This window comes from Gorilla gorilla, chromosome 22, assembly GCF_029281585.2.
Source record: "Gorilla gorilla gorilla isolate KB3781 chromosome 22, NHGRI_mGorGor1-v2.1_pri, whole genome shotgun sequence".
Taxonomy (NCBI): Eukaryota; Metazoa; Chordata; class Mammalia; order Primates; family Hominidae; genus Gorilla; species Gorilla gorilla.
The window spans coordinates 5,608,102-5,738,651 of NC_073246.2; the positions used below are offsets into that span (position 1 = coordinate 5,608,102).

General features: G+C 39.1%; 2 protein-coding genes and 1 pseudogene across 2 annotated transcripts; all 3 read right to left on the reverse strand.

Annotated features, from left to right (window-relative positions):
* Positions 1-11,319: 11,319 nt before the first annotated feature.
* On the reverse strand, positions 11,320-41,929 carry LOC129530571 (putative tyrosine-protein phosphatase TPTE). Its single transcript, XM_063702796.1, has 12 exons — positions 41,848-41,929; positions 38,610-38,700; positions 38,005-38,064; positions 31,138-31,188; positions 29,484-29,645; positions 22,279-22,398; positions 20,531-20,630; positions 20,321-20,384; positions 19,525-19,589; positions 12,572-12,632; positions 11,674-11,755; positions 11,320-11,575 (listed from the first exon to the last, which is right to left on the reverse strand). Exons 1-12 carry the CDS (start codon positions 41,927-41,929, stop codon positions 11,431-11,433), a joined length of 1,083 nt encoding a protein of 360 aa, XP_063558866.1. The 3' UTR covers positions 11,320-11,430.
* On the reverse strand, positions 21,850-21,961 carry LOC129530572 (uncharacterized; annotated as a pseudogene).
* A 9,907-nt stretch (positions 41,930-51,836) lies between the features above and the next one.
* LOC129530564 (histone-lysine N-methyltransferase 2C-like) lies at positions 51,837-112,443 on the reverse strand. The gene is given in 16 exon segments (XM_063702797.1): positions 51,837-51,890; positions 63,154-63,210; positions 65,859-65,967; positions 75,555-75,674; positions 77,746-77,874; positions 91,081-91,293; positions 92,568-92,612; positions 92,615-92,632; positions 93,139-93,248; positions 94,569-94,733; positions 94,989-95,170; positions 100,435-100,539; positions 100,732-100,833; positions 106,532-106,648; positions 109,413-109,532; positions 112,405-112,443. Coding segments are annotated over 14 exon segments (1,512 nt in total). The 3' UTR covers positions 51,837-51,890; positions 63,154-63,210; positions 65,859-65,920.
* Between the last annotated feature and the right edge of the window lie 18,107 nt (positions 112,444-130,550).

Sequence of the window (130,550 nt, forward strand, 5' to 3'; positions counted from 1 at the left end):
ACACACTGGGGCCTTTCGGGAGGCAGAGCGTTAAGAAAAACAGCTACTGCATGCTGGGCTCAATACCTAGGTGATGGGTTGACAGGTGCAGCAAACCACCATGGCACACGTTTACCTTAGTAACAAATCTGCACACCCTGCCTATATCCCAGAACTTAGAAACAAAACGAAAGCAAAGAAAACGAGAAAGCAATAGCAAAACGCTAACGGCAAAACAAAGTTTCAAACTCAGAAAGTGACAGACCAATTTTTGGTTCAAATCATGGTTCTCGACCCAGGTGCCATAAGGTCAGGATAAAGAATTTGATTACGTATTGTAAAGAAGACATGCAGCGGATGACCAGAAAAATTGTTCTCAACATACGTGTGGCTTCGAGTTCAACGGTGACGCTATCTACCGGGACATAGCATTAGATTCCAAAGGGCCGAGTCCCACAAGACTGGCCTCCCACACTAATAACAATGGGAAGCCCTACGTTGTTTTACCTGTGCTTCTCAGCAACTGGCTAGAAATCAGGTTGCCACCACTCCCAGTTTTACTTGCATTCATTTGCTGGAAGAGCTCACAGCACGCAGGGAAACACTTACATTTGCCATTTTCTGTATTTTAGCGGATATTGCAAAAACTTCAGAAAAAACTTTTGGGCCCGGCATGTGGGGAGGGGCGCACTGCCTTCCAGGAAGTGTTATCCAGAAGCTCTCTAAACCCAGTCCTTTTGGGTTTTTATGGAGACCTCATTCTATAGGCATGATGGGTTAAACCATAGGCTATTGGTCATCAACTCAACCTGAGGCTCTCAACCCTCCCTGGAAATTGGGGTTGAGGCTTTGTCATTCTCAGTCTGAGTAAAAGAATTTACACAAACGGAATTTTAAAACAGATTAGCATAACTGGAAACTTAACTAGATGATGGAATTATCTGGAGCCACACCTTGATATTCCTAGCCCGAGCACCCTCATCCAACGAATGCTCCACCCAACTGGCTCCCAAGCCTCTACGGGGTTCCAGAGCAAAAGGATGTTTCTGCAACACCTATCTCCACCTCTTTTTCAAAGTCTTTTCGCTTACACGGGTAATTCTTCAACTGCCATGCATCAGGGTCAGGGGGAGGGCTTGTTACCACACAGATCTGTGGATCTCCGGGGTTTGAGGGTGACAAGGATGCTGCTGGTGTCAAAACCACAACGTGGGAACCACAGAACCCCTAGTTGGTTTTCAGTGTTTCCGTGCATTTAATTCATCATACCTTTGGCCAAGAAAACTTGTAAGTTCTCAGATTGTCCCAAAGGTGGCGCATGAAATCAAATCAGGAGAACAGTTTCCTACGAGGTGTAGCCTGGGAAAGTTGGGGGTGACTGATGAAAAGGAGGAGTGAAGCTCCGCCCTTTCCGCTGCGAGGTTGCGCCCGAGGCTATTTAAACCCACCCTGGCTGGCCTGTACTCAGATCTTCGCAGATCGGAGCAGCGGCCGGAGCCTTTGGCGGAATCTGCGTGGACTTGGAGCTCACAGCGTCTTGCGACTTGGAAGCGGATTCAGAGGACAGGACAGAACACTTGGGCAAGTGAATCTCTGTCTGTCTGTCTCATTGGTTGGTTTATTTCCATTTTCTTAAGGACCACATACCTCACACCCCACACACACAAACACACACGCACACACGCACACACACACACTCCTTCATTCTGCGGGTTAGGAAATTAGTAGGGGTCTCTGGGAGCTGCAGGTTTCCTAATCATGTCTGCACCTAAGAACACTAGGGTCTTGTCTGGCTCTTCTTATGAACGGTCCCCCAGCCCGGACTCCTCAAGATCCATGCTAGCCTCACCCAGCTTCTCACTCTCCCCTCTCAGAAACTCAGACTTAAGAGGAAGCTCCTCACCAGGGATCCGGAGCTACCATTCACCATCCCCTAGGGCTTCACCACACTCACCTCTGTCATCACCAGTATCCCACAATCTCCCATGTCCCTGTAGCTCACATCTGTAATCCCAGCACTTTGGGAGGCCAAGGCAGGCAGATCACTTGAGGTCAGGAGTTCAAGACCAGCCTGGCCAACACAGTGAAACTCCGTCTTCACTAAAAATACAAAAATTAGCCGGGCATGGTGGTGCACACCTGTAATCCCAGTGACTCAGAAGGCTGAGGCAGACGAATCGCTTGAACCCAGGAGGCGGAGGTTGCAGTGACCGAGATTGCACCACTGCATTCCAGCCTGGGTGACAGAGCAAGACTCCATCTCAAAAACAAGCAAACAAAAAATAGGCTGGGAGCGGTGGCTCATGCCTATAATCCCAGCACTTTGGGAGGCTGAGTTGGGTGGATCACCTGAGGTCAGGAGTTTGAGAGCAGCCTGGCCAACTTGGTGAAACCCTATCTCTACTAAAAATACAAAAATTAGCTGGGTGTGGTGGCAGGCGCTTGTAATCCCAGCTACTTGGGAGGCTGAGCCAGGAGAATAGCTTGAACCTGGGAGGTGGAGGTTGCAGTGAGCCGAGACTGCACCATTGCACTCCAGCATGGGCAACAGGAGCGAAACTCCCTCTCAAAAAAAAAAAAAAAAAAAGAAATCATTTCCTTTGCAGCATCATGGACGCAGCTGGAAGTCATTATCCTGAGCAAATTAATGCAGGAACAAAAAACCAAATACCATATGTTCTCACTCATAAGTGAAAGCTAAACAATGGGTGCTCATGGACATCAAGGTGGCAATAATGGACCCTGGGGAGTTCTAGAAGGGGCACAGCAGAAAAGGGCACAGGTTGAAAAACTAACTATTGGGTCCTGTGCTCAGTACCTGGGTGATGCGATCAGTCATACCCCAAACCTCGGCATCACACAATATTACCAATAAACCTGTATATGCCCTTCCAAATCTAAAAGTTAATTTATACCAAAAATCTAAGCTCAAAAAGAAAAACAAAGTCTTTTGCCCATTAAAAAACAAATAATAACAAATACAATAATCTTCCTACATCAGAAATCTATATTAATGCAATTTATCATATTCATTGATTAAAGAAGACACACCTTACAATTATCTCAATTAATGCAGGAAAAAGCATTCACTAAAATTCAGCCTGCACCTGTGACTTTAAAAATTAACAACTAGGAAACTTCCTTAACTCAGCAAGGAGAATCTACCAAAATACCTACCAGGAACATCATATTAATGACATAATATTGACAGCATTTTCTTTAAAGCCTGGAATTAAACAAAAATGCCCTCTCTTCACTGCTTCCATTTAACAGTATACTACAGAGCCTAACCAGTGTAGAAAGTCAGTGTAGTAAGTAAATCTTTAGAATAACTCCTTAATCTAATGAGAGAATTCAGGAAGATTTCTAGATGCAGGCTCAACATAAACAAAATTAATAGCTAAATCAAGGATGCAGGTTGAAATCTTTACAGTAATTACTAAAAACATAGAAAAAGAGTATATGACTTCCAAGGTAATGACAGACGGTGAGAAGGAAAGAATTATATTATTAAAATTCAATCGAATGAAAACAGAATGTCAGTAGGAAAACAGAAGGGTTAAATAAAATAGATGTACATAGAACACTGTTCTCAACAATGCATAATACATGTTCTTTTCAAATGTACAGAAAACATTTGACAATATCGACCAAATTCTGGGCCATTAAGCAAGTCTAAACAAATTTCAAAGAACTAAAAAAAAAAATACATAGTATGTTCTGTGTCCACCACACAATATAATCCGAAATCAAAAATTTAAAGATAAATACAAAATTCTCATATGTTTGGAAATAAGGAAGTATACTTCTACATAACTCATGGGTCAAAAAAAAAAAACAAGCACAAAGTTGGAACATAGTTTGAACTAAGTAAAATAAAACCACTAAAAATAAAAATTTATGGGACGAAACTAAAGCAATTCTTAGAGGAAAACTTGTAGCCTTAAATGGTAAATAGAAAAGATAGTGGTTGACACTCTAAGAATTATCCATGTCAAGAAGTCAGGAAAAGAACAAATTAACCCAAGGAGTACAGAAGAAAGTACTAAATATAATAGTAATTGATGAAATAAAAAATAAGTAAAAAATAGAGACCACAAATAGGCCCAAAACTTGGTTCTTTTAAAAGACTAGTAAAATTGATAAATCCCTGGTGAGACTACTCAGAAGAAAAAAGGGGAGAAGGCACCAAGAAAGCAAAGTCAGGAATAAAAAAGGGAACATCTCTGCAGACACTAAAATGGTAAAATGATATTGTGAACAATTTGATGTCAAGACAATTTGCAAAGTTAGATTAAATGGACAAATGCTGGGAAAACTATAATCTACCAAAATGGGCAAAAGAAATAAAATTATAAAAACATTCTATATAGGGAATTGAGCCATAATTTAAAGACTTCTCTCCAGAGAAAACTCTAGGCCAATGTGCGTTCACTGGTGAATTTCACTTTACACTTAAGAAGGAAAAAAATCAGCATGCATAAATTTGCCCAGAGAATAAAAACAGAGAAAATGAAATTTAACTCACTTTACAAAGCCAAGATTTGAAAAAACTATGAGAAAGGAAAATTATAACCAATCACCCAGACGACATGAATTTGAAAATCCTAAACAAAATATTAACGGACAGAATCCAGCAATTTAATAATAAAATAATTTAATAAGTATTTAACAAAATAATACAGCACAACTAAATTACATTTATTCCAGAAACATGTTGGTTTACCACTTAATCAATGTAATTAACCACATTTATTTATAGGATAAAGTAGAAAGATTATCATCTCAAAGATTCAGAAAAATCTTTAAGAATTCAACATCCATTCATGATTAAAAAAAAAAACTCTTAGCAAGCTAAACGAATTTCTTTTTTCCTTCTTTTTTTTTTGTTTCATTTTTTGAGACAGAGTCTTACTCTGTCATCCAGGCTGGAGAGCAGTGGTGCGATCTCGGCTCACTGGAACCTCTGCCTCCTGGTTTCAAGTGATTCTCGTGCCTCAGCCGGAGTAGCTGGCATTACAGGCATGTGCCACCACACCTGGCAAATTTTTGTATTTTTTAGTAGAGACAGGGTTTCACCATGTTGCCTAGGCTGGTCTTAAACTCCTGGCCTCAAGTGATCTGCCCCCACTGGGCCTCCCAAAGTGCTGGGATTACAGGTGTAAGCCAAGGCGCCCAGCCAAGGAATTTCTTAATCGATAAATGGTCACTAATACACACACACACACACACACACACACACTCGCAAAGCATTTGGAGAGATGTTGAAAGCTTTTTCTTTGATAATGGAACTGTATGTTGATGGCTGCTATTGCCACTTCTAATTCTACACTGTACTGAATGTTCTAGCCAGTGATAGGGGAGATGAACGACTGAAATGGAAAAAAGTATAATTTATTATTTTCATATGATGTAATCATGTACCATAAAATCCAAAAGAATCTATAGATAAATTAGTAGAACTAATAAGTGAGTTTAGGCTGGGCACGGTGGCTCAGGCCTGCAGTCCTAGCACTTTGGGAGGTGGAGGCTGAGGCTGGCAGATCACTTGAGCACAGAAGTTTGAGACCAACCTGGGCAACATAGCGAAACCCCATCTCTACAAAAAAATGAAAAAATTAGCTGGGCATGGTGGCACCTGCCTGCAGTGCTAGCTACCCAAGAGGCTGATATAGGAGGATCACCTGAGCCCAGGGAGGTTGAGGCTGTAGTGAGCCATGATCATGCCACTGCATTCCAGCCTGGGTGACAGAATGAGACTGCCTCAAAAAAAAAAAAAGTGAGTTTAGGAAAGTTGCTAACTGCCAGATTAATAAATAAAATGAAGTGCATTTAAAACAACAAAAAACATTTAGAAAATAAACATTTTAAAGGGATATCATTTAAATAACCACAAAAAAAATCTAAGAATAAATCTCACCAAAAATATATAAGCTTTCTATACAGAAAATGAGAAAGCATTGTAAAGAGAAATTGAAGAGGACCTAATTAAATGAGAGAATACCTCTGTTCATGGGTTGGATGAGTCAATATTGTAAAGATTCAATTCTCCCCAGTCTATAAATTCAATGCAAGTCCAAACAAATTTCTACCCAGTGTGTGTAATTTGACTAGTTGATTCCCAAATTTATATGGAAATATAGATGACCTAAAATACCCAAACAATTGTGAACAATAAGAAGAAGATGATGAGGACATATTAGAAAGCTACAGTAAGATAGTTGTGCTATTGGCACACAGATGAAAAATCAATGAACAGAAGAGAAAGGTCAGAAAGAGATTCATGTTCCTCAGGGTAGTAAAGAAATGAAAATCTTCTGAACCAGTGTGCTGGAATAACTGGATAGCCATACATGAAAAAAGATGAAACCTGACGCCTTCCTCACACCACACACATAGATCAATTTTAAAACGAATGAACCTTCCCAAAGAAAATACAGTAGTAAAATGTCCTTTAAACTCAAGGAAAATTTTCTTAAACAGGACACAAAAACACAAACTTTATAAAGGGAAAGCATGATACATATGATGGTAATACAACTAAGAACTTCTGTTAACCAAAAGCTACTCCTGAGAGACAGAAAAGGCAAATCACAGAGCAGAAAAGCTTTCTTGAAATACATTTATGACCAATAACAGAATTGAAATCAGAATACACAAAGAACTACAATCAGGAGAAAAAAGATGAATAATCCAAGAGAAAAGTGGTTAAGAAAATTAAAAAGTTACTTTACAAAAAAGGATATCCAGATACTTAATAATCTTAAAAAAACTTCCTCAATCTTATTAATTACAGAAATGCAAATGATCACCACCACAAGATGCCATCACACAAACACCCAAAGGCTAACGATAAAAATACTCAGAATTGCAAGTATTGGGGAAGATATGGAATGCTTGAAGTCTACAATACCAGTGGAGTAAAAATTGGTACAACTGTTTTAGGAAACAGGTGACATTATCAAATAAAGTTCAAGATTCATTACCCTAAGACAGAACAATTTTAGTCTGAGGTATACATTCAACAAAAATGTGGCCACATGTGCAACAAGAAACGTGTATTTTTAAAAGCAGTATTATTGGGCTAGGCACGGTGGCTCATGCCTGTAATCCCAGCAATTTTGGAGGCAGAGGCAGGCACATCACTTGAGGTCAGGAATTTGAGACCAGCCTGGACAACATGGCAAAACCCCATCTCTACTAAAAATACAAAATTAGCTGGGTGTGGTGGTGGAAGCCTGTAATCCCAGCTACTCTGGAGGCTCAGGCATGAGAATTGCTTGAACCCAGGAGGTGGAGGTTGCAATGAACTGAGATCATGTCACTGCACTCCAGCCTGGGTGACAGAGTGAGACTTAATCTCAAAACAACAAAAAAAAACATAATTTATCACAATAAAAATTGGAAACAACCCAAATGTAATAGAAAAAAAGAGATTCCATTTTCAGTCACAATTTGTGCAAGAATGAATATTTGAAAAGATGTGCAAAGACATGATAAAAAAAGTATAAAATGTTATTAAAGAATGAGCAAGATGACTCACATGTACAACTCAATATCGCAAAGTTGTCACTTCTCTCAAGTTAATCTATAAATTCAATGTAGTTCCAATAAAAATCCTAAAAGTGTTTTATTATGGCGCTTCACAAAATGATTTTAAAATTGAATGTAACAATAAAGTTCCAAGAAGAGCAAGACAATTATGCCTTTATCAAACCACATTATAAAGCTACAATAATTACAAAAGTGTGGTAGAGAGAACTTAGGAGCAGTTTTGAATATTTATAGAAACGTGGTATATTACTGAGAGGGATTACAAATTAATGGAGAACAAAACAGCACGCAATTGATGGTGTTAGGACAATTGGCTATCTATATGAAAAAAACACTTCCCCCAACTTCCAATTAGATTAAAGACCCAAATATTGAAAATGGAACTTGAATATTTTTGAAGAAATGTGGAATATCTTTACTACATCAGTATAGGGGTGTGAATTTCATAAACATGACAGAAAAGCGTGAAATATATACACACACATAGAAAAACAAATTTTACTATATTCAAAATTACAAACTTCTCTCCAGGCATGATGGCTCATGCCTGTAATCCCGGCATTTTGGGAAGCTGAGGTGGATGGATCACTTGAGTCTAGGAGTTCGAGACCAGTTTGGACAACACAGTGAGACCCTGTCTCTACAAAAAATACAAAAATTAGCCAGGCATGGTGACGCTCACCTGTAGTCCCACTTACTCAGAGCGGCTGAGATGGGAGGATCGCTTGAACCCCGGGAGGTTCAGGCTGCAATGAGCCGAGATCGTGCCACTGCACTCCAGCCTGAGTGACACAGTGAGATCATGTCTCAAAACAAAACAAAAATTTACAAACTTTTGTACAACAAAATAAATCACAATCAAATTTAAAAGGCAACATGTGGGGAGAATATAATTACAATACTAAGAAAAATTGGCATTCAGATTCTTTAAAGAACTCCTATAAATCAATATGAAATATTTTTACTATCATGATACTACTGGTAACCTGCAGGCAGCAACCAACCAGAAGACAGCAAGACTAATATGAATGAACACATAAAAAAGAGGCTGCTCTCGTACATACCAGCTGAATATTAGCCCTCTAAACAACCTTTAACAAAACAACAAAATATTATGTGAACACAGAATAATGTAAACCCCCTCTCAGCAAAAAAGAAAAAAAGTCAAATTTGAAATGATTGTTTTCCTTCAAGCAAGGAATTAGCATTAGTTAATAGAAAACTGATGCTAACTTCTTTAATAATAACATTTTAGGTTGGACAATGTGAAATGGCCATTTTTAAAGCAAAAGATGGTTAAAAACTGGCAATTTCAAATGATTCAACCTCTATATTCTTAACTATGGTACTGTAAATTGCCAGTTTATATACAATATTCCAACCTGTAGAGCTAAACACAGAACCTGTATATTAACTAATATACAGCTAAACACAGAACCTGTGTTTTAACTAATGGGCTTGAAACTAGTCAATAAGACTAAAACTTGATTTTACTGAATTATATAAGTCAGTTGATGGTGCTATGTTTTCCTGGAATTTGATATAAAAATTGATTTAGAGCCCACTAAAAATGTAATTATTTATGTCTGTCAAAATTTGTGAAATATGCTTAGATGATTATTTAAAGCCTAAACCTGAATGAGAGAAAATCTAACTAAACTTAAATTGGTTGGATTTACAAATGGCTTTTTTTCCCCATTTTCACCCCACCAATGTCAACTTCTTCGTATCATTACACTATAAAAATTCCAGTATAATTTTTGATATAGCATCTCTGTTGGCTCCCTTAATCTAAAATGTTCTCACAAAGTTTAAGAACAACCTTAAATATTACTGGAACAAAAACAGACTTATAGACCAATGGAACAGAATACAAAGCCCAGAAAAAATCCATGCATTTATACTCAGCTGATATTCAACAAAGGTGCCAAGAATCCAAGATGGGGAAAGGACAGTCTCTTCAATGAACGATACTGGGGAAACTGAATATCCACTTGCAGAAAAATGAAATTGCAACCTATCTCACCCAATATACAAAAATCATCTCAAAGTAAATGCTTAACTGTGAAACATGAAATTGGAAAACTACTAGAAGAAAAGATAGGTGAAAATCTTCTTGACGTTGGTCTGGGCCAAGATGTTTTTGGATATGACTGAAAAGCATAGGCAATGAAAGAAAAAGTAGACAAATGATACTGTATCAAACTAAAACGCTTTTGCACAGCAAAGGAAATATTTATAGAGTAAAGAGACAACCTACAGAATGGGAGAAATATCTACAAAGCATACATTCGATAATAGGTTAACAGATTTTTTAAAAAAGGAATTCAGACAACACAATAGCAAGAGAATAAGTTACTTCTCTAGAAAATGGGCAAAGAACCTGAAAAGATATTTCTCAACAGAAGACACACAAATGGCCAAGAGGTATAATGAGAAAATGCTAAACATCATTAATCATCAGGGAAAAGCAAATTAAAACCACAAAGAGATATCCTCACACCTGTTAGGATGGTCATTAACAAAAAGACAAAAGAAGAGTTGGTGAGGATGAAGAGAAAAGGGAACCCCCTTGTACGCTGTTGGTGTGAATGTAAATTAGTAGTTATTGTGGAAAACAGCACTGAGATTCCTCAAAAAACCAAAAATAGAACTACCATATGATTTGGAGATTCCACTTCTGGGTATATATCCAAAGGAAATGAAATCTGCACTCCCATGTTCACTGCAGCATTATTCATAATACCCAAGCTATGGAGTCGATCTAAATGTCATCAGTGGATAAATGGATAAATAATATATGGTATATATAATTAAAGGCATACTATTCAGCCTTAGAGGAGATCCTGTCACTCGAGATAATATGGACGAACCTGGAGAACATTATGCTAAGTGAAATAAGCCAGGCGTAGAAAGACAAATACTGCATGTCTCACTTATTTGTGGAATCTAAAAAAGTCAAATTCATAGAAGCAGAGAGTAGAATGGTGGTTACCAGGGGCTGGGGAGACAAAACTTGGGGGACTGTGAAGATGTTGGTTTTTACTTTATGATTATTGTTATTTTTTTAGATGGAGTTTTGTTCTTGTTGCTCGGGCTGGAGTGCAATGGTGCGATCTCAGCTCACTGCAACCTCTGCCTCCCAGGTTCAAGCGATTCTTCTGCCTCAGCCTCCCGAGTAGCTGGGATTACAGGTGCATGCCACCACACCTGGCTAATGTTTTGTAATTTTTAGTAGAGATGGGGCTTCACCATGTGATCCACCTGCCTCAACCTCCCAAAGTGCTGGGATTACAGGTGTGAGCCACTGTGCCCAGCCTGAGATGTTGATTAAAGGATGCAAAATTTCAGTTAGACAGGAAGAATAAGTTCAGGAAATTTATTGTACAACATAGTGACCACAGTTAATAATCATGTATACTTGAAAATTGCTGAGACAGTAGATTTTAAATGTTCTCACACAAAAATATGTGGAGTAATGCATATGTTAATTAGCTTGATTTAGCCATTTCACAATGTTTACGTATATCAAAACATCATGTTGTACACCATAAATATATTGGTTTTTTATTTGTTAATTTAAAAATAAAAAAGATCAGCCTTAAATAAAAGTACTCTGATATTCTAAAATTAAAGACTGTTTGTATTTTGAGAGATATAAACTGGCAAACCAAAAATAAAGAAATCCAAATACTAGTAAAACAAGGGAAAATATGCTCAACCTTCCTTAGTTCTTTTTTCCTACTTTCTTCCCTTCCTTATCCTCTCCCTATCTCCTACCCTTCCTCCTCTCCTCTTTCCTTTCTCCTTCCCTTCTTTCAGTCTTGGAGCTAATATTTAAAAATGCTAACAATTATTAATACACATTAATAGCAATACGTATCTTGTTCTTGTACTTTATGTATATTTACATATCTTTAGAAATGGAGAAATAAAAAGGAAAATGTTATTACCTGTGCCTCCTTTACAGTGAATCGCTACGATGTTTTCAAGATCTTGAGCCATCCACTCATTTATTTCCTTGGTGAAAACCACCATCTGACTGATTTCAAGTTTAAGATTTTTAGTTAAAATATTTTCAAAAAATCAAGCCCAATATATTTAGCCCTCTTCTGATAGTCAATTTAGCATAAAACTTACTGTAGAGTGGGGACATTATGATCATCAATCATGATTCTAACGACCCTATTATGGAAGTGCTTAGGATCATAAGCTCTTTCACCTAAAATAAATAACATGTATGTCATATCTCTATAGGGAATAACATGATAAATGAGGAAGTTATGAATAAGTTAACATATCTTATTAGAATTCCTTATCTATCTTCAAAAAGAGCTTTCCAAGTTGCTCCTGCCACTCTAAAATAAACGCAAGCGTTTCAAAAATGTAAGGATGGTAGTGGTTTATCCATCTCATATAACCTAAACTCAACTTATTTTTGTTTAATAGGTATAATTTTAAACTTTCTAGCAGACTATTCATTATATTATTTCAGGGTAGTTAGAAACCACACGAGGCAAATGTAGCTGACCAGAATGTTTGCCCCCTGAAAATGTCTATTGAGTATACAGGTAGAGGAAAAAATCAAGAGAGACAGGGTATTAAACTGGGTTACAACCTATTTTCTACAGTTTTTTGCTTTTTTCCCATCTAGACCCTTGCTCTCATCACATGCCACTGCTGATGGGTCAGAAGACTCATTTGTTAAATTGTCTATGTCCTCATAATGCAATCTGGCAAGAAAAACAGAAAGATTTTCCTAAACCTAATATCGCTAGAACAGATCTTCCCTAAAATGGTTTGCTTCCACTGCAGCCTCATTGGTCCTGCCAAAGCCACATCCTTCATATGGTACTTTGTGCTGCTGGGCTAACTCCTTCTACTAAATGGGGCCAGTCCAAGATGGGGATTTTTAAATTCATTCCTTGCCACTACCAAATACTTATGATTAAATGCAATCTAAAAAACAAAATCATCTTCTTACGTGCAGTAATCTGTTTTCTATCTACAGTAGCAAAATATAGAGTAATGTACATACTGCATAGATTGTAGACTCGATAGTGGTTTCGGTGTTTCTTATCTAGAAACCGCACAACTTCCTAAAAAAGACAAACACATATCTTATATATTTACATGGCACCAACATAAGCTATTTCCTAGGGGGAACCTAAAATGGTTATTACTTTTATTAATTTGTCTCTCACTAGCATCTTCTAGGGGAGATTCAGGGAATAAGAGGGTATGCAAATTTCAAGTTCTAATCCACTGTGATTTTTCAAATAGTCCACAAGTATGTTTGCCTAGTCAGATGAGTCTCTATTGTAAATACACACTGTTTAAAGCTATCAGATAAGTAAATTAGCTGGTTAACTAACTTTAAGTAATTTGTTCTAAATCATTAATTCACAGTTAATATGGTTCTTGTTTAAATCTAATTCATATTCGTTCTTATTTAAATTTAATTCTGAATAGATACATCTTTAGAGAGTGATCTGCATATTACAGTCTATCTAAGCACCATGTAAACAAATAAATGCAAAAAGTATATAGTATGATTGTGTGTATGTGTGATAGAAAAAGATAAACATATCAAATTTTAAATAACTGGTAACAATATGGAGACTTTTTTGGCTCATTTGTTCTCTTTATTTTTTTAAATGAAGATATATGTGTACCTATAAGTGTGTGTGTATATATATATATGTATATATGTATAACCTTTAAAATGAAAAACAAATAGTAGTTATAATTTAAAATACAATCAATACCACTACATGAATCCAACTTTCAGTAAATACATCTTTCTGAAACATACACACACATACGTATATATCTCTGTGCAACAACAAAAATGACACAAAATTTTAAAACTGATTAGTATGGTACCCTCAGAGCAATGTTTACTGGCTTAATATTGAGAAAAATAAAATGAAGATATCAAAGTCATCCATTTATTAAACTGGCTATCTCTGTTAAGAGGAGATAATAAGTCAAAAAGATGAACACTCTGAATCTGCATAGTGGGGGAGGCAAGGATAAATAGTTTTATATACTTCAGGTGTATCCTCCCCCCAGGTGATGGCTTTGTTCTTATCAATCTCTATGTTAAGATAATCCAATGGCCTGACCTGTCTTCCACCTGAAGAGACCATGGAGATTAGGCTCAGTCTTGTGCTTGCTTCCCTTTTCCACGGTGTGGCACTGGGCACACTTCTGAACAAAAATTTTCTTGCCTTTCTCAGCATCACCCATATTTAATTCTCTCTTTCATCACTGGCACTACAAAGGTTCCCGCTCAGAAGCCAGATGTCCCGCTCTATGTACCATATTTTCTTTATCTAATCTATCATCGACTGGCATTTAGGTTGATTCCATGTCTTTGCTCTTGTGAATACTGCTGCAATGAACATATGTGTGCATGCATGTATTTTTATAAGACAATGATTTATATTCCTTTGGGTATATACCCCATAATGGGATTGCTGGGTCTGATGGTATTTCTGCCTCTAGGTCTTTGAGGAATTGCTACACTGTCTTCCACATGGGTTGAACTAATTTACACACCCACCAACAGCATTTCTTTTTCTCTGCAACCTTCCCAGCATCTGTTATTTTTTGGCTTTTTAATAGTAGCCATTCTGACTGGCATGAGATGGTATCTCATTGTGGTTTTGTTTGCATTTCTTTAATAATCAGTGATGTTGAGTTTTTTTTTCATATTTTTGTTGACTGCATGCATGTCTCTTTTGGGAAGTGTCTGTTCAGATCCTCTGCCCACTTTTTAATGGGGTTGTGTTTTTCTTGTAAATGTAGGTTCCTCATAGACTCTGAAGGCGATATTACCAGTGAAGCCTGAGAAACAGCAAAGATGGCAGCCAGCTCCTTCTTTTGGAAGCTCCATCCCAGGGGGATACTGACCTGTAGCCAGCCCGCACATACCTGCAAGAGGTGGCTGGAGACCCCTGTTGGGCATTCTCACCCAGTCAGGAGGCATGGGATCAGGGACCCATCCAAAAAAACAGTCTGGCTGCTTTGGGGTAGAGCAGGTGTGCTGCACTGTGAGGGATCCTTCCTCCTCCGGACCACCTGTATTCTCCAAAGCCAGCAGGCTGGAGTGGCTGAGTTGACCAAACTGCAGAGGTGGCAGCAGCCCCTCCCACCAGGAGCTCCATTTCAGGGAGAGATCAAAGCTCTGTCCATAGAACCGTTGCTGGAGTGGTTAAAGCCCCTACAGGGATTCCTGCCCAGTGAAGAGGAATGGATTGGGGTCCTGCTTAAAGAGGCAGTCTGGTCATGATCTGGCAAGCCAGCTGTGCTGTGTCGTGGGGAACTCTTCCTTTTCCCGACTGTCTGTATTCTCCATAGCTGGCAGTCTGGAGTGGCTGAGTCTATGAACCACAGTGATGCTGGCTGCCTCTCCCCACCTCCCCGGGAACTCATACCCATCTGAGGTGGATTCCAACCTGCTGCTGTTGGCAGGCTAGGATTCCAAGCCAGTGGGTCTTAACTTGTGAGGTGTCAAGGAAATGGGGCCTGCAGAATGATGCTGCCTGGCTCCCTGGATTCAGCCCCCTTCCCAGAGATACGTATGGACAGATTTCCCACTGTGCTGAAGATCCCCGGGGCTAGAGTGTGTAAAACTCCTGGGTTTCTGTGTGTGCCTGAGCAGCTGATGTGCCCAGACTCCATACAGGTCTGTGTATCAGACCCACAGCCCTGGTGGCATGGGCTCACAAGGGGATCTCTTGATCCACGGCTTGCAAACATCCATGAGAGAAACACGGTTTCCCGGGCAGGACTGCACACTCACTCACTGCTTCCCTTGGCTGGGAGTGGGGGTTCCTTTGGCTCCATGCCGCCCCCGGCTGGACCGTCGCACCCCCTGCCTGCTTGTCTTCATTCTCCATTGGTCAACCTGTTCATCCAGTCAGTCCCAATGTGAGAACCTGGTTATCTCAGTTGAAGGTGCTGAATTCCCTCGCCCCTTTTCATTCTTCGTGAGCACTGCAGACTGCAGCTGCTTCTAATTGGCCATCTTGCATCACTCTAAACATTTCTTTTTTAGCCGTAGTTCTTAATTCCTATAGCCCTTGGTTTATCACTAGTTTCTTGATAAAACAATCCGTCCACGTTCTCTAGTCATGGGATGATGACTCAGGCCAGGTATCCAGGACATTTTCTGGGAAGTAGCTGAACTTGCAGCCCTGTCCTGTTCAGAACTGAGCTAACACACTGCAGAGAGGTACTCCTTCCACCTCTCGGCAACTGATAGCAGCCCTAGATAGTTAGACTTTTATTGAGGCATAATAAGTATTGTAAATTACATAAAATTAAACAATGATCCTTTCAAGCTGGCATTTCACAGTAAACAGCATTATATGTTTGAAATTAATTTAGTCATCCACAGAGCCTAAAGCAATATGCCCCGACTATAATTTAGGATCTCAACCTAAGAAAACACATTTTGGGTTATGGCATCCCCATCTTTCTTCCCTATGGTAGACTATCAAAAACGGCCACAATTCTTTATAATTCCTTCCATCAAGAGTTGGAGTTTATTTTCTACTCCTTGAATCCAGACTGGTAGTGTAATTTGCATTGTCCAATAAAATGGGGTAGAATTAATATATAATTTTGAGCCTGGGCCTGAAGAGGATTTGCATTGTTTTGTTGCCGCTCCTCAGACTCTTGCCTCTGCCATCATGTGAACAGGCCTGAAGTAGCCTACTGGAGAACGAGAGACCACATGGGGCCATTCAGCCAAGTCAGGTAATATTCTTTCCTTTCATTTAAAAAATCTGTTTCCTTCATTCTTTAAAAATATTTTTAATTGACACATAATACTTGTTCATATTTATAAGGTAGAGAGGGATATCTCAATACTTGTATACAATGTGTAATGATCAAATCAGGATAATCAGCATATCTATCACCTCAAATATTTATCATTCTTTGTGTTGGGAACACTTAACATCCTCTCTATTTAAAAATATACAATAAATTATTGTTAACTGTAGTCACCCTACAGCACTACAGAACACCAGAACTTATTCCTATCTGTAAGCTTAAATCTGATATTTCTTTGTTGATTTTCTGTCTAGATGATCTGTCCAGTGGTTAAGAGTGGGGTGCTAAAGGCCCCAACTGTTACTGCATTGGAGTCTATCTTTCCCTTTAGACCTAAAAATATTTGCCTTGTTTATCTGAGTGCTCTAGTGTAGGGTACATACATATTTACAATTATTCTATCTTATTGCTAAGTTGATGTCTTTATTATTATAAAATGACCTTCTTTGTCTCTTCATACAGTTTGACTTAAAGTCTGTTTTTATCTGATAAGTATGGCTACCTCTGCTCGCTTTTGTTTTCTGTTTGCCTGGAATATATTCTTCTATCCCTTCACTTCCAGTCTGTATGATCCTTTACAGGTGAAGTTAGTTTCTTGTAGGCAGCATACAGTTTGGTCTTTTTTTTTTTTTTTTTTTTTTTTTTAAATCTTGGCAGCCAACTCTGTATCTTTTAATTCGGAATTTGATCTGTTTACATTACATTCAAGGTTACTATTAATAGATTAGGTTTTATCCTGTCATTTTGTTCATTTTTTTCTGGTTGTTTTGTATATCCTTTGTTCTTTTCTTCACCTTTTTTTTTTTTAATCTTTGTGGTTTGGTCACTTTCTGTAGTGACAAAGTTTGATTCCTTTCTCTTTTTCATGTGTATATCTGCACTACAGGTGAGTTTTACACGTTTGTGTGTTTTGACAATGGTAATCATCCTCTTGCTTCCAGATGTAGAACCACCTTAAGCAGTCCTTGTAAGGTCAGTCTAGTGGGAATGAATTCCTTCAGTTTTTGCTTGTATAGGAAATACTTTATTTCTCCCTCATTTCTAGGGTATAGCTCTACTAGGTATAGTATTCTTGGTTGACAGTTGTTTTTTCTTTTTTTCCTTCAGTACTTTGAATATATCATCCCATCTTATTGTCTACTGACCTGTAAAGTTTCCACTGGGAAATCCACTGCTAATCAAATGGAGTTTCCCTTATATGTGACTTGATGCTTTTTTCTTGCTGTTTTTAACATTTCCTTTTTTTTTTTTGGATACAGTCTTGCTCTGTCACCCAGGCAGTAGTGCAGTGGTGTGATCTTGGCCCACTGCAACCTCCACCTCTTGGGTTTAAGCAATTCTCGTGATTCAGCCTCCCAAGTAACTGGAACTACAGGTTCACACCACCACACCCAGGTAATTTTTTTGTATTATTAGTAGAAATGCGGTTTCTTCATGTTGGCCATGCTCGCCTTGAACTCCTGGCCTCAAGTGATCCACCGGCCTCAGCCTCCCAAAGTGCTGGGATTACAGGTGTGAGACACCGCACCTGATGAATATTCCCTCTTTTTGACTTTTGACTACTATGCACCTCAGAGAAGACCTTTTTGGGTTGAATCTATTTGAGAACCTTTGAGCTTCCTAGATTTTGGCCATATCTCTCCCACGTCTGTTTTTAAAGCTCTTTATTGTTTTTTTTTTTTTTTTTTTTTGAGACAGGGTATCACTCTGCCACCCAGGCTGGAGTGCAGTCGCACAATCTTGGCTCACTGCAACCTCCACCTCCTGGATTCAAGCAATTCTTGTGTCTCAGCCTCCCAAGTAGCTTGGATGGCAGGCATGCACCACCAAACCCAACTAATTTTTGTATTTTTTAGAGACAGGATTTCGCCATGTTAATCAGGCTTGTCTTGAACTGCTGGCCTCAAGTGATCCACTGCCTTGGCCTCCCAAAGTGCTGGGATAACAGGTGTGAACCACTTCACCTGGACTCTTGATTGTATTTTTATTTTATTCCTTAAATTCTTCAGCTCCACAATCTCTGTCTGGTTTTTAATGATATGTATATCCTTGTTGAATTTCTCATAAGATCATAAATTGTTTTTCTAATTTCATTGATTTGTCTATCTGTATTCTCTGTATCTCATAGTTTCCTTAAGATCATTATTTTGAATTCCTTCTTAGCCATTTGATATACTCTTTAAATTTAGGGTCTGTTAATGGGGAATTATGGTGTTTCTTTGGAGGTGTAATGTTTCCTTGCTTTTCACGTTTCTTGTGGCCCTAAACTGATTTTTGCACATCTGGGGGAACAGTTGCCTCTTCCAATATCAGGGAGTTTTCACAGAGAAATACTTTTTCCAATAGTTGTCTCCTATAGTGTTCATTGAGTAGGGTGCTTTGACTTTGGATCTGGGTGGGTGCAGTAATATAGTCTTCAGGTGACTTTTTTGGCTGTAATCAGCATTCAGTGGTGTCTGTGAGTGCCTCAGTGGCCTGATGGTGAGTGTTTGTGGAGACAGTGGTATGGCTTTTCTTGGTGTGAGAGCCATCATTCAGATTAGTTCTCAGGCCTTAGGCATATGCATGCTAGCTGCAGTGGCTTTGCTAGTTGTGGGGTACTGCCAACAGCAGGGCAGGCACCAGTCAGGCCAGTCCTCAGTGCCTTAGAAGTGCATGCGGCAAATGGGGGCTCTGCTGGTGAAGGGGGTGGGGCTGTTGGCAGCAGTGGGTGCCAGATGGGATGGGCCTTGGGCCTTGGGAGGTGCATTTAGCATGCAGTGGCTCTGTCAGTCGAGGGTAGCCAAGTCATTTTAGACTAGCCAGTCCTCAGATGACCCAGTAGCTGCCCACAGATACATGAATGAGCTTAGTTGAGACAGGAAATCCTTTCTGCAAGCACCTAAATTGGACAGTTAAGCCCATACCAAATTCACAAACCACAGTATCATGAGCCAAATAAATAGTTGCTGTTATAAGCCAGTAAGTTTTGGGGTGGTTTGTGACCACTGACACAGTTGTAACTGGTATCAATCCATTATGATTTTTTTCCTTGAAAGAGTACATTTTTAAAAGAATACTGCCATATCTGGGTCAGTATTAAACTTATGACTACACAGTCTACATTCACCAAGAAATGAGTATTTGTCAGATAAAGACCCTTACCTCGATTGGATTTCTATAGAAAGACTGCCTTCCAGAAGATGGAAATGACATAGCAATAATACACTCTAAAAGTCAAAATCATCACTATTACAAACATTATTATAGATTTCATATAACATACAAAAAAATTAACTTATACATGATCAGACTCCATTTTCACAGAAAAAAACCTTTTAAGATTGAGGTTGACAGAAAAGAGCTAATACTCAGGATAATCATATAACAAATTATACAACACAATGACCATTAAACTGCCATGGAGTTCTTAAGTCTCCACTAGTTCTAACTGTATGCCATGTATTTATGATGGCCTCAGTCTGAAGTTCCCCCTGTTCTTCGAATTTATTTCTTATCTTAAATACCACAGAAAATCCAAGATTTCTGGGCACCAGTGATGGTGGGAACTTCCAAGGTGCTTTGCAGCCCTCTGACTCAGAAAACCTGAGATCTACAAAGCACTGACCTCATTCTCTGGGATTCTAGGGTAAGAAGAGGTCTCTGTGGGATCCTTGGGACTCAGAAATAACTACTAGAGGTTAATAAATTGAAACTCAAACGGAGTCAGCTGAAAATCCGTTCAAGTTCCTATGCTGCAACTGAGTAGTCCTGAATTGAGAAGACATGCAGATCTTCCATTGCCAGGGCTAAACCACAAATATGTCACACTATCACAGTAGCATATATCCTCATGAATAAAGAATATTTTGAATGAATGTGTCTTAGATGAGGCAAAAAAAATACAATTACAAGAAAAAGTGAAGTAATACAAGTAAATCAACGGTTAAGTGTCACAAACCTGTAACGTAAGTGAGGTCTAGGTCAAATCCATCCCTTGTGTATCGCCTTTTGTTTTCTGAAACCTGACAGTTTAAAATCATCATTAGTTTGTGAAACACTCATCAACATAAAAATAAAAAACATTATATAGTATAGATATCAACCCTTGTCAATGGGTCCCAAAACACAAAATATTTTTGCGAATCATAAGCATGTTTTGCCCACTTACCCGCCTTCTTAACAGCTTTTCAAGTTGTCTTTTTTGATGAAACAGATGAAAAATTCTTAACAGAATAATAAGTCGTAGAAGTCGAAGTAAATGTGTCCATCTAAGAATAAATTTAAAAGATCCATTTTTGCTTCAGAAACAGAATTTTATCAATATAAACTATGTCTAGAGCAGCAGTTGTTAACCAGAGGCAATTTTCCCTCCTCTCCCCAATTACCTACCTGGGGGATATTTGGCAATGTCTGGAGGCATTTAGGTTTTCACCACTGGCGTGCGTGCGTGTGTGTGTCTGTGTGTTACTTACATCTAGTGAATAGAGGCCAGGAATTTTGCTAAACACCCTACAATTAATATAACTGCTCACCACCGTCTTATGACAATGATCTGGCCCAAAATGTCAGTAATGCTGAGGCTGAGAAATTCTGGTCTAGAGAAATAGTGATACAATAGACTCTTAGCATCTGTAAATTTAATTTTGGGATTTAAGACTAGCATTTTCAATTTTTCCACATCAAAACAAATCGATTATTCTTGTTCATCTTTGTTATTCCCATGAGTAACAGATGTTCACTACAGCTGCTACTACACATCAGGGAGGCAACAGATTGAGATACTTCTGAAGTGTGCTAGCTGGAATCTCCCCTACCATCAGAACCACCAAAGCAGAGAACTGATGGTCTGGACTGGTGCTTCTCTGATTTGGGCACACATCAATAAGAGCCACCTGGAAAAGCTTGTTAAGCTGCAGATTGCTGGGTCCCAGAGATACTGATTCAGTAGGTCCAGGGTGGGGTCTAAGGTATTTTTCTTCTTATATTTCTAGCAAGCTGTCAAGTGATGCTGACGTTTCTAGTCAGAGGACCACATTGGCTGAGGTTATTTTCAAATAACTCCAAAAGCCTATCACTTAACATGCTTTTAGTTAGGGCCTGAGCTGTAGTCCAGGGAAGCTAGGGTACAAAAACAAACCAGCTATTTGACCCATGAACAAGCTTAGGAAGCCACCATCTACATCCCAGTATACATTTGCTCTTTCATTTTCCTCATTGTCACAGTAAAAAAAGAGTCACCAGGGCTTCATATACTCTTTAGTTTCCCAATCCCTAACACTTCTAACTTTGCCTAAGCTTTCTTTGTTTCTACCACAACTATACTGCAAAACTCTACTATTGTGTTGCCACGTGTCATCTCCTAGTTTCTGTTCTGTTTGCTATTTTTTAGAAACTCATGATTGAAGTCACTCTAATTTTGCGTATGCTCAAATAAATTCCCTCTTGGCTGTAGGAAAAATCCAGACAGAACATTATGTGTAAGGGATTTGTAGTTGAAGCGCAGAGGGGAATTGTTTTCAATATAAATTTTTTTGATATAGCAGATATTAAACTGATAATAATATTATACTTGATCTTAGCCAAAAGGCCAAAAAATGATACAAATGGGAATTTGACGAGAACTTCAAAATGTAGAGAAGTTAAAGTTAGTACAAGAGTAAAAATCCTTCTTTGGGGTACTGCATCTTCTTTATTCCATTAATGGTACTTAGCCTGTATACTCTTCACTGGTCCCTAAATATCACAATCTTTTAGTTTCAAAGTATGTGGGAATTTACCTAAACATTTCATTTTAAAGCAATGTATTTGGTATAGAATGAGAACATTTGAAGTTGAAAAGATTATATAGAATAAAAGGCACAGAAAATGCTAAAATTAATGAAAAACTTTAAGAGAGGTAAGTCTTATGTTTCATACCTGGGAATATTCCTAAGCAACTTAATGTCAAAAAAAATGTAAACGACATCAACCAGCAGAAGAATCACAATAATGGCAGTATCTAAAATGTTAAATAAGTCAGAAAAACACTGCTGTCTCCTGTAATATAAAACAAAAAAATAAGTTCATTCCCCCCTGCAAGAAGAGATAGGAATATTTAAAGACCACAAACTATTGACTCATCCCCATTAAGAATTCTACTATCAAGAATTATTTAAAATGTATTTTCTTTTTTTTTTTTTATTATACTTTGTTTTAGGGTACATGTGCACATTGTGCAGGTTAGTTACATATGTATACATGTGCCATGCTGGTGCGCTGCACCCACTAACTCGTCATCTAGCATTAGGTATATCTCCCAGTGCTATCCCTCCCCCCTCCCCCCACCCCACAACAGTCCCCAGAGTGTGATATTCCCCTTCCTGTGTCCATGTGATCTCATTGTTCAATTCCCACCTATGAGTGAGAATATGCGGTGTTTGGTTTTTTGTTCTTGCGATAGTTTACTGAGAATGATGGTTTCCAATTTCATCCATGTCCCTACAAAGGATATGAACTCATCATTTTTTATGGCTGCATAGTATTCCATGGTGTATATGTGCCACATTTTCTTAATCCAGTCTATCAATGTTGGACATTTGGGTTGGTTCCAAGTCTTTGCTATTGTGAATAATGCCGCAATAAACATACGTGTGCATGTGTCTTTATAGCAGCATGATTTATAGTCCTTTGGGTATATACCCTGTAATGGGATGGCTGGGTCAAATGGTATTTCTAGTTCTAGATCCCTGAGGAATCGCCACACTGACTTCCACAATGGTTGAACTAAAATGTATTTTCTAGAGTAGACTAAGGGAAAAATATAACATTCATGGGAAGTTTTCAAACAATAAAATTATATTCATCATTTGACACTTATATGTGACTAAAACACCAACATGGCAATTCAAACATAATAAGAGATATAACTAAATGCGTAATAATCACCCTCATTGTGGACAATGGGGTATCTATCCCCTCAAGCATTTATCATTCATGTTACAAACAATCCAATTACACTCTTTCAGTCATTTAAAAATATACAATCAAGTTATTGTTGACTATGGTCAATCTGTTGTGCTATCAAATAGTAGGCGTTACTCATTCTATTTTTTTGTACCCATTAGCCATCCTCACCTCCCCACCCCCAAGCCCCTACTACCATTCCCAGCCTCTGATGACCATCCGTCTACTCTCTAGGTCTATGAGTTCAATTTTTTTTTTTTTTTTTTTTTTAGAGCCCCATAATAAGTGAGAACATGTGATGTTTATCCTTCTGTGCCTGGCTTATTTCACTTAACAAACATAGTGATCTCCAGTTCCATCCATGTTGTTCCAAATAACAGGATCTCTTTTTTTTTTTTTTTTTTTTTTTGAGATGGAGTTTCACTCTTGTTGCCCAGGCTGGAGTGCAATGGCGTGATTTCGGCTCACTGCAACCTCCACCTCCTGGGTTCAAGCGATTCTCCTGCCTCAGCCTCACGAGTAGCTGGGATTACAGGCGCCCGGCACCACACCCAGCTAATTTTTGTATTTTTAGTAGAGATGGGGTTTCTCCATGTTAGTCAGGTTGGTCTCGAACTCCCGACTTCAGGTGATCTGCCCACCTCAGCCTCCCAAAGTGCTGGGATTAGAGGCATGAGGCAGTGCACTTGGCCAGGATCTTATTGTTTTTTATGGCTAAATAATACTCTCTTGTGTATATGTACTATATTTTCTTTACCCCTTCATCTGTTGATGGGCACTTAGGTTGCTTCCAAATCTTAGCCATTATGAACAGTGCTGCAACAAACAGGGAATGCAGATATCTCTTCTATATACTGATTTCCTTTTTTGTGGGTATCTACCCAGCAGTGGGATTGCTGGATCATATGGTAGTTCTATTTTTAGTTTTTTGAGTAACCTCCAAACTGTTCTCCAATTGGTTCCACTAATTTACATTTCCATGAACAGTGTATGAGGGTTCTCTTATCTTCACATCTTTGTCAGGATTTGTTATTGCCTGACTTTTGGATGTAAACCACTTTAGCTGGGGTGAGATGATATCTCATGGTAGTTTTCTACACTGAGAATTTCTCTAATGATCAATCATGTCAAGCATCTCTTGGTATGCCTGTTTACCATCTGTATGTTTTGAGAAATGCCTATTCAAATCTTATCCTCATTTAAAAAATTAGATTATTAGATTTTTTCCTAGAGAGTTGTTTGAGCTCCTTACATATTCTGGTTATTAATCCCTTTTCAGGTGGGTAGTTTGCAAGTATTTTCTCCCATTCTGTGGGCTGTCTCTTCACTTTGCTAATTGTTTCCTCTGCTATGAAGCAGTTTTTTAACTTGATGTGATCCCATTTGCCCATTTTTGCTTTGGTTGCCTGTGCTTGTCAGGTATAGCCCAAGTAATTTTTGCTCAGACCAACGTCCTGGAGATTCTTCCCAATGTTCTCTTGTAGTATAGTAGTTTCATTGAGGTCTTAGATTTACGTCTTTAATTCATGTTGATTTGATTTTTGTATATGGTGAGAGGTAGGGGTCTAGGTGCATTCTTCTGTATGTGTATATCCAGTTTTCCCAGAACCATTTGTTGAAGAGATGTCTTTTGTTCAATGTATGTTCTTGGCACATTTATGAAAAATGAGTTCACTGTAAGTGTGTGTGGATTTGTTTCTGGGTTCTCTATTCTATTCCAGTGGTCTGTGTGTCTGTTTTTATGCCAGTGCCATGGTGTTTTCATTATATAGTTCTGTAGTATAATTTGAAGTCAGGTAATGTGATTCCTCCAGCTTTGTTCTTTTGCTTAGAATAGCTTTGGCTATTCTGGGTCTTTTGTGGCTCCATATAAATTTTAAGATTGTTTCTTCTATTTCTGTGAAGAATGTCATTCATATTTTGACAGGGAGTGCATTGAATCTGTAAACTGCTTTGGATAGTATGGACATTTTAACAATATTGATTCTTCCAATCCATGAATATGGAATCTCTTTCCATTTTTTGGTGTCCTCTTCAATTTCTTTCATCAGTGTTTTATCATTTTCATTATAAAGATCTTACACTTCTTTGGTTAGGTTAATTTCTAGGTATTTAATTTTATTTGTGGCTATTGTATATAGGACCACTTTTTAAATGTCCTTTCCAAATGGTTCACTGTTGACATATAGAAATGCTACTGATTTTTGTATATTGATTTTGTATCCTGCAACTTTACTGAATTTATCAATTCTAATAGTTTTTTTGGTGGAGTCTTTAATATTTTCCAAATAAAATGTATCATCTGCAAACATAAGGATAATTTTACTTCTTCCATCCCAATTTGGATTTCTTTTTTTATTCCCTTTCTTTCTCTTCTATAATGGCTCTAGCTAGGACTTCCGGTACTATGTTGAACAACGGTGGTAAAAGTGGGCATCCTCACTGTGTTCTAGATCGCAGAGAAAAGCTTTTCATTTTTTCCCCATTCAGTACAGTAATGACTGTGGGTCTGTCATATACGGTTTTTATTAAGTTGAGGTATGTTACTTCTATACCCAGTTTTTTTAGGGTGTTTACCATGAAGGGATGTTGAATTTTATCAAATGTTTTTTCAGCATCAACTGAAATGATCTTATGGTTTTTATCCTTTACTGTGTGGATATAATGTATCGCATTGATTGATTTACAAATGTTGAACCATCCTTGCATCCCAGAGACACATCCCACTTGTCATGATGAATGATCTTTCCCATATATTGTTGAATTCAGTTTTCTAGTATCTTGTTGAGGATTTTCGCATCAATATTTATCAGATATATTAGCATGTTTTTGGTTTTGGTTTTGGTTTTTGGGTTTTTTGTTTTTATTTTTATTCTTTTTGAGACTGAATCTCACTCGGTCACCCAGGCTAGAGTGCAGTGGTGTGATCTCAGCTCACTGCAACCTCTGCCTCCCAGGTTCAAGTGATTCTCTGGCCTCGGCCTCATGAGTAGCTGAAATTACAGGTGCCCGGCACCACACCCAGCTAATTTTTGTATTTTTAGTAGAGACGGGGTTTCACCATATTAGCCAGGCTTGTCTTGAACTCCTGACCTCCAGTAAACCACCCGCCTCTGCCTCCCAAAGTGCTGGGATTATGGGAGTGAGCCACCACTTCCAGCCTACATGTGTCTTTATGGGAGAAGAGTGTTTCCTGTAGGCAACAGAGCAATGGGTTTTTTTATTTTATTTATTTTTGAGCTGGAGTCTTGCTCTGTCACCAGACTGGAGTGCAGTGGCACCATCTCGGCTCACTGCAACCTCTGCCTCCCGGGTTCAAGTGATTCTCCTGCCTCAGCCTCCTGAGTAGCTGGGACTACAGGTGCGCACCACCACACCCTGCTAATTTTTGTATTTTTAGTAGAGACAGGGTTTCACCATGTTTGCCAGGATGGTCTGTAGCTCTTGACCTCATGATCTGCCTGCCTTGGCCTCCCAAACTGCTGGGATTACAGGCGTGAGCCACCACACCTGGATGGGTCTTGTTCTTTCATCCATTCATCCACTCTATCTTTTGATTGAAAAGTTTAGTCCACTGACATTCAATGTTATTATTGATAAGTAAGGACTTACTCCTGCCATTTTGTTATTTGTTTTCTGGTTGTTTTGGGGTCTTCTCTTCCTTCTTTCCTTCCTGTCTTTCATTAGTGAAGGTAATTTTCTCTGGTGATATGATTTGGTTTCTTGTTTTTTATTTTTCCTGTATCCATTGTTATATTTTTTGGTTTGAGGTTACCATGAGGCTTGTAAATACTATCTTATAATCCATTATTTTAATCTTATAAGTTTTCATAAACAAGTAAAAAGAAAACTAATAAAAACTCTACAACTTAGTCTCCCTATTTTTTAACTTTTTGTTATTTCTATTTATATCTTATACCATCTATGTCTTGAAAAGTTGTAGTTAATATTTTTGATTGGCTCATAGTTTAGTCTCTCTACTTAGAGTAAGAGTAGTTTATACATCATAGTTACAGTGTTATAACATTCTGCATTTTTCTGTATACCTACTATTACCAGTGAGTTTTATACCTTCAGGTTGTTACTTATTGCTCACTAATGTCCTTATCTTTCTGATTGAAATACTCCCTTTAGCATTTCTTCTAGGACAGGTCTGGTGTTGACAAAATCCCTCAGCTTTTGTGTGGAAAAGTCTTTATTTCCCCTTCACTTTGAAGGATATTTTCACTGGATACACTGTTCTAGGGTAAATGTTTTTTTCCTTCAGCACTTTCAATATGTCATGCCACTCTCTCCTGGCCTGAAACGTTTCTACTAAAGAGTCTGCTGCCAGATATATTGTAGCGCCATTGTATATTATTGGTTTCTTTTCTCTTGCTGCTTTTAAGATCCTCTTTTTATCCTTGATCTTTGGGACTGTGATTATTAAATGCCTTGAGGTAGTCTTCTTTGAGTTACATCTGCTTGGTGTTTTATAACTTTCTTGTACTTGGATATTGATATCTTTCTGTAGGTTTGGGACGTTCTGTTACCATCCCTTTGAATAAAATTTCTACACTCCCCACCTCCTCTTTAAGGCCAATACCACTTATATTTGTCCTTTTGAGGCTATTTTCTAGATCCTGTAGGCAGGCGTCATTGTTTTTTATTCTTTCCTTTGTCTCCTCTATGTATTTTGAAATAGCCTGTCTTCAAGCTCATTAATTCTTTCTTCTGGTTTATCAATTCTGCTATTAAAAGACTAATGCATTCTTCGGCATGCCAATTACAGTTTTTGGCTCCAGAATTTCTGCTTGATTCTTTTAAATTATTTCAATCTCTTTGTTAAACTTATCTAATAGAATTATGAATTCCTTCTCTGTGTTATCTTGAATTTCTTTGAGTTTCCTTCCTCAACACAGCTATTTTGATTTCTTTGTCTGAAAGGTCACATATCTCTGTTTCTACAGGATTGGCCCCTGGTGTCTTATTTAGTTCATTTGGTGAGGTCATGTTTTCCTGGATAGTGTTGATGCTAGCAGATATTCTTTGGTGTCTGGGCATTGAAGAGTTAGGTATTGATTGTAGTTTTCACTGTATTGATTGTAGTTTTCACTGTCAGGGCTTGTTTGTACCCATCTTTCTTGGGAAGGCTTTCCAGATATTTGAAAGAACTTGGATACTGTGATCTAATCTCTATCTGCTTTAGGGGGCACCCCAAGCCTCCTAAACTCTGGTTCTTGCAGACTCATAGTGGTACTGCCTTAATGGTCTTGGACAAGATCCAGGATAATTCTCTGCATTACCAAAAAGAGACTCTTGTTTTCTTCCCTTACTTTCTCCCAAACAAACAGAGTCTCTCTCTCTGTTCTGAGGCACCTAAAGCTTGGGGTTGAGTGACATAAGCACATCTGTGGCCACCACTACTGTGACTGCATTGGGTCAGACCTGAGGCCAGCACAGCACGGGGTCTTGCCCAAGACCTGCTGTAACCACTCCTTAGCTATTGCAGGAGTTTACTGAAGGCCCTGGGGCTCTACAGTCATCACATGGTAAAAACAGCCAGGCGTGTGTCCTTGCCTTCAGGATGGCAAGTTCTCCTAGCCTCCAGGTGGATCCACAGGTGCTGTCTGGGAATCAGGGCCTAGATCAAAAACTGTAAAAGTCTACCTAGTGTTTTATTGTGCTATGGCTGAGCACAATATGCACAAGATGCAGTCCCTCCCACTCTTTCCACCCCTGTCCAAAGGCAGAGGAACATCAATCCATGGCCACCTCAAACACAGGACATGGGGGGGTACTGCCAGACTACCACCAATGTTCTCATAAGGCCCAAAGGCTCTTAAGTCAGTTTGTAGTGAATGCTCCTGTTAATTATTTTAAAATGTTTTTTTTTTTTTTTGAGATGTAGTCACCCTGTCACCCAGGCTAGAGTGCAATGGCATGATCTCAGCTCAGTGCAACTTCTGCCTCCCAGGTTCAAACGATTCTCCTGCCTCAGCCTCCCAAGCAGCTGGGATTACAGGCAACCACCACCACATCCAGCTAATTTTTGTACTTTTAGTAGAGACGGGGTTTCACCATGTTGGCCAGGATTGTCTCGAACTCCTGACCTTGGGATCCTCCCACCTCAGCCTCCGAAAGTGCTTTTTATAAAACTACAAAGTAGCTTAATGCATTATAAAAATAATCAAACTTACCCTTCTACAAATACTCGAAAAAGAACATCCATGAGAGAAAATAAGGCAATAGCTAGAGAAATAGAACGATACTCCAAAGGAATATAAAGTTTGCTGTCAGTGAAAATTAGGTCAGCAAGGATGAGAGTGACATCCAGTAAGACCAGGAAAACTCCAAATAGTCTAAAATAAACAAATAAATAAATAAATAAATGCAAAGATAAAGGGGCATTTGTCCCTGTAGCTATACTATATTTAAGCCACTGATCAGGTACCAAAATGTTATTATTTAGTATTAAGCTGCCCAGTGGCAGGAAAAACTGTAATGCCTTAGAATCTCAGAAAAATCACTGTTTTCACCCAATAGAAGCAGTTCTTAATAAACAAAATTCTCACCAAACCACTTCACAAGATATTACTGTGACCTTTTACAGTAAACACACCAGGCCAACACCTCAAGAGAGAAAAGTAAAACTGAATTAAAATCACCTGTCTGTTTACAAACTCTTCTTAAAATTTGCGAATTTCATAAGAAGTTTATACCAATTTCTCATAAAAAATAAACCCTCATTAATCTGGATAATTCTAAAGAATTTATTAATAAAAACCAAATGAAAGCATGAGTAACATAAGCTCTTAAAAGACCAAGATTTTTCATCAGTGACATTTTCAACAAGCACATGATTTCATATTTATGGGTGCTTCTAGCAGAGTGATGGGCACATGAGTTTTGAACTCTAAAGTACCTCCTGCCACTTGCTGTTACATATTCTAAATACATTCTCCATAAATTGATTAGACTATTTGCCTAGTCTATGAAGGTGAATTCGTCTTTGAAGTACTTTTTAAAAACTTGCAGCTCAAATTCAAATATTATTAATTCAAAAGGAAACAATTATATTGCATAAATCTATATCATAGTATGAAATCTTACTCTTATGTAGAGAAGAGTCTAAGTAAATTGTTTCCAGACTTAAAGAGTAATTCCTGATGTATAAGGTACTAACAAAACACTTTACTAATAATTATAGAATTTTAACATTTGATTTTCATTAATGTTACTTTTGCAGATGGAAGAAAAACAATATTAATATATTACTATTAATCTTAGGCAAAAGCCATTTATTTGCAATTCTTAATGTCCAGCTTAAACCAAAATTCCATGATAAATTAGATTACATTAGATGGGGCACACGGCTACTTAGCAACTGATGGACAGTGGAAATGCTTTTTTGTTATTTTATTTCAGTGTTTCTCATTGAAGTATTAAGTCTCATATATATATATGTATGTATAGATATATATGAGACATATATTTTCTTTCTTTTCTTTTTTTTTTTTTTTTTTACATGGAGTCTTGCTGTGTCGCCAAGGCTGCGGTGCAATGGTGCAATTTCAGCTCATTGCAACCTATGCCTCCTCGGTTCAAGCGATTCTTCTGCCTCAGCCTCCTGAGTAGCTGGGATTATAGGCACCCACCATTATGCTTGGCTAACTTTTGTATTTTTAGTAGAGATGGGGTTTCACCATGTTAGCCAGGCTGGTCTTGAACTCCTGACTTCATGGGATCCGCCTGCCTCGGCCTCCCAGAGTGCTGGGATTACAGGCGTGAGCCACCGTGCCCAGCCAAGTCTCAGATATATTTAATACATGGTGTTTTCTATGTCTCACATACCCAAATGCAAAGGATGATACAATTGAATGCACAATTTTCTTAATCTTGCTGCTGCAAAAAGAAGTAAAAATAAAATTAATCAGATTTCTTCTAACATATATTGTAAATTTAACCAAAAAACAAAGGGCCTTATAAATATAATTTCAAAAGAAAATTATTCAGAAGTTGTATAACAAAATGCTTTTTACTAATAGCTAAAATTTTATTCTTCCTGCTCCATGATCATTTTACTTGTTTACTATGCTATCCAGAATATATGCAAATAAGACAGTAAACTTTGGATGTTTAGTAACATTTCCATTGCATGCAAAGCTCCAACCCCAACTTTATGGCAATACTAAACTTAAACTTGTGGTCATCATCTCAAGGAGTATAGCATGAAGACAGAAAAGGGTGGTAGAAGAGAACTGTATTTTAATGCCAGCCTGGGCAAATCATCAAACTTTGGCCAGATCTCAGTTTCCACTGCAATAAAATAAGGTGTTTCAGGAATGAGCATAGGGAGTAAATGGTGCTCTTGTCATCTCCTCAAACTAGACACCTAGTGAACAGATACACATTAGCAAGAGTCGCATATGAGGTTGCAAACGAACTTCAGAGGTAAGACATTTTAGTAAGATATACTTCAAAGGAGAAACACCCGAAAGACTGGGCTCCTTCCATTAATCAAAGGAAGGAGAACCTGTTTGATGGAGCCTCCAATAATGCCTCATTTTACCTTATGGCTGGAGACAAGGTAGCTCATGAGGAACAATTTTTTTTGTCCTACTGAAGCCTCCTGTGTTGGAGGCTCTTCAGGAGGAGAAGCCTCCAACACAGGAAGCTTCAGTAGGAGAAGACTTCAGGAAGTCTCTGTCATACTGAAGCCTCCAACACAGGACTCAAATTCCACTCCAAGAGCCATGAATCCTAAGACAATGCTCACAGCCTGTGCCTAAGACGGGAGAACAAAGAGGGCAGATACTGAGCAGAACTGGGGCACTGACAATTGGCCTTTGACATGAACAGACATTTCTCAAAAGAAGACATGCATGTGGCCAACAAACATATGAAGAAAAGCTCAATATCACAGATTAGAGAAATGCAAATCAAAACCACAATGAGATACCATTTCACACCAGTCAGAATGGCTATTACTAAAAAGTCAAAAAATAACAGATGCGGGCAAGGTTGCAGAGAAAAAGGAACACATATACATTGTTGGTGGGAGTGTAAATTAGTTCAATCACTGTAAAAAGCACTATGGCAATACCTTGAAGAGCTAAAAGCAGAACTATTTGACTGAGCAATCCCAATACTGAGTAGATACCCAGAGGAATATAAATCATTCTACTATAAAGATACATGCATATGAATGTTCACTGCAGCACTATTTACAATAGCAAAGACATGGAATCAACCTAGGTACCCATCAATGACAGATTGGATAAAGAAAATGTGGTACATATATACCATGGAACACTATGCAGCCATAAAAAAGAATGAGATCATGTATTTTGTGGGAACATCGATGGAGCTGGAGGCTCTTATCCTTAGCAAACTAGTGCAGAAACAGAAAACCAAATACTGAATGTTCTCACCTATCAGTGGTAGCTAAATCATAAGGACTTATGAACACAAAGAAGGAAATAGACACTGTGGTCTACTTAAGTGGGGAGGGCAGGAGGAGAGAGAGGAGCAGAAAAGATAACTATTTGGGTACTGAGCTTAATACCTGGATGATGAAATAATATGTAAAAAATAAAAAAAAAACCTCCCTGACACAAGTTTACCTATGTAGCAAACCTCACGTGTACCTCCAAACCTAAAATAAAAGTTAAAAAAAAAAAAACATTGGCCTTTGATGAATGATGTTAGGTTAACCTGAGATAAAGGAAATCCCCAATCCTTCTAATCTTCCCCTCTCCACCTGGACCCACCACCTCCACCCAGGCTTGGAGAGTTAAGGCTGATGTAGATGGAGGATCAATTGGCCAAAAGAGGTGAATTCTCTCCTCAAGTTGCCATTCCCTTACTACAAGAACCTCTGATCCCACACAGTCTACTAGATCTCTGGGGATCAAGGAAATGTCATAAATCTGAACTCACTTGACAATGTCACCATACAGAACCAAGTCTGACAGATTACGAAGGCACGAAGAAGTGGCTTGGGTGGCTTTAGCCCCTTAATCTGTTTCAGTGTACCCTGAAACTATACCAAGTAAATACACAATTGAGACTTTTTTGCTTAAAAAAAGAGTACTATGTAAATGAAGCTTCAAGCAGTTATGTGCAGAGTTTGCAGGGAAATAACTATGACTCAGTAAATCCATATCCAGGAAAAGTACTGTTCACACTCGGGAGCAACAGACAGACACTCCAACATGAAGCAACACGAAGCATAGCCTCCATGTACCTTTCCTAAAAACAATTACTCAAAGTGCTTGAGTCAGCTGAGCAATGAATCAAAATGAAGAACAAAAATGTAGCAGGTGACCAAAAGCAATGGCAACAAAAGCCAAAATTGACAAACAGGATCTAATTAAACTAAAGAGCTTCTGCACAGCAAAAGAAACTACCATCAGAGTGAACAGGCAACCTACGGAATGGGAGAAAATTTTTGGAATCTACTCATCTGACAAAGGGCTAATATCCAGAATCTACAAAGAACTCAAACAAATTTACAAGAAAAAAATCAAACAACCCCATCAAAAAGTGGGCAAAGGATATGAACAGACACTTCTCAAAAGAAGACATTTATGCAGCCAGCCAACAGACGCATGAAAAAATGCTCATCATCACTGGCCATCAGAGAAATGCAAATCAAAACCACAATGACATACCATCTCACACCAGTTAGAATGGTGATTATTAAAAAGTCAAGAAACAACAGGTGCTGGAGAGGATGTGGAGAAACTGAACACCTTTACACTGTTGGTGGGACTGTAAACTAGTTCAACCATTGTGGAAGACAGTGTGGCGATTCCTCAAGAATCTAAAACTAGAAATACCATTTGACCCAGCCATCCCATTACTGGGTATATACCCAAAGGATTATAAATCATGCTGCTATAAAGACACATGCACACGTATGTTTATTGCGACACTATTCACAATAGCAAAGACTTGGAACCAACCAAAATGTCCAACAATGATAGACTGGATTAAGAAAATGTGGCACATATACACCATGGAATACTAAGCAGCCATAAAAAGGGATGAGTTCATGTCCTTTGTAGGGACATGGATGAAGCTGGAAACCATCATTCTCAGCAAACTATCGCAAGGTCAGAAAACCAAACACTGCATGTTCTCACTCATAGGTGGGAATTGAACAATGAGAACCCTTGGACACAGGAAGGGGAACATCACACACCAGGGCCTGTCATGGGGTGGGGGGATGGGGGAGGGATAGCATTAGGAGATACACCTAATATAAATGATGAATTAATGGGTACAGCACACCAACATGGCACATGCATGAATATGTAACAAACCTGCACATCGTGCACATGTACCCTAGAACTTACAGTATAATAATAAAAAAAAGTAGCCGGTGAAAATGTAAATAAATGATTCTAAAAGTAAAGATAAATGATATAAAATCATGAATAATAGTATTGATTTGAATTTTTAGGCATTCTTACACTAGGATTCAAGGTGTGGAAGAAGATAGAAGTAAAGGCAGGTTGCATTTCTTATCTTTCACAAGTACAAGTCCAGTTTTATTCTCGATATTGATGGAAAGAATGGTATAATTATGTTTTCTAAACATTTAAATATAAACATTGATAGACTAGAAATGGGCTTCTGACTTGCATATCAACAAAAAATGCAAGGGATAAAAACAAATCAATTAATAGCAAAACATAGACAAATTTACAAAGAAAATATCAAAGTATTTTTAATAAAGAAAAAGATGATAAATAAAACCAAACGTACCAGAAATCATAAATACAAACATATTACTCTCATATTGCATATTGAGAAATACTCTCAGGTAACTTTGAAATTAAAGGCATTACATGCTATACACAAGAGACAAAAACTAAATTTAAATGACAATTCAAAAATAAAGAGATAGAGGCCAGGCGCGGTGGCTCACGCCTGTAATCCCAGCACTTTGGGTGGCCAAGGTGGGTGGATCATGAGGTCAAGAGATCGAGACCATCCTGGCCAACATGGTGAAACTCCATCTCTACTAAAAATACAAAAAATTAGCTGGGCGTGGTGGTGCATGCCTGTAGTCCCAGCTACTCGGGAGGCTGAGGCAGGAGAATCGCTTGAACCTGGGAAGCGGAGGTTGCAGTGAGCTGAGTGGAGCCACTGCACTCCAGCCTGGTGACAGAGCAAGACTCCGGCTCAAAAAAAAAAAAAAAGAGAGAAAAAAAGATATGAGATACTAAACCTTAATACACTGAAAGTTCCAATAATATCAAAGTTGAATTAAAAGCACAAATATTAACTATGAACATGACTCATTTTTTATCAATAGAAGGTGGAAGCTACATGACACTAACAAGACCGTGTTTAATGAAATGGGATTTGTATTGAAGGCAGGTGCTATCTCCCCCACTGGACACATTTTTCTCTTGTGCAGACTCTGGGGGTAGGGAGGTGGCCATGATGCAAAGCACGAAAAACACTGTAGTGACTCTGGTCTTCCTGCTCACTCTAGATCACTAAAACAGGGTAAGGACAATACAGAGGGATGACATGTTCATGCTGAAAAAACTATGAGTCACTTATGAGAAAAGTAAATTTCTACACTTTATACCTTAAGACGAAGTAAATTCAGGGCAGATATTTTATTTAAATGAAGAAAATAAATTCAAAACAGAAAGTTTGGTGGATATATTTAAAATCTTGGGGTGAGAAGGACTTTCTGAGAATAACATTAAAGGCAAAATCTCAAAGAAAAGTACAGATACATTTGATTACATGAGGATTAAATGCTTTTATGTAGTGAAAAGCAAGACAACCTGGGAGAAATTGCTTATATTACATAAAATAGAAAAAGGATCAATAGATTTAACTTTTCAGTCCAAAGACAGAAAAGGATAAATGAAGGTGTGTCAAAGAACGTGCATTAGAACAAATATATTTACTAATATCAGAGAAATCAATGATGGCTAGTGTTAAGTGTGGGAGGGGAGAAATGTACACTTTGCATCTTGATGTTAAAGCACATATCAATATCAATAGCGTCACAATCATTCCCTTTGACACAGAATTTCCACTTCTGAGAATTTATAACAAGCAAATAACCAACAATATATGGAGATTTAGCCTCAAATATATTCATTTTTGTAAGTTAAAAACTGGTAAAAAACTGAATTGTTCAGCAATATCTGACTATTAAATGAATTATAGCACATCTACACCATGAAATATCACACAACTGTTACAAATAATGTTGTAAGTGCACATGAATATATATTAACAAAAAAATATAGCCATGATGTCATTAATAAGGTTATTTACAAAAGAATAAGTATGGTCTCATATTTGTAAACAAAAAAAGTGTATGCTTAAAGAACTTAGAAGTGCATGCATCAAAGTTTAAGAATGACTAAATGTGGGTAGATTTGTTGATTGTATTTTCAGATTTTCCTTAATGAACTCTTACGTTATTTTTAGCTTTTAGAATAAAACCTATTTACAGAACTACAGAGTTTTCAAAGTATTTTTGCATGTTATTTTCATTTTATTACTAATTTTTTAAATACCTTATCCAGTACATGGATTGCATAATAGCCAGTTTACATTTGAATAATCTGAAAGTTAAAGAGGGTTAGTGACTTGCTGAGTATCAGGTGAATGAATATATGATGCCAAAGCCAAGCACTGATTCCAGCTTTTACTATAAATCCAATATCATTCCCCTGTTATGAAACACCAGCATTTCTCACAGGGACTACTGCAAATTCCTCCTATATCTATGTAATGAGACTTTGTAATTTAAAAATAAAATAAAATGAAAACCTGCTTTATTTTGTTTGGAGTGGGGAAAGAAGGAAATGCTTGCCTTGCTTAATCGGTCTAATTTTGTTTCAGCCCTGGGCAGCTCCATTACAGAAAACGTATAGCTAATCTGCAGACACACAGTTTAATTCAGTGGCAAATTCAGGGTAATTTGAAGAACTATTTTTATTTGCCCTCTTTGTTTCCAATCTTTGTTTAGTCACCAACAGCTTACAACCATGGTGAGTTAACTTCCTCTATGGCAGTACTTCCTCTCCAGCATTGACACAAGCTGGTGAATGGTTATACAACTGGGCAAGAAAGAAGCAGAAGAAAAATCTCCTGAATATGTCTGCAGTTCAGACACAAGCCAGTTTAAGAATGTATTGTTTCATTACAGTGAGTACATGATAAAATGCCTTCAGGTCAGTGCAACAGGAAGTACTCTAGTGAGATTAGAAACAAATAAGAATAAAATCCCAATGAGCATAAAGAGGTCTTTAGTCAGCAAAATATGTTTGCTTTTGCTATCAATACTATTTACTCATAGGCAAAATGTACAAAATTGGGAATCACACCATATCCAGTAAAAATGAGAAACGTTCACTATTGATGAGTTAAGTAACATTCTGCATTCCTGTTTTTTTTTAAAAAAAACTTTTAATGGAATTAATTTCCTCTAAGAATACTTTTTACATTTTCAAGCTAGAAGAACATTTATTTCTGAATGGATGGAATTTTTTTTTCAAAATAATACTTGTCTAAGAATTCAACTGGAGTAAATACGGTGTACCCTCCCACCCATACATTTTGATATCTTTCCATAGTTTCCCTTTTTCCTTCTTGCCTCAGCGGAAGCCCTGTTTAACTAAAGGTAAGAGATCCATCAATGGCTCCCTCCCTTCAAACTTCAAACTGACTTACTCATATGAAGCAACATTTTCAGCATCTTCAACTTCAAACCTGGAAAGTCGTGCTAACACACTTTAGCCACCAAAAAATAAAAGCAAAAATATATCATTAGATATTTGCTACACAAAATAGTGATGAAAAATATATTTGAATAACAAGAATCCCATGAATCTAAAGGATATAGTAAACATGACTTAGCTCACTGGAAGACCTAATATTTAAGAAAGAAAATTACAATCATTAACCAGAAACTCTTTCCTCATGGATCCTCCCAACACTGAATTTTGCATATTTTTATCTTCTTTTCTCTCTCTGTCTCTTTCTATATATATGTATATAAAGATATATAAAAGAATATGTATATGGATATATAATATATAAATAATATGTGTATAGACATATCTCAAAGAGATTGTGGGTTTCATTCCAGACCACTGCAATAAAGCAAAAACTGCATTAAGCAACTCACACAAATGTTTTGGGTTCCCTGTGCATGTAAAAGTTATGTTTACCCTACACTGTAGCCTGTTAAGTTTGCAATGGCATTATGTTCAAAAAACTTATGTGTATACCTTAATTAAAAACTACTTTATTGGTTAAAAAATGCTAATGATCACCTTTTGCTGGTGGAGGGCATTGCCTCCATGTTCATGGCTGCTGACTGATCAGAGTGGTGGTTGCCAATGGTCGGAGTGGCTGAGACAATTTCTTAAAATAGGACAACAATGAAGTTTGCTGTAGCAAATGGCTCTTCCTTTCACAAGTGAGGATTAAGTGGTGAAGCCATCAGGTCCTGGACTTTGTTGAAAGCCTTTTTATTACTGATTTAATCTCATTACTTGTTTTTGGTCTGTTCAGGTTTTCTATTTCTTCTTGGTTTAGTCTTGGTAGGTCGTATGGGTCAAGGATTTTGTCCACCTCCTCTAGGTTTTCAAATTTATTGTAGAGTTGCTCATAATAGTCTCTAATAATTATTTTTATTTCTGTCATTATCTGTTATGCGGTCTCTTTTTTTGTTTCTGATTTTACTTATTTGGGTCTTCTCTTTTTCTTAATTAGTCTAGCTAATGGTTTGTTGATATTTTTTAAACCTTTTTGTTGTTAACCTTTTGTAATTTTTGCCTCAAATTTGTTTATTTCTGTTTGGTCTTCATTATTTATTTCCTTTTAATAATTTGGGGTTTGCTTTTTTCTTACTATTCTAGTTTCTTGAGGTAGAATTGTTCAGTGGTTTATTTGAAAGTTTTCTAGTTTTTTTGATCCAGGCATTTATTGCTAAAAATATACTTTTTTTTATACTTTAAGTTCTAGGGTACATGTGCACAATGTGCAGGTTTGTTACATATGTATACATGTGTCATGTTGCTGTGCTGCGCCCATTAACTCGTCATTTACATTAGGTATATCTCCTAATGCTATCCCTCCCCCCTCCGCCTACCCAACAACAGGCCCCAGTGTGTGATGTTCCCCTTCCTGTGTCAGAGTGTTCTCATTGTTCAATTCCCACCTATGAGTGAGAACATGTGATGTTTGGTGTTTTGTCCTTGCGACAGTTTGCTGAAAAAATGATGAGTTCATGTCCTTTGTAGGGACACGGATGAAGCTAAAAACATATTTCTTAATAACTGCTTTTGCTGCATCCCCTGTTTTGGTATACTGCGTTTCTAGTTACATTTGTTTCAAGGAATTCTTAAATTTCATTCTTAATTTCTTTCTTCACTCACTGTAACTCAAGGGCATGTTGTTTAATTTCCATATGTCTGTATAGTTTTGAATGTTCCTCTTGTTATGAATGTCTAGTTTTATTCCATTGTGGTAAGATACGATACCTGATAGAATTTCAATTTTTAAAAATTTGTTGAGACTTGTTTTGTAGCCTAACATACGGTCTATCTTGGATAATGTTTCATGTGCTGATGAAAACAATGTGTATTCTGGAGCTGTTAGGTGAGATGTTCTGTATATGTTTGTTATTTATGTCCATTTGGTCTATGGTGGAGTTTAAGTCTGATGTTTCTTTGTTGATTTTCTGTCTAGATGATTTGTCCAATGCTGAGAGTGGGATACGGAAGTGTCCAACTCTTATTGTAATGGGGTCTATCTCCCTCTTTAGATCTAGTAATATTCGCTTTATATATCTAGGTGCTCTGGTGTTTGAGTGCATACATATTTACAATTATACACATATTACAATTATATTTCTTGCTGAATTGAACCCTTTATTATTACATAATACTCTTGTTTGTCAATTTTTATGGTTTTTAACTTGAACTCTGTTTTGTCTGATACAAGTATAGCTATCCCTGCTCACTTTGGGCTTCCATTTGCATAGAATATCTTTTTCCATCTCTTTATTATCAGTCTATGTGTTTCTATACCGGTAAAGTGAGTTTCTTTTAGATAAAATATAGTTGGGTCTTATTTTTTAATCCACTCAGTAAGTCTATATCCTTCATGGGGTATTTAATCTATTAACATTCAAAGTTATTATTGGTAGGTGAGGAGTTACTTCCAACGTTTTATTGTTTTCTGGTTGTTTTGTATATGTTTTATTCCTTTCTTCCTGTTTACTTTTGAAGTTGGATAGTTTTCTGTAGTGATAAGGTTTCATTCCTTTCTCTTTCTCCTTTATGTATTGACTCTAACAGTGACTTTTAAAGTTTTGCATGTTTTCATGATGGTGGTTATCATCTTTTTACTTCCAGATGTAAGACTCCCTTGGGCATTTCTTGTAATGTTGGTCTAGTGGTGATGAATTATCTTGGTTTTTGTTTATCTATGACAGATTTTATGTCTTCTTCATTTGTAAAGGATAGCTGTGCTGGCTATAATATTCTTGGCTGAAAGATTTTTTTCTTTCAGAACTTTGAATGTATCATCCCATTCTCTTCTAGCCTAAGGTTTCCACTGGGAAATCAGCTGTTAGTCTAATGGGGATTCCATTATAAGTGTGTTACTTTTCTTTTGCTATTTTAAAAAATCTTTGTCTTTTGATTTTTCACAATTTGACTATAATGTCTGGGTTGAATGTATTTGGGGTTCTTTGATCTTCCTGGAACTAGATGTCTAGCTCTCTCTCAAGAGTTAGGAAGTTTTATGCTATTTTATTAAATATGTTTTCCTCATATTTTCTCTACACTTTTCCTTCTGGAATGCCCATAATATGAATATTTGATCAAATTAATGGTGTCCCATAAATCCTGTAGGCCTTTTTCATTCTTTTTTATCCTTTTTTGCCTGTCTGTGTTATTTCAAAAGACTTGTCTTCAAGTTCAGAAATTATTTCTTCTGCTTGTTCTTGTCTGTAAAGCCATTGATTGTATTTTTTCATTTCATCCATTGAACTGTTTAGCTTTTAGGGCTTCTGTTTGGTTATTTTTATGATATCTGTATCTTTACTGAATTTCTCTTTCACCTGATTTCATTGACTTGTCTATCTGTATTACCTTACATCTCACTGAGTTTCCTTAAGATTATTCTTTTTTCTGTCACATCATATGTTTATGATTGGGTTCTATTACTGGATAATTATTATTTCCCTTTGTAGGTGACATGTTTTCTTGCATTTTCATGGTTGCTGTGTTTCTAAATTGATTTCTATGCATCTGGTGAAAAAGTCACCTTTTCCAATTTTATGGAGTAGGTTTACTTGTATGAATTAATTTGTATGAATGGGTCTTGGATGTCAGCTCATTGGGGTATACCGGCCTTGGTTCTACATGGATGCAGTAAGTGTAGTCTCCATGTAGTTTATTCAGCTGTGATCCACACTAGTAACATTTGCAAGTTACTCAGTGGCCTAGGTTAAGGAAGTTTGTAGTGATGGTGGTGCAGCCTTGCCAGGGGTGGGCTCACTGGGCTGTTTCTCAGGGTAAGGGTGTGTGCAGGCATACAGTGGGTCAGAAAACTTGGAGTATGGCTTTATGCCGCTGGCCATGGTGCCATCACTCTAGCCAGGAGCATGGGGATGCAGTTGCTCAACCAGGGCATGACTTCCAGATGTGCTTTGCAGGACAGTTTCTCAGGCCCAGGATGCAGGCACACAGCTGTTTGCCTGGCCTGGAAGCATGCACTCCAGGAGTGGCCTGAAGGGCTGTTTCCCATAACTGGTATGTGGGTACACAGCTGCTCATCTGGCCTGGGGGCAGTCTGCTGGGGGAAACTCATGGGCCAAATATATAGGTGCATAGCTGCTAAGCTGGACTGAAGGTATCTTTGCCAGGGCTGGCCAAGAGGGGTGTTTCTCAGGCCTGGGATACAGTCAAATGACTTCTCAGCTGTCCTAGATGTGTGTCTGCTGGGGGTAGTCCATAGAGCTATTCTAGCTCAGGATGTGGGCACACTGCTGCTCAGCTGGCCTGGGTGGTGCCTGCCAGGGGAAGCCCTGGGGACTGCTTCTATGAGCCAGGATGTGGACACGAGGCTGCTCAGCTGGCGTAAGGGCATGTCTTCTGGGAGTAGCCCATGGAGCTCTTTCTTAGGTCCAGGACATGGGCATTCATGGCTGATTGGCTGGTCTGGAGGTGCATCTGCTGGGAATGGATACAGGAGTATTTCTCAGGCTCATCCAAGGTTGCACAGCTGCTTAGTTGGCCTGGGAGTGTTTCTGTGGGGGGTGGCCTAAAGGGCTCTTCCTCAAGCTGGGACATAGGTGTGTGGCTGCTTAGTTGGCCTGAGTAAGCTCCCAGGGTTGCTTCTCGGCCCTGAGACTTGGGCATACACAGTTGCTTGTCTCTCAGGTCTGAGACACAGGTGCAAGGCCCACTTGGTGGTGTGCCTGCTGGGGGCAGCCTGTGGGACTGTTTCTCAGGCCCTTATTAAAAGCAGAGGGCTACTGGGCACGCCAGGAGCATGTCTGTGGTTGATAGGGCCCACAAGGCTGTTTCTCAGGTCCTGAGCATGGGCTCATAGTCACTCTGTTGACCTGCGGGTGTATCAGCTGCTCAGAGGCTTAGGGGCCTCTCCCACTTGGGAGAGGGCATGTAGTGGTTTGGCTGTCTTAAGAGTGAATTTACCCTGGATGGGACTGCAGATTATTCCTCTGTCTGGAAGTGTGGTGGTGGGGGTTGATTTCCCTACTCTGCATTACTTGAGTTACAGCCAGTCCTGGGACCAACCTCCACACAGCTGGGATTGTGGCTTTAACCCACCCATGTGGGCTTGGTGTACTGAAGATAAAGCTCCAGTGCTGGAGAGGCGCAGTGGCTACTGGCCCCCAGAGGAGGGCACACTCAAGAGATGACTCTGTTCTCAAGATGGTGCTGTGTTGCTGCAGCTTAAGTCTCTGGGGGTGGGAAGTCTTCACCTTGTACTCCTAGTCCAGGACATGCAGCTGTGTCAATTCTTGGCAATACTCCAAACTGGCCTGAGGGCTTGCAAAGACTGTGAGATTCTCTTCTTGTAAAGACTTTGTGTTTGTGATGGCAGTGGGGCTGGTGGGGATCTTCTGCCTACCTTCACCCTGCAATGAGAAGTCCCTCCTGTCTCTGGGCCAATTCAATCCAGATGGGGCAGAAGCGGCTGCACAGGCTGAGTGCTTCCGTACTATGGCAACTTTCAGTCACCACAGATGTGTCTCCACTCCTTTGCTGCACTCCAGGACTATCCCTTTGATACTCTAATCAAATCTTAGATGTGTATTTCTTGCCTCGGTTCTTTCTTGTAGGGGAGATGAGCACCAGACATCTCTAGTCACCCATCTTGCTTGATTTAGCATAATTCGTAAGGGCCCCAGGACTTTCAGAATAGTCAATGATTGTTGGCTTCAACTTAAAGTCACCAGCTTCATTAGCCCCTAACAAGAGAATTGGCCTGTGCTTTGAAGATTTGAAACCATGCATTGACTTCTCCTCTCTAAATATAAAAGTCCTAGATGGCATCTTCTTCCAATAAAAGGCTATCTTGTCTACATTGAAAATGTGTTGTTTAGTTTGGCCACATTCATCAGTTATCTCACCTAGATCTTCTGGATAACTTGCTGCTGCTTCTGCATCGGCACTGGCTGTTTACCTTGCACTTCTATGTGATGGAGATGGCTTCTTTCCTTAAACCTCATGAACAAACCTTTTAGTGTCAAGCTTTTCTTCTGCGGCTTCCTTACCTCTCCCAGGCTTCACTGAATCAAAGAGAGTGAGGGCCTTGTCCTGGATTACGCTTTGGCTTAAGGGAATGCTGTGGCTGGTTTGATCCTTTATCCAGACCACTACAACATTCTCCATATTAGCAATCAGACTGTTTTGCTTTCTCAACATTTGTATGTTCACTGGAGTAGCAGTCTTAATTTTCTTCAAGAAGTTTTTTGGCTTTTCTGTTTTGTTTTGTTTTTGTTTTTGTTTTACATTCACAACTTGGCTGAAGTGGTGCAAGAAGTCTAGCCTTCCTCACAATCATTTCTAGCTTTTGGTTTAAAGTGAGAGACATGTGACTCTTCCCTTCACTAGGACACTCAGAGACCATCATAGGCTTATTAAATGGCCTACTTTCAGTATTGTTGTGTCTCAGGGAATAGGGAGGCCCAAGGAGAAGGAGAGAGATGGGGGAATGGCTAGTCAGTGGAGCAGTCACAACACACATGTCATTGATTAGGCTTGTCATCTTAATATGGACATGGTTCGTGTTGCCCCAAAACAATTACAATAGTAACATCAAAGATCACTGATCACAGATCACCATAACAGATATGATAATAAAAAGTTTGGAATATTGCAAGAATTATTAAAATGTGACAAGAGACACAAAGTGAGAACACGCTGTTGGAAAAATAAAACCAGGAGACTTGCTCAATGTAGGGTTGCTACAAACCTTCAGTTTACAAAAAAGTAATATCTGAGGGGCAATAAAATAAAGCACAATAAAACAAGATATACCTGCATATACACACACATATATGTATATATAAACTATATATGTGTATATATACATATATATGCTAAAGGATATATACATATATGTTTACATATATATACACACACATGCTCATATATATATTAAAGGATATATATATGACTACTGATGTTATTAATTTGGGTCAGTGCTAAAGAATATATCTATATATAGATATGTATATATAGATATATATACACACATTTAAATATGCACATATGTAGACATGTATATAGATATGTGTATCTATATACATATGTAGACATATGTATATAGATATATGTATATCTATATACACACAAATACATATTTATATATCTATATATATTACATATATAGCTAAAAGATATATCTGTATATATACACACACACACATACATGTGTGTTGTGTGTGTGTGTAGATAGATCCTTTAGCACTGACCCAAATTAATAATGTCAGTAGTTTTCAATGACACCACCATTGAAAGGTGAGTTATATCAAATATATATCAAATTAGTGAAAGACTACTGATGTCATTTTATCCGGGCCAGTGCTAACGATTAAAAATGTACACTTCAGGTCAAGTGACTTCAGAGACATACTTTTCTGGTTGAAATTATGTACAATTGCTCTACATTTATAAACTGGCTGAACTCTGAAAATGTATATGTCAATGATTTGGAATCTACTATTAATATATCATTTTTTCCTAGAAGAAAACCTTATATTATGTAAAGGTGCTCTTGGGCCTTAAAAAACAAACTAATGAATCACAATTTAAGTGCAGTTCTTTATTACTTCATTTGTGAGTGAATTTTACCAATCTTAATATATGCCTCTCTTCTTTCTCTCCGTATTTTGAAATCTCACCCATCATTGATGACTCTACCACACATTACTCTTTTTAATTCAATGAGGTAATAGCTAAAGGATTAAAAATGAACATAGCAAGACTCCACATGTTATCCTAGACTTAATTTTCTGATACAAATTAGTAATAATTATTCTCCAATTTATAATCTAGTTCCCCTGAAAAATGGACATTAATCAGTTATTTATTTGAAACATGGTATTTAATTTTTCTCTGGAAATGAGGTTTTAGATGTTTGTAATGAAATTTTTTGGCCTGTGAAAAAAACTTAATGAATCAAGTTTACATACATTTCTTTACTCCTAAACCTAATCCCCAAGTTACTGTTTCTGGCAAAATTTACGTAAAATCAACTTTAGTTTGTAAACACCCACCTTGCTCGCCCTTGTAATTTTCTGCCTTCTCACGTTCAAATACCACCAGTAACTCTTCACCAATCATGGATGTCTTTCCTGCCCCTCAGATAGGGTTAAGTAACTACAGACCCAAGGCAGGGCCTCCATACAATCTGATGGCTCATGACTGTAAACCCAGCAGTTTGGGAGGCTGAGGCGGGTGGATCACGAGGGCAGGAGTTCAAGACCAGCCTGGCCAATATAGTGAAAACCTGCCCCTACCAATAATACAAAAAATTTGTCTGGCATGGTAGCACATGACTGCAGTTCCAGCTACTCAGGAGGCTGAGGCAGGAAAATCGCTTGAACCCAGGAGATGGAGGTTACAGTGAGCCGAGATCACGCCACTGCATGCCAGCTTGGGCAACAGCGAGACTTCATCTCAAAAAATAATAATAATAATAGAAATACGTTTTAATTTGCCCATGCCTCCAACGTCCTATAAAATAAATTCTTTTAAAAATTTATTTATTGGCTTAAAAATCAATACTACATACAAAACTCACATGCTATTGCTTAATGAGCAGCTAAGAATTCTCACCTAGATGTTTCCTTAATCAGCCACTGATTAAACACAATCCTTTTATTCCTTCTGTAAAATCTCATTCATTTTGCAAGGTTTCTTGAGCATTACACTATAATTAACTTGAATCATGTTTTCCATATTACTTACACCTTTATGATTTATTTCCAGGAGAGGTTTTCACATGATTGGGAAAACCCTCCACCACCTCCTTCCTTTCACTGATCATGCTAGTCTCTCCTGCCCATGAGACACAGTGAAGTACCCGCACACCTGAGGAAAGTGGCATCCAATGAGGTGGTGGGTTTGGGTTGGGTCTAGGCACCAACCTCACATGTGGACAGAGCTCTCGAGTGTGTGGGACAAGTCCACGTTCCATTAGCTCCGTTCTTTTTTTCCCAGAGCTTCACTACTCCTTATTGGCTGCTATCTCCTCCATGTTGCAAATAGGATTCTCTCCTTTCTTGGAACACTGTGGTAGGGTCTCAAACTCAGGAAACCTGAATCCCTTAAAAAATTGCCTACCAGAAATTGAGGGTGACAAATACACTAACAGGAAGAAGCAGCTCTCCTACGAACTGACCTCCTTATACAACTCCATCAAAAAAAGGCGCAAAGTTATCTACAACTGCTACAATGAGAAGAATTGGAAACCCTGTTAAAAAACACTCTGTATGGCCATGCAGGCTCCTGAGAGTAAATTCCACAAATGTCCATCTGTCTCCGTGTTTTGTGTTTCCATTTTGTGCATGGGTTTGTTTGTGTAAATGTCTTGACAAAAGTGTGTATGGATGAAGATGGATGGATATATTTGTGTATGTGCTTGGTGTGTGTATAGCTCTATGCACTCTTATGCATACGTGTGTCTTCATGTATTTATAACTCACCTTTCACTGATAGGTGACACAAGGGCTGCTCCTTTAAATTCACTTGTGTGTGGGCTAGAGGATGATAAAAGAATACAGTCAGATAGGAGACGCAATTCTAAATTTACTTTTTTGGAAATTAGCTTTTATTACTCTAGACAGAAACCAATGAATTCCTGTCAGAAATCTGAGTCCCATAAAAAAACTGCTTAGTAGGAACTAAGGGTGGCAAATACACTACAGGAAGAAGCAAATCTCCTATGACCTGCTCCTTTTTATAGAACTCCACCAAAGAAGGATGCAAAGTTACTAACAAATGCTACAATGAGACGAATTGGAAACTCTGTTAAAAAAAAAAAAAATCTCTATGGCCATGCAGGCTCCTGAGAGTAAATTCCACAAATGTCCACCAGTCTCCTTTCTCTTCGGTCTATGTTTCCATCATGTGCATGGATTAGTTTGTGTAAGTGTGTTGAAGAGACGTGTGGATGGATGGATGAATGGATGGATGGATGGATGGATGGATGGGGTATACTTGCTCATGTGCCTGTGTGTGTATAGTTCTATGCACACTTATGCTGACGGGTGACTTTAACTATTTATTACTCACCTTTCTTTCGCAGGTGCCTCCTCGGTTGCTCCTTTAAATTCACTTGTCTGTGGACTGGTGGATGATAAGAGAAAACAGTCAGAGAGGAGACATAATTCTGAATTTATATTTTGGAAAAATTACCTTTCATTACTCTAGACAGAAACCAATTAATTTCTGACTATTCATGTGTATAGCACTACTGGAACCTGGAATGTCTTTTCGTCTTTATTAGAAATGAGGATTTATATGGCGACAACCAAAATCTTAGGCGGGGGAAAATAGTAATGCTTCCCGATTTAAGTAAACCTCTTTATTATGACCTCAGTCCCAATGTGTGACAGCTTTGTGGTGGCAGTTATTTCAAACTCAACTCCAATTTGTAGGTAGTCAGCCCTCTTATTCCATTCAATGTCCTGCTTAAAAGGCCCTCCATTAGCTCCTTATGTTCACCCAGCATGGTGGTTTCTCATGTCCCACAAAAAGGGTCAGGTAACTAGAGGTCTGACACAGGGGCACAATCCAATAGGATGGTGATTTGAGGTTTGGAGCACCAGCCTCTGTGGTGGCAGGGTTCTGGAGGGTGGAGAACACCTCTAAGGCTCATACCTCTGTTGCTTTCTGCTGAAGGCTTCACAGTTCCCCAAGTACTCCTACCTCCTCCTCACTCCAAACAGGATTCTCTCTTCCCTGGGCCTACTCTGGTATGTCTGGTACACAAAAAATCTGCCTTTCCAAAGCATTTGCCTGCTACTTACTAAGGGTGACAAGACAGTAACAGATGGAAGCCTCTCTCTATAGTCAGTTTCTTTTTTTCTAAACAATGTAAAAATGCGGAAGTTATCTATACATGATACAGTGAGATGATAAAGAACCTGTGTGAAAGAAACACTGTATTATCATGAACACATCTGAGAGTTAATCCCACTAATCTCGGTCTCTTTCTCTGTCACTGTTTTGTGTGTGTGTGTACATCTTTTTTTTTTCTTTTTTTCTTTTTTGCAACAGTTTCGCTCCTGCTGCCCAGGGTGGAATGCAGCGGCATGTTCTCAGCTCACTGCAAACTGCACTTCCCCAGGTTCAATCGATTCTCCTGCCTCAGCCTCCTGAGTAGCTGGGATTAGAGGCACCTGCCACCACACCTGGCTAGTTCTTGTAGTTTTAGTAGAGACAGGGTTTCACGATGTTTGCCAGCCTGGTCTCAAACACCCGACCTCAGGGTATCTGCCTGCTTCAGCCTCCCAAAGTGCTCAGATTACAGGTGTGAACCATTGCACCTGGTCATGCGTACATCTTTTATAACTCACCTCTCATTGGGGCCGAGCCAATGATGACTCCCGCCAGGTCAGTCGGATCGGGACTAAAGGACAAATATGGTCAGAGTCAGACACAATGCGTAATTCCAATGTTTTGCAACAAATAGCTACAGTTAGTCTATGTGTCATTCCCCAGTTACACTTTTATTATTCACATGTATGTATATCACTAAATTGACCTGGGATGGCATTTGTCTTTTTATTAGAAATGAGGTTTCATATGCCAACAGTGAGCATTTTAGGCTGTGACCATAGCGATGCATGCAGATTAAGTAAGGGTATCTACACCTCAAGGTGTAACAGCATTTTTGGAGAGCATTTAATTCTAGTTCAAATTTAGTTCCTGAGTCTCCCTTCTTATAATCCCATTTGAGTTCCTCATTCTCTATCACCTCCAATCACCTCCTCACTTTTCACCCATCCTAGTTTCCTTTGCTGCCCAAGAGTTGCGGCCAAGTAGCTGGAGGCCTCAAGCAAGGGCTCCATCCCATGTGAGAGTGGGTATGGGCAAAGGCAGTCAGCCTCACATAACGGTAGAGCTCTGGAGGGGGTGAAATAATTCCAGGGTTATTAGCTCTGTTCTTTGTTTTGGCTGGGATTTCTCTGATCTTTGTCCACTCCTATCTCCTTCTCCCTGCAAGCAGGATTCGCTTCTCCCTTGGTTCATGCTACTAGGAAAGTCTCATTCTCACAGAAAGGTAATGTGACAAACACTAACATAAAAAGTCTCCCTCTATGAGTTCCTCCCCATTTTCCTACCTCCATCCAAAAAACAAAACAATATTGCATACAAAGCTCATTCTGAGAGGACTCTAGAAATAGTTTCAAGGGAACTCCTTGTTCCCATGGATGCTTGTCACACTCAATAGCCCTACTCAGTCTCTCTTGTGTGTATGAATGCATGTATGTATGTGTTTGTATATGCATAGATACATGTATAACTGTATTCCTTGATATCACATGGTGCATTGGCCAGCCTACTAGAAGGTACTCTCAATTCACACACAGGGCCATGCCAAAGAAGTTAACATGTACATACTAAGACAACATGTAACTTCCTAGACTTAAGGTTTTCAGTTCAAAATAATTCCAACTGCTTTTGTTTTGTTTTTTTGTTTTTGTTTGTTGTTGTTGTTTTTGGTTTTTTTGAGACAGAGTCTCACTCAGTCACCCAAGCTGGAGTGCAGTGGCATGATCTCGGCTCACTGCAACATCTGCCTCCCGGGTTCAAGCAATTCTCCTGCCTCAGCCTCCCGAGTAGCAGGGACTACAGGTGCCCACCACCACACCCGGCTAATTTTGTATTTTTAGTAGAGATGGGGTTTCACCATGTTGGCCAGGCTGGCCTTGAACTACTGACCTCGTTATCCACCCGCCCTGGCCTCCCAAAGTGCTAGGACTACAGGCCTGAGCCACCGCACCCGACCTTCCAACTACTTTTCAACCTGTAAATTGCCTTACCCTTACAGAAGTCATGTGTGTATTTGGTTCTTTGGAATCTACCATGCCATTTACCCTACACATCATACTTTATATGATTGCAGCACATCTATCTAAGACTCACTGACTCAAGAGTTCACCAAAACTCTGTACCACTGGAGCTGGCCAATGCACGACAGACAGCCTTTTGTGGGTGAATTTCTTTTAAATTCAACTCCACTGTGTAGGCATTCCTCCTCCTAATCCCATCTATGGCCCACTTCCTGGATCTCTCCATCACGTCTTTCCTTTCACCCATCATGCTAGTCTTTCCTGTCCATGGGACACAGGCAAGTAGCTGTGGGCCTAAGGAAGGGCTGCATCCAATGAGGTGGTGTGCCTGTGTTTATGTTTTAGCACCAACCTCATATGTTGACAGAGCTCTGGAGTGTGAGGGACAAGTCCATGTTCCATTAGCTCTGTTCTTTTCTGCCCAGGGCTTCACTGCTCCTTGTCAGCTGCTATCTCCTCCATGTTGCAAACAGGATTTTCTCCTCCTTTCTGTCAATCTCGTGGGCTCTCAAACTCAGGAAATCTGAGTCCTTTAAGAAGCTGCTTACTAGGAACTAACAGTGACAAATACACTAACATAGGAAGCAGCAGCTCTCCTATGACCTGCTCCTTTTTATATCACTCCGTTAGAAAAGGAAGCAATGTTACCTACAAAGGCTACGAGGAGAAGAATTGGAAATCCTGTTAAAAACCACTCTCTATGGCCACGCAGGCTTCCCAGAATAAACTCCACAAATGTCCAGCCGTCTGTCTCCTTGTTGTATGTTTCCACTGTATGCATGGATTTGTTAGTGGATGTGTTTGAGAGAAGTGTGTACGGATGGATGCATGGATGGATGGATGGATATATTTGTTTATGTGCCTGTGTGTGTGAATACTTCTATGCTCAGTTATAATTCGATAAATAAAGACACACATATGCATAACTCACCTTTCCTTCATACGTGCCTCTGGGTTCACTCCTGATAATTCATTTGTGGGTGGACTAGAGGATGACAAAGGAATACAGTCAGACAGGAGACACAATTCAAAATTTACTTTTCTGGTAAAACTAGCTTTCATTACTCTGCACATAAACCAGTTAAGTTCTGACTATTCATGTGTATAGCACTATTTGGTTCTAAAATGTCATTTTTTTTATTAAAAAGGAGGATTTATATGATGGCAACCAGCATCTTAGGCTGGGGAAAATAGTAATGCTTTCAGATTTAAATAAACCTCTTTATTATGACCTCAGTCCCAATGCGTGACAGCCTTTGTGGTGGCAGTTATTTCAAACTAAACTTTTGCGTGGAGATAGTCAGCCCTCTTATTACACTAAATGTGCTGCCTCGAAAGCCCTCCATTACTTCTTCACTTGATTGTCTCTCTTGGTCCACAAGTACGATAAAGTAACTGCAGGTCTGAGTCAAGGACACAATCCAATATGATGGTATTTGGGGTTTTGAGTACCACCCTGCATTGTGGCAGAGTTCTGCAGGGTCGAAAACATTTCTAGGGTTGTTAGCTTTTTTCTCTTCTCCTGAGGTCTTCACTACTCTCCGTCCCTGCTGTGCTTTCCTGTTTCCAAAGAGGATTCTCTGCTGTCCTCAGCCATTATAGTAAGGTCTCACATACAGGCAGTCTGAAAATTATTTTTTATTTTTACTCAAGAGTATCAAACAGACTAGTAAGAAAAATCATTCTTCTTTTTATGTGGCCATCTTTTATCTAAATTCATTCAAGACATAAAGTCACCTTCATATCCTATAGTGAGATCACGCAGATACATGTGTCAAAAGTTTTTTGTTTTTCCATTAATGCCCTTGAATGGGAACTTCCCTAATCTCAACCTTTATATTTCTCTGCAGTACCTGTGGGTGCATGCCTTGATTTAATATGAATGCATATAGGTATATATAAATGGTATATAATCGTTTCCTCCCTTGTTCATACATCCTTATATCTATATTGATTTATTTCTTTTTCTTTTTCTTTTTTTTCTTTTTTTGAGGGGGAGTCTCCCTCTGTTGCCCAGGCTGGAGTGCAGTGGCACGATCTCGGCTCACTGCAAACTCCGCCTCCCGGGTTCATGCCATTCTCCTGCCTCAGCCTCCTGAGTAGCTGGGACTACAGGCACCCGCCACCACACCCAGCTAATTTTTTGTATTTTTAGTAGAGATTGGGTTTCACTGTGTTAGCCAGGATGGTCTCGATCTCCTGACCTCATGATCCACCCACCTCGGCCTCCCAAAGTGCTGGGATTACAGGCGTGAGCCACCGCACCCAGCTTCTATATTATTTCTGTCTCACAGTTCACTGACAGCTCCACTCCAGGGTACTGATTTGAATTTAGACTTGGCAGTGCTACAGAATTTAAATATATATATGTATCGTCCAACACCAATATGACATCCTGGACTTCACTTTCTGGTTTGAATTACTCACAAGCGATGTTTAGTTCTTTACAATTGAATACAGCACAAACTAAGAATTTGGTGGTTTACTTTATTTCAAATTCAGCTGCAGTTTCTGTATACAAATCCCCTTGACCCCATCTCATTTCCTGACACTAAAATCCCTTCATGAGTGCCTTGTTTTTGCCATTATAGGTGTCTTCTCTGCTCTCACACAGGGTCAAGAAACTGCCCCATACAATGTGATGATGGGTGTGGGCTTGCAGTGTTAGCCTCACATGGTGGTAGAGCTCTGGGTGTGAGGAACCCTGCCAGGGCCATTAGCTCTGTTTCTTTTCCCTAAGGGCTCCACTGCTCCCTGTCCACTGTTACTCGCTTGTTGCTCTGCATAGGATTTTCTTCCCTTGGTCCACTCTAGTATGTCTCATACACAGAAAATCTGACTTTCCTAAGTATGTGCCTGCTACTAAGGGTGACAAGACAATAACAAGAAGTTTCCCTTTTTTGCCCTGTTCCTTTTTTATCCAATTTAATCAAAAAGTTGGATAAGGGGCCTGCAGGGCCTATAGTGAGGAGGTTTATAAACAGTGTAAAAGACATTCTGTATGGCCATAGATGATCCTGAGTGTAAGCACATAATCTTCATCTTTCTCTCTGTCAATTCTCTCTCTCTTTTCTCTTTCTCTCCCTTTCTCTCTCTCCCTGTGTGTCTAGATAGACAGAAGTATGTATATCTACATATATATTTCTTTAAATATTTGTGTATATATATTTTATAATTCACATTTCATTGGTGGTTCTATCATAGGTCATTGATGTCAATTCTGTATGCAGGCTAAAGGAATATAAAAGTAGATAGTTGGACACACATGTAATTCTAAACTTACTTTTTGAATCAAACAGCTACAGTTACTCTACGATGTACTATCTGGTTGACATTTAAATATTCATGTGTATATCACTAATTCGAACTAGGTGTATCCTTTTTTTTAGGTGGAGTCTCACTCTCACTGAGGCTGGAGTGCAGTGGTGCCATCTTGGCTCACTGCAACCTCCGCCTCCCAGGTTCAAGCAATTCTCCTTCCTCAGCCTCCTGAGTAGATGGGATTACAGGCATGCACCACAACACCTGGCTAATTTTTGTATTTTTAGTAGAGACAGGGTTTTGCCATGTTGGTCAGGCTTGTCTCAAATTCCTGGCCTCCAGTGATCTAGCTGTCTTGGCCTCCCAAAGTGCTGGGATTACAGATATGAACCACCATGCCTGGCCAGTGGCATTTATTTCTAATGTAACTGCAGTCTGTAAGGAAACATGCCTCTTACCCCATCTAAATTCTTGATTCCTAAGTCCTTCTGTCACTTCTTTACTTTCACCCATCATGGCTGTCTTTCCTGCCCAGAAGATATGACCATGTAGCTGTAGGCCTGAGTCAGGAACTCCCTACAAAATGATTGTGGGTTTGGGTTTGGAGCACCAGCCTCACATGGTGGTAGAACTCTAGAAGGTGAGGAACCCATTACGGTTTCATGAACTCTGTTCTTTTTGCTGAGTGCTTCACTCCTCCCTGTCACCTGTTACCTCCCCATTGCTCCATATAGGATTCTCTCTCCCTTTGGCCCACTCTAGTAGTAGGAGAGTCTCATAAATGGAAAACCTCAGAGGTTCCTAAGGGATTGGATACTACTAACTGAGAGTGACAAATATACTAAGAGGAAGAAGCATCCCTTTCATGACTTCATCCTCTTTTATCCAATTTGGTCTGAAAAAAAAATAGAAGGTTATCTATAGATCCTACAGTGAGAAGATTTAGACATAGTGTCAAAGATACTCTGTATTTCCAAGGATACGCCTGACAGTGAATTTTACAAATATCAACTTCTCTTTCTCTTTCATTGTTTTATGTTTCTGTGTGTGTATGTGTATGCATGCGTGTATGTTATGTGTATATATGTATATATACACTTACTTGTATATAAATCTTTGTTTCTCATTCACATTTCATGGGTGGCTCTATCATAGGTTACTACCATCAACTCAATTGGCTGTGGGCTGGGGAATTATAAAAGCATATTACTCAGATACAAACACAATTTGGACTTACACTTTTGGTCAAATAGCTGCAGTTACTCTAGAGAAGAGTCTACCTGCCAAGGAATGCCAAAGATTGCCAGCAACCAGAAAAAGCTAGCAAAGAGGTATCAAACAGATTCTTCCTTATAGCCTTCATAAAAAGCCAACCCTACTGACAACCTCAATTTCAGATTTCTAGTCCCTAGGACTATGAGATCATTAATTTTTGTTTAAGCCACTTGGTTTGTGATACTTTGTTAAAGCAGCCCTAGAAACTAATATAGCCTAACCTGGTAGAATCTCATACACAGGCAATCCAACAGTTTTCTAAAAGTTTTAGCTACTAGTCAATTCAGCTAGGAAGAAGAAGTAGACTTCTTGTGATCTACTTATCTTGTATCCAACTAGACCCAAAAAGAAAAGGATGTTACATACAGAAGCTGAAACTACCAGTGCTTTAGAAACAGTGTCCAAGAAACTCTATAGTTAACATTTGTGTGTATCTTTATGAACATACACACACATAACACCTTTCACTGATGGCTCCATTATAGGCTAGTGATATCGTTTCACTTTCACTGAGGACTCCATCATGGGTTAGTGATATCACTTCATTTGGGTCAGAGCTAAAGAATTAAACTAAATTGTACATAATCAAATACCATGTGAATTTGTAGGATTAATTTTTATTCAAATTAGCTACAATAACCCTACAACTAATAAACTAGCTGTTCTGAAAAAACAAAACAAAACAAAACACATGCAATTTAGCCATTTGGAAACAATAGTGACCATCCCTGCCTGTCTCCATAGACAACAACAGCAACTACCCAGGAGTAGTTACAGTAAAATTAGGAGAGCATTAGGCTGGCTGATGAAAACAGGGAAGGGCTGAAGAGCCATCCTTGGGCCTTCACTCCTCCACCTGCCTCCATCTCCAAAGCCCAGGTTACAAACCAGAGAGATTGTCTCCTCCAATGCTGCTTTGTTCAGGAGCTTCAAGGTGATATAGTTGTTTAATTAAACAAAATTTTCCCTGTGGTTGCCTCTGTACTTGAGTCCTTATGCAACAAACTGCAAGCTAACCTAGTGTGTAAACTAACAGCATAATTATGAATAGAATATACACTTGTAACAGATAGCTGTGTCTCAGTCAATTGCAGCAGCTGAGCTTCAGTCAATTGCGGGTGGCTGACTGATTCAAATAAGACAAAACATCCAGCTGTAACCAGTTGTAAACAACAAAGCTGTTTCTGGACCTCGCTTCCATTTTCTGTCCATAATGCTGTCTGGCCACGTTGCCAGCTTGCAGTTCTCAGAACTTGTTCTCGTTCTAAAAGCTTCCCAACTCACGAATCATTCTTGCACTATTAAACTCTTAAATTTACCTTGTCTAAAGTTTTTCCTTTTCACAACCCAGAGGAGTTGCCTGGTCAGTGTTTCATGGTTTCTGAGACTCTCTACCCTGGGGCACATCACTTCTCTTCATTTTAAACTTACTGACAATGACACAGCTTACGTCCTAGATTTCAGTGAGACTGACTATATAATTCCTGCCCAAACCAGGACACTTTTGAAAGGAAAAAGTGGGTGCTATTAATAATTATGTTGCAAGAACAGCAGCAGACTGAGATTGTCCTTCAGTCCTTCCCCAATACAAATGACCAGAGTAGCCAACAGCCACAAAAAATCTGAGTTCACAAACCAACATGATTAGATATCTGAGGAATACAACTACTGAAAAAGAAATACAACAAGCTGAACAACAGCATACCGACTGTAGCAAAACTACTGGAACACACTGACCAAGATTTTAAAGTAAGCATGACAAATATTCTTAAGGATAAGAGGACACAAAGGAAGATGTTGAAACATGAAATGAGAATGGGAGTCGTAAGAAAAAATAAAAGAGAAAGCCTTAACTGTAAAAGTATGACTGTCAAAAAAATATAACTTGTTGAGGGATAAATAGTAGTTTGGATACATGTGAAAAGCTAATTAATTTAGAGTTAGAAGATTAGATTGAGAAACTTACCCAGAAAATAGTAGAAAAGAATAAAGAGAACATACTAAAGAAGAATGTTATGGAGGATAAAAACAGCTATCTAACATCTAGAATATGAAAATCTAAGAAGAAATGAAAACTAAAAATGCAAAATAAAATGTGAAAATTTATGATGATAAATTTCCCAAAATTCAAGAAAGAAGAAATATATCAGCTTTAAGTATCTAATGGAGACAAAGAGAAAATTCTAACACCTTCTAGAAACAGCAAAAGACCTATGAGGGCACAAGGACAGACCAACATCATAGCTCTCTGTACCATAAAGAAAGCTTCCACAGGATAAAGTCCACAGGATCAATATCATATTGCTGTTCTCTGAATATATTGTAATATGATTAGCTTTTTAAAAAAAACCCACATTTGAAACTAAATTACACATCACTGAATGCCTCTTATGTTAAAAGGGAAATCATGAAATATTTTAAATACTAAGAACTGATTGATAATAACATGACAAAGTTTGTAGGATACAATGAAGCAATATTTAGAAGAAAATTTACCAATATATAAGCATTAATAAGAAGTCAAGATGGTTAAAAGCAAAGAGTACACATTTAAGTAGAGAGGTTGGAAAAGGAGCACAAGGCAAAGTCTATGGAGTAATAAGGAAGCAAAACATAAGGAGGTAAGCATAAGTCACTGAACTGGAGAAGAAAAAACCGTGGAGAAGATTAACAAAACAAAAGTGTGTCTCTTTGAAAAGATTACTACAATAGACCTGTGGCAATAATAATCAAGAACAAACAGAGTGAATATACAAATAAAATGTACAAGAAGGGAGCATAACTAGAACACAACTAAAATTTTTTAAAATAAGATTATTCAATTATATGCTAATAAATGTGAAAACTTAGATGGAATGGAAAAATTCCTAGACGAATATAAAACACTAACATTAGTGCAAGAAAGTATATTTATATAGAAATAGAATACTCAAGTAACAAAGAAATCAACCTAGTATTTAAAGCTCTTCCCTCTCCCAAACACCACAGGGCCCACATAGGTATTTTTCAAAATTTTTTAGAATATTGACATACTTACTACAAAATCTATGTCAACATATAAAGGCTCCATTAATAACTTAACTAATCATGCTAATAAAAAAAGGTGTAGGGATGCCATAAGTATCAATGGAGCAAAATATTGAGCTCAGAGATAAACCTATGTAGATATATGTCACTGACAATGATTACATAAACAAGGAAAAAGGATGAATTGTTTCATAGATGGTATTTGGAAAATCAGCCTACCATTGGGAGAAAAATGAAACCAAATCCCTACCTAACACCATATTGAAGGGTAGACTCTAAGTAGATTAAAGCATTAAATGTGTAAATTAAAACTATGAGGATTAGAAATTACCTTTGTAGACTGAAAGTGGGAAAATTTCAAACTTCACAAGTAAAATAATAAGGCAAAAAGTTCTGTCATGAAGAGAATGAAGAACAACAATGCCAAAGCTAACAGGCAGATGACGGATTAGGGAACATAACTTCAATGTCTCAAACTGACATGAAGGATGATTTGAATACATAAAGCGATAGTCCAAACTTTTGAATGGAATTCCATGCATCTGAGTCTGTTTAGTAAGGGATACCTGAGGCTGGGTAATTTATAAAGAAAAGAGGTTTATTTGGCTCACAGTTGTGTGCTGCACAAGAAGCCTGATGCCAACATCTGCTTCTGAGGCTGCTCCCATTTATGGTGGAAGATGAAGGGGAACTGACACGTGCAGAGATCAAATGGCAAGATGGGAATCAAGGTGCGGGAAGCCGCTGGTCTCTTTTTAAACCACCAGCTCTTGCAAGAACTAATAGAGTGAGTACTCACTCACCCTCACTCCAAGGGAGGGAATTAATCTATTCATCTTCCAAACACCTTCCATTAGGCCCCACCTCCGACATTGGGGATCAAATTTCAACATGCAGTTTGGGGGTACAAACCTCCAAACAATAGCATCATGTTTTTAATGTTACTAAAAAGAGTGAATCATTGCTATATTGTTTACAAATGTAACATAATCACTTTGAAAATTAAACATAATTTTAAAAGAAATTTGATTAACTTATTCTAAAATATAAAATATTCAAAAACAGCACACGTAAATTAACAAGACAAAGATAGGAACACTAGTGGAAAAACGGGCTAAGTTCATGAATGGACCATTACAGAAGAAATCCCAAATGCTATAAGAACATAAAATGATGCTCAAATTCATAAGTTATCACATAAATTCAAAGTAAAACATAATGCAATATGTTATGACCTATTAGATTGATTATATAAATTAGAAAGTCTGATAATGTCAAGTGTTGTTGTGAATGTGTATGTGTAGGAACCATCATGCACTGTTCATGAGATGCAGACTGGTATAACCATTGTGAGGGCAATAGGCAGTATTCAGTAAAATTCAAAACATGCAATCCCATGGCCCATCAAGTCCTGTTTCATATTCCTACAGAAATACTCAAACAGGTCTATAGGGGTCTGGCATAAGGATAATCATTTAGCGGCACTCTTTGTGAAGGCAAATGGTAGGAAGCAATATATGTGTTCCTCACTAGGGGATGCATGCATGCTGTGCAATTTTTCATACCAGTTAAAAGCAACAACAAAAGGTATGCACAAGAAGAATAATCTTATGTTACTAAGCAAAAAACTAACAAAATGAGATACAACTTAATACCATTTAAGTAAATTTAAAAACATATAGGCAAAACAATAATACGTAGTTTACAGAACACATATAAATGTATATACTGTGTATTAAACATATTAAAATTGTTGCATATGTGCATGTATCTGTATATGTCAATATGTATAACTGTACTCTCATCTACATATTAAAAAGGCCTACAAGTAGCAATGAGCCAATGGCAATCAGCATACCAAATGCAAAATATTGATTGGTTTCTAAAGGGCGTGAGGTTCTTTGGGTAAATGGCTGATTCCAGGGCTGGGGAAATGCTCAAAAAGTGATGGGAACATGTCAAGTCAAAAGGACACAGGGACTAGCTTTTAGGGAGTCCCACTGGCCAAATATGGGACCATTTAAAGATCAAAATAAATAATGACAGAAAGGATTGTAATTCATTGAAATAATGTAAGAATTTATAAGTTCATAGTAATAGTGAACAAATAGGGGTAGGAATAGCTCTCCTTATAATAGAATGATACTTGTTAAACACAGAAAAACTACTTTTTTTAAAAAAAAATCACCATTTTGTAATGATCACAGTTACAACTGATTCACATAAAAATCAATGAATGCTAAAACTAGGGCATGAAAGTTTTATGTGGAACAGGATACTGAACATTGAAGATAGTTTTAACATAGACTGAAAGTATCTCCCCCCAAGGTGGATATTAATTATAAACTGAATAATATTTACTTGTCAGCGAATAAATCTGGCAATACCTCTCAACCACAATAGAGATATGAACCATAAAACAGTGTAATATTCAATAGAGGAGTTACTTAATCTGAAAGTGGTATTCAAATCCCTCATCTATCCTTTAAAAGGCCATGAAATTATTTCCTGTCATCTCATATAAAAGATGTTGTAATATTCTAAGAGCTTGCATTTAGGTTGTCTCTGAAAAGAGTCTGATGAATAACTTGACAATGAGAAAGTGAATGCTGAGATTTTAGAGTGAACAGACATTTTAATCTCACAGTCTACTTTGTGTTAACTCACCCCTCTCACATTTCAAAAATATCTAAAAGTAGCTGTTAGACATTCTATTAAGTCCTCCTGGTGAAAATGGAAATGTTTGGATATTTGATCTTTGCATCATCTTCCTATATCCCACTTTTAAACATTTTTGGCATTGAAACTTATTCTTCAAATGAACTTTTAGATATCACACATGCTTAGCAAACTTCAAATCTGCAAGTGGTGAATAGATAATCTGCACAGGAAACACTTTTTTTTTTTTGAGACAGAGTTTTGCTCTGTCATCGAGGCTGCAGTTCAGCGGTGCTGTCTCAGCTCACTGCAACCTCTGCTTCCCGGATTCAAGTGATCCTTCTGCCTCAGCCTCCCGAGTAGCTGGGACTACAGGCATGCACCACCATGCCCAGCTAATTTTTGTATTTTTAGTAGAGACGCGGTTCTACCATATTGGCCAGGCTGGTCTTGAACTCCTGACCTCGTGGTCCACCTGCCTCGGCCTCCCAAAGTGCTGGGATTACAGGCTTGAGCCACCATGCCCAGCCAGAAAACACTTTTGACAAACACACCAGCATTTCCTTTTGTAGAATCCTTGGGCCATATTAAGGGTATTGTTAAGCTGCCATCTCATAAAGTGTACAGAATAAAACACTAATTTGGGGAGATGTTAAAAGGGAATAGTAACAACAGCAACAGTGCTTGTTTTATTTAAATGTGGAAAATTAATTCAAAATATAAAAAAATATTTTGGTGACTATATTGGTAATCTTACGATAAGAAATAACTTTCTGAGTATAACAAACAGCATCGGTTATAAAAGTACCAATTATATTTGAACACATGAAGCTTATTATAAAGCTCTATGTAAGGTTGCTGCATTTTACTTCAAACATCAAATGCAAAAATATATTAGAGATTTGCCACATGGAGCGGTGATATGACCAATTTATTTGAACAACAAAATTCCTTGAATCTAAAAGATATGATAAATATGACTTAGCTTACTTAAGACCCAACTTTTTAGAAAGAATTTTAGAATCAGTGTCCAGAAAACTATTTTCCCATGAATAATTCTGAGACTGAATTTCACAAACCTGAATTCCTCCCATCTCCAATATATATTATGACATCACCTTTCATTGTTGACTCCAGCACAGATTTCTGATGTCAATTCATTGGAGTCAGTGCAAAGGATTGAAAGGTAAATAGTAAGAAACAACATAAATGCATACACGACTTTTTTTTTTTTTTGGTTCAAATTGGCTATGATTGCGCTACAAATTACAATGTGTCGTCCCTAAAAATTCTCATGTAAATCTGTTATTGGGCACCTGGTACTTGATTTTTCTCTAGAAACAAGTCTCTATGTGTTGGTAATAAAAATTGCTTAGGACTCTCAAAAAAGTTTAATGAATCAAGATTTCAATACAATTCTTTATTACTGAACCTGATCATCATGTGTGGCAGCAAATTTAACTTAAATTTCCTTCAAATTCATGTCCCATTTGTAGTCACACATTATTCTTGCCCATTTTGATTTCCTAATTATCAAGTCCCTCCACCACCTTCATGCTCTTCATGAGTCACAGATATCTTTGCTTCTCCTCAAATAGGATCAAGTGACTAAACCTGAGGCAGGGGCTCCATCCAATGTGATGATGGCTTTGAGTTTGGGGTACCAGCTCTGAAGGGTGAGGGACAGATACAGGGTCTCTTAGCTCCTTTCTTTATGCTGAGGGCTCCTCTGCTGCCTGTCCAATGCTACCACCTTCTTTCTCCAAGTAGGATTCTCTACTCTCTTGCATCACTCTTGAGAGAGTCTCATACACAGGCATTCTGATAGTTTCCTAAGGTTTTGTTTGCTAATTACTTGGAGTCACAAACAATCTTTGAGTACCAAGCATCCCTCTTCTGACCTGATCTTATTTTTTCCACTCTGGTTCAAAAACAATGTTACCAAAGATGCTTAAAGTCTCTGATAGAAAGCTGTTATTGCCATTGATGCTCCCAGTGTTTTTCACCACTTAGATGAGTCAACTCACCCATTGTGGTCATAGTTGTCAGAGCATACAGTAGAATCTGGTAGTGAATCCATAACTCTACCAAAGAGTAAAAAGCACATACAAAAAATAAAGTCAGATATTTTGGAAGGCAATGAGGATGTTAATGTCAACAGTATTTCAGGACACAAAAAATAAAATCGGAGGAATTTTGACAAGAACTAAAGAAACAATTTCAGGATACAGCACTAGTACTTCTGAGACTGTGTGTGTGTGTGTGTGAGAGAGAGAGAGAGGACACAGAAAAAAGAAAGAAAATGTAAGAATAATGAATGTTTCTATATCAATGGCTAGTTCCCGGTCATCCTTGGTAGGAAATAAACAAGTAGATAAGTCAAGCATAGCCTTAATTATGTTTAAAACATTTTGTGAACTTAAAGTGGATTATGTGTTTACAATGATTTTGTTTTCTTTTTGTCTGGATTCATTTTCTTAAAGTTATATGGCTATGTTTTACAATATCAAGACTTCCTAGCACCGAAACCCCTGGCTTGGCTAATTTAATCTCTCTGCTACTTCATTTCCTCATCTGTAAGTTAAGACACATGCAAAATACACTCCACATCTGTCAACTTCATAAAACCATGCTGAATATTCAGCATTTTGCCAATATTGGTTTTTAGACAACCTGCTCTCTACACCATATATTATGCCATAAAAATCAATATGTGGCAATATAAACTGATACACATTTTTAGTTTCAAATACACAAACATTCTCATCAAGGTAATACACTCCCAAGACTCAAGAATTAATGCTCTTTGCCACAATTTTCTAACTTTTCAAACATTTAAATAAGTTTAAGAAACTGATCACATACATTTTTTTGCTGCTGATAACAACTGGGATTCTCTAAGAGTGTGCTGAGGTTTCTTAACCTATTTGACCACAGAACCTCTTTCTCACAGTGGAAATGTGTGAGAAACACATTTTGGAAACAATATATTAAATGGTATCTTTTTATGTCTTTAAGAAAAGTTCCCCTACACAAACTAATTTTGGACTCTGATCAATAGCTCCAACCTTTAAGCACAGATAGACACTAATATTGTGCTAGTCTTTCAGCCTGTGAGGAAAGGAGTGCCAGAGTTCAAATTATCGCATCTCATTAGCCTGGTCTGAGGGCCATGAGGGGAACCTTTCAAGTTCTAAGTGGGTGTTCTCATGTCCTTGAATGGCTCCTGGAAATTCATCCAGGTCTCAGGAAAAACAATACCTTTTACAAAAAGAAAGGCATCTATAGGCATCCGCTACTTTTCAGCAGGATGAATAATTGGATTGTCTATGCAGAATACACTAATAAATCATAACAGGGGAAAATGTTCAAAACACCAAAAAGGTAAGAATTTGAGTTTCTGACATAAGCAGCCTTATTAAATGATTACTGGATTTTTCAGACATCCTCTACTGAGGAAGAGAACTGGAAGACACTCAAATTACTCCAGATTCAGGTGACAAGCCAGGATTGCTAAGCAAGTTCCTTGGGAAACTAATCTCCAAAAAGGGCACGAGACATCCATAGATGTTACCTGAACTCCTTTCAGGGAGAGTACTGCATGCAGTCTGAAATAATACTTTGATAAGCTGCTTTGGGGCACAGAATGACTTCCCTCATGGGACATGAATAAGTAACTAGCTAAATTGCCCTCTAAGGAAGGTGAGAATTGCAAAGTGTCCTAAACTGAAGTGGTCATGCAGAATTCTTAAATGCTTTTTGGTAGATAGGAGCAACCATAGAAGTTTGAGTTAGCTGAAGGTTAGCTACACCTTTATAATCATGCTACCAGGTTATAATGAAAAGTAGGTCTCCGACCAAATCTGCCACACATACAGATATTCATTTAACAAAACATTCAGTAGCAAGCAGACACAGTACACAAGCTTCTGTAAGCTTTCCGCACTTTAGGTGCTCCAAGCATGAAAGCTTCATTCTCAACAGATTCCTAATGTTTCAGAGGCCAAAATCTTCCTAAACCTTCCTGGAGATAGGACCATATGAGGATCAAGCCTTGGGTGTCGTCTCTAAATATACACTACAGGCCACCCTCATACACCTTTATCCTGTTTATGCAAGGATGGGCTGTCTCCAAAACACGTTAGTTGATTAACAGATCTTAAAATGTCATATAATTGTAACATCCATCATGCTGCTTTGTAAGCCATCAATTTCACTAATAAAAACCCATTTGTGACCTTTACTGTAATTATTAACAGTGTTTCAGGTGTCAATTGAGATGGGACCACTGAAGCCCTTTTGGTGGCCATCTCTGTGGAGTGGCTTCCTGAGCTGAACACTAGCTCACCATCCTTGAACAGAGCATCCAACATTAGGGCAACCAGCTGCCCCTGTAGGAAAGATTAAAGTGACCAGTATATGCATATTATCACACTGCCTAAAATGTCATAGAATGAGGCTTGGTTTGTTTTTTAAATTTTTTCTATTTCTATTATTTTTCTATCGAATTATTTTTCTATTTTTATTTGCTGGGTCACAGACAACAGCAAATTCCATACCTTTGGAATTATACCAGCTCATCTGCCATAGCAGTAGAAATATCAAAGCTCTCAGTCTACCACCTTGTGCTCCAGAGATGTGGCCCAAGCACATCTTTGGACGTGAACCAGGGCAACCCAAGGCAGAGCTGGATTTCTGGGAGTTTCTCCCTGTAAGCCCTGGACATGCTTACCTATAGACCAGACTGCTTCCAGAGCCACTGCCGGTCAGAAGAGCCTGGGGTGTGTTCAGCTGCTAGAATAACACAAGTCTGAGGTCTTGTGTCGTCGGTCCAACATTCTCTAAGAGGGAGAAATTTAATCAAGATCCTGTTAGCAGTTTTCTCTCTTGTTGCCTTTCAAGATTATGGCTTTTCCTTTTTTCATTTTTTAGTTCCCAAAACCAAGCTTGTTAAATCAAATCTTGACCCAATTCCTGGCAAGTAACAAGGTTATTGCTATTTGGCCTTACACCCACGGGTTGTCCCCCAGTACCGTGAGGGTAAGGGGACTCTGTAAGGTCCCTGGGAGGGGAAAGGAATGTCAATTAGTGGTCCCCCCAGCTGGGTATAAGCAAACTTTCCTGTCTATGGGCCGCAGAGACCACCATCTAGTCCCCCCGCCAAAACTTTACATGATTTTAATTCTCCTGATGAAGATGAGAGGATAACAGCCAACAGAGAGGGCAGAGGATGGGATGGGACTCCCTTGCTCAGAGACCTCACCTCTAGGTCTTTACCTCCTATTGAGAATAAGTCAGTTCTGTAATAAGAACTCTGTGTCCACAGCAACCCCAAACAGAATCCTAGCGCTCTTGTGATTCTTGTAGAGTGGGGAATAGAACGAGCTTGGCCCAAGACTGCAGACACTTAAAAACATACTGTTCTTTGAGAATGGCAATCATTAAAAAGTCAGGAAACAACAGGTGCTGGAGAGGATGTGGAGAAATAGGAACACTTTTACACTGTTGGTGGGACTGTAAACTAGTTCAACCACGGTGGAAGTCAGCGTGGCGATTCCTCAGAGATCTAGAACTAGAAATACCATTTGACCCAGCCATCCCATTACTGGGTATATACCCAAAGGACTATAAATCATGCTGCTATACAGACACATGCACATGTATGTTTACTGAGGCACTATTCACAATAGCAAAGACTTGGAACCAACCCAAATGTCCAACAATGATAGACTGGATTAAGAAAATGTGGCACATATACACCATGGAATACTATGCAGCCATAAAAAATGATGAGTTCATGTCCTTTGTAGGGACATGGATGAAATTGGAAATCATTCTCAGTAAAGTATCGCAAGAACAAAAAACCAAACACTGCATATTCTCACTCATAGGTGGGAACTGAACAATGAGAACACGTGGACCCAGGAAGGGGAACATCACACTCTGGGGACTGTTGTGGGGTGGGGGGAGGGGGGAGGGATAGCATTGGGAGATATACCTAATGCTAGATGAGGAGTTAGTGGGTGCAGCACAGCAGCATGTCACATGTATACATATGTAACTAACCTGCACATTGTGCACATGTACCCTAAAACTTAACGTATAATAAAAAAAAATACTGTTCTGCCATACATACAGATACTCATTAAAGATGAGGGAGAAGGGCATGGGGTGGGGGAGAATGTACCAAAACCAAAGACCACAGGATAATAACCTCAGAGCAGAGACTATCTCTCCAGTTATTTTTTCTTTTGTATGTAATGGAGAGGATTCTTATTATTTACTCTGATGAAGAAGTTTACATCAAGTGTTCAGCTTCCTTTGTGGGTTACAGAGAATAACCAGAGGGCTCAGTTATGCTCTCTGAATAACTATGTTTGCTTAGTGTTTTCTAGACAATATTAAATTTCACTAAAATAGACAAGGTTGATAGGACTTGGGGGGATAACTCATTGACTCAAGCTATCATTTTATAGGATTGTGAGAAAACAAATAGATGGACGTTTAAAATACACTCATATTCTCGCTAGAAGAGAGGATTTTGAATATTCTTACATCAAAGACATGGTAAATGTTTAAGGCAATGGATATGCTAATTACCATGATTTGATCATTATGCAATGTAAAATGTACTGAAACATCACATTGTACCTCATAAATATGTCCAATTTATTATGTGTGAATTAAAATTTTGAGTATAAGAAAAAATAAACTTCAATTATAAGAAAACAACCCAACTTTTAAAAAATGGGCAAAATATGTGAACAGATACTTCACTAATAGAGATTTGCAACTGGCAAATAAGCAAATGAAAAACTGGTCATCATCACTAGCTATTAGAGAAATGCAGATTAAAACTACAATAAGAAGCAATGCTGCCCGTCCAGACGCATTGTTTTGACCATTTCCAACTTGCCCCGGCCCTTCCTTCCCGGGGTATCACTGGGGACCCTACGCCGATGTCCCCCCTCCGCCCTCGCCCCAAGGGCCGACTGGGCAAATTGGGAGACCCGCCCCGCGGGGCGACCCAACTTTTCGGAACAGACCCCCACCGCCCACCCCCGCAGACCCCCGGACCCCCGCTCCCGGCGGAGATTCAGGGAACCACGCACCCCAAGCCCTTCTAAATTGTGCAGTGTGAGTGTGACGGCCAAGAGCGGATGCAGCCCGGGATCGCCCGCACCTTCCCGTGGGCGGAAGCGCAGGAGCCGGCTGGGGAGGCCGCGCCCTCGAGGAGCGGCTAGAAAGCTGACACGGGGAACTGAGGTCAGCCTGGGGACGGGACAAGACAACGAGAGCCGGGCGCCTCGGGGGCGGCGCGGGAGCCTCCGCAGGACCGGGCGGGCGCCCCGGCTGGCGCGGGCGGGGGGCGCGCCCCCTTTACCTGCGGCTCCAGCTCCTCGGCCATTTCCTCATGCGGCGGCGGCCAGGACTGAGCTGACACCACTCAGGCCGTCCAGGTTTGAATGAGGAGGAGCGGGCGCGGAGAGGAGGGGGCGGGGAGGGCGGAGGGAGGGAGGGAGGCGTCGTGGAGTTTTTCTCGGCCTTTTGTGCGGACACCTCCCGGATTCCGCGCCCGCACCCGGCCCCCCAAAAGACACGGGGAGCCGCGGGCGAGGGGTGCAGCCATCCGCCGAGGCGCCTAGTGCCTTCGCGCCTCCAAGACCCCCGCCCCAACAAAAAAGGAGCGTCCCTCACCCCTACCCCCGCCCGGAGGATTTAGGGCCTGGGCTCACCTCGGGCGCGGAGCTAAGTGTAGGCGCCAGGGGTCCCTAGAGCCGCCGGGGCGCAGCGAGTCCGGCGCTGGGTGACCGTTGGGTCAGAAAGTGTTGAGGTAGCAGCTGTTGCGCCCTCCCTTGGCCCCGCCGCTCGGAGACGCCCCGCCCCCTGCCTTGAACGGCCGCGCCGGCCCCGCCCCCTGCCTTGAACGGCCGCGCCGGCCCCGCCCCCTGCCTTGAACGGCCGCCCGGCCCCGCCCCGGCACCGCCCCAGCGCCCACGTGACTAGCATAGGCGCGCCCCCGCTCCGCCCGCTGCCGCAGACTCCGCCTCCGGGACGCGAGCGAGCGGCGAGCGCGCGCACTACCAGTTCTTGCTCGGCGACTCCTGCGCAAGCGCGCGCCGTGCCACCCTCCCCGCACCCCGTGCCCCGCACCCCTCCTCCCGCCATCCGGCTTAACCTGGCGGGCTCGCGCCGCGGCAGTAGCCGTGACAGGTACCCGGCGGGGGGGTGGGGTTGGCCCGCAAGGGTGTGCGCAGGCACAGACCCGGGTCCTGTCCCCGCCGCCCCCTCCTCTGCAAGGTGTGCCTGGGCGAGGGGAGGGGCCCGCGGCCCGAACCCCTGGGTCACCCCCGAATTACAAACAAAAACCTTAAAGCCATTGCTCGCGGGTTAGAAGGCAGCTGTGCGTGCTCAGGAAAAGAAGCCACGCACAAGAGACCGCATGCGGCGTGGATACAGTGACACGAAACACCCAAAATCTCTTTTGAAAGGGAAACCAGGCACAGTGGCTCATGCTTATAATCCCAGCACTTTCGGAGGCCAAGGCGCTCACCTAAACCCGAGAGTTCAAGACCAGCCTGGGCAATACGGCGAAACCCTGTCTCTACGAAAAATATAAAAATTAGCTAGGCATAGGGCTGGGCACGGTGGCTCACGCCTGTAATCCCAGCACTTTGGAGGCCGAGGCGGGCGGATCACGAGGTCAGGAGTTCCAGACCATCCTGGCTAACACAGTGAAACCTTGTCTCTACTAAAAATACAAAAAAAATTAGCCGGGCGTGGTGGCAGGTGCCTGTAGTCCTAGCTACTTGGGAGGTTGAGGCAGGAGAATGGCATGAATCAGGGAGCAGAGGCTGCAGTGAGCCGAGACTGCGCCACTGCACTCCAGCCTGGGGGACAGAGTGAGACTCTGTCTCAAAAAAAAAAAAAAAATTAGCTGGGCATGGTGGCTGGCACCCATGGTCCTAGCTACTCAGGAGGCTGAGGTGGAAGGATCTCTTGATCCCGAGGAGGTCAAGGCTACAGTGAGCCCAGATGGCATCACCGCACTCCAGCCTGGGCCACAGACCTTGTCTCAAAAAAAAAAGAGAAAGTGGGGAAGAAAATGTAATACAAATTAATATACCAACAGCAATTAGTGAGTACTTTTTCCATGGAGCTGGGAGAGAGAATAAATGTTTGTAAAATTAAAATGTTCTACGCTAGAAATCAACTTTCCTTCTATGCTTTCTTTACTTCACCCCTTATAGCTACTTAGTAAATCTCACAAATCCTATCCTTCTAATCTCTCTGAAATGTATGTACCCTTTCCTTTCTATTCTCACCACCCATGTTTCTTTGTTTCCTTCTGGCCTGTGTAATAATCTCATAATCGCACCTCCTGTACCTGCCTTCTTTGTAGTCCAGAATACGTTTTCCTAAATTCCACCAATAACCATCCTGCTACTGCTTTGTGTGAAATTCTCCAAAAAATATTTTACTTTTCCAAAATAAGTCAGGCTCCCTCTCTTAGGATACAAAACCACACCATGGTCCCAGCCAATCTTTCAGCCTGATTCACTCAGTATATATTTATTGACCTCTCCTTTCTCACAAGCACTTGGCTAGATAGTAATTAAAGAGTGCGGCGCAAAACAAATTGGATTCCTCCCCTCATGGAGCTTGTATTTTAACAGGAAGCACAGACATTAAATAAATTAAAACACACAAAAAAAGACAAGCATATAATTACAGTATGTATCCTAGAGAAATATCACTCATGCAGAAAGCATACACAAGGATGCAGCACTGTTTCCAATAGCGAAAAGCTAGAAACAACCTACATGTTCTCCAAAAGAAAATTGCCACATAAACTATACCATATCCAAATTATCCAAATTTTAGAATATAGACAACAGGTTGGGCGCGGTGGCTCACACCTGTAATCCCAGCACTTTGGGAAGCCGAGGCAGGTGGATCACGAGGTCAGGAGTTCAAGACCAGCCTGGCCAACATGGTGAAACCCCGTCTCCTCTAAAAATACAAAAAAAATCAGCTGGGCGCTGTGGCAGGCGCCTGTAATCCCAGCTACTGAGGAGACTGAGGCAGGAGAATCGCTTGAACCCTGGAGGCAGAGGTTGCAGTGAGCCAAGATCGTGCCACTGCACTCTAGCCTGGGTGACAGAGCAAGATTCCATCTCAGAAAAAAAAAAAAAAATAGAATATAGACAACAGGCCAGGTGCAGTGGCTCATGCCTGTAATCTCAGTACTTTGGGAGGCAGAGGTGGTCTGATCACCTGAGGTCAGGCGTTTGAGACCAGCCTGGCCAACATGGCAAAACCCCGTCTCTACTAAAAATACAAAAATTAGCCGCACGTAGTGGCTTGCACCTGTAATCCCAGCTACTTGGGAGGCTGAGGCAGGAGAATCACTTGAACCCAGCAGGCAGAGGTTGCAGTGAGCCGAGATCATGCCACTGGGCAACAGAGCGAGACTCCCTCTCAAAAAAAAATACACACTGTGAATAAAATGTTTACTAGTTCCATATCCTGCTTTTGGATAAACATTTGATACACCATTCTATACTTACTCCTCTCTTTGCTCTATTCTGAATGCCTGCACCCCTCCCCGCCACCCAATCCCCCAACGTATATGCCATATATATAAACATCAACCTGTAACCACCCTAATCGGCCCCAAAGTCACTCAAAATGCCACCTCCTTCAGTTACTCTCTCCTTTGTTCAATGCCTCCTTTATAACACTGTCTGCATTATGCCTAGCCCTGGGTATGTTATTTCTCTTACCACCTGAATAGTGGGGAGGCTCTTCCAAGGGAAGACCAGTTTCCTCCATGCTGTGGAACGGTCAACACACAGTAGGTGCTCCAATATTTAGCTGTTCCAATATGTAGCTGTTCTGTGCTCCTTGGGTTTTTGTTTGTTTGTTTGTTTGTTTGTTTGAGACAATGTCTCACTCTGTCGCCCAGGCTGGAGTGCAGTGGCGTGATCTCAGCTCACTGCAACCTCTGGGGTTCAAGTGATTCTCCTGCCTGAGCCTCCTGAGTAGCTGGGATTACAGGTGTGCACCAGCACACCTGGCTGATATTTGAATTTTTAGTAGAGATGGGGTTTCACCGTTTTGGTCTCCAACTCCTGACCTCAAGTGATCTGCCCACCTCCCAAAGTGCTGAGATTGATTACAGGTGTGAGCCACTGCTCCTGGCCTCCCTGGATTCTTTTTTTTTTTTTTTTTTGAGACAGTGTTTCACTCTTGTTGCCCAGGCTGGAGTGCAATGGCGCAATCTTGGCTCACTGCGACGTCTGCCTCCCCGGTTCAAGCGATTCTCCTGCCTCAGCCTCCCTAGTAGCTAGGATTACAGGCACCTGCCACCACACCCAGCTGAATTTTTGTATTTTTAGTAGAGACGGGGTTTCACTATGTTGGCCAGGCTGGGCTCGAACTCAGGTTATGCACCCGCCTCAGCCTCCCAAAGTGCTAGGATTACTGGCATGACACACCTCACCCGGCTCCTGGATTCTTTAATACACTCGTTTTTTTCCTCTTTCATGTGACATGTACCTAATAAGCACCCACTATGTACACCAGGCATTGTTCTATGTGCTGCAGATGCCGCAGGGAACCAAATAGATCAAAATGCCTATCCTCATGGAGTTAACATTTGATATTATAGTGTGTTAGATATTATAATAAGTACTATGGAGAGAAATACAAGGGGCAAAGGGGCTACAGAGTGGAGGGGTGGCGAGGGAAATGTTAAATAGATTGGCCCTGAAAGGCTTCATCATAGACACATCTAAATAAAGATCTGAAGGGGGTGACAGTGGCAGCCACAAGGAGTTCTAGGGGAAGAGCATTCCAGGTTCAGGGACAGACAAGCGAAGTCCTTGAAGCAAAGTGCACCCAGTGTTTCAAAGAACAGCAAGGAGGCCAGCATGGCATTGTGGCTGGCTTGGAGACAAGCCAGGAAATTAGGATAGGGATGGTGCATCTCGATTGCATGGATCTTTCTGGCCATGGTAAAGATTTTGAATTTCATTCTGAATGGTCCTGAGAGCTCTGAATAATCTGAGCAAAATGGCCGGGCTCGGTTAGTAAGTGGTGTATTCAATGGGTTCACACAATCAAGAGCACTCCTAAAATAGTAACACAGGGTCTCTCTCCTTTGCTGAAATCACTCAGATATTTAAATGTATCTCTATTTCAGGTTACTTCTACAACCATAACAGTAATAATAATAATAGTAAGAAGAGGGCTGAGCGCAGTGGCTGGCTCATGCTTGTAATCCAAGCACCTTGGGAGGCCAAGGCCGGCAGATTGCTTGAGTCCAAGAGTTCGAGACCAGCCTGGACAACATGGCGAAACCCTGTCTCTACAAAATACAAAAATTATTACAAAATTAGCCAGGAGTGGTGGCAGGCACCTGTAATCCCAGCTACTCAAGAGTCTGAGGCAGGAGATCACTTGAACCCAGGAGGCGGAGGTTACAGTGAGCCAAGATCATGCCATTGCACTCCAGCCTGGGCAAAAAGAGTGAAACTGTCTTAAATGAAATGAAATGAAATGAAATGAAATGAAATGAAATAAAATAAAAATTTGGCGGGCTTGGTGGCACGCGCCTTTAATCCCAGCTACTCAGGAGGCTGAGATGGGAAGATAATTTGAGCCCAAGGGGTCGAGGCTGCAGTGAGCAGTGTTCGTGCCACTGCACTCCAGCCTGGCCGACAGTCTCAAAAAATAAAATAAATAAAATAAGAAGAACAGGGAGGAGAAGAGGAGGGATAAGAAGGGGAAAAACAGGCCAGGCTCGGTGGGAAGCCAGCACTTTGGGAGGCAGAGGCAGGAGGATCACATGAGGTCAGGAATTCCAGACTAGCCTGGCCAACATGGTGAAACCCTGTCTCTACTAAAAGTACAAAAATTAGCCGGGCATGGTGGTACGTGTCTGTAATCCCAGCTACTTGGGAGACTGAGGCAGGAGAATCGCTTGAACCCCGGAGGCAGAAGTTGCAGTAAGCAGAGATGGAGCCACTGCACTCCAGCCTGGGCAACAGAGACTCTGCCTCAAAATAATAATAATAATAAAAGGGGAAAAGCAAAATGATTTACTGCACCCCCACTATGTACCACTCTCAGCTCCAAAGCTGTTTTATATTATGGTGTTACTTAGTTCTCCTGATAACCTTCATGCTTAAATCCATTTGCAGATGAGGAAACTGGGGCCTGATGTTAACTTTCTGACTTAATTCTCTTACTTGAAGATCTACAACTAGAAGAAAGTGGGATTCTAGCCCAGATCCAATGCCAAAAGCCATGCTGACTCATACCATTCTTTTCTGTCTTAAGTGGTTGACCTTGGCCTTAGGAAAACAGAATAATAACAATCACTGATTGGGCATTGACTCTGGGGCAAGCACGCCATCCTCCATTTTGAGATCCCCCGGCAGAGTTGGAATCCAAGTCTCCCAGAATACAAAGTGGCACCTAGGAGCGGTGACCCCCGCAGCAGATCAGGGCTGAGCTCTTGAAAATGGCTCTCTGGGTTCAAATCAAAACTCGATTCCCCAGCTGTGCCACCTTGGGGCTTCCTTTGAACTCTCTTTGACTCCATTTTCCCCATTTTACAGATGGGGATAACAGAACTCCCTAACGGCCGGGCGCAGTGGCTCCCGTTTGTAATCCCAGCACTTTGGGAGGCTGAGGCAGGAGGATCGCTTGAGCACAGGAGTTCTAGGCCAGCCTGGGCAACAAAGTGAGACCCTGTCTTTGCAAAAAGCCTAAAAATTAGCTAGGCATGGTGGTTGTATGCCTGTGGTCTCCAGCTACATCAGAGGCTGAGGACAGGAGAATTGCCTGAGCTCAGGAGTGCAAGGCTGCAGTGACCCATGATTGTGCCACTGCACGCCAACCTGGGTGACATAGTGAGACCCTAAGATAGACAGATAGATAGATAGATACATACATACGTACATACATACATAGATAAAAATTGAGGTGCACTGTCACTTGAGAATTTCAAATTATGTGATAAGTATCTAAGGCAGTCAAAGAAAGGCTTTGGAGATGACCAGAAAGTACCTTATGTAACTAAGTTATTAAGTCCCTAAACCATTTATATTTAAATATAGAAAATATATTTAATAACTTGATACAGGAAAAAAGAGCTTGCCAAAAAATCTCAAAAGAATAAAGTCTATTGGATTTAAACCATTTCCTTATAAAACCTGATTGCTGTATTACAGATATGAACTCTATATGCACTCAAATCCTTTCATCAATAAAAGGCAATAAGACTCTTATTGAGTAACAATAAGAGTCAATAAGGTTCTTATTGACTGTAACATTATTTAGGATAGTTCTTTCCAATAGAAATATCAGGATCAAGGGGTTACATAAAAAAAAAAAATTTTTTAAGTCAGTACTATACCATCATCTCTGCAAGGTAACTGCTCAGAAACAGAGCCTGAGGAATCTTTTCTGATCACAGATCTTTTGGTTTTCCCTTGCCCAGTTCGACTTCTTTGCCGCACCATAAATCCACCAATACCTATCCAAAAAAGAAATTGGGTAAACTGATAAATAATTTCTCCCTACGTTTCCACAGTACACAGGATAAAAATGCTTTATCTTGAATAGTAAGTCATTTTCCAAAATTAAATCTGTGCTAGTCTAAATAAATAACCTGAGTTTTAGGTAAAATAGAAGTTAAAAACAACCAAAAAAAAAAAAAAAGGCAAAGCCACTGTTATCACTTATCAAACAGAATACAAAAAGACCTGTGTGCACTTCCTCTTCTAAACAGTATCAGTGTAAATATCAAACACTAAATTACGCTGGCTTATCTATTTGACAAATATTAGTGTCTCATACATCACATAACAGTCATGCACTGCATAATGATGTTGGTAAACAAAGGGCTGCATGTTAAGGCAGTGGTCCCATAAGATTATAATGGAGCTGAAAAATTCCCACCACATACAGACATCACCATAGTTATAACACCGTAGCACAATTACTTTATTTTTTAAAATGAATTTAGCGTACCATACAGCCTAAGTGTGTAGTAAGCTATACCATCTAGGTTTGTGGAAGTGCACTCTATGATGTTCACACAAGGATGAAAATGCCTAATAATGTATTTCTCTGAACTTAAGTGATGGATGACTGTGTCTGTATATTAACTGGCTAACTGGTACATTAGCTGGAGGACAGAAGACACAAACTACCTAGATGACACAAATATTCTTTGGCTGATATGATTTCAGGGGGACGGTGTCTGGTACTCCAAAGTATGAGGGCATTTATACATGGGACACATAGAGCCCTGTGGTTAAGAGCATGGAATCTGGAGTCAGACTATGTAATTCTGCTTACTCACTAAATACTTCTCAATGCCTCAATTCTTTCACTGGTTAAAAATGGGGGTAAGGCAAAGCAGCTTCTCATACATATGTTAAAAGGACAAATAACATAAGTGAAGTGCTTAGAATAGAGGTCTGGTACACAGTCAACACTTTAAGCTTTTGTGAAATGATATCGCTGTCTAGCAATATACTCTGTGACCTAATGGGTCCCTCAATTAGAGGGTTGACTTCCATGTGAGGCAGAGGAAAAGAAAACAGTAAATACAAGTTCCTGGAAGGAATCTGCAATGTCTAAAAAAGTACACTTATAAGCCTCATGATCAGGAAGAAATGAAATCATTTTCATAAAACGATTTAGAAGCAACTCATCTTAGGTCCTTATTATAGATATGACCTATTTAAAAGACAGGTTATCTTTTAAGGTCTCATGGAATACGAACGAAGTAAGAAAGTTCTTCCTTACATATCAAAAGGGATTTAGATCACTCTTACCAATAAAATATAAGCAATAAGAAGCATAAAGATTGTAGGAATCCAATTTAAAACCTCATTGGTAAACAGACATTAATAAACTGGCTAAGGAAAGCCTACTCAACACGTGTGAAAAGTGGAAAATAATTTTTCTTAAATAAATACATAAAAGCCTACAACTTCTGTATTGTGACAATTTTAATAATTTTTTCCAATAAGGCAAATAAAACTGACAAGCAAGACCGCTTTTCTCTCCACTCCTGAGGCACATAAGAAATGAGTGTTTAATCAGTCATGGTTTTTAACTGGACTATAAATTCTAGGAGCCATAATAACTCTGTCTTGTTCCCCTTCACACTGTATACTTACTGGCACTCCTGCATAAACACTGAAATAAGTTTTTTCAAAAAAAGATATTAGAAAGTGAATACTGAAAATTAAAAGCGTTACAGAAGTACACATCCAGAGGAACTATATAAATGGCCTTCAAACTCCAAGTATGAACAAAAGCCAATCTAGTAAAGCATTTAATAAAATGGTTAACATTTGGGATAAGGCATTCAATAATGGTTCATTGTGAAGTATTCACATATTCAAAATAAAGAACTCTGGAGCTAAAAAGTCGTATTCAAATAGTTTAGTTCTTTAATTTATGTGCACATATTTTTGTTTAGACAGTTCTTAATCCTGAATATTTAATTTTAATTGAAGTCTTCAGTATAGTATTTTTCTTTAATTAACCAAGTGTTGATGATATTGAAATGTCTACCTCAGGCACTATACCTGGTCTGTATGGTTTCCTTTTTCTCTTTTTGACACCATCTGTTCCTTCCACTCCCTTAGTTTCATCATCCACAGCTTCCCGCTCAGGACTAGATTCTGATTTTCCATCACAATCCATAAGTTCTCCTTCTGGAAAAAAGTAAATGTATACACAAAACTGGAAAAACCTATCAAATATATAATCCCTACATAATGGGGAATAAAAAGTAGGGTTGTTGCTGAGCCATTTTAATTGTACATCCCTGTTGGTAGGGAAAGTATGAAAGGAGATAGAAGCAGCCCCAAATGGTTGTAGAAATTGTGCTGCTTAGTGCAGTGTTCCCATGAAATAAAACATAATCAGAGAAGGGGAACACAGAACTCAGAGTTCTGTTAAGTGCAATCCATTTGCACTTAACACATTCACTTGCTTTTAATTATGTCTTCAGGTCCAGGTCTCTAGACTAGAACTCTCTTCTGAGCTTCAACCACAGCTATAATTGAATATTACCTAGTTACTGAAAACTGTATATCCAAAATGAACTATTAATTTAAAATAAACTTTCTCCTTTTTCCCATGTTACCTACTATCATTAAAAGGCATGGAAATGTAACCTGGAGAAGACAGAGGCCTGGAAGACCACCTTAATCATTCCTAATCTCTTTCCTCCTACAACCAAGACTCCTCAATACCTCTGAAATGCATTTTATCACTCTCTACTACCATCTTAGTCCAACCTCAGATGACTCACTATTAATACAATATGCTCCTATCTAGTTCCCCACCTCAAAGCTTACCTCTCTCCAATCAGTTCTTTAAATTACTGCATAAATGATCTTTCTATAAATATGTATCAATTTTCTGCTTAAAATCCTTTCATGTCTTCCCAATGCCCTCAAAATAAACTTCAAATTGCAAGGCCCATTACAACAGTCTCTTGTAAACTTTCCAGCTTCATCTCACTCCCTCCAGTGAACTACACTCAGTTCTTTGAATGTATCAAGCTCTTTCTTCCACTATCTTCCCCAATTTCTGCCTTCTACCTAACTTATCTTTCAGGATTTATTCTAAACTTCACTGTATTAAAGAATTCCTGATATTTAGATAAGATTATGTCAAACAGTTTTATGCTCGTATGTATGAACGTCATGCTTCATTTTTATTGGTTCTTTAAAATCTGTGTCCCTGCTAGATTATATTCTCCATGAGAACAGGTACACAGATTTTCTTAGTAACAGATGTATTGTTAGTAGGATACCTAATACATGTTCAATAAATACTTCACTGAATGAGGTAAATGGAATGCTTAGAGAATGCTATTTTAGAGAATGCTATTTTAACACTGTGGTAATCAAACTTTTCCAAGTTATATATGCTTTACATTGTATTACAGGAAAAAGACATGTTTATCAAATACATTTTAAAATCAAGTTGTTAACTCCTTCAATATTCTCAGTATTAGAGATAACGTATTTCTGTAATGGCATGAACAGGCTATTTGTCTTTTCTTTTTTATTATATTTGGTCTATATTTGAGGCCAATTCCATAACAATCTGATAATGGCTATGGACTTATGACTAAACCATGAAAAGAAAAGTTTATAGACCAGGCACGGTGGCTCATGCCCATAATCCCAGCACTTTGGGAGGTCAAAGCAGGTGGATCACTTGAGGTCAGAAGTTCCGTACCAGCTTGACCAACATAGTGAGTCTCTACTAAAAGTACAAAATTATCTGGGCGTGGTGGTACACGCCTAAAATCCCAGCTATTCAGGAGGCTGAGGCAGGAGATTGCTTGAACCCGGGAGGCAGAGGTTTCAGTGAACCGAGATCATGCCATTGCACTCCAGCCTGAGCAACAAGAGTGAAATTTCATCTCTCAAAAAAAAAAAAAAAAAAAAAAAAGCCGGGCGCGGTGGCTCATGCCTGTAGTCCCAGCACTTTGGGAGGCCAAGGTGGGCGGATCACGAGGTCAGATGGAGACCATCCTGGCTAACGCGGTGAAACCCCGTCTCTACTAAAAATACAAAAAATTAGCCAGGTGAGGTGGCTGGTGCCTGTAGTCCCAGCCACGTGGGAGGCTGAGGCAGGAGCATGGCGTGAACCCGGGAGGCAGAGCTTACAGTGAGCCGAGTTGGCACCATTGCACTCCAGCCTGGGTGACAGCGAGACTCTGTCTCAAAAAAAAAAAAAAAAAAAGAAAAAGAAAGAAAGAAAAGAAAAGAAAAGAAAAAAGAAAATTACTGAAAAAAACAAACACCAAAGATGACAATACCAATTGTTTACCTTCAAATAAACCCACCTAAAAGTTAATGACAGGGAATTTTGGGTTAAGGTGGCAGACTAAATTCATACATTAAAATTACATTCTCCTGAAACCGTACTAAAAACACACTGAAATAATCTATTTTTAAAAGATAAAATCAAGCTGTGGCATGGTGGCATGCCTGTAATCCCAGCTATTTGGGAGGCTGAGGTGGGAGAAGAGAATTGCTTGAGCCCAGAAGGTTGAGGCTACAGTGAGTTATGATCACACTACTGCATTCCAGCCTGGACAACAGAGAAAGACCCAATCTCCTTAAAAAAAAAAAAAAAAGACAATAGGAAAGGAGAAAAACAACTTAACAAAGGCAAATTCTCAGTTGAGAGCAGAAAGAACTGAAAAAAAGAATCCAGTTTATAACAATCCTCAGAAGGCTGAGAAACTAGGAAAACTGGCCACCTTTGGAAATAAGTGGGAGAAAACTGAAGCAACAAGAGATTTAATTATCTGCAGAAGTTATACTCCCTACACCTGCTTCCTAGGATTACACACTGACAAGCTGCTACTCTCATTTGTGGGATGCAGGATTCCTGGGTGACCTTAAATGGAACAATGGGATGAAGATCGAAAATAGGACCAAGAAAATATGGGCATACTAAGTGTGGACAACCCCATTCTGCTGCCGTTGCCGGACCCCACATTTCCCCACTGAATTCTCAGAAAGCTAACAGCCAGATCTCTAGCCTCCAAGTATGAGGTTTGAAAAGACTGTTGTGGGGAACCTGATCAGTTCAAGAAGAACATCTAAAGATACTGAAACCAGAGGGTTCACCAAATGGTCAGCACAAATCACCCCACTAAACTTACAAATCGACAAGCACCACCACATACTCAAAGCTTTCTAATCAACTACTTAATTCCTTTTTTAAAAAATAAAAATACTATCTATCCAGTCTCCATCTTTAGTTCTTCACTTTTAATCATGCATGTACCATAAAGATTATCTGACAATGGTCTATAACAAGCTTGTCCAACCTGCAGCCAAGATGCTTTAAATGCAGCCCAACACAAATTCATAAACTTTCATAAAACATTATGAGACTTTTTATGAGGTTTTTTTTTTTTTAAAAAGCTCATCAGCTACCATTAGTGTATTTTACGTGTGGCCCAAGACAACGCTTCTTCCAATGTGGGCCATGGAAGCCAGAAGATCTGCAACACCCTTGATCTGTAACATAAAAGACAGAGACCTGAGAACATAAAAGACAATTTGGAATTAACAGACTAAGTAGGAAGTAAAGAAAATCTTCAAAAAGATTAAAATCCTCTGAGGGATAATATAAGATACCCTTGAGGCAAGAATAGGATGCTACAAAAGAAACATTCAAAGGGAGGAAAGAAAGCTCTTGAAATAACTGAAATAAAAACAAAACTCAGTAGAGGAAGATAAAATAAGGACATGAATTGGAAAGAAGCAGAGAAAAACTGAGTATGTTTCACATCTGAAAAGCAGAATTCTGGAAAAAGAGAGGGAATTGTTATCAATAATATAGTTCAAGAACATTTCCTACCACTGAAGGATATAAGACAGCAGACTGAAAGAGACCACTCAGTGCCTAACAAAACAGATTTTAAATGTCAAAAACAGACAAAAACAGACGTTATCCTCATGAAATTTTAGAACACTGAGGACAAAGAATTTCCTAAAATCTTAAGAGCTTCCAAGAAAACACAGGTCACATAGAAAAAACCGAGTTCTTCATATACTAGAAACTAAAAGACGGTGGATCAATTGACTAAAAATGATAAATGAAAATGTATTTCCAACCTGGAAAAGATGAGTCAGGTAGGAAGGTAAAATAAAGACATTTTCAGAAGTATATAATGCTCAAAACTTACCTTCCACACATTCTCTGTCAGGGAGCTACGGAAGATACATTCCACCCAAATTGAGGGAAGAAATAAAGGGAAATTCATGAAATTGCAGAAAACACATGTAACACAGGAGAGAACAGAAGATGATCTCCAGGATGATAAAGAGGAAATCCCCAAATTAATCATATGTAATGATTTGTGGCCAAGGATAGCACTGGATCTAGTACAAAGGCCACCTTTCACCTGAAATAATGCACACAAGGACAGTAAAAACCAAGAGAGCACTTTTATTGATGAGGTTCATAGTGACACCAGTAAGCATACATGTTGAGACAAATGGCATAAAGTAGCACATACAGTGCCCTAACACAAGTGGTATCACTGTAGCTAAAGTCTCTACTAACCAACATCTTCACAAGGGCCTTCTGATTCCCACAGGCTGAAATAAAGAAAAAGACCATTATCGGCCAGGCACGGAGGCTCATGCCTGTAATCCCAGCACTTTGGGAGGCTGAGGTGGGTGGATCACGAGGTCAGGAGATAGAGACAATCCTGGCTAACACGGTGAAAACCCGTCTCTACTAAAAATACAAAAAATTAGCCAGGCGTGGTGGCGGGTGCCTGTAGTCCCAGCTACTCCAGAGGCTGAGGCAAGAGAATGGCATGAACTTGGGAAGCAGAGCTTGCAGTGAGCCGAGATTGCGCCACTACACTCCAGCCTGGGCGACAAAGCAAGACTCCGTCAAAAGAAACGAAGAAAAGAGAAGAGAAGAGACGAGACGAGGACAGAAAGAAAGACAGAAAGAAAAGAAAAGAAAAGAGAAAAAGTCCGTTATCACTCAAATATGAGAAATTCTCCCATATATACGTACTTGTATCTAGATGACTAATCTCTGGAAAGTTAAAAGAAAACACTGGTTCTTTCCAAGGAAGGGATGGCCAAAAGGTAGGCTAACTTAACATTGTTCACTCTTTTTAAGACCTTTGTATTTCTTGTATCATGCACAGGTATTGCCTATTCAAAAACAAACCTACAACAGGGAAAGACTGAAAGCTTTTCTTCAATATCTGCTACAAGGCAAGGATGCCTACTCTTAACACTTATTTTCAACATAGTCCTAGCCAGAGCAATCACATAAGAAAAGGAAGTAAAAGGCATCAGCAGAAAAAAGGGGGTAAAATTATCCCTGTGTGCAGATGACATGATCTTGTATGTAGAAACCCCTAAAAATTCCACAGTTACTAGAATAAATGAATTCAGTCAAGTAGCAGGATACAAAATCAATATACAAAAATCAGATGTATTTCTTTATACAAATAATGATCTGAAAAAAAATCAAGAAAACATTTCCACTTAAAATAACATCAAAAAAATAAAACACTGGGGAACAAATTTAATGAAGGAAGTGAAAGCTTTATATACTAAACACTATAAAATACAGACAAAGTAAACTGAAGACACACAGCCGGGCATGGTGGCTCACGCCTGTAATCCCAGCACTTTGGGAGGCCAAGGCGGGTAGATCACCTGAAGTCAGGAGTTCAAGACCAGCCTGGCCAACATGGCGAAACCCTGTCTCTACTAAAAATACAAAAATTGGCCAGGCGGGCGTGGTGGCAGGCACCTGTAATCCCAGCTACTTGGGGGGCTGAGGCAGCAGAATTGCTTGAAACCAGGAGGAGGCGGAGGTTGCAGTGAGCTGAGATCACACCACTGCACTTCTGCCTGGGCAACAGAGTGTGACTTTGTCTCAAAAAACAGAAAAAAGCTAAAGACACAAATAAATATAACGATATCCCCAAGTTTGTGGATTGGAAGAATATTGTTAAAACCTCCATACTATCCAAAGTGATCTACAGATTCAATGCAATCCCTATCAAATTTCCAAAGGCATTTTTCATAAAAATAGAAAACACAATTCTAAAATTTGTATTAAATCATAAAAGACGCTGAATAGCCAAAAGAATCTTGAGAAAGAAAAACAAAGTAGGAGGTATCACACTACCTGATTTCAACTTATATTACAAAGTGATAGTTATCAAAACAGTATGGTACTGGCATAAAAACAGACACATGGATCAATGGAACTGAATACAGAGCCCAAAAATAAACCCAAGCATATATTATGAGCTAATTTTTGACAAGTCCAACAAGATACAATAGGGAAAAGATGGTGTCTTCAATAAGTAGTGGTAAGAAAACTAGATATCTATATGCAAAAGAATGAAACTGGACCTGATGCCTATCTTACACATCATACATAAAAAGCAACTCAAAATAGATTAAATACCTAACACCTGAAACCATAAACCTCCTTGAAGGAAATTTAGGAGAAAAATTTCTTAATATCCTCCTTGACAATGATTTTTTGGATATCCCATCAAAAGCTCAGGTAGCAAAAGCAAAAATAAGCAAGTGGGACTACATCAAGCAAATAAGCTTCTGCATAGCAGTAAAAAAAAAAAAAAAAAACAAAACAGGGGTAAAAAGGTAGCACAGGGATTAGGGGAAAATATTGGCAAACCACACATCTGATAAGGGGTTAAAATCCAAAACATATAAAGAACTCACACAACTCAGTAGCCAAAAAAAAAAAAAAAACCCAAATAACTGGATTTTAAAATAGGCAAGGACCTGAATAGCCATTTTTCCAAAGTCACACTAATGGTCAAATGGTATATGAAAAGATGCTCAACATCATAATCATGAGGAAAATGAAAATTAAAACCACAATAGATATCATCTCATGTCTCTTAGAATGACTATTATCAAAAAGGCAAAGACATAAGTGTTGGTGAGGATGTGTAGAAAACGAAACCTTTGTACATGGTTGATAGGAATGTAAATTAGTATAGCCATTATTGAAAACAGTATAGAGTTTCCTTAAAAAAAATACAACTACCATAAGATCCAACAATGCCTCTGTTGGGCATATATTCAATGGTAATAAAATCAGCATCTGAGAGAGACATCTGCACTCCCACGTTCATGGCGGCATTACTTCCAATAGCCAAGATATGGAAACAAACTAAGTGTCCTGATGGACAATTTACTTACCCATTCAAGGACAGATGAATGGATAAAGAAATTGTGACGTTTGTATATACATATATTAAGTCCTCCCTTAATGTCATCAATAGGTTCTTGGGAACTGAGACGTTAAGCTAAATGAACATACAGCAGGTCCTCAAGTAACACTGTTTCCTTCAATCTAATTTTGGCATAATGCAAAATGAAAAAAAAAATCAGTTTTGTCATACTTTTTTTCCCCTCTTAACCACAGTTTCTAAGAACTTACTGATGACAATGAGGACTTTATACAATGGAATAGTTAGCTTTAAGAAAGGAGATACTGCCATTTGTGACAACATGGATGAACCGGGAGGAAAGTATACTAAATAAAGTAAGCCAGACACAGAAAAATACTGTATGATCTCACTTAATAAGCAGAATGGGAGGCAGTGGGGTGAGAAGCTGAACGTATAGAGAGTAGAATGGTGGTTTTCAAGGGTCTGGAGGTAGGGGATGGGTGGGATGGGCAGAAGTAGGTCGGAGGGTACAAATCTGCAGTTAGGTAAGATGAATAATTCTAGAGATCAAATTAATACACAGCATGAGAACCATAGTTAATAATATTGTGTACAGAAAATTTGCTGAAAGAGATTTTAGGTGTACACACACAGAAACTATGGAAGGTGAAGGATACAGACATTTGTTTGACCATAGTAATCATTTCACTGTGTATACAAAGCATGTTGTATGCCTCAGATATGTATAATAAAAAATGAAAAAAACCAAAAAACTGTATCCTACCTTCCAAAAACAGTTTCAAATGCATTATGTCTTTGGATTTAGCAAGGAATTCACCTTTGCAGGCCCACTTACATACAACATTATAAATATAGCAGGTGATATATTGTACTATTCATAGCAAAAGATTGAAAGAAAGCCGGGCACGGTGGCTCACGCCTGTAATCCCAGCACTTTGGGAGGCCGAAGCAGGCATATCACGAGGTCAGGAGATCGAGACCATCCTGACTAACATGGTAAAACCCCGTCTCTACTAAAAATACAAAAAAATTAGGCGGGCATGGTGGCGGGCGCCTGTAGTCCCAGCTACTCAGGAGGCTGAGGCAGGAGAATGGCGTGAACCCAGGAGGCGGAGCTTGCAGTGAGCGAAGATCGTGCCACTGCACTCCAGCCTGGGTGACAGAGCAAGACTCTGTCTCAAAAAAAAAAAAAAAAAGATTGAAAGACACCCAAAGGTCTATCAACAGGGGAAAGAACAGGTAAATTAAATTGCTTATATTTCCATACAAAGGAATATTTGCAGCCATAAAAAAATGAAGGACAGTAAAAAGTAGTAAGACAAAAGGAATAAAATATATATATACACACACACACAAAAATATATATATATATACACACACATTTCCTTGTACATGCATAAAACACATCTGGAAGGTTACACGAGAAACCTCTGAGGTTTCTGGAGATGTAAACTGGGGGCATGAAGGCATGGGAAAGGGAGAGAATTCACTGTTTACCTTTTTATTATTTTCCAATTTTAAATCATTTGAATGTATAACTTGTCTAAAAATCAAATTTTAAAAGTTGAGGGAATTAACATTACAGAAAGTAACAAACCTCAAGGAAGCAGCCACCTTCACCAGATGGACAGTATACCTCACTCTTCCCACGCTCCAGTAGTTACTGAATGCCACTCCCCTCCCTCCATTCAGTCTGCCCCACCTGCTGGCCTTCTAGAGCCTCAGTGCAGTCCTATTCCCACACCTCCAAACACATCCATACACTGTGATGGTCAATCTGGGACCACCAGTTGAGAGGAAATGTGTTGTGTTTCCACTCTTGAGACAAACAGAGTGTTATTTTATTGAGGTTTGGGATTTTTTTCTTGCATTAACAGGGTTTCTAGATCCCAGTAGGTGAATGAGAAAGAAGTATGCTTTTATTGCATAAGGAATTTGTTTCTGATACACCAAAGTGATGAAGTATGACTTTTCTTAAAGAAGTGGTTATTAGAAGAGTTAAAAATCAATAGAAACAAAAAGTCATAGGTATTGTTCCAATACTCCAGGAACATCACAATTTGGATTCTGTAGATGTGTGTAATATAATGTGTAATAATACATTCTGACAACCTCAAGTTGAAAACTGCACAGCCGAAGATCACTTATAGTCAGTAACACTTTTCAAACTTTAATTTTAAATTCATCAAGTCTCTCCCTAATATATCATACTTTTTAATAAAGGAAACTGTCAGATACGCTATAATACAGAGGAAAACGTTTATATACTCTTTCATTATAATTTTTCCACAACTTCCAAAATGAAGAAAAAGACATGGAAACATTAAGTTCAGAGAATAATTGTGGCAGACAATTCCCTCCTCCTGAAAGTTCAATTACCCCAACACAGGCATAATTTCTTACTAACTCAAAAGGAACTGAATTCACATATAAAGACAAACGTGGGATTCTGTTGAGTTCTGTTGGACAGAGAACACAATTGCTCAAGCACTGGTTGGGCACTTGTATTCTAATAGCTCACGGTTACTGAGCACTCCATGTCTGGGAAGAGCCAGTGCTGGGTGCCTGGCATGCATCCTTGCACCTCATCAGCACAACTATCCTATGGGCTCATCCTGGTTAACCTATTTTATAAATGAGAACACTAGCATCAGAGAAGTTAAAAAATTTGCCTAAAAACATCCAGAGTAGGTTTCATCGTTGCCCACTACTTTATAATGCTTTCCCAAGGGTACTGAGACGTTATCAAAACATGTTAGTGAAACAGTCTAAAACATCACAAATTTTAGGTTAATAAAAAATACCCAGAAAAGGGCAGCGTTATTAGAAATCTCAGCATAACGTAATAATAAGAACTTATGATGATTGTATTCTTTTCCTATTTTTTCTCCCATACAGGCATATGAAATACCATAAAACTTATTTTAGGGGTGTGTGTGTACATGTAGTTTCAGGATAATATAGTAATCTAAAACATTTTTGATATGGCAAAGTGTGGCAATACTAAATTTTTAAAAAGGATTTTTATTTAGCAAACAGAAAGCAAAAATGTTGTCTAAGTAACATGCATTTATTTTATCCCTAGGAATGTACCTTTCCTTCTGCAAAGGATGTGAGATCCTGGCATGTAAATGAACATGAGGGACTAGTCATGAAAATACTGTATATTCAATTCCTTAAATTCTAAAATTGTCTTAGCATTTAACATCCAACACACTAACAATCTTTTTTCATATTCAATAAAAATAAGGACAAATTCAGTAAACTCAGATGGGCTATTTTATCACGTAAATTTTAAAAAAGCAAGGGCAATTTTTCAACTGATTTTCTTTTACCCTGATACGAGTCAATGAGAAAATATGAAATTGAAACATATCACCATTTCTCAGTGTTTACAAGTGGTAAGTCACAAGGAAAACCTTCCAAGGTCTTCTGTGTTGCTTTAAAAAGGTATTATAATCACATAATTTGGGAAACAATGTGTACTATTATCAAGAAACCTTTCATATTTTGTGAAATGGAGCACTTCCCAAATTTAAGAGACTATGGAAACCTTTTTCAGACATTTTTTTAACATCCTCAGAAATGGAAATTCTTGTTAATGCTGATCTGATCAATTCCTCCAAGTATATGGACTACTTCTTTGCAAACTCCAAGCCCCCAAATCAAATTACCTGTTCAACTGTATCTGAAAATCAGTTACATACAAGCATCAGAAAGTGTTTCTCCCAGCAACATAGACCCAAAACACACTAAAAAACAAAAATTATCAAGAACATACAAAAGACATATCTTTTCATGTATTTATTTATTTTTTGAGATGGAGTCTCACTCTGTCACCAGGCTGGAGTGCAGTGGCTCGATCTTGGCTCACTGCAACCTCTGCCTCCTGGGTTCAAGCAATCCTCTGCCTCTGCCTCCCAAATAGCTGGGATTACAGGTGCCTGCCACCACGCCCAGCTAATTTTTGTATTTTTAGTAAAGACAAGGTTTCACCATGTTGGCCAGGATGGTCTTGATCTCCTGACCTCAGGTGATCCACCCACCTTGGCCTCCCAAAGTGCTGGGATTACAGGCATGAGCCACCGAGCCCGGCCACAAAAGACATGCCTTTTCAAAGCCACAATTACCTCTCACCTGGACCATTGTTTCTCACTGATCTACCTGTCATAACTCCTGCACCTAATCATATACTTATATCATAGGAGAGTGTTCCTCTTAAAATATAAATAAGATCATGGTGTTCTTCTTTTCAGGAACATTCAATGGCCTCCTATTCCATTGCTATTAAGCACAAACTACTGACACATCACCTTATGGTTGTGTGAGATATACTGAGCCGTCCTTCTTTTCCTTACATCTCTAATCTTCTCACCTTCTGACTGTCCCCTCTGCTCACTCTGTTGGTCTCCACAACACTCTTCAAACATGCTCAGCACACTCTCACCCAGAGCCTTTACACTGGCTTCCTCACTGTCTGGGATGCTCTTCTCTCAGGTAATCAAGTGGCTCACTCACTCACCTCTTTAAAATCTGTGCTCAAATACTGCTTTCTGTTCATATGGACCCTAAACACCTGTCTGTACTTCCAATTCCTTTTTTTTTTTTTTTTTTTTTTTTTGGAGACGGAGTCTTGCTCTGTTACCCACGCTGGAGTGCAGTGGTGCAATCTCGGCTCACTGTAACCTCCGCCTCCAGGTTCAAGCAATTCTCCTGCCTTGGCCTCCCAAGTAGCTGTGATTACAGGTGCATGCCACTGAGCCTGGCTAATTTTTGTATTTTTAGCAGAGAACGGGTTTCACCATGTTGGCCAGTCTGGTCTCGAACTCCTGACCTCAAGTGATCTACCTACCTTGGCCTCCCAAAGTGCTGAGATTACAGGCATAAGCCACTGTGCCTGGCCAGGCAATTCCTCTTTATCAAACTTAATTTTTACCATGGGACTTGCCAAACACATTATAATTAACTGATTTTTTTTAAGAGTTGAGTTACCTAACATTAAAATATAAACTCTATGCAGAGAATTCTACCTGTTTTGTACACTGATATGATTTCCAACATCTGACATACAGTAGGTATTCAATAAATTCTATTGTCTCAAAGCCGGCTGCAGTGCCACATGCCTATAGTACCTGCTACTTGAGAGGCTGAGGCAGGAGGATCACTTGAGCCGAGGAGTTGGAAACCAGCCTGGGCAATGTAACAAGACACTGCCCCTTAAAAAAAAAAAAAAAAAAAACAACTATGAAATAAAATGTAATGGAACAGAAATAATTATCGCTTCAATTCTGAATCAGTTGAAAATAAATAACCACCCCAAAAATGAGGAAACCTACAGTAATCCTCTTTAATTCATATTGGATTTTAGGTTACTATTAAAATATTTTGCTATCTCAAGAATTCAGCAGGCTGAGCAGAGCAGATGGCTTGAGCCCAGGAGTTCAAGACCAGTCTTGGCAAAATGGCAAAACCCCATCTCTACAAAAAAATACAAAAATTAGCCAGGCGTGGTGGCCCGCATCCATGCTCCCAGCTACTCAGGAGGCTGAGGTAGGAGGGTCGCATGAACCCAGTAGGCAGAGGTTGTAGTAAGCCAAGATCATGCCACTGCACTCTAACCTGGGCAACAGAGCAAGACCCTGTCTCCCAACCAAAAAAAAAAAAAAAAAAAGAATTCAGCTAGAAAAACCTTATATTTACTTTGATTAAGAAAATGTTTATAAACCAATACTTTATGATGCACACTGGTGAATATTAAGTTATACCTGAAGTAATATTAAATGACAGCTTTTCCATTTCTAGAATGTATGCATCAACTACCTTCACTTAAACATGGTATTATCCAAGCTCACAGTATCTGAGAAGGTTTGTGTCGTTATCTAGCAAACTAAAGTCAAGCCCCCTGTATTTCCCCACCTGTGATCTTCAAAGATATGGTGCTCCTTGAGATTTCTGTAAGGTAGGTCTGTTCTAAAACGTGTGAAAGGAAGAGAACCTGAAAAGGCAAGGTCTAAGAAGATCACTCATTTGGAGATGGCAAGGGTCACATCGGGGTTATCTAAGTCAGTGTGATTTACCCTTTGGTAAATCATACACATATTTCAAAAGTTACTTTATATGCTGTAATTCTTGCACACATATTTCATGGAAAATAAATTAGTATTACCTCGACTATCATCCATATCACCATCCCTTGAATGTTCTGATTGGATGTCTGGAGGGGTCTGAAGGATGGCCACGCTATTCTGATTTATAATCTTTAATTTCAGTTTTGGTTTTGACAGTTTTCTTCTTGGAACTGCAACTGTGAGGCTCTGTAACTGAGTCATCCCTGATTCAGTCAAACACACACCATCCTGGGTATAAGTCTTGGGTGGGTCTAAAATTACAAAATCCCAAGAATACAAATTTAAACTTTCATTTTAAATTTGACTGATTACTTATTACCGATTACTGATACCCATGTCAAGGGAATGTGACTGTAGTTCTAGAAAGCAATTACGTATCTATGAAATGCATGAATAATTAACTTCATGAAACCCAATAAAAACTAGGAAAAATAGGTCAAACTTCCTTGGATTATAGGCAGAAATGTTACATGTTTTTAAAAAAATGGTCTTCCTGGGCCGGGTGCGGGGGCTCATGCCTGTAATCCCAGCACTCTGGGAGGCCGAGGCGGCAGGCAGATCACGAGGTCAGGAGATCGAGACCATCCTGGCTAACATAGTGAAACCCTGTCTCTTCTAAAAATACAAAAAATTAGCCGGGCATGGTGGTGGGCACCTGTAATCCCAGCTATGCGGGAGGTTGAGGCAGGAGAATCGCTTGAACCCGGGAGGCGAGGGTTGCAGTGAGCCGAGATCGTGCCACTGCACTCCAGCCTGCGTGACAGGGTGAGACTCCGTCTCAAAAAAGTCTTCCTGGCATTTCTATTTTCATGTCCCAATAAAAAGAGTTAGAAGCACTGCAAAGAAATGCAATGCTCAGCTAATCCACTATGAGCTTTTTCCTGGAAAAGATCAAAAGGCAGGGATCTATTTACACAAGAAAAGAGAGAATACTCCAGAAGCTCATCTGGAAAAATCAGAGTATCAACATAATTACTAATAGGGAGAAGTAATAAATAAGTACAAATCCTGCAGATTTAATTTTAAATGTACAAAACTGTTGTTCCTTAGAACAATTCCTGTACTATCCAAATGTTTTTGTATCAGGTGCTATTAAATACAAGTATTCAAAAGAATGACTGTTTAATAAGAATATCATATTAATCACCATACTAGGCTTATTAATTATTTTAAAAAATTAAGAGATTGAATTAATTCTAAAAGAAATCTGCTTGCTAACTAGGCGGTATTTTCTGCTAACTGATAATTAAGCACAGTAATATATCAATGAAACCAAAGTAAGTATGGCATTAATGGTTATTCTAAGAGCTGTTATTTTTGTTGCCAACTTGCTGAAATTTATAGGAATACTGCCCCAGTAAAGCTGGATGACATTTTGTATATCATTGTGGAAATGATTACCAACATTATGGAATTTGGATAGAACACCCATATGATTGAAGCAGATTTTACAAGTGGTAAGCCAATTATGTAAAAATTAAGCAAAGTAAATTAATTAAATTAAGTAAAGCATTTCAAATTTTACCTAGCTCTTTTACTTTTGTGACAATTTGTGCTACAAGTGAAGTCCACAGCAGTCTGAGGAAGGCACTGAAATGAAAAAAAAAAATCCAGGTAATTCTTTTCAGAAAAGGTAAAGTGTATTTACATACTTATATATGATTAAATTTTCTGTTTCTATACTCATTTTATTAAAATAAATGTTTGAACACTAAAGTTAAAAGCACTTTTTAAAGCAACAACAAAACAAGAAGTGATGAAGGAAATACTCAAGTCATGGAGGAAAACCTGGCTAAGAAAGAATCAACACATTGGATTTTGACATATTGTCAATAACTACAAGATCATGTTCCTTGGAAGCAAAATTATAGTTTACATCTAAAGTATGTGCTTTTTATTGTTTCATGTAAATTGTTTTATAACAAGTTGTGATAAGTCATGTATAACCAACAATAATATTTTTCATAAAATACTTGTCAAAGTAAGTTTCACAAAGATAAAATAGAGTAGAGCTAAGCTAATTCATTGGTCATGGACAGTAAGGTGCAAATGAGTGGTACAAGAGTGCAGACTCACAGTTTAAATTATTCTCTTACCATTAGGCGCAGGCATATAGGGTCTGCACATGTTACAATCAAAACCAATGTCTGCTACATTTTCCACTTCTTCCTCAGTATTTAAGTTCTGACCAACTGCATGCATCCATCTAAAAAGACCATATTTGTACATTTTTTTAAAAAAATGGAATATACTGAGAACTGCTACCTTTTAAACCTGTAACACTGAGTCTTCAAACTTAAAAGCCCTAAGCCTCACATGCTCCTCCTACCTTGCCCTTTTCTCCTAACTATCCCTATTAACAGAAAAACTTTCATAGAGCTAAGGAGGAAATAAAAAGGAATGAGAACAACTATTAGAGAGGAAGCAAAGCACATTACATAAGGAAGCTAATTATTTTATAATCATATATTAAATATTTCAAAGACAGCAAGGAAGCTAGTTAGGGCAAACACAAAGGTATTCAGAAAACTGCAAATGGCAGTGCTAGCATATATGGGCTCCAGGCAATGCATCTAACTTGAAGTAGACATATCTCATGGAAAGCGATGTTGAATGGTAATTGGGAAATAAAGTAAAAAGTTGTCTTGCAATGGAACAGATAATTAGTAGCCAGAGTCCCAAGAATACTGTACTACTGATAAAATAATACTATCAATATATGTTCACTGCTTAACTTCTGAAGAGTACAACAATATACCAATGAAAGCAAGGAAACATTCTTGATTTTGAAATTCCACATAATTATGTAGGGAGGGCAGAAGGTGCTATCTAATACCTAGATATCTAGTATCTAGAGCTTTAAGAGAAAGTGGTTTAAGGAGAACAGAAAGTGTTAGATATTTTTTATAATCTATTAAAAGATTCAGAAACCCTTCATAAGAAACGGCATAGATGAAGGCAATAATTCTCCATCTAATTTCAAGGGATTCCTAAACCCTCAAAAAGGCCTAAATTAAAAATCTTTAGTCTTGGGTGGACACAGTGGCTCACGCCTATAATAATAAAACTTTGGGAGGCTGAGGTGGGCAGATCACAAGGTCAAAAGATGGAGACCATCCTGGCCAACATGGTGAAACCGTCTCTACTAAAAATACAAAAATTAGCTGGGCGTGGTGGCATGCACCTGTAGTCCCAGCTACTCCGGAGGCTGAGGCAGGAGAATCGCTTGAACCCAGGAGGCGGAGGTGGAGTTTGCAGTGAGCCAAGATAGCGCCCCTGCACTCCAGCCTGGCGACAGAGCAAGACTCTGTCTCTAAATTTAAAAACAAAACAAAACAGAACTTTAGTCTGGAGTTGAGAATTCAAAACAGGAAATCAATTCTGTAAGTTTCTAGGTGACTAAAAATCTACAAGGCAAAAAGTTCTGTACCTAAAACTTGTGATTAAGGAAAAGCTATTTTCCATTTTTTTTTTTGCTACATTTCAGAGAGAAAAGCTTTACAAAGATGAAAAAATAGCACAATACCTATCACGTTGTCTACACTGCAGAATAAGATCTTCTTCTCTATAGTTTCAATAGCAGACTGGACAGGAAGATAAGCTTGCACAAGGAGCGCACTGTGTGTAATTGTTCTGCCATTCACATCTTAGACCTGCAGATGTTGCTCCACAGTGTCTGCACCAAACACACCTGAAATCCAAATCCCCCCGAAAAGTCTCAATTTTATTTTCTTAGTTATTCAGTTACTGTAATTCAGGAAGCTACATACGAACATAATGGGGCTAATGATTTAATGTGTATGTGAAAATTTTTCTGATTAGTGGTATCTATCATAGAACATGTGTATTATTCAATTAAATAGGTATGGCTAATTTTTAAAAACTAAAGTGGTATGAAAAAGCTCTGAACTTGAAAGACTAACAAGGCAAACAAACCCTAGAGAACCATTTGCACTTCCAGCCTCCTTTGGGAACTGTCTGCAATGGAGGGTCTAGGCACTAGGTGTGATAACTTATGTCACAATCATCACACAGCAGGAGTCTTCCTGGGTCAGTTGCCTTCCCACAGGCCTCACACACAGTGCACTCAAGACACCTCCAACCTTTGCTAAGAACCACTTTAGTGATCTGTAAAAGAAACAACCAATCCATGTGATTTATGCATTAACCTAACATAATCAAATATACTATATAAATTAATATGGTGCTTATGTACCTAGAAGCAGAAAGGGGTAATCAACTAACATTTATTGAGCACCTACGGAGGCCCAATACTGGGTTGGGCATGTTCATACACGCTTTTAGGAGCCTACTGAGCAGAATAATAGAAAATGGCACATATTTTAATGCCTTTTTAAAGTCCACATAATTACCTTATGCTGTACATTTAATGTCCACTATATTTATAGATATAGTGACCAGATTTTAAAGAAATCAAGTAAGCTTCACTATTATTGATACATAATTTGAAAATACATCAACAAAATCTCCATCTACATTTCCATGCTTAGAATCAATAGAAAAAATACCAAAAAAATTAATGTAAAGCATGAGTTCTTAGGGACATTTTATGATCTTAGAGGATTTCTATTTAGACTATGAAGCTAGGAATTCTGAAGTTCACATTCACTCCTCTGTTTATCCTCCCCTCTCTCAAGGGTATAAGTTAGCAGAATATTTGGGAATCTCCAAATCCCTAACAAACTCCTGAAGGAAACCACACCATGTAATATTAAGATTGCGGAACTTCTTTAACATCTCAAAAGACTAGGATCGTCAGACAGAACCAATCAAGTGCCCACATTATAATGAAACAGCAAGTAATGAGCGTACAGAATAAAAATTCAGATCATGAGGTACATGAAAGCCTAAAAGCTACCAGAGAAGAAAATAAAAGAGTTAAATTCAAAGGAACACCCATCAGAATGGCACAAAACTTCCCAACTCCAGATGCTAGAAGAGTATAAGTTTCCAATTCTACAGGAAAATACTTTTCAAAGTACAATTCTCAACCTAGCTACACAAGCAACTATGTGTGAAGACAGAATACGTTGTAGACACAGGAAGACTCAAAATTCAGCTCCTTCATTCTCCTTCTAATAAAGTTACTTAGAGATATGCGGAACAGAATGAGGATGTATTACAAAGGAAAGGAAGACTTGGGATCTATAAATCAACAGATCCAACAAAGAACATCAGGCCAGGGAAGTTTAAGGATGAGAACAACACACCCAGAAGCCACTGGCACATATCAGAGCAGGAGAAGGGAATGTCTAGAAGGAGGGTAGGACTTCTCCCAGAAAAAAACAGTACTTTAAAAAATAATCTTATATGATAGTTCTATAGTAGGCAAAAACAAAGAACGAATGGAGAGTCACTATTACTTTCTTGTTATTAAAAACTCCATGAAAGACAAAAGAAACTCATAGTATACTGTTTAGATCTGCAGTGAACATTTACTGAGTCATAACCAACACCTTATTAATTGAACTAAACATAGTAATACAACTATATTGGGAGAAGGAAGGAGGTGTATTTTAAGACCTAAATCAGAATTTATTTATTCATAGCAGAAAGTCAACAAAATCTAGCATTGATAAAGCAGTAAACCAGTTGATTATTTAGAGCTGTAACATTAACCACAAGAAAAAAGACCTGAAAAGATTAAAAGTGATTGCCTCAGATGTGGAGGTAGAGTAAGACAAGAGTTGGTTGTTCATTACAAGGCCTTTTTTTTTTTTGAGATGGAGTCTTGCTCTGTTGCCTGGGCTGGAGTGCAGTGGTGTGATCTCAGCTCACTGCAACCTCCGGCTCCCATGTTCAAATAATTCTCCTGGCTCAGCCTCCTGAGTAGCTAGGACTAGAGGAATGAGCCACCACACTCGGCTAATTTTTGTATTTTTAGTAGAGATGGGGTTTTACTGTGTTGGCCAGGCTGGCTTGAACTCCTGCCCTCAAGTGATCCACCCACCTCGGCCTCCCAAAGTGCTGGGATGACAGGTGTGAGGCACCACACCCGGCCCATTACAAGGCTTTTAATGTCATTTGATTTTTAAACATGTATATTTATTATTTTGATTAGCTTATTGATTTTTAAGAATTTGTCTTAGATTACCAAGTTAGTATATTATTTGCCCAAATGAAGGAAATGGCCTGGGGTAAGATCAGGGTGGCTTAGAGCAGTAGCCAGCAAACATTTCCAATAAAGGGCCAGAGAGTAAACACAAAGTTTTGAGGGCCATATGATCTGTTGCAACTTTATAAAAACTCTGCCAGTGTAATGCAAAAACCGCTACAAATATATGTAAACAAAAGAACATGGCCATATTTCAATAAAAGTTTATTTGCAAACACAGGAAATGGGCCAGATTTAGTCTGTGGGCCAGTCTGCCTGACCCTGGCTTAAACAATGACCTGAAGACAAAGTGGCAGACAGATCTGAGGTGTTTAGTGGCAGAATTTTTAAAATATTTATCTTCATTCCTATTAAGTTTTCTTCACAGATACCTGTGGTCCCTTTTACAACCAAACTCTCAAGTTTCTCCACTTATATTCACTCTTCAAAACACTACAGTCTGGTCTCTACACCCACATCCACTCATAACTGCTTAAGCCAGGCTTGTCAAGACCTTCTTATTCTCAAATCTAATGGAAACATTAGTGTTTGTGTTTCTTGACTTCTAGTACTTCAACACTTCAACAATTTCTCCCTCTTTGAAATTTCCTTTTAACTTAGGTACTGGGGTTGTACTATCATTTTTTTCTTCTGTTGAACCAGTTTAGCCTTAGTTTTAAAAGTTTTTTCAAATAAGATGTCATCCAGGATTCCATCCATGGTACCATGTCCAAAGTTGTTACAGATATGTTTTATAATCTAATACGGATACATGCTTCAACGATAATGGAGTAGATGGGACCAGCCTGTTCTCCCATAAGATAGTAGAAAATTCGACAAAGTGTATGAAACAACTGTTTTCAGATATTGGACAACACATAGTAAAGGAGACAGTGGTCTCTGAGAGGAAGGAAACACTCAGGGTGTCCTATGATATTCTGCCTAGAAACATTTTCCAGAACGCTGCCCAGGGAGGGAGAACCTCAGCAGAGTACAATCAATGGCCTCGCTGAGGTTAGGGAAGGTGAGGCAGTGGAATTTGCAGGACACAGTACTCAAAATGAAGAAGCAATAAGGACTAAGAGCTCCAGAAATCTACAAAGGATCCCCTGAAGTCTTTGGTGGAACACCAAGCCGTACTTCTAGAAGCCCAAAGACCCACAACCAGGGGAAAGTACATCTACTGGGAATTTGAAAGCTGCACAATTACCAGAGCTTGCAAAAGGCTCAAGGACAAGTGAAGCACAACCAGTCAGAGTACAAAGACACTGGTGAACAGGGGGTAGAATTCAGTAGTGATCCCAGAAAGGCCAAGTCTTAAGTATAGGGTTAAACTAATGCTAGGACTGCAGCTACCAAAATGTGGACTAGGGAACCCCAGTGGGTCTGTAAAGTTAAAACAAGTTTAAATAATACTAAGATTTAATTTGCCTTTTTTCACTTTAATTTATTCACGATTATACAGTGGTGTTTATAGAAGCTACATGTTGTATCATAATATTACACTGACATTGTACAGGTTGTGCTTCTGTAGTCTTGTGTTACAAAATGTTCCTAGTTTTAATTTCTAAAATGCTGATTAGTCCATACTTAAAATCCTCATGAACAAAAACTATGGCATCCCCAGTAATTTTAAAGAGTGTTAAGGTTCTAAAACCATAAAGTTTGAAAATATCCACCTTAGAGTGAAGGCTTTCTAGACTTGCCCCAGCAAGCTTAAAAAGAAGCTTCAAAGGTATCAAGCTTATCCACAAACAATTGCCTCCTGCAATAAAAATGCAAGCTGAGCCAATTCACATATCCCTAGTATATTTCTAGATACTGCTGTATTTGTCAATGAGACTGCAGTATTCTATACTGTCCAAAACAGTGTTGTGTAAAAGGAACCACACATAATTTTTAAAAACAGGAATAACTAGGTGTCTGATAGTGCACTAATTGTCCAATCTTAACTTATGTAAGTCGTACTCATCTGTAAAATGGGAATTCGGTAATTGTTGGATGGGTTAAAAGAAATATATTACTATCTTGAAAGGGATCTTATTAAATTTCCTTAGGTCCAAAACATTAAGTATTCTAAAAAACAAAATCTAATGATAGCAGCTACTTTTATACAGAATATAAAGCACAAAGAAGAAAAGAAACATGTTTTATGCATATATAACTCCATCTTTAATTGGCTTTATATACTCTGTGTTTTTCAGTCACATACCATGAGCAACTAATTTTAAAAAACTACATAAATTAACCGTACCAGTCTTCTATTTTGGATAGTATTAATTACAATCTTTCATTTTGATTCCTAAATTCACAAAAACCTGTATTACCTTATAAAATAAATACTAGTGTAGTTATCAACAAAGAATTCTGAAGGAGATAATGTTGATTTGCTTACTATACTGACATTTTACTGACAATCATATAACACAGTGATGTCTGAAGGGCAGGGAGAATGGTATAAAAATCACTCATGACTCACAACCTATTATTGAAACTGAGGTTAGTATTTATATTACAAGGTATGGCAATACTAGAAAAGATTTCCTTGTGGAGTATACAGTTTAAGACCTCTGCTGTGCAGCTATACCTCCATGCTTGCTTCCAGTGGCCATGACACTTTATTCAAATATGTAAGTTTTATTAAGACTGAGTTCTTAAAAAGATAAAACCAAGAACCTTAGATACAACTAGTGAAGTATTGAGACCTGTCCATATTTAAAACCAAGCACACGATACCACTTAAAAGGTTCCCCAGAAAGCCTCTATCCTGAAATGCTTGAAAGTGAGCAGTGCTGACTCTCGATTATTACCAATTGCATTAAATATGACACTTGTTTTGTTTCTTTTGGCTGTAAGGAGAAAATGTCATTTTGTGTATGAGTGAGCACAGAGGAGAGAGAATGTGGGAAAGAACAGAATGGGCTAATAATTTTTTACTAAATACTCCAGTTCTCAGCTTTATAAATCAACAGACAAAATGAATCAGCTAAACCTAAAATCTTTGTGAATAGTATAAATTGTCTTTTAAATTAAATGCATATATTTTTATGTTTTACTTTTTCAAGGCAAAAGCAGGATATTAGTACAATATAAGATTTATAGAGAAGCAAATTTCTTGAGATAGGAAACCCTTAAAAGCAGTATTTAAAGTACTTAAATACTGTCACATATGTTTAATAATCATAATACTTAATTGTGAGAAATGGGAGCTCATGTTACTACTAAAACCAAATAAAAATTCAATACTTATTTGTTAACTCAATTTAAGGATGTTTACCTTAATACTGACACAGTATGGATGGTAACACTGACCACACTGAGAACAGGCAAGTAATCTTCCTTCTGCTCCTTGGCCAAAACTGCCACAAACTACACACATATCCTGAAGTTAAGAAAACAGAATATATTTTAAATGGAGACTAAGCTACAAACCTACAAATTTTACTTTAAAAATACCTTCTTAACTAATACAGCTCTATAGCTAAATATTGGATCACTTCTGTGTATATGAGATAAAGCAGAAATGTACAAGGAGGAATTCAATGAGGAAGACAGTAAATTGTCAAGTTCAAACCTGATTCAAAGTGAATTTGTCACTGCTGGAAAACAACACAACCGTAGTGTGCATAGAGTTTTCTTCATCATCCTTATTTGATGAAATATCTGCAGTAGACACCTATAAAAAGCAAAATACACAAAATACAAAGTTATATTTTTCACTTGTTTTACACTTAACTGGAAAGCTTCAGAAAATTCATAATCAAAACATATATTTTTGCTAAGGTCTAGAATAACAATTCCAAATATTAATGCTAAGATACTACAGTAAAATGGAGTCATGACATTTTATTATTCAACTCATTCTCTCTTTAGAGGTAGAATTCCTTTAGACCAAGAAGTAATGAGAAAATATAATAAACCTGTCTTAGTAGGACTTGATTATGCAGAATTCTAATCAAGAAACTATAAATGATAATATTATAAGTATGTACACACACAAATCTATCACTATTTTAATGACACACACTTGGGATCTGCAATGTAGTTAGTCTGAACTGAGATGTCCTGCAAACATAAAATACAGCACGTAATTACATATTACATGTTGAAATGGTAATATTTTAGATATATCGGTCAAAATGGAAGGCATTAAAATTAATTTCGCCTGTTCACTATAACCTTTATTTTGTTTCGAGATGAGTTTCACTCTTGTTGCCCAGGCTGGAGTGTAATGGCGCGATCTCGGCTCGTTGCAACCTCTGCCTCCTGGTTCAAGCTGTTCTCCCTGCCTCAGCCTCCCAAGTAGCTGGGATTACAGTTGTCCACCACCATGCCCAGCTAATTTCTGTATTTTTAGTAGAGACGGGGTTTCACCATATTGGTCAGGCTGGTCTCTTAACTCCTGACCTCAAATGATCCACTGCACCCAGCTCACTGTAACTTTTCAATGTGGCTACTAGGAAGTTTTAAATTGCACATGTGGTTCTCATTATATTTCTATTAGCACCGCTTTAGAATATTATTTTTAATAACATCCAAATTTCAGTATCAGCTAAATGATTATCAACCAATATTGTTCAGTCTGGACTTAGTTCTATTTGACTAAATCAACTAAGTACCCACTGGTTTGTTAATAATTTCTAGAGTGATTATGAAACAAAATAAAGCTCTGAACTAGAAGTTGTAGAAAGAAGACAAGAAGGGCACTGCCAAAATCATAAAATACAATCCTGTTTCTTTAAAAAGCTTATAACCTAAGCCTGGAAAGACAGAGTTGAAACACAACAGGTTATGTTCAAGGTCAAAACATAAAACAACTGAATTACTTTTCTTGAGGAACAACTGAAAGAAGATTAACCAGCTGGGTGTGGTGGCTCATGCCTATAATCTTAGCACTGTGGGAGGCTAAAGTGGGTGGATTGCTTGAGCTCAGGAGTTGGAGACCAGCCTGGGCAACACGGTGAAATACTGTCTCTACCAAAAATACAAAAAACAGCCGAGCGCCGGGCGCGGTGGCTCACGCCTGTAATCCCAGCACTTTGGGAGGCCGAGGCGGGCGGATCACGAGGTCAGGAGATCGAGACCATCCTGGCTAACACGGTGAAACCCCGTCTCTACTAAAAATACAAAAAATTAGCCGGGCGTGGTAGTGGGCGCCTGTAGTCCCAGCTACTCGGGAGGCTGAGGCAGGAGAATGGCGTGAACCCGGAAGGTGGAGCTTGCAGTGAGCCGAGATCGCGCCACTGCACTGCAGCCTGGGCGACAAAGCAAGACTCCATCTCGAAAAAAAAAAAAAAAAAAGACAGCCGAGCGTGGTGGCACATGCCTGTAGTCTCAGCTACTCAGGAGGCTGAGGCAGGAGAATCGCTTGAACCCAGGAGGCAGAGGTTACAGTGAGCCAAGATTATGCCACTGCACTCCAGCCTGGGTGACAGAGTGAGACCGTGTCTCCAAAAAAAAAAAAAAAAAAAAAAAAGAGGAAGGAAGGAAGGTTGGTTGGTTAACTAAATAGAAGGACTACATTTGAGATGGAGTCTTGCTATGTCACCCAGGCTGGAGTGCAGTGGCACAATCTCAGCTCACTGCAAGCTCTGTCTCCCAGGTTCACGGCATTCTCCTGCCTCAGCCTCCCGAGTAGCTGGGACTACAGGTGCCTGCCACCATGCCCGGCTAATTTTTTGTATTTTTAGTAGAGATGGGGTTTCACCATGTTAGCCAGGATGGTCTCGATCTCCAGACCTCATGATCCACCCACCTCAGCCTCCCAAAGTGCTGGGATTACAGGCATGAGCCACCGTGTCCAGCCTAAAAGCAGTTCTAATGGATAGTACTAATGCTTTATAAGAGCAATTTATAGTCATATGAACTCTAATGACTACAAGTGTTAATAATGCCAATATTCATCATTAGGGAGTAAGTAAAGCCATGACAAATCCAAACATTAGAAAATTATGCAACATTTTAAAAGTAGGGAGGTAGAAACTTGTATAGACTGCCATGAAAGAAATTACAAAAGACGTTGTTGAGTGAAAAAATAAATTGCAGAACAGTATTTGAGGTATAGCACTATAATATAAAAACCTGCAAAGTCATTATATGTAGTCTATGGGCACATATAATAGGTTGAATCATAAGAAATTGCTGCTTTTCATCAGTTCAGAAATAATATTGGCAATTTCATATGGATCAACCTAATATATAAATATACCAAACTGGTAACAGGGAAATAAGGAGGACTGAGGAGTTAGTAATGGTAAATTCTGATCTACCTATAGCGCTTTAATTTTTTTAATAGAGAAAATGTATTGATGTGTTATATGCATAGCATTAACAAAATTAGCTTTCTAAGATTTTAGAGAATCATCCAAGATGATTCACAGAAGTAGAATCATCATCATCAGTAAGAAATTAAGTGACTACTAAAAGTAATCATTAATTCAGTCATAGGACTAATGATGCATTGACAAGACTATTGAGATATATAATTAGGGAAATGGCTAAAATAGAGATAAAGTATCTATTTCTACCTCCCAACTACTAACAGAAAATTCAACACATTATACACACTGAGCAGCTCAAAGAAATTGTAAAGATCCATTATTATTTTTAAAAGGAAATTTAACCAGTGGATGCTTTCACTGAAAATGATAAGCAATATATTCCCAGTATAAACCAGAAACAAAGTCTGCAGTAGAAAACTGCAATGTCCCTAGATTCAAGTGGGGGTGGGGAGTCATATTTAAATAATAAGTGCAGAAAAACCAAAATATTTTAAAATAATTGTCCACGCAAGAAAGAAAACAGTATCATCTAGCTTGAAAACCCACTGTTTTTATTTTATAATTTATTTCATGACCTTTAGACTGCTAGAAAAATAAAACCTAACTTGAAGGCAAAGGTAATCTTTGAGAAAATATGTGCTATTGTTGCCTGCATAGATAATAGTGTGATTTATCCAGAAAGTGATAGAAATTTCATTTTCCTAGACCACAGATATAAGCCAAGGAGAATAGAAAGCTCTGACCTAAACTTCACAAGTGTCCCTTCCAAGCAGGGACACGTAAGAGTAAACAAAAAAAGAAGATCAAATTAAACTCAAAGTGAGAAGATAGGAAAAAATAAAGATGAGAATATAAATCAATAAAACAGAAAGAGGAAAGAAAACAGAGAAAAGTCCATGAAAACAAAGGCTGACTCAAGAAGATCAATAAGATTGATAAATCTCTAGCCAGACTGATCAGGAAAAAAATAAGACAAGATACAAATTATTAGTATCAAGAATGAGGAAGGTGAAATCACTACAGATTCTACAGGTATTAAAATAATAAGAAACATTATGATCAACTCCATTCCTTTAATTTGTCAAGATGGACAAAATGAACAAATTTCTTGAAAGGTGCAAATTTATGCAAGGAGAGACAGATAACCTAAATAGGTACCTATTAAAGAAATACAATTTGTTGTTAAAAACTGTCCCACAGGCTGGGCACCGGTGGCTCATCCAGTAATCCCAGCACTTTGGGAGATGGATCACCTGAGGTCAGGAGTTCGAGACCAGCCTGGCCAACATGGCGAAACCCCATCTCTACCCAAAACACAAAAATTAGCTAGGCATGTTGGTGCATGCCAGTAATCCCAGCTACTCAGAAGGCTGAGGCAGGAGAATTGCTTGAACCTGGGAGGTGGAGTCTGTAGTGAGCAGAGATCATGCCACTGCACTCCAGCCTGGGCATGGTGGCTCACGCCTGTAATCCCAACACTTTGGGAGGTCAAGGCAGGTGGATCACCTGAGGTCAGGAGTTCGAGACCAGCCTGGCCAACATGGTGAACCAGGGGGCTGAGGCAGGGGAATCACTTGAACCTGGGAGGCAGAGGTTGCATGAGCTGAGATTGTGCCATTGCACTCCAGCCTAGGCAACAAGAGCAGGCACTCCATCTCAAAAGAAAGAAAGAAAAAAAAAAAGAAAACACAACAAAAACCCCCCACAAAGAAAATTTCAGGCCAAGATGCTTTCACTAATAAATTCATGTATAATATAAGAAGATACATTTCCACTACTACACAACTTTTCCAGAAAACTGAAGATGAGAATATACTTTCTGATTCATTCTATGAAGCTGGAGTTATGCTGATACCAAAACCAGATGAAGACATTACAAGAATGTAAGACTACAGGCTGGGGCATGGTGACTCACGCCTGTAATCCCAGCATTTTGGGAAGCCAAGGTGGGAAAATTGCTTGAGCTCAGAAGTTCGAGACCAGCCTGGACAACATAGTGAGATGCTGTCTCTATTAAAAATTTTTAAAAAGTAGTTGGGTGTGTTGGCACACAGCTATGGTCCCAGCTACTTGGGAGACAGAGGTGGGAGGTCAAAGCTGGAGTTAGCTATGATCGCACCACTGCACTCCAGCCAGGAATTAGAAAGAGAACCTGTCTCACAAAAAAAAAAAAAAAAAGAAGAAAAAAAGTGCACAGGTCTACAACTGTGGTGCATCCACAGTTTTATTAATACTCAGCAAGAAAAGGGAGTACACTGTTAACAAGTACAACAGCATAGATGAATCTCCAAATAATTGTGCTGAAATAAATCAGTCCAAAAAGCATACAGTTCTGTATGATTCCACTTATATACAACTCTAGAAAATGCAAACTAATCTTGGGGACAAGGACGGATGGCAGGGGGAATGCAGAAAATTACAGAGGGACATGAAGAAACGTTGGGAGATGAACATATTCACTATCATGATTGTGGTGTCGTTTTCAAGGGTGTATATGTATATATCAAAGCTTATGGAATTGTACATGTCAAATATAGCTTATATCAACTATACCTCAATAAGCCTGGTTTGAAAATTTTTCTTTTTGAAAAAAGGACGAGAATCTAAGCTTCCTTATTCCTGGTTTAGTAGTAAACTTGAACAATTTCACCTGTGTCCTATACTTAAAATGACATTTCAGAATTTTAAAAACAGGATTTTAATAAATAGCAAAGTTATTACATAAAATATTTGCTAGTAGTTAGCAAATATATTTGTAATACACATATAAATAAAGCCTCATAACATGATAGTAAGCAAATATCAATCTTAAAATTTTTTAAATTAAAGAGCAACTATATTACATACTGACTTTTTAGAGAGGGTTGGCATAGAAAGATAAGGAGTCAAAGAGGAAGGTAAGAAAAGAGAAAGGATGAGAAAGTAAATATACAAGAAAACGTAACCAGAGGCTCAAAAAAAAAGCAAAGTAGGACAGTAAAATAAACATTTTGACCTATTTATATGACTCTTAAGTTCAAAATAACTTGCTATGAGATTTTCATCATTAACTGACATTTAGATTAGAGAAAATATACATGAAGCAAGCCTCACCCCAGGCAATACAACAGCTCCGATTCCACTTTTCAGCTTTGACCTGCCTCGGCCACCTCGCCCCGACAGTCCTGCACCTCGAGGTCTCCGCTTTCCTGGAAATCCAGACCCACGGCCCTATGTAATAGATTAGGAAAAGTCAACATTCTGTGACAGCCCAAAATAATTTTTAAATCCAAATGCCACTGAGATAAAACATTTTATTAAATGTTATACAAACACTTCTTTAGATAAGTATTAAGAGACCTGGCTTATTATTTTTATCTTTAAAAGTATACTCCACAACTTAAAAATCTAAATATAAAATGCTTACAACCTTAGAATCATACCTTCGGGCTGTCACTGTGAACGCTATCAGCAAGCCTTTGCATGATTTTTCTCTTTCCCACTCCTACATTCTCGGTGACGACAACAACTATAGCCTTATCCAGATATTTCGAAGTGCAACAAATTGTATTCAATATAGAGTAAGGATAAGGAAGAACTCTCTCATTAACTGGTCTCGCGGTGATTACAGTAATAGCTAACATCTGTTGAGTACTTACTATGTACTAATCTAAGTATTTTTTACTCTCAACAATCCCATATAGTAGGTTTTATTATCCTCATTTGAGATGAGTGTGCTGAGGAATAAAAGGGTTAAGTAACTTGTCCAAGGTCGCTTAGCTAGCAAGTCTGGCTCCAGCGTCCCTGGGTTGGAAGCATATTCTGTACTGCTACATCAGCATGAAAGTTCATTTTTGCTAGTGTGTAACAGTATTCTTCCTGTCACTAAAATTAAGTCAGTTTCCTTCACTATTCAACAGTTCTCTTATGAACTCAACATTTCTACCTCATTCACCATTGTATTTAGAGGAAAATTTATTATTATTGTTATTACTTTTATTTTTGAGACAGGAACTTTCTTCGTCACTCAGGTTGGAGTGCAGTGGTGTGATCACAGCTCACTGCAGCCTAGAACTCTTGGGCTTAAGTGATCCTCCTGCTTCTGCCTCCCAAAGTGCCAGGATTACAGGAGTAAGCCAAAGCGTCCAGCCAGGAAAAATTATTTGAGGATTACAGGAAAGCTGACAAAAGGCTTTGTGAAAGCTTTGCTTTAAATAATCTGAATAATAAATACTTGAAATGGAAATAATTTATCTGACTTCTTACACAAGAAATAAACCTATTGGAAAATGTGTTAAATTCCCTGATAATTTCAGACATTAAGTACCAGAGTATGGTGTTCCCTGCCCCCTCACCCTTGTTTGTACTAATTAATTACTCCTTGAAAAAACCTGGCACCTACCTAAGTAGATGAATTATGTATATTTAAAATTATCCAGATGCTCAGGAAAATACTTAGGTGTTTCCCTCACCATAAGTTAAATAATATGTCATATCTTCAACTGATGTCCCTATCATAGTTTGAAATGAACTTATTCCCTATTTAGCAGAATGGTTTCCAAGTCAAAAATTGATGGTGATACTGTAAGCATAAAATAGAAACACATGAACAAAAGGAATGGGAGGAATGGCTTTTTTCCCTTTGGATGTAATAAATACAGCCAGCTCCCAGCTTCAAACTGCCACTCCTGTCTTCTCTTACCCTGCTCTCCTTGAGATCCCTTTTGAGAAGTGCATCAGCTTCTTTGCACAACAGATGGATGGGGTCAGGTTAGTTTTTTGGGTTTTTTGTTTGTTTGTTTGTTTTTGAGATGGAGTCTCGCTTCTTTGCCCAGGCTGGAGTGCAATGGTGTGATCTTGGCTCACTGCAACCTCCGTCTCCTGGGTTCAAGCTATTCTCCTGCCTCAGCCTCCCTAGCAGCTGAGATTACAGGCACATGCCACCACGCACAGCTAAATCTCCTTGTATTTTTAGTAAGACGGGGTTTCACCACGTTGGCCAGGTTGGCCTCGAACTCCTGACCTCCAGTGATCTGCCCCCTCAGCCTCTCAAAGTGCTGGGATTACAGGCGTGAGCCACTGCGCCAGGCCGAGTTTGTTTTGTTATTAAATTGGTATAAAAGATTTTTGAAAAATTGTCAGCGATTAAAAATCAAGACTACAGTAGTCTCTCAATTTATTTTCTCAAACATGAAATGCTGACCCAGAAAAAAAGTAAGTACAAATTGGTGATCTATATTATCAAACTGTCAAATGAGGTATATTTATACCTCAATATCTTGGATGATATCATGGGGAGGTAGGGAGGTTAAAAAAAAATAGTTCTTCCAGTCATGAAAGAAAATAAAGTATAATCTAGAATTCCTTAAAATCCTTGATTAGTCTGAATTAAACAGCCATATTCCAGAATATTAAATATAGAATATGAGGAAAAACTGTCATCTCCAGTCAATGAAGTATTTTAACTTTTGAGTTAATACTTTTTCAAATTAATTTTTTTCTCTTCAAAATGCATCACACTACTTAACTCACTTCAAGGACTGGCAGAGCCATCAACCAATGTCATGGGGGAAAAAGCCTTGTCATTTTAAGGTATTAAACAGACAATGAAATCTGCCACAATTTTGCTATTTCTTCTCCATGAGAACATAATAAATTAATGGAGTTTTTTCTTCTGCTTTTTTCTAAGCAACAAAGTTTTATGATATCATGAATGAAAAGGTCCTTAATTACCTTTTGGTCTACATGTCAAGGACTTCTCCTTCATAAAACCAGTAGTAATCACAACAAAAGGAATTAACCATAAAAAGAGGTATTAAAAATGTATACTTGATTTTTAAATGCAAGCATATTATTTCTTTACATTAAAATTTTTAGATTTAAATAGTGTTTCTAGAAGCTCAATCTAGAAAAGAAAGATTTAATTCTTAACACCCAGTAGGGCAAAACAAATCAGACAGAAATGATATATGAATGTAAATGCAATTTTATTTACCACTTTGATGCTCCAAATGGCACTGCCAGGAAGCTGCCTGGGTTTAAAAATTTCCCGACCTTCTGAAATGTCTGGGGACCAGGAAGGTGGGCTCACTGTATTATGGGTACTCCAAGCCTCCTAGGATATGGCAGTTGAGAAAATAGATGTGTAAAACTCAGCAACATAAAAGGTCAAATCCAGCAACTAAGGAATTTTAGAACAGCAAAAACAAATGCAAACGTATGGAAATTTAGGACAAATTGCTTCAAGGAAGGCAAAATAAGCTAATCTCTAACAGTGATTTAAACATTTAAGTATAACTTAAATAACTTAAATGTTTGCTGCTACAGAGACATCACTACAATGAAACTTTAAAAATTAAGGTTTATATGATATCAACATTGACTCATGAACTGCAATTACTGCACCAAAAAGTAAATAAAAGTCAATCACACTTTAAGAATTAACACTAGAAGAAAGTATTGGGGGGTTATTTTTCTTCTAACAACTATCACTCTACTTAAAAGGAGAAATGGATAACCATAAGGAATTCTATATTCTATAGCTATAAACAACCAAAACCAGTAGGCCAAAGAATGCAATGAGAAACATAAGCAATCGATAAATGCATAAACTTTACACTGTAGAGAGCTGGTAACATTCAAATGCAAATACCATTATAACCTTAGCATTTAATCACTCTTTCTTCAGTGACCATTAGTTGTCGGTTTGGTTTTGGTTTTTACTTAGAGAAATGAATACTTTATGGAAATTACATCCAATGGACAAAAGTGAAGAAACGTTAAAGCAAATAGTCCTAAATTTGCAAATTAAAATGCCTAAAGTACCTGATAAATTATATAGAAAGTATTATCTTATTAAAATCTATATAACTAAAACTAAAGCATTTTACTTCCAAACAACCACATTCAGCAATACCCTGAACTAATCTGAAGATGCTAAACAGCAATAAAGAAAAATGTTTACTCCACAAATATAACATTTTAAAGAAAAACAAGACAAATGTCAAACAATAAAAGAATATATTTTGAATTAGGTAATTCAATGGTGCATGCATAATTTTACCAATCAAGTAACCAAAACTTAAGACAAGGTACATAGTACTTTCCAGGTTTCTAGAATATCATCAAATTAACAAGTACTATCTCATTAATCACATACAAATACCAGGAATTAAAATAACCAGAAATAAGAATGTGACTACTCTTGGGGTAAGAGATAGATAATGGAATAACAGTATTTTGGAAAAGCCACACAAGCAATAGACTGGTTTCATTTTTAAGTCACAAACTCAACCCACACACATTGAAGTCCAGCAATCCAACTCATTCTCTCCAGCAAACACTTTATTTTTTTCCCTTCCAGGATTACCCTCAGGTGTTCTTTCTTACCCATCAAATCTCTAACCTAGCTCAGGTAATCACTATGCTGATTTCACTGAGAAGCAAACACTGCAGGTCAATTACCTCACTTTCATAATTTGAAATCAACTTGAATCTGTACATATGTCTTCTTCCCTACTATTAGTAGGGAAGTGTTGTCAAAAGCCATTTCTCTTTTCTCATTTTACTCATGCTCCTAACATCTGGCATACTGTTCTGCTGGATTTGGCAGCAGCCCACCTGTGGATATTTCACTGACTTCCTCGCTAATCTTTCTTCATCTCCTGTACGTGTTCTTCCTCTATTTGACTTCCGAAGCCCTGGAGTTTCCCAGGGCTTGAGCCTAGATCCTAAATGGTGTTATCTACAATGAGGGCATCTTGGAAGTTGATGCTTCCCACATTCTTATTTCTAGTTTTAATCAAAGATCTCCAAATTAGCAGGATTTTCAACTTCCTTCTTAGCATTTCCATTTTCTCACATAAAACCCCTCTTAATTTTGCCATGTTTAAAATTTCTCCCTTAACCGGTTTCATCCCAGTCTTCCCCATCCTTATAAATGGCATCCAGTCCCTTGTCACTCTCCTCTGCTCCTTCAGTCCTCTCCCCCAACACTTCGTCAATGCAAATCATCAGCAAATTCAAGACTTTTTATCTTCAAGTTTTGTCTCCGATCCTTCTACTTCTTGTCACTTCCACCACTAGCAGCCCAGTCGTGGCCACCACCATCTCTCACCTAACCTGCCACAAGAGTCTACTGCTGGTTATGCTTCTCCCACCCTGCATCTACTCAAGCCTTTCCCCACAGCAGCCAGAGGAACTTTTCAAAAGTACAAATGTGATCAAGCAAGTCACTATTCTATTTCAAATCTTCAATTGCTTCTCAGAGCACTTAAAAGACAAACCTTTCCCCAACTCATCTTGTGGCACTTGTCTCCCTGCTGCTATGCTCCAGCTATTCTGGCTTCCTTGCTGTCCTTCAAACATGCCAAGCTCTTTATCAATCAGAGCCCAACTGACTCAGAACACTTCACTATACCATTCTAGCCCTTCAATAAATGTCTGGCATTTTCTTTCTTTCTTTTTTTTTTTTGAGATGGAGTCTCGCACTGTCACCCAGGCTAGAGTGCGGTGGTGCGATCTCGGCTCACTGCAACCTCTACCTCCCAGGTTCAAGCAATTCTCCTGCCTCAAGCCTCCTGAGTAGCTGGGATTACAGGCATGCACCACCACGCCCGGCTACTTTTTGTATTTTTAGTAGAGAAAGGTTGTCTCCAAGTTGCTCAGGCTGGTCTCCAACTCCCGACCTCAAGTGATCTGCCCACCTTAGCCTCCCAAAGTGCTGGGATTACAGGTGTGAACCACTGCGTTGGGCCAATATTATTTTTTAAGAAAATACTAATAAAAAGAAACAATTGATATTAAATAAAATTTAACTATTGACTATAAATATATGTTTCAAGAGATTTGAGTGAAAATACCATTCTATGTTAAAATAAAAAATATGACATTCGATAAATATAGTAATAACATGTTCTCAAAGGTTCAAGGGGCTAAAGCTAATGAGAAAAAGTTAAATATAAACACCTTACAATTTACCTAATTACTTGAAATAGAAACTTATGTTCATTCCTGTGTTTCTCCATTTTTCCAATTTCTAATGTCTACTTCTTTCCATTTTGTATTTTCTTGTATTGAGGCAATTTAAAGAGGATACGCCAGGTCTTCAGAAAGCCAAGAAATGAACATAAGCACTCTGGAACCTATCTGAACTTAATTTTTCCAAGATTTTTTTAATGGTTAAAAATTGGCTCAACTGGGGATACTAAGAGGAAACATCAGGGGCAAAGGGGATTTGGGTTAAACAGATCGAACAGGATTCTTACTGAAGGCAGGCCAGACTGATCAGAAATCATCTGGAGGGTGGTGGGAGATAACAAATTTGATCAGATATCAAAGGTGATCAGTACTGAGAGTGGGGGATTCTTTGCAAGTTTCTTCCTAAACCTGAGAGATGTGGGCCAGACTAGGATGAACACTGAAGGCTGAGGCTGAGAGGAGGCTTAGAGGATCCTGACTAGAGTTTGGGCAAGCGGAGAGGCTTTGTCAATGCAAACATGCATTCAGCAATATTACCAAGTACAGATGCATGCACATAAAAATACTGAAAGGAAATATAAGAAAATGTTTAAAAATTTTTAGTGGCTTATTTATTTTATGTAATTTAAATATATGTATATATAAAATTAAGGTGTACTTTGAACACATACTAACACATTCAAAGAATTAAGTATACGTTTGATAATACATAATAGTTACAAAATAAGCAAGGTCTTCATGCAAACGAGTTTAGAATTTCCAGGGTTTATTACTTAGCATTTGAGTAGCAGGCCTGTAAATTCTTCTGCTGCCCATTCATTGCCCACTTTATTAAAAATTCCTCAAGTGGATGCATTGGAATGGAAGAAACACTGACTCTTTCCTTCAAAGAAGGAAACAACAAACCTTGTTTGACAACCCTGTCAAACAAGACAAAGACCAAGTGTCCAGTGGTAAGGAAAGTTGGTCAAACTAATGAATGACATTTTAGATTAAAAGTGAATTTTATTTAACCCAATTATTCTTATCCTATGCACACAAATTTGGATTTAAGTTAGCTTGATGCAGATGGTCACCCCATTCCAAAGCATGGGTCCAAATACCCTAAGGTTCCAGGAGGAGCCAGCTTTCTTCAGAAGGTGGCAAGTGCATTGCAAAGTACTGAGGAAAACTTTCTTTAAAGTATCTTTTTTCATCATTCCATATTTTGCTCCTTATAATTGCAACTGCTCTCCTTATACATGTCTCTTTTGAAACTTCTCACTTGTCTAAGATGCTATTGTTCCTGCTCATCTTTTTTTTTTTTTTTTAATAGCATAGTCTCTCTCCCTCCTTGCCATGCTGAAAAGGCTTCTGACTTGCTGTTCTTGCCAGGAAACATTTCTGCAGGGTGTATTGGAGTGGAACTACTTACAGAGTGTCAGGGCAAGTCCTTACATTTGTTTATGCTTAGGACACAACACAGAAGATAATTTTCTAAGTTAAAGATTGTATGATTTTATCTTGACTTCAGAAACTGGTCATACTTTTTTACTTTAGTTTCTAAGAACCTCAGAGCTGAACTTGAAACAACTTTAATAATTCCAATGAGACATTTGTTATTTATCCTTTTTAAAAAAGGCTTTTCTAATTTAAATCATTTTATTATTGCTCTAAATTTGCCAGGTTCATTTTAGAATTTTATAAACTGTTTTAAAACTAATTTACATTAAGTTGGAATAAAGTTAACCAAATTAATACAAACATATTTTATTGCACTTCTCTTTATTGTGCTTCACAGATAGGAACATTTTTTTCTTTTATTTACAAATGAGATGTTTGTGACAACCCTGGTGAAGCAAGTCTATTTGTGCCATTTAACAAACAGCCTGTGCTCACTTTGTGTCTTGGTTTCACACTTTGGTAATCTTCACAATTTTTAAAATATTTCCTTATTATTATATTCATTACTCCCAAGGCGGAGTTTGCAGTGAGCAGAGATCATGCCAGTGCACTCCAACCTGGGCAACAGAGTGAGACTCCATCTCAAAAAAAAAAAAGGAGTTTTTATATGTAGGGTACAAAATACTATCTGACCTTAAGGTGTGTGCAAATTTTTCTGAATTAATTAATTAAGACTTAAATATCAACAGGAGTGATTGTTTTGTTACAATCACCAGGTGGGTGATCTGATACTTTCCCCTGAAAAATGCATATACAAAATGCATATACAAAATTTTCACATAATTTAAAAAATCCACAGATACATAGCTATGGATTCAGTTTATGGATCAAGAATTCAACTCCTCAGAAGTAAAAGATTACATGAGAAAGTATCTGATATTGAGGTGACAAGGAATAATGTTGAAATGTATCTCATTAAAAAGTGCAGACAGTTGTGGCTAAGACATTGGGTATTACAGAGGTGCATCCATGTGTCCAGTGAGAAGACTTTAAGAATCTGTTTGGGAATAATGAGAACATGAGCATTCCCCTCCCTACCTCTAGCACTCCCCTCCTGCTATTTGGATATGGTGAATTTACCAAACACAGTGATTTAGGTCACTTTTATTATTTCAGAAATTCCAGATACCTTACTACTTATATAAAATAGCCCTTGAAAGGATGCTTACCATTAAATAATGTCTAATACAAAGAAAAGACAAATGTATGTGATCTGTAGTGCATAGTTATAATACAATCTGAATACTACATTTAAATTTTTTACTCCACTTTCCAAGAAATAAAGCATTGATTCTAAATATATTCTCTATTTGTCAAAACAAATAGAAACTATCTAGTGTTTCATTTATAAAAGAAATTAATTAATGGTGTCTCTAAGTTAATTTTTTACTTCTTTTCCCCATATCATTTTTATATTATATAAGAGAGCATATTTTTCTACTCTACCCTGGGATTAATAAACAAAAAATAAGGTATGATATTTAACCCAGGGCTACCACATTTTTTTCAGTGTATTTAGTAGGTTCTCCTAAATCTGGAAAAGAAAACTTCAAATATAAACATAACCAAACTAAAATAACACCTTTTTTCTTCTATTTACTTTATTTCTTGAACTCAGTGATGTAATATGTCTTCATCTGCCTCTGAGAATACACTTAAAACTACAGAAGCAAATTAACATTTTCCCAATTCACATGTAGTGCAATATTTAAGATTTCATCTAATTGAACACGTGTTGGGTCAAATTTATAATACTAAAAGCACTCTTCTATATACTGCAATGTCTAGATGGAAGACAAGCTAGTCAGGTGGCAGAGTGAACATCATTCTGGTAGGCTTTTTCAAGCTGTCACTTGCAAGATGTTTGGACTGCTGAGAATGTTAGCCATAATTAATTGCAGAGATAGGAGGCTGCAAATGGGTGAGGTAATGTTCAAATGCATGGAATGATGACTAGTCATAGTAAAAGATAATAGATGTGGCCACATTGCTTTGAGAAAATTTAGAGAATATTTTGGGTCACAACGATACATTTCTGCGTTATTTGTGGAATGTTTTCAATGTAATTACATCACACAGGTAGACTTCCAGATCCTGTGTCTAACTTACTTTCCTTGGCTCTGTGGGAGAAAACATATTCTAATGAAGTTCATTTTAAGGCAAATATTTCTTGAAAATACAAAACTGATAGATATATGTATGTAGGTTTCCTTCTTATACGTCTTTTATAAACAATGAAGTTGTATTTCTCCTTTAGTGTTTAATGTGTTTCATCAGATAATGCCCTAGAAGTTTTATCAAATTTTTCTGTCCACCATTTGAAGGTGTATGAGAGGGAAAAAATGCAGTCTGCCTGCTTCACTAACAAAAGTAGGACAAAGGCCATCACAACTGAAATATGTGAAACACTTGGTTTTATGAATTTCAAGCATTTTATATCTCTACATTTGGACTCGAGTAAAGACATTTCATAGAAAAACAGAAATATTTTTATTTGTTTATTTTTTAATCTTGATAACCTGCAATAGTTTACAGCCAGAATGGCAGCTTTTATATATGTACACTCATTTAAATACAGTTTCATACCGTAAATAGCCATGGGGCAAAATATCTGCCTCTAGGCACAAAAAAAAATCTTTGCCGCTAAATAAACACCTTTAAGTGATACTGCAAAGAATAGATGTGAGGTAATTTTTTACCTAAATGACTCTGGCCTGTATTAAGACATATTCACTGTAACAATTCAAGTTTTAAAATCCTTGTTTTGTAACTCAAAAATATATCTTTTTTTACAAAACACATCTTTACATTTATTGCTATTGTACATTTATTTGGCGGGAAACAGGGATGTTTGATGTCTTGCAATGATAAAGCAATCGTATTCAATAGAAAATTGTCTCACATTCTGCATGACTTTTGAACATTCTATAAGACAATTACATAAGTGAAAAACAAATTTGTAGATATTTGAGTACAACCATTTAATATATGAATAAAAGCAGTTCAGAACATTTTAATGTACACTGCATTTTCTGATAGTAAGATTTTAGGTTAAAATAAGATTACACTTCAAAAAGCGTACCATTTTGAAAAAAAATCATATCACTGCTGCCAATGCCGTTTTCATACTAGTCCAACATATTGCTTATCCATCTGTGTTTGTTTGATTTTACTGTTATTACATTCATGGTAATGCTAAAGTACATACATACACACACACACACACACACACACCCCTAAGGTGCGCAGGCTTTCATCCAAGCTTACTGGTATTAATTAAAAATCAACCAGAGGTAGGGAAAAATAAAACTTATTCAAAAATACTGTTGCAATAGGGAGAATATTCCAAACTCAATCTACAGGTGTCTCAGGATCAAACAGGAAAAGGCTTTCCTTTTCTAGGGAAGGACAAGCAGGGCTGGCAGAAGCCTCCTTGGAGAGAAGGACAGGCAGCGGGGTGAGCAGGTGGCAAAACCAGGATGCTCCAATAAAAATAGTTTCTCTGGGAGTCCCGCTCATTTTTGGAGTGAGCTGTTAGCGGGCTGGTCTGTCCTTTAGTGCTTGTGCAGTCTTAGGTGGTGAGCCAAGGTCCAGGGGCCTGAGGAGAGGAGACAAGACTGTCTGAAGTTTGATAAAATCAAGTCAATGGGTAGTTATGAGTAATTGTGAGCAATCGGTCAGCTTTGGGCTCAGCACACACCCCACCTTATGTTGTTTACCACAAACAAAACTTGTCCCTAAAAATTTTTAGGAATGGCATCAGACATAGCGAAGGTTTGCAAACTGATTTTCAGTGTTGGGCTGGTCTTCATGTGTTTGTTAACCTTGAGGACTAGGTATATCATTTATTAAGTGTGTTATTGGACTGACAGCTGCTCTCTATGAAAAGTAGATAATCATTGAATATAATAAAAAGAATAATTATTGAAGGTTGGATAAAGAGGTCCGCGATGGGCGAGTACGCGGGTGCCACTCGCTCCTCGCCTTCTGCTGCCTGCAACTGGTGGCAGCACTGGAGCAGCAGATCTTTGACTTCCAGGGCCGCCTACCAGTGAGCTCCCACCCTAGCCAATTTCCTGCGCCTCGTGGCGCTCACCCTGGGCATCGTGGGCACCGCAGTGTGGCTGACGCTCCGGGCTGGCCTGACTGCGTTTATCACCTGCTTCTACCCGAAGGCTGGACCCAATATCCCCAGACCGCGACTTCCCCACAGCGTCCAAATGCCCCTGTACCGATCCAGGGATGGAGAATCGCCGGGCGGCGGGCGACTCCGGTTCTGAACTTCCCCTGGCCATGGGGGGCTGCCGTGCAGTCTTGTCCCTCGCTGCCTGCTGCACTGTCCCTGCAAAGAAGCCCTCAGCAGCGCCCGCAGATCCTCCTGGCGCTGCTCCGCTTCCTGTTCGCCAGCTGTGGGAGTAAAGTCTTCCTGAAGGAGGAGGCAGCTTTGACTTCATCAGCGGCTTCCACTCCTAGGGATGCCAGGCGCCCCAGAAGACGTCACGTTGACACCAGCAGCCTCTATGCGCTTCGGGTAGCCCTGCCCTGCCTGCCCTGGCCCTGTGCCCTTGGCGCTGGACAGACCTCGGCAGCCGCGATCTTGGTCAGGACCATTGGGCACAGCCCTGGGGGCTCGGGACCCACTGCAGCCTGTGAAGGCCCCATGGCTCTGCACACAGAGAGGCGGAGCAGCAGACTTTGGGACTTGGCCCTTCACAACCAGGACTTCAGAGAGGAATGGGGCGGGTAAGGGAGGGGCCACGGAGTCCGCATTTTAAAAAATTTCAGACTTAGTGTGAGCTGGAGCTTTTCTCCCTTCTCCAGCCTCTTCCTTTCACCCTTCACCCAGCATCCCGCCCCTGTCCAGAGAGAAACAGCAGGAGGGCTTGCCCTTTCTATTCACCGCACTCGCTCCCCAGCCTGAGGAAAGCCGGGGGAACTAGGGGCAGGAGTTCTGGTTTCTCATCGCAGGTCCATCAGACTCTGGGTGACAGCTAGCAGAGCCCTAGCCCTCTCGGTGCCTCAGTTTCCCCACCTTGCCATTAAAAGAGTCCCTTGGTAGGTGAGCTCTTCTAGCCTTCTCATATAACTCTGAATTCTGTGGGCTGGGGTAGGATTATAAATCCCATTTTGCAGATGTAGAAACTGAGGCCAAGAGAAGTGAAATGGTTTGCTTGAGGCCACACTGCTAGATTTTGGTGGAAGCAGGCCTTGAACGCAGCGGACTTTCTGTAGTTTCAGCCTCTAAAACCCAGTGTCCTCTCTGAGTTCCGTTTTCAGGCCCCTCACTACATTCACACATCACCGCTTGCCAAGACCTCTCCTCAACCACCATCTTATCAAAGGTGACAAGAGTCACCTTTGCTCCAGTTCCCAGCAAGTTCCTCATCTCCATCAGAGACTGCCTCAGCATGGATTTCATTGTCCATATCATTATCAGCATTTTGGTCAAAGCCATTCAACAAGTCTGTTGGAATTTCAAACTTTCCCACATTTTCCTGTCTTCTGAGACCTGCAAATTGTTCAACCTCTGCCAGTTACCCAGCTCCAAAGTAGCTGGGATTACAGGCACACACCACCACACCCGGCTGATTTTTGTATTTTTAGTTTCATCATGTTGGCCAGGCTGGTCTTGAACTCTCGACCTCAGGTGATCCTCCCCCCTTGGCCTCTCAAAGTGCTGGGATTACAGGTGTGAGCCACTGGGCCTGGCTGCTGCTCCTTTTTTTGTAATGGACCTGGGAGATCTTTAGGAATGAGGGAAATGATCATTTCTTTGAATAAGGCAGAATACTAAAGACTAGCCAGCCCTCAGGCTCATGGTGGTTGCTGCTATTCTGTTGAACGTGAACCATAGCCTTTAGAAAGGAGCAAGTCTTTGTGGAATACACAGGATTTGAAGTGCAACAAAGGGGTGGAAACCCAGCTGACCATGATACCTTCAAGTGAGTTTTTCCACTGAATTTGATTATTTTCTCATTTGGCACTTCTTTCTGGGTTTTTTAAGCAGCCCAAAAACTCTAGGTGATTTTACTTTTGTAATTGTATTCTCTTGGGAATGCTCATTCCTGATTCCTCGTTTCACCAAATAGGTGTGTAACCTTCTTGTTTCTGCCTATAATAATTCTGGAGTCTTTAAACAAAACGACTGTGACTTTTCATGATGAGTAGAAGATAGGTTTTACTCATGCTACAATCAATATTAATTCCTTGCAGTTCAAAGACACTGAGGCCCTGTCTAATAATATAGAAGTGGAACTTGGACTTGGGAGATGACTCCTGCCTCTCGTCCTCTCTGTGGCTCTGCTTTCTATTATTTTACTCATAAGCTTGTTTTGTCTCCTTGCTGAGAATTGTCAAACATGAAATGTAATTTCAGGCTATAGTGAAGAAAGATGACATAGGCAGAAGAAATTGGCAGTCATTTGGCCTGTACATGTTGCTTTTTGTTTTTTTTCTGGACTTAGGATATAGACCACACCTTGACATTTCTGGCCTTTGAGTCTTTCACAACTGTGATTATAATACATTAGCTCTTCTAGAAGTTAGAAGTGACTTTGGATTAAGTCTTTCATAAGGTGGCTAAATGAATTTATATGGCTCATCACAATTCACTAGATTGGTTAAGCAGGAAGTTTACAGAGATTTTTTTCTTTGCTGTAAATGTTTTTCTAAATTGAAAAACTTCTATTACTGTCTTCTGGAGTACTAGAAATAAGTGCAAGTGATTGTTTTTGGCAGGAGGCCACATAAACATTTCTGCTTCTCTGTGCCTTATGGGTAGCATTGATATAAATTGTTAAAAATAAAGATTGTAGATAGACAATGTATCAGAGTTTGGGCTCAGCCGTGGTAGCTGCTGTTGACCCAGAGGGACCACTGGGATCCTCACATCTCAGGGCAGCACATCGTTTGCAGCAACGGTTGGTTCTACACAACCTTTTATGAAATTAGGTGAGGCCCTTGCTTAGAATTTTTCAAAAGCTTAATATGAGTTTATATCTCTTTAAATATCAGTTTCTAATATTTTTTTAAAGGCCTATGTTTACAACAAATTTGAGAGATACCTATATGCACTACTAACTAGTGTTCTTTTGTGGTGCTTTAGAAATTCTGGCTTGCTTGTATTTTTGCTGGCCTTCTAATGATTTCACTCATCAATCAGAAGATATTTGTGTTCACCTCCCTGCTTCCTCTCTGGTGATCTTGTCTATTCTTGGCCATTTCAGAGTTGACTTAGCAGCCTTCACAAAACTGATTGGAATTTCCACCGGGATTAAATTGATAGGTCATTTTTGGGAGACCTTTGCAATACTGAACTTTCCAATCCATGAACTTTACTTATCTGCCCATTTATTATGTTTGTTTTTGGTAGATTACAAAATTATATGATCACTCCAAAAATTACCTTGCCCTTTATAGTAAAACCTTCCATTGTAAACTTCTGGCAATCACTGATCTGTGTTCCTCTAGCATTGCTTTTTTTTTCAGAATTTTATACAAATGGAATCGTTCAGGATGTAGCCTTTTGAGTCTGGCTACTTTCATGTACTGTATCAACAGTTATTCCTTTTTATTGCCAAATAGTAATCCATTGTATAAATACTACATGGTTTGCTTATTGGTTTGTCATTGGAGGAATATGGACTATTTTCACTTTTTGGTAAATTATAAGTGGATTGGAATTCACAAAGTGCTTTTTGTCTGAGCATAGGTTTTCATTTCACTTGTGCAAATGCCTAAGGGTAGGATTGCCGAGTCACATGGTCCATGTACGTTTGACTTTATCAGAACCTGCCAAATTGTCTTCCAAAGTGCTGTGCCACTTCTGTTTCTTTAATAAATACAGGGGTATTCAAGCTGTCTGTTTCTTCTTGAGTTTTGGTAGTCTGTCTTTCAAGGAATTGATCTATTTCACCTAATTTGTAGAATTTAGAAGCATATAGTTTGTTTTGTTTTTGTAGTATCCATTATAGCCTTCTAGTGTCTACAGGATTTGTAATAATATTCCTTTCATTTCTGGTATTGGCAATTTGTGTTTTCTCTTCTTCCTTTGTCAGTCTGCTAGAGGCTTCCTCATTTGATTGATTTCCACCTCCCACCACCCCTGCAAAGAACCAACTTTGGATTTCGTTGAATTTTTTTCCTTTACTGTCTTTGTTTAAATATTACTGATTTACTCTGTTTTTCTTATGCCTGATTTGAGTTTATTTGGTTCTTTTTTTACTTAAAGTAAATGCTTACATTATTGATTTGATGCTTCATTTCTCATAATTTAGTGCTATAAATTGCCATGTAAGCACACATTTTGATAAGATGATGTCATATTTATTAAGTTCAAACTGTTTTCCAGTTTGTCTTAAGATATTCTCTTTGACCTATGGGCCATTTAGAAGTACGCCATTTAACTTCTCATATTTGGGGATGTTCTAGAAATGTTCTAGATTCCTAGTTTAATTCTGTCATCAGAGAAAATAATTCACTGAATTTTAATTGTTTAACTTTAGGGTTTGTTTTATGACCCAGAATATGATCTCTCACCACCGCCATCCAGATAATTCTTCAGGTTTTGATGTTTCCAAACCTGTCTGCTGGTTACTTTTCAGAGTACTTGGGTCATTGCTATTTATATTTTGTCCAGAGTTTCAAATTGTGATCAGTGGAAATGACAGGCCGTAGCATGCATACGCCATCCTGGCCAGCATCACAGGCGGTCAGCATATCTTTCTGTTGTTGTTTTGAGACAGGGTCTCACTCTGTTGCCCAGGCTGGAGCACAGTGGCATGATCAGGGATCACTGCATTCTCAACCTGCTAGGCTCAAGTGATCCTCCCACCTCAGCCTCCCAAATGGATGGGTCTATAGGTGGGCTGCCCTGCCCAGCTAATTTTTGTATTTTTTATAAAGACGGGATTTTGCCTTGTTGCCCAGGCTGGTCTCAAACTCCTGAGCTCCGGCCATCCTCTCACTCGGACTTCCCAAAATACTAGGATTATAGGCATGACCACCACACCTGGCCAGTACATCTTAAAAATAATTGCTGATCCATGTTGAATAATGATGGCCTGTAAATATTTTTTCTTGCACTTGCCTTGCTGGGTTTTGATATCAAGGTTATTTTTATTTTAACCTTGTAAAATGAACTGGGGAGTCTTCTTTTTTTATTCTCTGTTTGTGTTGGTGGCAGAGTTTTTTTTTTTTGTTTGGTTGGTTGGTTTGTTTCTCTTGTATGTTTCATGGAACTTTTAGGTGAAGGCAGTTGGGCCTGGAAATTTCTTTATGGGAAGTTTTTTCATTACTGATTCAATATAGTTAATCTATTAAGTTTTTTTTCTACTTTTTGAGTCAATTTTGATTTTTTTCCCTAGAAATTCATATCTCACCAAGTATGGTGGATTATGCTTGTAATCCCAGCACTTTGGGAGGTTCAGGTGGGAGGACCACTTGACTACAGTAGTTCAAGACCAGCCTGGGCAATATAGTGAGACTCCATCTCTACAAAAAAAATAAAAATTAGCTTGGTGTTGTGGTGGGTGCCTGTAGTGTGAGCTATTTGGAATGTTGAGGTGGGAGGATCATTTGAGCCTGGAAGGTCGAGACTGCAGTGAGCTGTGATTGTGCCACTGCACTCCAGCCTGAGTGGCAGAATGAGACCTTGTCTCAAAAAAAAAAAAAAAAAGATTTTTCATCTATGCTTTAAAGTCTGTTGGCATAAAGGTATTCATAATTTTACATTATGAATTTGTTTATTTGAGACAGGGTCTCACTCTGTTGCCCAGGCTGGAGTACAGTGGTGCAATCATGGCTCACTGCAGCCTCCACCTCCCAGGCTCAAGCCACCATCTTGATTCAGCCTCCCAAGCAGCTGGGACCACAGGCACGTGCCACCATGCCCAGCTAATTTTTGTATTTTTGGTAGAGACGGGGTTTTGCCATATTGCCCAGGCTGGTCTCAAACTCCTGAATTTGAGCATTCCTTCCACTTTGGTCTCCCAAAGTGCTGGGATTACAGGTGTGAGCCATCGTTCTTGGCCTGCAAGTTATGACTCCCTTTCAGAGTCTTTCTATCTGTAGTACAGTCCTCCTGTGCAAGATTGTTTTTTGAATGTTTTTTCTTGACAAATCTTGCTAAAGGTCTGTGAATTTTATAATGTATTTTTAAAGAACCAGGTTTTAGTAGGGCATGGTGGCTCATACCTGTAATCCCAGCACTTTGAGAGGCACAGGTGGGAGGATCGCTTGAGCCTGTAAGGGGGAGGCTGTACTAAGCTGTGATTGAGCCACTGCACTCCAGCCTGGGCAACAGAATGAGACCCTATCTGAAAACCAAAAAAACCACAAGTTTTAGCTTGGCTGATTCTATTGTGTGTTTCTTTTGTATTTCATTTGTTTGTTATGTTTTTCCTTTTTCTTTCTTTGAATTTAACTTGTTCTCTGTCTGATTTATTGACTGATGCTTAGTTTTTTTTTGTTTGTTTGTTTTTGTTTTTGTTTTTGTTTTGAGACGTAGTCTCACTCTTTCACCAGGCTGGAGTGCAGTGGCACAATCTCGGCTCACTGCAACCTCCAGCTCCCGGGTTCAAGCGATTCTCCTGCCTCAGCCTCCCGAGTAGATGGGACTACAGGTGTGTGCCACCACACCCAGCTAATTTTTGTATTTTTAGTAGAGCTGGGGATTCATCATGTTGGCCAGCACAAAGTGCTGGGATTACAGGCATGAGCCACTGTGCCTGGCCAGTGCAAGTGTCTTTAGCCAGCTTCATTTACTCCCTAACTCCTTGCCTCAGGTTCTGCATCCGTAAAGTGAGGTCACTAGGAGTATTTAACTCAGAGGGCTGTTGCCACGGAATAAGAAAACTCTTAGTCACATTCTGTGTCATGAGAAGGTTACTTAACCTTGAAAACCATTTCCTTGTCTGGTAAATGCGGCTGTAATGAAATCGACCCCATTCACTGTTGTGAGGATTAAATGAGATGATGTATGCAGAGCAACTAGGACAGTGCCTGGGAAAGTGCTACTCATGATCATTTATCTTCAGTTTAGAACAATATATACTTGCTTATTTAAAAAAGGAGGTAATAGAGAAAAGGTATTGAGAAAAATAGGAGAGGAGAAAATCACTCATATTCTCACCATTCAGTGATTCAGCCCAGTATCATCAATGTTTTGTTTGGTTGTTTTTGTAGGTGTAGGATTTTTTTTTTTTTTTTTAAACGTAATTTTCCTGCATATGCAGTTTTGCATTTTTAACCCAAACTTAATGTTCTTTTTAATGTTCTTGTACTTACAAAGATTTATCCTGTTTTTAGATTGATATCTCACCTTGACAGAAATGAGATAAAATTTTAAAATATTCATTTGGTGGCTTTCACAGTATTATTTGATCTCTAGGGTCTCCTGTGAGTTTGCTACATGGTGCATTGTATTACTTTCATCTTATAGATGAAGAAAGATACTAGTGTGGCTGAGTCGCATGCAGAATTTGGAGGAGCATGGTGCCGAATGGGCTTTGATGATTGTAGGGGCCACAACTGGAAAAGTAGATGTAAAATGGTGAGGTTGATCCCTCTGACACTTTCACATGCTCAGTCACGCATCTTGAACATGTAAGTTGGATCCTGTGCCTAGAGAGGTAGGTTTCTGAGCCAAGGCATATTCCAAAAATTGCATGAGAAGCTGGCTTTCCCAGGCACAGTGAGCCCTCCCGGCTCACTAACTCCTGAATCATACCTCCTGCCCCTAGCCAGGTTTATCTAGGACTTGAGCACAAAGAAAAAGTGGGAGCATCTTTGAACAAGAAATATCTTGAAAAACTAGTTAAGTGGTATCATATATTTGTGGGATGGGTGATTTCAAAACCCAGTCTAAAAGGACAGGACCTTGCTCATTGACAATTTATTGTCTGATGCAATGTTTCTTAATCTTTTTGGGTCTTGGCCTTTGAGAATCTTTTGAAGTTTATGGACTCTTTTCCCAGAAGAACACTCTCATGTGTATGTAACACAATTTTGCATCCAATCTTAGGGATATTAGTTATATATTGGTGTAAAAAAAAAAAGCCCCAAACTTAAGGCTTAAAGGAACAATAGATGTTTATTATCTCACAGTTTCTGTGGTTCAGAAAGTCAGTAACATCTTAACTGGATACTTCTGACTCAGAGTCTCCCAGGAGGTTGCAATCAAGATGTTGTTGGGGGGAAAGGGGCAGGTTCAGTGGCTCATGCCTGTAATCTCTGCACTCTGGGAAGCAAAGCCAGGAGGATTACTTGAGCCCAGGAGTTTGAGACCAGCCTGGGCAACACAGTGAGACCCTATGTATTAGTCAGTTCTCACATTGCTATAAATACATGAGACTGGAGAATTTATAAAGAAAAGAGGTTTAATTGTCTCACAGTTCCACAGGCTGTTCAGGGAGCATAATGCTGGCATCTGCTCGGCGTCTGGGGCAACCACAGGAAACTTTCAATCATGGTGGAAGGTGAAGGGGAAGCAAGCACGCCTTACATGGCCAAAGCAGGAGCAAGAGAGAGAGGGGGAGGTGCCACACACTTTTAAACAGTTAGATACTGTGAGAACTCTAATGAGCACAGCACCAAAAGGGTGATGCTAAATCATTCATGAAAGATCCATTCCTGTGATCCAGTCACCTCCCACCAGGCCCCACCTCTAACATTGGGGATTATAATTGAACCTGAGATTTAGGTGGGTACACAGACCCCAACCATATCATCCCGTCTCTATAAGAAATAAAAAAGTTAGCCAGGCATGGTGGTGTGTGCTGGTGGTCCCAGATACTCAGGAGGCTGATGTGGGAGGATCACTTGAGCCTCGGAGGTCAAGGCTGCAGTGAGCTATGATTGCACCACTGCACTCCAGCCTGGGTGACAGAGTGAGACCCTGTCTCAACAACAACAAAAAGATGCCTGGGGTTGACATTATCTGAAGGCTTGACTGAGTTGACTGAGGCTGGAGAATCTACTTCCAGTCACATGCTAGCAAGTTAGTGCTAGCTGTTGGCAGGAGGCCTCATGCAGTCCTCCCCATATGGCTGCTTTGATGACCTCATAACATCGTGCTTGTCTTTTTATGACCTAGCCCTGGAAGTCACATTCCACCATTTGTGCATTTCCTATTGGTCACATAGGTCAGTCCTATTTAGTGCATAGGGCAAGGTCTGAGAGGGGAGTAGTGCTGACTGCCCATGCCCTTTCCTGGTGCATGCCGCTTCCAGCACCCAGAAGCTCTCCTAACTCCGTTATTTAGGGTTTTCATATGGGATTTCATTACATGGGTATGACTGATCAAATCACTGACCAATGCTGATTGGATCAATCTGCGGTCCCCCTCTTGTCCTTGGAGGTCTAAGGGTGGGGCTGAAAACTCCACAACTCTAAGCGTGGCCAGCTCCTTCCTTGAAACTGCCTCCGTGCTCACCTTCAGTCACCTCATTAGCATAAACTCTGGGATGGCCAAAAGGGGCTTCTTATAAATAACAAAAGGTATTCCCATTGCTTAGGAAGTTCCAAAGGGTTTAGAAGCTCAGTGCCAGGAACTGGGGACAAAGACCAAATATGTATATATATATATAAATACTACAGTAGTGAATTTTATATAGCAAACATGCATTATTTTTCTTTTCGGCTAAAATTTTTTTCTAGTTATAAAACTGGTACACACTCATTGCAGAGGACTGGGGGAAGGAGTAAAATATTAAGAAAAAAATAAAAATCACTTGCCATCCTGTCACCTAGTATTTTCTTTCTAGTTCTTTTCATGCAGTTATATATAACATTTTGATCTTTCTTTTTATGTTACAGAAGTCATATTTGCTTATTGCAGAGTAATCCAAAGAGTACAGAATGTCTAAAGTTAAAAAAGTTATTTAAAAAAAATGATCCTTGCCTGGGAGGAACTTTCTATTGTAGGTTGAGAGGGGAGATAGAGGGGCTGTGGGTCAGAGGATGCCCTGGTCAGGGTTGGGTGCCTGTGTCTTTTTGGAGGCAGCAGAGGTCTGCACAGCAGTGTATTACCATTATAGGGAAATGGGGGGTGGGGTGGGATGTGTGGAAGGGGAATTAAACTGCCAAGAAGAAAACAATTATTTTTATGTTGAGAAGCATTATTTTCAGGGGTCAGAAGCCCTTTGTGGGGCAGAGGGAAATTAAGGAGGTATTTGATAAACAGGTGCAGCTGAATGTGTGTGGTTGAAGTGCAATCCAGTAGTTATTTATTTGTCCGGATTGTTTATAACCTGCTTCCAGCCTAGACAAGTAGATTTGACCCTGCTGTCCTGGCTCATTCAGGCCACTTAACACTGTTTACGTTTGGGTGGGGAGGACCTGCATGATCCGCTGACCAAGTGCCTTTGTAAGGTCTGTAAATAGGATGCATTCTGGTTAAACTCATTATTGCATCACAAAAGCCAGTATCTGATGGGTCTCAGCTCTTTTCTTTTGCACTGGGGAAGACTGGAGGAGAATGAAACTTCCTTGAACCAGTGATTGGGTCTCTACCAAAGAGAGAAACTTAAAGCTAGTGAGAGCCTTAAGATATTTCATTTGAGCACTTGGCTGGCACCATGTAGGTAGAGACACTTTAAAGTAACAGTGCTTTACTACACCTGATTTGAATCATCTGTGGAGCTTCAAAAAAAATCCTAATTAATCCTAAGACCAGTTATGCCAGGTGGGGTCCAGGCACTGTTATTTTTTTAAAGCTCCCCAGGTGATTCCAGTGTAGGTCCAGGACTGAGAAGCAGTCCTTGAAGATGCTGGTGTACCCTGACCTGCCTCCAGCCTTCTTTGCAGGAGATGGATGGGGGTTGGTTGTAGTTGCTCTGTCATAGAACACTGCAATTCAAAGGATACCTAATGTTATGAATGTAGGTAAAAGGTTTGCAAAATGTTCTGTGTTTCAGGAATACTGCAATCATTTGATTCAAATGTCACCATATGTGTGTGTGTATACAGTCATGGGTCACTTAATGATGGGGACATGTTTTAAGAAATGTTTCGTTAGGCAATTTCATTCTTGTGTGAACATCATAAGGTGTATTTCAACAAACCTAGATGGGATATATATTTTCATTTATATATTTTATTATGGAAAATCAAATGTCCCAGCACTGTTACTAAATATCAGTCATTTCCCCTACTTGATCTGCCACGCCAACATTAAGTGCCATATATTAGATCTCTATATATGCTCCATTATAATCTTACAGGATCACTGTTGCACATGTGTTTCCTCATTGACTGAAATGTTATTCAGTGCATGACTGTACATATAGTAAAAATGTTATGCAGCATATTTTAACATACTGATATTACTAATGAGTTGTCCTCATGGTGACTTTAAATATCATAATTAATGCCATCAACCAGAATATATCAAATAAATTCAGATACCACTTGTTCTGTTTATTTCCTTCCCCTGCCAATTTTTTATTTTTCCTGATTCTGCTGAAGCCAAGATGGGGTTCTGTGTAAGATTTTGTTTGTGAGGAAAGGTTCTGCATGAGTTAAACTTTTGCAAGCCATGGGCATTTCATTGTATGGACCGTTTTGAGGTCTGTCATCTTGCAGATTAGATTAGCTTACACTGAGGCACAGTCACCTGCTGGGCTGGGCAGAGAGCTGCACTCCACTAGTATTTGAGCTGTCCCGGCTGTTCACCAGCTGGATCCACTTCAGATAGGCATAGCCAGGGCAGCCGCCATTCCCATTTGTGGGGGAAAAGGGAAGCTATCACAAGAATGGGCTGCAGCTGTGGGATGAGGTGGGCAGCCCAGCGATGGTGTCATCGTCAAGGGGCCATTGAAATGTCCTTAAGCAGTCATTGGCCAAATCCTGTCCTCTATGGATCCAGAGCCACAGAATGTTCCAGCAGAAATATGTCTTAGCCAGCAGCTCTTTATTGAGGACTGATTGTGGGCTAGGCTCTGTGCTAGGGTCTTTACAGATGTTACTAAATCTTCTCAATAACCCTATGAGACAGGCATTATTATCCCCATCTTACTGATGAGAAAACTGAGGCTTAGAGAGGTTAAGCAGCTTATCCAAGACCACAGTTAATAAGTGACAAAGCCAGCATTGGAACCCATGCTAGTCCTCTCTAAAGCCTTCTTAGAAATCATGTGATAGATGAGAAGATCAAGGTCTGGAGAAGAAAAGCAAGTTGTCTGAGATGACACAACCAGCTCTAATTGGTGGCAAAGCTGCGCCTATAACTCACCTGCGCTTTTCACAACCTGCAGTACGTGACCACTGCCGAAATGAAGAGGCAGCGGTGTGCCCCTCCCACCTTCTGAGTGGCTCAGGCACAATCAGTGTTGAGTTGGCATGAAATGAGAAACTCACCATGCCACTTTAAGAAGAACAAGGAGAAGGCAGGCAGAAGTAACCTTGGAGAACAGTATCTGAGCCAGAAGGCAGGAGGTCAGCAGGGGAGTCTTGAGTGGGAAACTCAAGGGTAGCCTGACTGTCCTTGTCAAAGGTTTAGCTGGGCACTGTTAGTTCCCCCCTTTGTCAGTTTGTGGGAATCTGGGCATCAGGGATCTGTTTCAGCCCTTCACATTTGTATTTGGGTGTGCTCAGCTTAAAACGATAGCAGCCTGCAGGAGCTCAGCTCTGCCTCCATTTATGGAGGGAAGAGAAACTAAGGAATGCTCCTTGGGGTGGTGTTGGGGAGCAGCTACATGGGAAAATGAAGGGT

What these genes read in the sequence shown, in the direction of transcription:
- LOC129530571 (XM_063702796.1), bottom strand. Translation starts at nt 41,929, where the DNA reads ATGGCCAGCGGCATAAAGCCATACTCCAAGTTTTCTGACCCACTGTAT. An exon ending in TTTCGAGTATTTGTAGAAGG is followed by an intron (nt 22,399 to 29,483) that starts GTAAGTTTGATT and finishes TTTATATTACAG; the next exon opens with GAGACAGCAGTGTTTTTCTG. An exon ending in TCGAGTCTACAATCTATGCA is followed by an intron (nt 11,756 to 12,571) that starts GTATGTACATTA and finishes TATTTATTTTAG; the next exon opens with GTGAAAGAGCTTATGATCCT.